Source organism: Melitaea cinxia, chromosome 6 (genome assembly GCF_905220565.1).
Source record: "Melitaea cinxia chromosome 6, ilMelCinx1.1, whole genome shotgun sequence".
Lineage (NCBI taxonomy): Eukaryota > Metazoa > Arthropoda > Insecta > Lepidoptera > Nymphalidae > Melitaea > Melitaea cinxia.
In genome coordinates this window covers 5,980,504-6,124,682 of record NC_059399.1, presented here as the reverse complement: position 1 = coordinate 6,124,682, position 144,179 = coordinate 5,980,504, and the positions used below count along the sequence as shown (strand labels likewise).

The 144,179-nt window shown below is 32.0% G+C and overlaps 10 protein-coding genes and 1 long non-coding RNA gene across 11 annotated transcripts; 3 read left to right on the top strand and 8 right to left on the bottom strand.

The window, feature by feature from the left end:
* Positions 1–30,658: 30,658 nt before the first annotated feature.
* LOC123654243 (cuticle protein 7) lies at positions 30,659–34,189 on the bottom strand. The gene is made up of 4 exons (XM_045590160.1): positions 34,028–34,189; positions 33,311–33,407; positions 31,455–31,694; positions 30,659–30,765 (listed from the first exon to the last, which is right to left on the bottom strand). The coding sequence occupies exons 1-4, from the start codon at positions 34,139–34,141 to the stop codon at positions 30,683–30,685; spliced, it is 534 nt and encodes a 177-aa protein (XP_045446116.1). The 5' UTR covers positions 34,142–34,189; the 3' UTR covers positions 30,659–30,682.
* Positions 34,190–39,218: 5,029 nt separating this feature from the next.
* On the bottom strand, positions 39,219–48,852 carry LOC123654246 (cuticle protein 19-like). The gene is made up of 4 exons (XM_045590162.1): positions 48,776–48,852; positions 46,458–46,622; positions 42,090–42,186; positions 39,219–39,405 (listed from the first exon to the last, which is right to left on the bottom strand). The coding sequence occupies exons 1-4, from the start codon at positions 48,785–48,787 to the stop codon at positions 39,263–39,265; spliced, it is 417 nt and encodes a 138-aa protein (XP_045446118.1). The 5' UTR covers positions 48,788–48,852; the 3' UTR covers positions 39,219–39,262.
* Positions 48,853–53,529: 4,677 nt separating this feature from the next.
* Positions 53,530–54,828, bottom strand: LOC123654507. Its single transcript, XM_045590407.1, has 3 exons — positions 54,665–54,828; positions 53,873–53,926; positions 53,530–53,728 (listed from the first exon to the last, which is right to left on the bottom strand). Exons 1-3 carry the CDS (start codon positions 54,826–54,828, stop codon positions 53,530–53,532), a joined length of 417 nt encoding a protein of 138 aa, XP_045446363.1.
* Positions 54,829–55,520: 692 nt separating this feature from the next.
* LOC123654506 (larval cuticle protein 16/17-like) lies at positions 55,521–58,507 on the bottom strand. The gene is made up of 4 exons (XM_045590406.1): positions 58,490–58,507; positions 57,037–57,148; positions 56,305–56,479; positions 55,521–55,713 (listed from the first exon to the last, which is right to left on the bottom strand). The coding sequence occupies exons 1-4, from the start codon at positions 58,505–58,507 to the stop codon at positions 55,533–55,535; spliced, it is 486 nt and encodes a 161-aa protein (XP_045446362.1). The 3' UTR covers positions 55,521–55,532.
* A 5,382-nt stretch (positions 58,508–63,889) lies between these two features.
* Positions 63,890–70,310, bottom strand: LOC123654505 (cuticle protein 8-like). The gene is made up of 5 exons (XM_045590405.1): positions 70,305–70,310; positions 68,567–68,680; positions 67,846–67,942; positions 67,219–67,331; positions 63,890–64,402 (listed from the first exon to the last, which is right to left on the bottom strand). The coding sequence occupies exons 1-5, from the start codon at positions 70,308–70,310 to the stop codon at positions 64,340–64,342; spliced, it is 393 nt and encodes a 130-aa protein (XP_045446361.1). The 3' UTR covers positions 63,890–64,339.
* Positions 70,311–79,313: 9,003 nt separating this feature from the next.
* On the top strand, positions 79,314–88,105 carry LOC123654242 (band 7 protein AGAP004871-like). The gene is made up of 7 exons (XM_045590159.1): positions 79,314–79,558; positions 80,230–80,330; positions 80,966–81,121; positions 86,001–86,098; positions 86,382–86,543; positions 87,119–87,284; positions 87,951–88,105. Exons 1-7 carry the CDS (start codon positions 79,471–79,473, stop codon positions 88,086–88,088), a joined length of 909 nt encoding a protein of 302 aa, XP_045446115.1. The 5' UTR covers positions 79,314–79,470; the 3' UTR covers positions 88,089–88,105.
* Positions 88,106–89,445: 1,340 nt separating this feature from the next.
* LOC123654504 (protein unc-1-like) lies at positions 89,446–92,867 on the top strand. The gene is made up of 6 exons (XM_045590404.1): positions 89,446–89,477; positions 90,078–90,239; positions 90,419–90,584; positions 91,039–91,124; positions 91,685–91,872; positions 92,824–92,867. The coding sequence occupies exons 1-6, from the start codon at positions 89,446–89,448 to the stop codon at positions 92,865–92,867; spliced, it is 678 nt and encodes a 225-aa protein (XP_045446360.1).
* A 782-nt stretch (positions 92,868–93,649) lies between these two features.
* Positions 93,650–100,033, bottom strand: LOC123654247. The gene is made up of 3 exons (XR_006743215.1): positions 99,965–100,033; positions 97,354–97,357; positions 93,650–93,660 (listed from the first exon to the last, which is right to left on the bottom strand). It is a non-coding gene; the product is annotated as an uncharacterized LOC123654247 (long non-coding RNA).
* Positions 96,116–97,487, bottom strand: LOC123654244 (cuticle protein 21-like). The gene is made up of 4 exons (XM_045590161.1): positions 97,289–97,487; positions 96,891–97,121; positions 96,498–96,671; positions 96,116–96,329 (listed from the first exon to the last, which is right to left on the bottom strand). Exons 1-4 carry the CDS (start codon positions 97,304–97,306, stop codon positions 96,237–96,239), a joined length of 516 nt encoding a protein of 171 aa, XP_045446117.1. The 5' UTR covers positions 97,307–97,487; the 3' UTR covers positions 96,116–96,236.
* A 3,878-nt stretch (positions 100,034–103,911) lies between the features above and the next one.
* Positions 103,912–109,875, top strand: LOC123654503. The gene is made up of 7 exons (XM_045590403.1): positions 103,912–104,163; positions 104,283–104,459; positions 104,972–105,417; positions 106,552–106,717; positions 108,291–108,408; positions 108,903–109,502; positions 109,820–109,875. Exons 1-7 carry the CDS (start codon positions 103,975–103,977, stop codon positions 109,873–109,875), a joined length of 1,752 nt encoding a protein of 583 aa, XP_045446359.1. The 5' UTR covers positions 103,912–103,974.
* A 337-nt stretch (positions 109,876–110,212) lies between these two features.
* LOC123654599 (39S ribosomal protein L47, mitochondrial) lies at positions 110,213–111,596 on the bottom strand. The gene has a single exon (XM_045590495.1). It carries the CDS (start codon positions 111,391–111,393, stop codon positions 110,620–110,622), a length of 774 nt encoding a protein of 257 aa, XP_045446451.1. The 5' UTR covers positions 111,394–111,596; the 3' UTR covers positions 110,213–110,619.
* Between the last annotated feature and the right edge of the window lie 32,583 nt (positions 111,597–144,179).

Here is a 144,179-nt window from a genome sequence, read left to right as displayed (position 1 = left end):
GTCGTTAGATTACACGTTGTTACAGAATGCGTTGAAGAAATAAAGGTTCACTGCTCGTTCCCCGTAGGTGATAGCGTGATAATATGTAGCCTATATGTTGACCCGACTTCTTAGTAATATTCGTGCCAAATTTGAAGTAAATTCATGCAGTACTTTTTGAGTTTATCCCGGACATACATACAGACAAACAGACAAACAGACAAAATTCTAAAAACTATATTTTTGGCTTCGGTATCGATTGTAGATCACACCCCAAGTATTCTTTTAAAAAATATTCAATGTACAGTTTTGACTTTCCTACCATTTTATTATATGTAATAGATACAGCATTTTATACATAAAATAAAATTATAGACAAAATGTGAAAGCACGAACTTAAAAATATTTTAATGCAAATTTCTAAATATACATGTCTAATTTTTTTCTGATTTATTTTCAGTTTACTGTTTTCTTTTTGGTATAAATTATAATTATTCCGACAATAGTATAAACACTTGAGTTCTTTTTTTGGTGGCGAATTTGCCACTGTTTAGTATTTCATTCTTCTCATTGTTAATTAGTATTTATCTTATCATTTATTAAAAGTAAAAAATTAAAATACGAGAATAATAATAAATCATTAACGATACATATCAACTTGTAAATCTGACACAATAGTTGAGTATTTTTCGAAGTAAATCTTACAACCTTACTTGGAAGGATTAAATATTTACGTTTCGAAACAGATGCTTCTGAGTTTAGTTTCGCCACAAAACAGCAAATGGAAGCGTATCATCGGTGTTGTAAACATCGTGACTTATTATGAGTTGAGTACGGATCCTGTGCTTGTACTCGTATAATAGCAAATCAATAGTTTCTTAGCCTCTACTTATAACTATAACGATCAAGATAAACGTGTTAAACGAAGATTATACTTTAATATTACCTTGGAATACATTACCTTCACTATAACAAATGATTTCTAATATTTTTATTAGCAAAATGTTGTTAATCTAGAAATTAACAGTTTGTGAATTATTACATCTTAAAGATACGCATATTACAGAATAAGTCTATTACAATTATAATGTCGTAAGAATCCTTACTACTGCGTGCTAATCACAATAAAATCGAATGATATGGTTATGCTCTCCGTGGGTAAGTAATCTATACAAATAAATAAAATTTGAGTGTCTGTTTTTAATATTAAAATAACTGATTTTTATCAATGCATCATGTATACGCGGTACATATACCAAAATAACATTTTTTTTTTCAATTTTAGGCTGTGGCTAATCTTTGAAACGGCTGGACCGATTTTGACGGGACTTTCACTGGTAGACAGCTAATATAATAAGGAGTAACTCAAGATACTTTTATTTCAGAAATTTATTTATTTTATAGCTCTGCGATGTGAATAAATAACTTTTTTGTTAAATTCCACGCGGATGAAGTCGCGGGCACAACCAGTTTGAACATAAAACACATAATTGAAAGGGTAGTAAAAGATGTTACAGCGTGCGGCACGATTGCAAGCAGCTATGATAATTAATTATATACATGCTATAAGATCTCTGGGAGTGAGAACCGAGATGGACCATAGGATAGATTACGTGAGTTGATGCCAATCGATCGCGAGTTCAAATCGCCTAGTAGCGCTGAGTTTTCAAGTGTTAAATTTATTTTATTGCTTGTATTAACATTTCAAAAAATTGTTTTAAGTAGATATGCATGTTTTCTCCAGATCTTTATGTTTTTCCACTTTGCGAATCGATCCATAGCTAAACAGATTCTCGAATGAAAGTTATATTTTTCTCTCGAATTTTTTTTTTTTATTTTTTTTTTTTTTTTTTTTAAATGCGGCGCCATCGATTACAATTCATCCCACGTGAAACCTCTTTAATGTGAGATGTTGAAAAATGGTTTTTACAGATTTATTTTATTGAATAAAAAGTATGATTCAAATTTAACACGTATTTTTTGTTATTCGTTCCAGGTTATAGACGGTTGAATCAATTATATTTTATGTTATAGTCGATAATTTTCTTGGTTTCACTCTGTCTGGTTCACTTTATTTCAACGTGCTAAATCTCTAAGACACAATATACGACATAATATGAACGAGACAACGGTACGAGACGGTAGTTAAGCAAATGATTTTAAGTACTATTCGTAATGCCTAACATATATAATTTTGCTATTAGACTACAGTACTAAACATTAGTGCATCATAGCAAAATTAGAATTTAGTGACATGATCTCAGCTTTTATGGATTAAAACTGATATATTCTGAAACTGTTGAATATTTCATCGTCTCTATATAATTAAAATATACGTTCAAGTATATGAGATGTCCTTATACCAGATAGCTAGTTTTTAATATCCATTATCATTGCTGCACCTAGCCTTTGATCGAAATTTACAAGCGGAACATGGTAATTTAATGACAAAGGTAATACCGAAACCTTCTAATGTAATCTATATACGAAATATTCTGTTACAATGTAAGACAGACCTTAACTAACGAGTATCGTATTTAATAATAATTAATATAACTAGCTTCTACACCCAGGTGTGTTAAATTTAGTTGATTCGAAGAATAATTTTATGCATACATTTTGGATAATAAATAAATCCTAATATCTCTATAATAAATAAAGTTTTCTTTATTTCTTAATTTTGTGAAAATATAGCAAATTTTTAATGGACAAAGTTATAGTTTTTGAGTTTTTGTTTGGAGTAATTTTTAAAAGGAAAGAGAAATATTTACTGTTAAATATATACTTATTGTATGATATATCATCAAACAAAGTCCCTTGACGCTGTTTGTTATGCTTAGATCTTTAAAACTTCGCAACGTATTTTGATGCGGTTTTCTTTAGTAAATAGAGTAATTCCAGAGAAAGGTTTATATGTATAAAACATGCATTATATAGTACAAGAATACGGATCGTTTTAGAGTTTTCTAATGAGATGTCGTAAATAAACACATTTTTTGCGCTTATATTGCAAATATATATATTGCATTTAGTATCAACATTGCAGGCGTGCGAAGTCGAGGTGGGTCGGATAGTTAGTAGTGTTGCCCAAATTCAGTCTTGGTCTTGCAGTCTTGGTCTTGTTCTTGCGTTTTTGCAAGACCAAGACCAAGAACAAGACCGCGTATTTTTAGCAAGACCAAGACCAAGACTGACCGTGCAAGACTTGAGCAAGAACAAGACATAGCCTGCAAGACTCTTGCGTCTTGCAGCTAGGACTTAGCGCTATTTCACTGAGTAGTTAGGTGTAACAGTTCGGTGTATAGGTAGGTACGCTTAGGAATTCTATGAGACGCAAAAAACTGTATCAAAGAATATGAAAAACTGGACCTATGCGCATTACGACTAATACCATAAACATAGCGAATAAAAAAATATCTATTAAAATCAAACTGAGTGCATGCATAGTTATGTTTTAACCATCGGCACTTTGATAATGCGGCATCAAAGGTTTTGTACTTACTTCTCAAAGAAATTTGCCGCTTTTCGGAAGTACATGGTTATGATACACGCGCCGGCGGCTTCTTTTGAAATCTAAAACAATCGTTGCCGCCACGCCGAAATCATAACATTTGACACTATTTGATTGCCGCCATAGGGCGTAGGTATACTCATGCAAAATAATTTCGAATTTTAAGAGTACCTACAGGTGTTCCAAAGAATAAATAAGTTTCAGAGTGCTTAGAATGAAAATGAATACATTATACTGATCACGCAAGTAGTATTATGATTAGGATAAAATGGTAAGGATAGGTAGTAGATGTCATATTAATTCATTCTAGTAAGTATATATTATAATATTGATTACTTATATGGTTTTAAACTAATTACTTAGGTACTACTATTGTACATTTAGTCATTATATTTCTTAAGTTTTTACAAGAAAAAATAGCAAAAAGTGTTCAAATATCACCCGTTTAATAAATATTGTAGCCACTTTTAAATATACTTGAAACGTGTAAAAAAATTCTACAAAACTAATAAAATAATATAAAAAGCGTAGGTACTTACCTACTAATAAAATAAAAAGCCTGCGATAAGAGTTTTGTATTACTTACCAGCCCGAATATCTCTGAGAGAGATGATGAAAGTAAGTATTTACTAGCTGTGCCCGCGACTTCGTCCACGAGGAATAGTAACTTTGGAGGTATAGTGACGTTCAGGACTTATTTATTTATTTTAAAACTTCTGTCATCAAACATACAAACGAACTCTTCAGCTTTATAATATTAGTATAGATGTACGCCAAAACATTCACTTATATGTAAAGAATAGTGATTGGCACTAATTCTTTACATATATTTTATTCACGCGTCGCGTCTGTACAAGTAGGTAATATTTAGTGTGTGTTTGTACGCCGCACGCAGCATTGTTTGATTTGCGGCGGCATCCTTTTCATAGAGCCGGCACGTGGCGAGGCGGCGCGGTAGAAAGCAAGGAAACGTACTATAAATAAAGGAATTATTTTAATTCCAGTCATTTCCAATTGAGCTGTGCTTCGAGTCTAACTTAATAATTGTTTTTACTAATTCTCGTTGTTTTCTAAAAACGTATCACGTGTACAATTTAATATGAGTGACGAAGATTCAAATTATTCTAGTCCGAGTAACGAGAGTTTGAGTCACAGATCTAAAAGACCCAAAAGCAAATTTGAGGAGTTTTTCGAAATAATTCATGCATCCCAAACTGCCTTCTGTAAATTGTGCCAACATAAAAAGATTGAAATAAAAATGAAAAACAGAAACACTTCAGGCTTAAGGAAACATCTAATATCTTTCCACAAAAAGGAATCAGAAATATTTCTTCCTGTTAAACCAAAATTAAGTGGAGATATTACAAGCTTTTTAGTAACCGCTGGAAGAAGTGGACAGGTAAGAATATTTTTTTAACAGTTAAAAGAATTTTAACTCTGCGTAGCTATTCATGCGATACTTTCAAAAACGCCATTAACTTACGTAAGTATTTTTGAGTTAGTGGTGTTTTCATCTAGGGGTGCGACATATTAAGTATGTAATTATCGTCTTAAATATTTTTTATAAACACCCATATTTTCATTTAATCGGCCAGTAACAACTAAGTACTTTATTTTGGTAAATTACAGTACAGTGCAACCTTAATATAACAAATATCAATTTAACGATTTTCTCGATTTAACAACAACAAACCTCCTCCTCTTATACGCTCAAACCTAGTATGTTTTAAATAATAACACAAGATTTATTGTTTTGTTTCAGTCGGAAAACAGCAGTGACAACATCACGACAGCTACAGTTGATTGGGTAGTGAAAAAATATCTTCCCTTCTCATTTTTCGATGATGAAGCTACACAAGTATATTTTCGATGTATTTGCCCTAATATGGTGTTTCCTAAAAGGTCTACACTTAGAAGGAAAGTCAAAGAGCGATTTGAAGAGCTCCAATTGAATCTTAAGGAACGACTTCAACAATTATCATCTAAAATGTCTTTTACCATTGATGGGTGGACATCAATTGCTGGTAGGAGTTACTACGGGGTTACTATTCATTATATAGACAACGAATGGAAGTATCAATCTGTAGTTCTTGATTTTATACCATCACGCGGTCGACATACTGGGGAAGATATTGCAACGATTTTCCATGAATGTTTATTGGAATATGGCATAATTGATATATACAAGGTATCACGGTCGACAACGCAACTGCAAATACCAAATTTATGTATGAACTGGGCAAACAGCTGCCGCCACACTTTGATTCAGACAATCAACATTTCCGGTGCTTTGCTCACATTTTAAACCTTGGTGTACAAGATTTATTAAAGACCTTAGCATTACACTGTGAGTCTGACACTAACGCGCAAGATCAGCAGTACGAAGACTATGCAGACGAAACTGAGGATGAGGAAGATGAAGAATCTGCACCAAATATTGCTGACTCGCGTACATCTGTAACAAAGTTACCCAGTATTTCCAGTAAAATAAAAAGAAGTGAGATAGTGAAGAAGAAGTTTCAGTCTGCTTGTGAAGCAGCTGGCGTGCCATCAAATCTAAATGCCATTCTTGACTGTCCAACGAGATGGAATTCCACACATGATATGATTGGATTTGGTTTAAAAGTGAGAGCGGGCATTGACATATTGTGCAGTTCTGTCACCGAATTAAATGATTTTCAAATCACAGCTAATGAATGGCAGGTACTCGAAAAATTACATAAATTTCTAATAAACTTTAAACTTTTAAGTACAAAACTTGGTGGAGACAAATATGTTACATTACCGCTAGTCATTGTATCATTCAATCTCTTGCTAGATAAAATTGAATCCATGGTAAAACAGTTAGATGAGAAACCTAATCGATCTGAAGTGGATGAAAGGCTCATTCTAGCTTTCCAAGCAGCTCGAGACAAAATGCTTAAACATTACAAGAAGAGCAACTGGATTTATTGTACTTCTTTAATTTTAGACCCAAGGCATAAGGCTCAGACTTTTGACCTGACAATGTCGGGGAAGCAACTTAAAACAGAAAGTCTGCGCAAGTTCAATGAACTTTATGAAGAATATAAAAGTCTACACTCACTGAACAAATCTCTGGAATTACCAGAAAAAGAAAATAAAGTATGTGATGAAGATGAAGACGTAATAGACTTTGATAAACTCTATGAATGTCCCTCGACGTCATCTGGATCTTGTCTTCAAGGCTTAGTGATAGACGAGTTGGAGGAGTACCTGAGAAAACCAAGAACTGCCAGCTCGGAAGACATTTTAGATTGGTGGAGGACGCATGAGACAGAGTATCCGATTTTATCGAAAATGGCCCGTGATTTTCTCTCAATACCTGCAAATTCAGTACCTGCTGAGAGGTTATTTTCTAAAGCATCATTAGTAATTAGAAAACATAGAAATAGGTTAAGTGATGAGTCAGCCAGATGGTTACTTTGTATTAATTCTTGGTCAAAAAAATTGATATAAAGTATCATAACCTAATGATAAAGACGTTGATTTGTGTTGTATTTTATTTTTTATTCAAATAAACGATAAATCGTAAAACTCTTTTATTAAATTTCTTATAAGTTGAGGGTTCAATCTCTTTCTAGACAGATAAGTATTGTTCTTTAAAATACAGTCAAGTTATTGTAATTAATTTGTTTTTTTACATGTTTTAGCAAATGTAAGCTTATAAATCATAAATGTTTATTAAGAAACAGTTACTTCCATGGAAAACGACATATAGGTCAGTTGATTTTTCGAATTTCTTATCAAATCTTCAGTTATTTATTAATCTGCTTGATCTTTACTATGGCTATGTTAATTCAAGCTCACAATGTTCCAATTCTAATACGTTTTTCTAAGATTTAAAGTAAACTTTAATAAATAGTAATAGACTAATAGGTAATTGCAAGACTTGCAAGACTCTTGCTGCAAGACCAAGACCAAGACCAAGACTGGGAGCGCAAGACCAAGACCAAGACCAAGACCAGGTGTATTGGCGCAAGACCAAGACCAAGACTGGCTAAGTCTCGTCTTGTTCTTGCATTTGGGCAACACTAATAGTTAGTGATAAATAATAGTAACTTTAGAATATTCGTCACGTTCTATGCGTGTAGTTCTGTATGTACATGTGTGTGTGTGTTACATACGAGTACATATATATGGAAGATAAATGAAATTCAATTCGCTTAAACCACTACAATCGTTTTGTTAAACGAAAATACTTTCACTACAACAACTTGAAGTATTAAGATACTGTGTTATGACAATTACCATCTAAGGAATCGATATCACGTCATCTCTAGTCGTGAGAAAGCAATCGTAGGATTCACGTCGTTTGATCACGATGTAGGAAAAACAGCGTATCAATGATTGATAAAATTGCATCTTTATGTGAACATAACTCATTTCCAACATTAGTCAATTCCGTACTGTGACGATCGAACAAGTGTTTCTCCTTTATCCACATATTTGTAGGTACTTACTGTCTATAATTACTAGTGGTATTTTAATATTGTCGGTAATAATCAGCATCGGAAAGTTATAACATTATTTTATTATGAACTTTGCTTATTTTTCGTTTTAACTAACTTAAAAAAACAGGAGGTTCCTAATTCAACTATATTTTAACTTTTTTTGTTATAATATAACTTTTTACTGGGCGATTTTGATGATTTTTTTTAATCGAAAGCTGTTACTTGTAGTGTGGTCTCATTTAAATTTGATCCAGTGTCCTATCAAGTGTCGTTTGAGTTATTCCTACTAATAATATTTAATAATCGATTATTTCGAGTATTGTTTTATGTATATGTCGATGTAAATTTAATTCTGTGTTTGTCGTTTGAGAGCGAACATAATTAATTATTAATACCATTTATTGCCGAGATTTCTATTTATTAGGAATTAACCTAGTAAAACACCTTGTACTAAACTTATTGCCTCTACATATATAAATACACAAAAGGTTCTCTAAAAGGACATAAGTCGTTAATAGTATTATGGCTTCATAGTTTTTCTAACTGCTGTAGCTATAGTTAAAATTATTTAATTTTAAAATTTATTGATATTGTAGTTTCAATGCTTTTAGCCTTGAGCAACGATGAATACTATATATATGTGGACTGTTTAACCTTGATTAATTTTATATAAAATATGTTTTATCATAACATATATTTTTAGGCAATCGCCGATGGTCAAAAGCCATATCTGCTACCATTACACCAGAAAAATTTCCATAATTATATTACATCGAGAAATAAATTCTGCGTCCTATTTTAATAGTTTAGAAGATCGTAAATAATACGTGAATATGTTTTTATATTCATCTTAATTACACGTGGTAGTGATATTTAAAAATCAAGGCTGCTGACCAAAAAGTCACATAAAAATTAAAGACACAGAGCGCAAAAAAAATATGAGGTCAACGTATAGCTACAGTCAAATAAATTGAAAAGCCTGTAACTTTGTACATTATATCTGTCGTTGTAATATATTGCAATACAGTTATTTAATTACCAGAATAATAAATAAGATAATCGTCTTAAATAAATATCCATCACAATCAACTATTACTAAAGTTATTGTATGTGTTAGAAACATTTTTTTATTTAAATTTTAAAATAAACATTTAAAGCGATGCTATCTCAACCAATTCTTAGTTCGAATAAAACAAAGCACAAACAAATATGGTGTCTCATTAAAAATTATTTTATACAAGCATGAGGAAATATGTTTTACTCAGCGTTATAAAAAACAGAAGTAGTCAATATAATATCTAAATACAGACTGGTTATTAAATAATAACATATTATATAATAGTGTTTTCTCGCAGACGAAAAAAACCGACTTCAGTTACATCGACCAATAATACAACGTAGGTAGATGACAAAATAGTAAATATATTATTAATGACAACTTAAATAGTACTCGTCAGATGTTAGTAATTAAATGGGACCATAGAAAAAGAAAGACGCCGCGTTGGCACAACGTTTACAGCCATGGATTGTACCTGTTGCGCTGGTGGTTGCGAGTTCGATCCCCGCATATGACAAACATTTGTATGGCCAATACAGGTGTTTGCCGTGGTTTAAGTGTTTGTGCAGTCCTTGTGGGTCTCTCCACCGTGCCTCGGAGAGCACGTTAAGCCGTTGGTCCCGGTTGTTATCATGTACACCTGATAACGATCGTTACTCATAGTAGGGAATATATCCGCCAACCCGCATTGTAGCAACGTGGTGGATTAAACTCTGATGCTTCTCCTACATGGGGAAAGAGGCCTATGCCCAGTAGTGGGATATTACAGGCTGAAGCGTATAGGACAAGAAAAAACCTTCAATTAATAAAAATATCAAAATCGATCCACCCAGTAAAAAGTTTTAAGGTTTAATGCAACGACAGTCGATGAAAATATAGTCAAATATATACGTATTATTAGTGATAACTCAAAAAGTAACTTGTCAGATCTCGATTAAATTTAAATGAGACCACATGACAAGCACCTTCTGATCAAAAAAGAATCATCAAAATCGGTCTTTTTTTGGAGTCGGTTAAAAATTGATTGATTTATTGATAGGTTTAATGGCTTTTAGTTTTATTATAAAATAAAGTCTTCCAATTAAGAAGTCTATCTGTCTGTTAGTACAAATGCAAAAATTACTGAACGGATTTTCATGCGATTTCTACTATTAGATAGTATCAGTCGTAAAGAAGATTGAGGTGTATAATTTTGTAAAAGTTATAACGTATAAATTGAAATATGGCGATAATTGCTAAAAACGTCAGAATCCATCAAGCTGACTAGGGGTTATCTATTTATCACGTGAGGCTGCACTCTTGTGCACCTCTTGGTGGAGCAGTTAGGGGAAAAAAACACGAAACATCACAAGGAGGGGGCTGCTGGGAGCTGTAATGACATATTACGTGTATTTATTTTTATTTCTTAATCTGTCTGTACATTTTTATCACGAAACTTAATTTTCCAAAATTTAATCAGGTTTAATATTCAGAAAATTTAATTATACTTTGTACAAAAAAGGTAATTTATGGATATAAAGGAGAGGGGGTTATATAAAATCTCACCACATATCACCAGAGGGGGTAAAATTTGCTAAAAAGATATAACAAAATAATTTATGTCACAATCAATAATCTTTTATAGTTCTGCAAACAATAATTCTATGGCGGGATGATCTAGATAGCTATTGGCTATCTTATAACTGCCCTCCTTCTCAACTTAATCATATAAGTAACCTTAAGTATAACATGCACATAATGATAATACCACTATCTAATTTAAATTAATATCTTTGGCTTTAGTTGAAGTTGCCCCTCGCCTGCCTTTGCCCCGTTACTGTAGAATCTGGGGCAGGTCGATTGATATGAAAAACTATTTATTCATGTTATGTGGGTATTTTGAATACTTATCTCTAAGTTCATGAGTAACTAACGTTTACGCATTAGCCGTGACACTTCTTTTTTGGGGATTTCACGAACCTCATAACAGCATTGTTTTAGTTGTTATTTTTAACAAAAATCCGTATGTTTATTTTATTTAATCGGCTTTTATCTGTTAGATATTTATTTATTGGACACCGCTCTGGTGTAGTGGTGCGTATGCGTGCGCACCGCCTTAACACCGGCGTCAAAGTTAGATTCTCATTCGGGATACATGATTGAAATATGATGAATGATGATAGAAATATTTGTTTTCGATATTGGTATCTAACCTTGCGGATCTCCCCACTGTGCCTCGGAGAGTACGTAAAACTATCGGTTCCAACTGTTTTCATGAACACTTGATAGCTATGTTACTCAAAGTAGGGATTATATCTTCCAGCCCGCAGTGGAGAGAGATTAAGCTTCAACCCTTTCCTACATGGAAAACCCAACCGTGAAATGTTACAGGCTGAATCAATTCAAATCGGGTTGTATGATTTAACTGCGTTATGTAAGATGATACTTATGTATTATTTATGTAACATTATTAAAATAAATGTGTCTTAATCTTTATCTATGTTATTCATAATTGTGGTTGCAGAAGAAGTGATTTCTTTTAATAGTCTACTTAAGAATTTTACAAACTCACATTACGCTTTAAGATTTTGTATTTATCATGAAGATATTTTACTTTGTCTAAGCATGCATGGATGTCTGTCCATAGGGTAGTTTTAGATACCGTATATTGCGGCTTTGTTTGTTTTGTTGTTTGAGCGTTAACAGTACCTATATATATTTAATATGCTAGATGAAAAAAATTGTTAAAATTTCATTTTAGCAACATGTTTGAAAGTGTATGCCTAAATACATACGAGTATACATCGCAGTGACAACACAGGTAATTAAAATTTTAGGCAAATTTATAATTTTTTTTCGTTAATTTCAAAAGTTTTGATAATTATTATTTATAAGTAAACTACACACATGTATTTTTCTTTATTTACGATACGCAAAACGCTTATCTTATTTATTTATTTTTGATTATTTGGTGGGATTTTCTGTAATTCTGTAATTTTTGTATTGTTTGTGTTGTTTCTGTATTCTATTTTCTGTAATTTCTGTAATTTTTGTAAGTATTATCTTTCCACCGACAACGTCAATTTTAGTTTTCAGATACATTCATTGTATGTATTCCGTCAATGTCTAATTTTTTATTTACATCCTATAATCTTCAATGATTATATAAATAAAAATGAATGCTGCTAAGCGTATAACTCGAGAATGGCTCGACCAATTCACCTAATTTATTTTTTTGTATGTTCTTTAAGGCCCACGGAAGGAAGATTTTGATACAAAAAAAGATTAAATTTTTTTTTACTGTTAACTTTGATAGAACTCAGTCTGTCCGGGCAGCTAGTATTACATATTTTTCTAAGTTTCTATATTTGCTTGTCGCAATTGTGCGCAATCTTTGTTATGGAACGAGAAGTGTGATGTTTGTCGTACAAAGAATATTATTGAAGGTCAACTACACAAATTGTTTAAATAAGTAAATTTGTTAGTACTTCGTCTATTCTTGATAAAAATAAAGTTATGTTAGTTTATTTGAGAGCAGAATTACTATTAATATACTTACATTGATGACATATTTTTTTATTATACGTTTATTGAGCAAAGCTATAGGTTCATCATAAATATAACATATTAGGTCATTGGATCGAAATATGAATGACAAACCTCAACCAACCTTATAAATCTAAAAATTATAAACGTGTGAAATCACAAAATTAATGCAGTTAATTTTTTTTTTCAAATTCAAATTTTGTTTACTACGAATATAGAGATGAACAAAAATGTTACAGCTTAAACTTCAAACAGTTACAAGTTATACTCTACCGAGTTACTTGTAATTTCGTCATTTTTAATTTACTCGTCATAATTATAATTTATACATTCAAAAAAATTGTTAACGAGAAATAAAACAAAAAAAAATTATAAAACGTCGTAGACGTTATGTTTATGCGGAAAGACGTCAAATGAGGTGAGGCACTGCAGGAAATACACTGCTTAAATCTACAGCAATCCCATATTGGGTTAGTTGTTCTCAAGTAGTGTTGCTATTCTGTGGTCTAGAGCCAAGGGTTCTGGGAAAATGCTGTGTTGACAGCGATTGAAAGTTCCTTAGTGGGGGTTCCATACATTCTCCGCTTACTATCAGGTGGACCACCGATTGCCGCCTTAATGATAAAAAAAAAGACAATTTACATACTTACATAATACGCTATATACATATATGTATATAATAATCTCAGTTCCTATATCTGTTATTAATCATCTTATCGCAAGCCCACATTGTATATTAGTTTTATATGATAGAATTGTAAATTTCAATAACATTGATTCATATTTTAATTTAACGTTTTTCTGTACTAATAATAATCATTGTTACAGAATTTGATTAAGTTTATATTATTTCTTTACTTAGCTATGTTATTGGTTGTATTTCATTCTTTTTCTTTGTTTTCTTTGTTACTTCTTCTTGCATTTAATTATATTGAGGATACTAAAAATTTATACTTACAACGCCCTAAAAAATTAAAAATTAATTAGTGATTTAGTAAAGGTCTAAATGGCTTATTTTGTATATTTATTCGATGATTGTTGGTTAAGATTTCGCTTGGAACAGATATTTAAGTTAACAAAAATATTTATTTCCAATCTGTTGAAATCCTTGTTACTTCTAACACCTCACAGAATCCAAAAGGTCGTTAGTCCCGATTGATTGCGATCACAAACACTCGATAACAATTAATTATTATTAGTGTAAGTAGGAAAATTATTTGCAACCTGGTTTTTTAAATTTCGATATTTCTTATAAATGAGAAAGAGCCATTTACATGTCTATACTGCTATTGACTAAAATTTTATAGTTGTAACTAACAGACGTATCTTATATCCAGGGATTACAAAAAATGAAGCGTAAAAAGGTAGGAAAAAAGTCGGCTAATTTAAGTTATTACAATTGTGAGGGAAAAAAATTAGGGTTGTTTATATATTATTACCTCAGAAGTGAAGCGTGCATTACATATCTCAACTTTGGTATATCTTGTTTCCTAAAGTAACTGGTCATTAGTAACTTCCTTTTTTCCTTTTACTGTAGTGTAAATGAGTTACGAGCAGTATAAAATAATAGATACATATTTTATAACATCAACCTTCCGACTGTTGCTCATAACTTTACTCGTATAGAATCTACATACAAATTTACCAATAGTGTTTTATAAGTCTATAATCTATAACCCATGAGCTATCTCTGGAGGTGGTGTTTTAAAATACAACCCTTAAATACCATAGATATCAAACCGTAGCACATTGAATAAACAGACTTTAAAAGAACTACAATAAAGTTCACTCACCCACTCGTTGTTTATTTCGAAATGTCAACGAAACAACTTTTTGCCTCCGCTAACTAGTAACGCGATCGAGATGATAATTTAGAGGTTGCGTTTTTTACTCGCATAATTGAAGTTCGTTGCCTAATAAATTTAGTAACAATCCTTCCTGCTTTGTTAACTAAGTACATATACATTTATGCATTAATTTACTTATATCATTTATATATGATATTATACACGTGTAACATCAAAGTTACAGTAAATAACAAATCTATAGTAAAGACGTTTACCACTATACATTAAAACCAAGAGAGAGTCATGTTTAAGGGCATATGTGTTTGTATTATGAATTTAAGTGGATAATATTTGATTATATTTAGGTGTCATATTTTGTTAGAATGTAAAATAAAAGTCATAGAGAAGCGTTAACAAATAAATTTCATCTGTGTAAATTTAATATTGGAGTAATGCAAAGTATTGTGCAGATCCCACTTCCGCAGAAGCTAATGCAATATAATTATGCTATGATGTGTCTGTTTTTGAATGATTTTTAAGTGTTTTGATGTATTAATTAATTTGTTATATATGACAGCTTACGCATGAGTTTACGCCATTTTTGGCTCGAACTTTGGGAGGCCTATGTCCAGCAGTGGACTGCGATAGGTTGAAGTGATGATGATGATGCTGAAGTGACAGCTTAGAATAGGATGGCTCTAAAATTCCAGATGGTTAAAAAACCCTTAAAAATAAATAAAAAATAAAAAATTGATAATACGTGTATGTACGAGTATGTTTGTATTTATAAACTCAATTAAATTTTAGTACGATCTGTATGTACTACAGTTTAATGGGTGAATAATACATACAGTTTAATGGATTTTAACATACATGATATCAAAATCATCGTGATAGTACAAATAACAAGGTATAAAAAATAAACATGATGTCCAGAGATAAAAATATAGACTAAAGTAGTATTTTTTAAGTCTTAAAATTTACCGAACACATAGACATATACCACTTACATAAGACTACATACTCTTGGCTTAATAGTATATGACTTTAATAACACTGATAAATTTGGATTAGGTACCTACATTAATTATTGAACGGAAGTATCTCGACTGCCTTAAAACTTAAAAGCAAAAACCACAATGACGACAACAATTTCAAGATAATAATTTTATTTTTCATGTTCGAATGTTTAATTTTATTCTCAATCAATATTTCGTTTTTTTTTTTTTTTATAATTAAACATGGATATATAAAAATAACTCAACATGTAAAGTGCATTAATTTTGATATATTAATAACTTACACTTTTATTAACCTATCTGTAAATTAACCAATATTATTTACTAGTCAAATAAAATTAAATAATTTTTATTTAGCAGACTGTATAATTATCCTATAGAAATAAAATAAATACAAAAGGTATGTTGATTTTTTTTTTCTATATTTGACACATTCCAAAAGTAATTATTAAAAAGATTGATTATTAAGAAATTTCTATAATGGCACGTAACTGATCATAGTATCGTGTTCCTTTACTATAAGAAGTTACGTGAATCACGTTAGCCATAAATATTAACTGAAGTGGAACCTCATCTAGTATTAAATATCTATAGAAAGGAGTATTTGGTAATTTCTAATGTATTTTAAATGATCATTCTATATTTCTCAAGCGTCTACCTCTCTCGTCTATTTATTGACTTAATGGCATCGTGGAACTCATAAAAAGTAAGATTTAAAAATAAATATGAGGAAATATAAAGCATTAGTAACCATTTAAAATTGAAAGTTTTCCATGAAGGCTTCACATTTATGTCTAGACTGTAAAAATTGTGTCTGAAACTTTATTTATAAAAATAATTTTCATTCAAATAAAGATTTTTAGACTGTGACATGATTTATTAACGCAAGGAAGTTAAAAGGTGTAATTATTGTTACAAAATTACAATATTATCAAATTATAGTATCTCATTTATTCTTGATACAATAATGAAACATTCACTGTACTTCAACTGATTATTATTACTCAATAAATAACAGTGAAGCCGAATCAAAGCAGGATGTGGAGATACACTCCCAATGGGTTAGTCTTAGGATCGAGTTCACGGTCGATTTCAACAGTATCTCGAATCCTTTAATTAAATGTACACATACAATATAATAAAGCTGAAGATTTTGTTTTTTGGTTGAATCTAAGCACTATGTTAGAATTTTTTTACATTAACCTATCTTATGTTATAAAAAACATCAAGATATAATACGAGCGGAGGGCAAACGCTAATGAAATTACGTGGACTGTGTAATATACGAACACATTTACAGTAACCTCGTTAGGATAAAATACCTTATTTAAGGCGAAAAACATTTAAATGTTGCGGCATAATACAGCTCCCAAAAACATAAATTGGCGGCTCAGTGACCTAAATTATCGTTGGGCACGTGAAATTTCTATCATAGGTTTACTCTGGATACGCTATGCCTAAAGATTGATTATTTGTCTGATCAATACACCTGATTGATGAGAAGATTGCTACGATCTGTTAGCTAGGACTTACCGAATTATTTTTTAGCTTATAGTACATAACCTAACTACATACTTTTTATTGTATTAAAACCGTTTAAAATAAAATAAAATAGTTTAATTTATTAAATTATTAATTTTCTTCAACGCGTGGAGCTCGATTAACAGTTGCAGGTTTACAAATCTAAAGAACATTACACATATCAATAAGAGTAATTAAATGTAAGAAATTCAAACTTCATACATACGTTAAATCTATACTACAAGTAATCTTTAACATACGTAAAATCGTAGTATACGAGAACCTAATCAGATAATTAAAATCAACTATAGACGCATCAATAGTAATAGACTAGATAGTAGGTTTACAATACTGCGTACTAAATTTTAAAGATGGCTAACTAATACAATATATATATACATAATTTTTGGCATTTTCAGAATAATACGCTTTTATGCTTATCGTAATAAAGGCATGAAGAATGACGATGTGTTGCTCAAGATGTTGCGTTCGTCCGCTACGGTAATCGCTTACTGTAGAGCGGATGGTGCTTCTATTTATAAAAGTTTACCCCCCGTAAACTCGCAGACGAAATCGCGGGCAAAGCTAGCTTAAGCATATATTTGTTTTTAATAAATTAATTACAGTCAGTATGAAACTATCTCCAAATTAGAATATAGATTTCGTAGAAAAAAATGTGCAAGATACTCTGCAGTTACTCTTATAACGTAAAAGAAATAATACCTTTTTGGATTGTTTGATATCATTATATCTACGTCTGATATATTTATCAGCAAACGGTGGAACAGGCTCTAAGTATTTATTACGATACCTTATACGAAGACCTTACCTTATACCTTAATACGAAGTGTAAAAAGTCCACAGAACAGTTCGTCTGCCGAGCTAGCTCAGGGTCGGACGACCCACGAACTACGAGTAGAAGACCGCTCCACTTCTCGACCTCTAAACTATTATTACGACTAATAAACAGTAATTTTTTTGTGTTTGTTTTATAGAATCATCAAACAATTAAAAACAATGGTAAGTATATTTCATATCAATTAGCAATCTTATTTAAAAATATCTTTTCATACCGCATATGTGAAAGACTATCAAATAATTAACAAATTTTTTGCTAAATTCGCCATTCCGTTTTGCATCATAAAACATTACCTAATTTAATAAGGTACAATTTGTCCTAAATCTCACTGTTTTGATATAAAGCGAAACAATGTATAGTTATGTTTAGAGTGACCTTAACAAAAATAAATACGGTTATGCTGTTTTACCTTAAGATTTTATCTTTTAAAGAGACGCAAAGTTTTTACAAACATATGTATAGTATAGCAAAAACAACATTGTAATGATTAACGAGTATTATGATAACAAGATTCATTTAGCACTAATCGGGTTTCATTCCTTACAAAGTTATACAAAACGACATAATATGAGTAATTTATCCAATTAAGGTCTACATAACTATAATAAACTGGCTTTAAGTTTTATGGTTTCGTACAAAGATGTATACAAGTTTTAAGGAAAATGATCCGTCACAGGTTCGAGTTCTATAGACATACGGGTCTCTACGCCAATTTCTTTCAATACCTACTATTAATTCACAATCACCCTATACATATTTATTTAAATATATATCATCACTACAGCCTATACAGTCCACTGCTGGACATAGGCCTCCACAAGTTTACGCCAAAAATAGCGTGAACTCATGTGTTTTGCCCATAGTCACCACGCTGGGCAGGCGGGTTGGTGACCGCAGGGCTGGCTTTGTCGCACCGAAGACGCTGCTGCCCGTCTTCGGCCTATGTATTTAAAAGCCAGCAGTTGGATGGTTATCCCGCCACCGGTCGGCTTTTTAAGTTCCAAGGTGGTAGCAGAACTGTGTTATCCCTTAGTCGCCTCTTACGACACCCACGGGAAGAGAGGGGGTGGCTATATTCTTTAGTACCGTAGCCACACAGTACAGTACTGTAAATATATATATATAATTATAATTTTAAGTCGTTACTAAAATACTTTTTAATCGTCCACGTAAATAAATAGCAATTTACAGTTAGTACTGCTTATATTTTTATTGGAACGAAGTTCCTTATGGGGCGATGCGGAGAGGTAGCTGGCAAAAACCGTCCGTAACGTTAAATAAAAGCGTAGGATTCTTATATATAGTCATGTATGATGTCTACAGTGTCTAATGTATAGTCTAGGATCTACGTGATGAATGTTATTATTATTGCTGTTTGCTATTATGATTATATCATTCGATAAACTTTTATAAATCATTGTAAAGAAAATAATGGTGTTAAGATAATTTTGTAAAGTGGTTCTTTTGATTTTCATCAGTTAAAAAAATTATAATAATAAATGTATACTCGAATACTTATTTTCTTAATAGCTCGAATAGAACTTGTAATTAATATTTTGTAATAAGGAACTTTGTTCCTATCTAATGTCCCACGAAACCACACGGTTTTTTTATTAATTTAATATATACTAAAAACATATAAGTATTTATTGTAAACATATAAGTATTTTAATCCACTGGTTCATATTAATTTAGACGGTTGAAACGAGACAAAAAATTTCGTTGCATCTGTTGCAATACCGTTTGAAATTGTGCATAACGCAAAATCTACATAAAAAATAGTCATTATTTGAAAAGATTACTTCAAATAGCAATTATCCTCCGATGCTTTTAGTGAATATTATGTGACTTCCAGGATATTACAATAAATAAAACGACAATCCCATTTATTGACACATTAGATAATTTATTATACTCTGAATCATACAATTAAATATTACAAATATATTAACACCCCTCATTTATTTATATAATAACTAACAGGGGCCTGCGATTATAGCCGCCATGCTACGTATGGCCTTTCTCAAATAAAAGTATTATAACTTATACGATATTTAAAGCATTACATAAATCGATTTCACCATATAAACTTTTATTTCCATTCACGTATTCTAACTCAAATGCTATCTGTGTTTTAATTGAATTAATTTAGTTAACAAACGATAGAAAATAAAAGAATCAAAATTACATTTATAACTTCATTGCATAAGGGGTATTCCATGCTAAATCGAACACTTTTGAAACCGACCCTTTTCGTTCAGGCCAAAAGATTTCCATTCTTTTCTACCCTTTGAAAAACATTTTTGATAATATTTAAAAAAAAATTATACAACCCAAAAAAGTAATGAAACTCAAAAAAATATTGCTCATTTGTTTTCAAATGCCCACTGTTTCATAATCTGCCTTTTTGGTATCTATTTTTTTTAATTTTTGTTTCATAAATAATTTTTTCGAAAAAGTAGACAAAAAAATTGAACGTGATCAACTCTTTCGAAAAAGTTATGGTTATTTGAAAATGACAAAGCCATATTTTTCAAAATTTTATAACTTTGTTGGGTTGGATAATTTTTTTTTTTTTAATATTCTCAAAAAAGTTTTTCAAAGGGTTGAAAAGAATGGAAAACTTTTGGCCAGATCGAAAGGGGTCGGGTTCAATTTTGGTCGATTTAGCTTTAAAAAGTAGTTGATTTAGCATAGAATACGCCATATAGAACTTTAATTATATTTTTCTTTTTCAAAGTAATTTTATGTACTGAATTGAACATATTACATCAATAATATCTCTAAAGATTTTTTCAAATCGAACTGAATATTTCTGAAAACAGTCTAAATCACTATTGATGTTTTCTCCTAGCATATACCATAAGTAAACTATCGTATCAATCAATCCTCAAAATCTGTCTTGACGCAAATCTGCGATCTCCAGAATTAAATAGATAACTTATACATAGATAAACAAATAATAACTATATAAAAAAAATAATATATATATATAAGAAAAAAAAAAAAAAAAAAAAAAAAAAAAAAAAAAAAAAAAAAAAACCTTACTAACAGTAACATAGGTTAAGTGTACATTGTAAGTAGAACATAAGTGTACATATATGGTAACTAGGAAATAAGTGTACATATATGATAACTAGGCAAATAAGTGTAAATATAGACATAGATAAGAAAGATAATAATGTTAGAAATTAGAAAGCAATTATGTGTATACTTCTGCATAAACAGCATTTAGTAAGAAAAAAAAAAAAAAAAAAAAAAAAAAAAAAAAAAAAAAAAAAAAAAAAAAAAAAACCGTCGGCGTCGGACCACGTCCTAGTTTTACTAGGCAGTCACAGGACTGTCGATCTGTAGTATAATAAGTAGAAAAATCGCCTGTAGTATTATAATGCATGCATGATAAACAAAGGCACGGGCATTTTGAGCCCGTGGATCAAAATTTATAAATAAAAAAAAAAAAAAAAAAAAAAATCTGCGATCTCCCTCACTGTCGCGTCGGAAGCGTTACGTTTAAAAGTCAAGGGCATACGTACTTATAGTGGACCAATGTTAACTTGTGTTATTTAAATATCATGACAGACATAGCGATGATGTTGAGACGCCTTTCGAAAAGTGCATTTTTTTCACAGAAGGACATTGATACATCGTTAAAAATGCTAAGATTGACGTTGCGTACTAAATCTAAAGCAATTTGTAGTTATATTTTAAAGGGAAACAGCTTTTACATCTACACATATCAGGTTTTGAAGATATTAAGCTACTGACGTGATTATATTGATAAAATTGCATATAGTGCTATTAAATAACGGATATTAGGTGACAAAGTCGTAAAACTAACTTTTACTAATGTCTAAAAACTTAATTTAAATCTAAAAGACATTAGCTAACATATAAAATAGGATAAAAGTCATAAAATTTGAATTGTGTCTCATAGATAAAGTTAGATATTTTAAAAATATATTAAAATTTACTAATCTTCAATGATATATTTAATATTACGTAATTGTTACAATAGGCGATGTATAATTGAATTTTCAACTTTTCATTGCAATATTTTATAAACTCCGTGTATACTAACTAATACGTAAATTGCGGCCTTAAATTCCATAAAATCGATCCATTGAAATAGTATTGAAACATCTTATAATTACGAATATCAAAGGCGTTAAATTGATTATTGTTTGAATCTCCATTATATTGTTGCAAAACGCTTTCGTAAGCTATGTTAAAATAAATAAAATATAACGCAAACTCATAAGAGAGCGGTAAAGATATGAATTACAGACCAACGTAGTAGTTAGCAAAATTTAACGACTTATAAACGGTTTACCAAATACTGCAGCAGAAATTGTTAGTTTAGTGCATGCCGTTGTTAAAATTTTACAGATTTAGAATGTACAATTACGTGTGACCAATCAATGTAATATTTCACCAGAACGACGTGAGTGAGACGAACTGACGAACTGTCTAATGATGTCGTAGTAACGCGTCGAAAGGTCTTTCTGTTCTCATACTTTTTAATGTCACTCGTCCAGTAACGCCAGGGGCTTAGCTTAACACGATAACTTACTTAAAACAATATGATGTAATTAATAATGACCGAATATATAGCAACAGTAATCATCACTGTACAGTGATGAAAGTTTTTTTTTTTGCTAAATAGCTAGCTTTTGTCTAATTTATCGATCGTATTTGAGATAAGAGTCTGTAAATAATATGTTGCATTGGTAATTAATAAATATAACAATAAATTAAACTGTCAACAAAAGATATAGATGCATGTCTAAGACATTGCAATATAATATTATTTTAAACTTTAAGCAACAATTATTTCTTGCGTAAGTTGCGCTAAAGTGCAAAATTAATTTTTAGTTAATGCTATACCAGAGAAAATGGTCTAGATTGTTTTGTTTTGTTTTTAATTAAAATAATATACTCTATTTTGGTTTTGTTTTTTTTTAAATAATACTAGTTGTTCTTGTGACTTAAATCGAGTTTATTACCCCCATCATTTGTCTCCTCTCTCAAGAAAACCTTTATGGGTCTGATTCTGAGTCCGTTCTAAGTTTTGGTATTAAAATACTTACCTACAGCCTTAGCTCGTAGCATAAACTAATATCGCATCGCATCCAAAATTCATTTAAATTCATCCAATTAGTTTAGCGTATGTCACTACCAAGATATAGACAAACTGACAAACAACAGATAGACAATCAAAAATGAAACAAATTACACTGTTAGCTTCAGTGTTGATTATCGAGAGCATCATGTCTTCTAAATAAAATTGTACATTGTTTTCATTGTACGGTAATTAAAAAACTATTTATTGACATGGTTTACGATTTTTATACAACTAGGTCGTCAAACAAGCGTACGGCTTACCTGATGGTAAGTGATTACCGTAGCTTATAGACGCCTGCAGAAGTATCGCAAACGCGTTGCCAACCTACTCCCAATACCCCCCACCCAGAAACTCTGGTCACCTTACTCGCCACAGGAACACAATACTACTTGAGAACAGTATTATTTAGCTGCGATCTTCTGTAAGTTCAAGGGTATTTCCAGCTGTGTCCTACCTTTTTTATAGATGGGGAAATGCCGTTACGCACTAGCCCTGCCACGAGCGACGGGGGTATGAAGCTCCCAGCCTATTGCCAGACTATCCACCAAAACCACCATCTGTTTTCCCGCAGCACCTTAGCCATGGGATTGCTTTCGCATTCTGACACGACACCCTGGTGTTGCCTTTTGGCCCCGTCGGAAGGGACGCTCAACCGGTCCAAGTCAATCCCAAAAATATTAATGTATATAATATTCCTGTGTTGATTCCCATCATATATTAATAATTTAAAATAATAGTACATCAATGTAAAATTGAAGATGGGTATTTAATTCGTTCCGGTTTAGCTGTACAAGTCACGATTTATTAAATGTCAAATTCCATTGAGCACACGACTGCATGATCTCGAAAGAGATAGGATTGATGTGAATTATTGCGATGGATCAGTATTGTAGATTATTCAACTGTATTCATCATTTTATTTACATTGAAATGGTAATTTTGTATTATATTTATTTTTTGGTATATTAAAAGTAAGCTTATACAAAGTTATATAGAAAATATCTAGATTTGTAAGTTTTGTAAGAACTATATTTTGGATACCCTTAAAATACTAGCTAGAGGTCATATTATTACTGTAAAACTTAATACAAACTTTAATTTATCGACATTATCGCCTCAGTAGAATTTTTTTCGTGTTCCTTAGAAGGACCGGACTAATATCAATATGCTTTTTTCTTATTAAACAATTTTTTCAAGAATATACATTCGTGTTTTTTAAAAGGACTGGGCCAAACCGGCTGATCAGGGTGAGATGAGATTTCATGATCTGGACCCGATCAGGAAATCTCATCTCATCCTGATCAGGTCCAGACAAATCTTCTGTGTTACATAACTTATTCGGTCCAGATCAGGCATGCCCGGTCCGGTCCTTCTAAGGAACACGAAAAAATTTCTTCTCGGGTAGTCGGGTACTTGATTATATTTTACATCAGGCTGTCCTTATCTGGACCGGACCGAGTCCTGATCCAGTATGCCTTACCATACTTGATTACATACCATATTTTATTTTAAATCAGGCTATCCTTGTCTGGACTAGACCTGGTCCTGATAGAACTTGCCGGATCTGGCATGCCTCATTCTATCCTGATCCGGTCCAGATACATGATCTGGTTGAGCCTGACCTTTTTTCTAGTCGGGCGTATCGTATGTATTTTAACATAATAAAGCATTTGCGCCAACATCGTCTTTTCGTAATTCTTTATGTAGTACAAGGAAATTACCTGGCAATCAATTGTGTAAAATGTATAAATAAATGTCAACGTGTTAACTAATGATGCAAAATTTTATGTGACAAACAAAATGTATTGTATTGCCATGTCCAATTTTTTATTACATTTTCTTGTTACCTGTTGAGTTACGAGACGCTTGACAACATATTTATGATTAACAGCATGTAACAACGTTTTTTTAACCGACTTCGAAAAAAGGAGGCACTTCTTAATTCGATTTTTTTAATGTATATTACATCACAACTTTTGACTGGGTGGACCGAAAGGTGGTGCGTATCATGTAGTGTAGAAGTACTTCTTAAGTTATATCTAATAATGCGTATTTACTTGACTGTTATTTCGCCGACCTTCGTTATACTATACCGCATAACTTTTCATTTCTTCAACTTTCATTCTTTCTTTCATTGTTGTTTTAATCGAAACCTGATTTCGTCATTGATTCCCTTTAAGATTAATCGAGATCTGATACCTTTTTGGTAATCTTTGATAACGCGTATTTACTTGACTGTTTTTTTGTGTACCTGCCTTGTATTTAACAACCACTCTAGTGTAGCTCGAGTAGTCGCCTAAAACACCGACGGTTTGCGATTTGTATAAATATTCCTTTCCGGTTTGGATGTATGTCCTTGTGGGTCACCCCACCATGACTCGGAGAGCACTATGAGCCGTCGGTCTCGGTTGTTATTATATATACCTGATAACGATCTTTATTCATAGTAGAGAATATATCCGCCAACCCGCATTACAACAGTGTGGTGGATTAAACTCTGATCCTTCTGATGTGTGAATTACAAAAGCAGTTTTTAATATAATAAGTACTTTAATATAATCAGTAAAGTATATCAACATACATCAACACCATAATCATAACAGTTATAGAAAATAAACTGACATTTGATTTTTATTATTTCTCAAAAAAAAAATGATTTTAATAATTTAATCTGCTCATATTTTTAAATATTTATGTATAATAATAACAACTAGTGGTCGCCCCTGGGTCAAATTTCGAAATTAGAGAATCATTTTTTTCAATTTTACTACAGACTGGCCATCAACAAAAAGAGTATAATATGCGTATGTGTGTGTCAAATATATTGCAGTGTGTGTAGTTTTTTTTTTATTGATTTAATATATTTTTATGCAACATTAAAAAAACATATTAGCATTCTGCACTTCTTCTTTATATAGGTAAACTATAAGTGTGTAAAGTGTTCCGTCCGCACAATTTTCATAAAAATGGGTACAATGTTTTTGCTTCACATATTAATATATAGGTAGATATTTACCAATCATCGGTATTACAGTTAAAATTAATAAGTAAAGCAATAACAATATCATGACAACTATCACTATTTTAAATAAATCATAAATAACTAATCAGTTATGTATGTGTATATTTTAAATTAAATTTGTTCACTTTATACCTAAACATTATATTTCTTGATGACAGTCCTTTCAATTTTAAAAGTATTAATTACCTCCTGTGTATTTTGTAGGAGCAAACATTGAAAAACAGATATGATTTTATTTATTTTACAGGCGCTATAATATAACTGATTATGAGTAAAACAGATTCAGGTATTTTGATATTGTTTTTAGTTTACTAGTTTCGTTATAATTTTATAATATTCTCAATATAATATTATATTCAAAATCTTAGTACGAAGCTAAGTTACTAGCTACCAACTACAAACTAAGCTAAGTTAGCTAGTTTATAAGTTTTAATTTAAGATCATATTTTTTTTATTCAACTAGGACGGCAAAGAAGTGTATGGCTCACCTGATGGTAAGCAATTACCGTAGCTTATAGTCGCCTGCAACACCAGGAGCATAACCAGCGTGTTGTCGACCCTACCTCCAATCTCCCCAGGACCGCTGGTCTCCTTACCCACCACAGGGACTCAAGACTGCTTGAAAGCAGTATTATTCAACTGTAATCTTCTGTTAAGTTGAGCTACTTCTACAGTCAGGTTGCTTCAGATCTACTTCACAACTCCAATATACTAGTTAGCTCTTACCTACTTGATAGCCCCTAAGTATTGGACAGCTTTTATGTACTGGATAGTAAGAAAAACGCTAAGAATAGCAAACAAAACCTTCATAAGTCTCTTATACATTTTTTTAGTCCATAAGTTCTGTTACAAATTAAAATGCATTTTTTAAAAATAAAGTAATGTAATATTATTAAAATTTATACCTACATATTTATTAACGTCTCAGCAAAAAATTAAAAAAATATTCTATTCGAAATGGCCACCTTTAGCTTTTATACAGGCCATTAATCTGTTTGGCCATGAATCTATGGATTTACGCACTGTTTCCAAGGGAAATTTCGCCACTGCTTGCTCCAAAATTTTTTTAAGAGACTCGATGTCGGCCATGTCCTCTAAAACTGACCAAAATTTGTAGTCTAAAGGGTTGAGGTCTGGGCTAGATGAGGGCCAGTCTTCAACTCTTATAAAGTCCGGAACGTTGGTTTCAAGCCAGACTTGAGTAGTTCGTGCCTTGTGACCAGGTGCGGAGTCGTGCTGGAAAGTCCACGGTATATTTTCAAAAAGTGTATTGCTGAGAGGTTTCATATCATGATCCAAAACTGTAGCTTAACACACTTTGGCTGAAGTTTTCACTCCTTTTTCACAAAAATGTAGTTTTGTGGCTCCTTGACAAGACACGCCCCACTAAACCATCACTGACGCAGGATGATGACCACATTGTACCTTTCCGACAACTTGAGCAGCTTCTTTAGAACTGTGAGGGTACACTTCATCATTTTGCTTATTGTAGTGTTCTTCCATCGTGAAAATTACTTTTATTTTTACTTTTTTTTCTTCTTCTCTTTCTTCTCGTGTTTTTTTTTTTTGTGGGTCTGTGTTTTTAATAAGATTGCGACTTTTTCCTAAAAAGTATGTCCTGTACTGCCATTTAAATTTGATTGAAATTTGACTTGAGCTATCCCTAATAATGCTAAAATTCATTGATGATTTTTTTTATTAGCTACGTTGTATTATGTTTTAGTCTAGGCTTTTACGCTTAGCTTAAACCTTCATAGACAGACAAGCGTCTGGTGCAGTTTTCTGATTCCGTCAGACACAAAGCGCACCATTTCATTTTTCAAAATTTTTTCATAGTTCTTGTTGTTTGTATTTATAATATAAATATATCTTCTTCTCGTAGAAGGAAGCTCTTTTTTTAATTCTTCCTTTAACAGGAGATCACTATCTCTTAATTAGTTAGTTACAGATGTTTCACTTCGCGGGATTGCAATCTCTATACGAGGGATATAAATATCAGTTTAGTCTAAGAGTTTTCGAAGTAAAAAGCAGAGGTCAAACTAATCTGGGTAGTGTCTCAGTGACTCAACCATCTCTAGAATTACTATATTGTATATTAAGCATTCTTGAAATCTCGGTGTTTTTAATAATTCTAGAAACATGTATAAGTAAAGCTTTACAGTTGTTGAGCGATGCTAAGTTTATCGTTTTTTTTTTTTTTTAAATAAATAAATATCATATAACATTCACACACAGTCCGTCTGCTCCTATAGTAAGCAACTTAATGCTTCTGTTACAATTAACAGCCGACTGTTATAACTTTTTTTTATAAATATACATAGAAATAATACATATATATAAATATATTACTACAAATATTATATTACACCCAGACTCAGGCAGGAATCGAACCCGAAAGCTGCGGCACAGAAAGCAGGGCCACGACAAACTACGCCAACGGGCTAGTCGAATTATCAAATAGAATAATAATTATAATATTGTCATTTTAGAATTATTTATTTTTAATTTAAATTATTTTGATTCTATCTTGATATAATTGAATTTATTTTTAATTTTTAGTAACTTTAATGTATTTATATTTTAATTTATTTGTTTTCTATCTTGTTACGTGTACCGATATTGTTTCAATTACTTTCCAATGCACACAAATTAATTAATCCTACTATTTTATGTTGAATTATTGACATTTTAATGATGATATAAATTAGAGATGAAACGGATGTCCGGTAACTATCCGGTATCCGGCCTATCTAGCTTTTTTTTCACTATCCGGCCGGATACCGGATAGTAATTCAGTATCATCATCATTGGCCTTAGTCCATCTATTGCAGACGATTTAGACACTGTGTCGCCTAGGACACTCTTCAGGAAAACACAGAGTTTCCTAAGCTCCGCGACACCCTCTCAACCTCACTGGCTAGGCCCAGAGGAACGACGAGTCGATACGTGTGGAGCCAGTTCGGCTGCAGGAGTCTTCCGCATTTTAGAGCTATGCCACGAATGCTTAACAGAGACCCTGAATGCTTGAAGTTCCGCCAGATATCCGGCGGCCGGATATTCGGCTATTCGGCCACATGGTTGGCCGAATATCCGGTATCCGGTATCCGGCCAAACTGCTATCCGTTTCATCACTGATATAAATACAAATGTTTATTGTCTACTTCTATGATATATGATTTGACTACTTAATTGTCATAACAAAAAATTCTTCATTCTCTTCAATCTCTTCTCTTCTACAATCTTCGCATTGTAACAAGTTTTATATCTGTATATTTAGTATTTTTATTTCAAATTCAATTCAATATTTTTTTTTTCAAAATTCATTTTTTTTTGTAAACCCGACATAACGCAGGCGAAAATAAATAAGTGAATTCAGGAAATGAAAAACATTGAAGAAAGTAAATCTGTCATATTTATCAGCTAAAGAGGACGCGTGTAAGAGTTAGAGAGATTCTTGGTTCGAAGTCCCTAAGATTTTGGAACTGAGTGCCTAGTGCGAGTTTTGTTTGATCTGTCTCGCAATAACGGGCGTAAATTTTAACTTCATTTTGTATGAGAAATTCGGGATTTTAACCTATTTCTCGCGTTTGCCGCTAGATGACTCTGTACCGATTGTATCGTATACTATTCTTTATCGTCTAGGCTGTACTGTTTAAATTCCCATACAAATTAATCTTCACGTATATACGCGTTTCTGTCATGTTTCTGTGAATAAAACTCGCACTAGGCACTCTGATCAAGAAAACTTTTAACGCGACGAGATTATGCGGAAATACATCAGAATTAAGAAAAATTAGAAACAGTGTAGAGGTTGTTGTTGAGATCGTTTTTATTTCTCACCAAATCAGTGAGTTATTACAATGAACCCTGATAGAAAGCAATTCCTTGAAAAAAAATGTATCTTACTGATTCAACTTACTTAGTTCCAGTCATTTTACTCTTTCAATGGTATTTTTCTAGACAATTCTTCGTTGTAACAAAACTTCGTTCCTGCGTTAATTTTGGGGAAGCCAGTAGAAAAAAGTGCCAAAAGTTGCCAAAGATTCCATGTGTGTTAAAAAAGCCATTCAAGGTCAAAGGTCGAGAATTTCATTTTTGTTTAATTTTATCAAACTAGGTTAATGAATAATGTAACCCAGGTCAACATTGTAAAACAAAAGTAAAAATTGTCACGGCAAATTTTAGAACACCCGGACGGCAAAAACTCACGTTACGCCACTGATATTGCTCCCTTAAAACCAAACTATTTACTTTTGCTTTTACGACTTTTATTAAAAACCTACATTATAGGTCACAAATTATTTACAACTAACTGTGACCGCATCTTCGTCCGCGTGGAATTTAACAAAAAAGTTATATTGTTCAGTTCGCAGAGTTATAAAATAAAAAAATAAAAGAAGCCTAAGTTACTCCTTACTAAGACAGCTATCTGCCAGTGAAAGTACCGGCAAAATCGGTCTAGCTGTTTCGGAGATTAGCCGGAACAAACAGACAGACATGACAAACAGACAAAAATTGTAAAAAATGTTATTTTGGTAGATGTATCGTGTATACATCCATATGCATTTAATAAAAAGCGGTTGTTTTAATATTACAAACAGACACTCTAATTTTATTTATTTGTAAAGAAAATATTCAAGAACTACAATTTAACAGTAATTATATATTAATTATTTAAAACGTATGATAAGCTGAATTTAAAATCAAATAATATTGTTCATATAAAATTTTAAATTTATTTATTTTTATATAAAATTAAATTAAATAATATACATACTTATAGCTAAACATTATTATAACTATAATTTTCAACGTCTATAGAATTGGTTTGATGGTCCATCAAACTCGAAGCCGTCGTACTCTGGAAATTGGCCGCCAACCTTGGGATACACTGTAAAACAAAATACATTATAGCAAACAATGGTAAAACAATGGTGTTACGGCATGTTATCTAACGCTAATTAGATATTATATCCACCTGTCATGTGACTAAACTTTTTATATCTTTGTTTGTCTTTGAATACAATTTTGATCCTACTCTTAGATTGTGTAGCGAACGTGAATTGAAACGAAGCATTCGTTTTAATGTAATCATTGTTTTTTTCTCATTCAAGTACATTTATTCGTATATCTTTTATCAAATTCTTCTTCTCGTATCTTAATTGTATTTCTTTACATTTTAATACAAACTTTTTTATACCAATAGGGTGGCAAAAAAGCGAATGATCAACCTGATGGTTAGCGGATACCTTAGTCTAGTAACGCCTGTGATAACGGGAGCATTACAAGCGCGTTGCCGAACCTACCCTCAATTCAACCCTCCCCAGGAGCTCTGCCTTACACAGAAACAGGCTCTAAATATATGCAAGATGATATATACCTACTATAATATATACCTACTATAATATATACCTACTATAATATATACCTACTAATAATATATACCTATAATATATACCTACTATGGCCTAGATCAATAAAGTCTCTTGAGAAACATTTAGAATAGGTAAATAAATTTTAAATGTACATATTAATAAAATATATATAAATACAATTGTTGCATAAAAAATTATTACTCACAAAACGGTGCTGGCGATGCATAAATTTGTTGCGGTACATAATGGCTTGGTATTTGCACAGGTACTGGCACAGGTTTCACCACGTACTGTACAGTAGCTGGCTGAATTGGCTGATGTACTTTTGGTTGTGGGTGTACGCTAGGGCCCACTTTAGATACAACCGCGTTGAAGCCGTGAACAGGGTCAGCTGTGTAGTCTACAGTACGTATAGAACCGTCAGGCTCGACTAAAGAGTATTGACCTGCAAATGGAAAATGATAATAATGAAATCCTACAATATTTGAATTTATGTTACGAGAAAACCATTTTTTATTTATAAAATCTGAAATTATATAACCTAAGTACATACATAGGTAACAAAATTGTTATTTAAACTTTGGTATTCCAATACACATCCTCTCGTTTTACTTTTGCCAATCTGATCACCATTTAACATCCAAAATCAATTTAGTTACACATGTATTTCTTTAAACTTCGACACAATTAAACGAAATAAATAAATTGTTACAAATATTTTTATCGACTTTTGTAGTTGTAATTTCCACAACAACGCTATATATCTTAATATAACACAAATTGTAATATTTAGACATATTGCATTTAACATCACTGTATTAAAGTTTTATGTATGGTGTAATTACAGATATGCTAGATATTTCTAAGAATCGCATAATAATAATAATAACAATAATATTCTTTATTTAGGTAACTAGTGACTCATTTTGGTTAGTAAACAATATTTCTTATATACTAAGTTAGTTGAATTATTACATTTTTTTAAATAAACAATACCTTTATTTGAATTATTTTGCGTGTCTTCATAACGAAACGTTCAATATCCTATAAATGAAACCTACTTCTTAATCAATTATAATTATTAGCTTAAGATTAGTCGGGTAAAATGTTTCTACAAACAATAGTGCTTATTACGATAAAATGATAATGGTGCGGCACATTTTCTCAATCCCATGCTTAACAGTCATTATTTGGTGTTTCTACTAACAAAACGCTAATGACCGCATAGTTTTCAAACAATGCACGTTGTTTAGAAATAAGAATCTGTTAGTGTATGCGGGGAAAAGGTTTATTATTATGAAAATTTTAACGGCCTAAATATTGACTCATTTCATATGGCTACTTTCTATTTATATGTCTAATTTCTACTCTTTTTATTGTTTAATAACACTCATTTTACCCGCAGCTTCACCCGCAAGAGATTAATATGTCTGTAACGCTATCAGGCACCAGGTCTTACTGTTGCTACATTTAACATTAATACTCCACTCCTATTGGTTGTAGCATCATTTTTATAACCTATAACGTTCCTTGATAAATCGACTATCCAACATTAAAAGAACTATTTAATTTTAACCTGGTAGTTCCCGAGATAAGCCCGTAAAAAAAAATACAAGAAATCGTCGAAACGTCTTTACATCTCAAATTTATGTCACATAAGGTGTTCAACCAGTGGCGTGGCGTGGTTTTTTGCCACCCGAGGCCCACCAAAAATTTGCCGTCCCTATCAATTCATTTCTTTTTTTTACCAAATTATTTGCATTACTAAATATAATAATAGTAACATAGTAATATCGTATAGCAATGTGAAATACAAAATGTTACTCAGAGGAATATAAAAGGAAAATAAATGTTCTGAAACATATATGTTGTATGAACATAGTTTAGGAAAATTAGTGACAAAGCGCTTCAAGAACATTCCTATTTCTTAAATCACTGTTAAGGTTTAATGATTTAGCTTTCTCTTTTGATACAAATTTTAACTCAGTATGTAATAACAATTATAAATAGCTTAAACAACAGTAAGTTAGAAGGATAATTATTCATAATCATCTTAATTACCTTTGACAACTTCGCCGTCTCTTGTTTCGTGTTGTGATTTGATGTCACCAGTCGAATGATCGGCGACACCATAGTTGAATGCGTACCGAGGACGATCCTAAACGATAAGTGAAAAATTATTAGTATGAGTAATATTTTGAAGCGTAAGCATTTTTAATTTTATCGCGTTAATCTCAGGGTTGGACAAAAAGGATTTAAAGAAATAAACAATATGTTATGTTTCATATTAGAACGGATCAGCTAGCAGCTAAGACTATCCGTAACATGATAAATAAAAACACGTTTATTGTCTAGTTATATTTTGAATAACGGAAAAAAATATATATAGACTGATAGATAATTCGGTGTTCATTTTCTAATGGGGAAAAAATTATTTCCTTAAGTTTGGCACGCTTAAGGAAATTATAATATTATACTCATACAGATTTTTTTGAAGTTATACTTCTTTTGGTGTGTTAAGGAAAAGTGACGAGAGTACATTATTATGATGCGCGCGCACACCGTCACAAAAAACCGACACCTTGAAGTAAGCTAGTCAAAGAAGAAGTTCTAAATTTAAAATAAAATTAGAATTGAGTAATTTTAATTATTGTTTTATACACTTTCAAGGATTTATTTTATAAACTTGTACACATGCCAATTTTAAGTATAAATTTATTTTTTATGCGTGCTTATTCTATCCTTATTATTTAAACCTTAGAAACCTTTTGACCTTACATCGTAATATTCGTATCCCGGTTCGAACGCGGGATTGAATGCAGGACTAACTTTCGGTCTTGCCTGTGCACACCCGACCAAAACAGCAATAAAAACACAAATACACCGACACATTTTACTAGCCAAACATACGACCGTATCACTGTATGTTTGTTCCCTGAATAACACAATGGAGGGTTCACAGGCCTTTATAAATGGCCTTAGTAGAGTTAGCCTTGGAGCCGGCCGAATCCGAAAAAGATGTTTCCTTATACTCCTGCGTCTAATTGAGAAAACTTTCGCACGCTACAATGACGTCGCTTGTAAATTGAATTGCAACACTTTTATGGGAGCCGTGTACAGGTGTATAGATTTGTATTGTTTAAATATATCTTTGTTATTTGAATATTTTATATAGTTACGTTGTTCTATTATAAATAGTACAGGAGACTGTGAACGCCAAGAAAAAATTTGACTAAGTATTTTAAAATATTTAATAAAATAATGACAATTTATTTAATAAAATATAAATAATTCTGAAAGTTCAAGTTTTGTAACAAAATATCGTAACAAGAATTTTAATCCGTATTATTAGAATATTAATAAACAATAATTAGTTCTGTTGTGATTGATGAATCGCAATAAGATTTTATATTCATACTTCGATCATAATAACGGTATTGTTCACTAAAAATTTTTTCGATGGATATTTCCACTTTAAGATAAGATTACCTCCAAAAGCAGTAAACTATACTTTAAACAAGTGTCTCTATTATTTATTCTAATGATTATTTAACAAGGTGACAGACAAATGTATGTCTTTATAACTATAATAGGTACTTAACTTGTACTCGTAGATAATGTATGTAACATTAGCTACTCCTTATACACATAATGTGGTACCAACTATAGGGACTAAATAGCCACAAGACCTTCATATCAAAACACAATAACATACGGCAGTGTATATTATTCAGTCGAATGCAGGAGTGAACAGAATTGAAATCATAGAAACGTGTAGATACGATTTTAGATTTTTTTTCATCAATAGTTTATAGTTGTAATAAAAAACATAACTCTAGTAGTTTTTTTATGATTTTCTTACTGTAGAATAATTACTATACAATAAAAATGAGGCATTTTAATGCTGAAATACAGCCAAATACTATATTATATTCTGCTATCTCAATAACAATAAAAAACATGAGTGTATTTAACACTTGCATGTCTCTAAAACGACTAAATGCCAGACACATATAGTACATCAGCATACGTTGTATTTTCTAGTGACGACGTGTTGGCGCAGAGATCACAACAACAGGCGGTCGCGGTTTCAATCCACGTAGATGACAATGCTTCGTATTCTATCTGCCATATAGATGTATTGGTCTAAGTAATTGTAATTATTTTGTGAGTTTCGTGGGATCCCCGACACGAGATTCTCATCCAACTGGGAGCCATTGTGAGTAAAAGACGTTTACTATTAATTATTATGACTCTTATGACCCTAAAGTGACTGCCAGATACGTGCCCTGTGTTTTCTTAATGTAAGCTACAGTAGTGTACCAAGTAACGATCACTAACAAAAATAAAAATTGGAATACCAAAAGCACGGGCATTATAAGCATGTGGACATATCTTTATAAAAATAACTTTCAATCGATTTATTTAAATAAATCGATTGAAAGTAGATATTTTCCACTGTGAGAAGCCTTAATTTCGTCAGAGCTAAATAGTGCACTCCTAGTGATCCTACTTACGTGTGAACTAAAACGCTCCATGATTACAGAGTAATCACTAGTTGCCAAATACGTCTATATATAAGAAACCACAATTGTTTAAGAAAGTTGGGAAATTTTCTTTTAAACTAATGATTTACATCTCATCTCAAGATATTATTAATATTAAATTTTATTTAAAATACCTATTAATAAGAAAATTAATAAGGAAAGTATGTAAATACCAACTATACATTTTTTTAAGGTTTTCTAATTGTAATCGCTTATATAAGCAAGTGTCACTACCAGGAAAAGGCCTCTTTATGAATGGAAAGAATCCGCTTGTAAGAAAGGTAACTTACTGCTTTCATCGCTAAACTATTGTGTATTTTTATTTATTTATCCAAAACGTTTTAACCTAATGTTTCTTAACGAATAGGAATATGACACAAATTTAATAATTATGTTTGCTCGCAAACGAAAATAACTTCAATTAGACCGACTTCAATTACATTGACAATTAATACAACGTAAGTAGACGAAACAAATTAACAAACGCACTAGTCGTCACTACGATATTCGAGGGTTTCCCTCGATTTCTCTGGGATTCCATCATCACATCCTAGTTTTCTTATTATGGTACTATACTTGGGATATCTCCTTTCCAACAAAAAAAGAATTATCAAAATCGGTTCATAAACGACGACGTTATCCCCAACATACATAAAAAAAGATCGAATAGAGCAACCTCTTTTTTAAAATAACTTAAAAAAATACATTTTGTTGAAACCTAGGCCCTTAATTTTAACTAAGAAATAGTGACGAAAATATCAATGGAAACAAATAATAGTTCTATTGTTACAAAAATTCGCCTAATACCTTTATAATCAATAATTGTATATCGTGAGAATTTGGGAGACAATACGAACTTTGTATGACAAAACAATTATATAAGAAGTAATATATGAAGGATAAGTCATAATAAGTTGTCGTTAGTTTCTTTCTTATTAAATTTATAATCTGAATAGCTCATAGAGTACTTATCTATGTATTGCGTCTCCGTTCTTATTTAATACTAGCTTCTGCGGACGACTTCGTCCGCGTGGAACAGAGGCGCGCGCAATACTTGATCATTATTTTGCTGCGATGTTATTTTAAAACTGCGATAACTTCTGAGAATTTGATTTGTTTGTTCTCTTGTTGAGAGCATAAAAAAGGTTATAGTGAGCCAACCTTAAAAGATAGATATATGCTGTCGGGGACTTTTTTTAGAACTTTTAAAGATGATCAATTCTGTCATACATGATTTTTGCGAAACTTTAACTGTTTTCACAGCGCACGCAGCGGAAGCTCTCAAAAGGAAAAAAGAACCCCCGATTTTGAAACATTCTTCATTGGTGCTCCGCTCCTTTTAGTCTTAGCGTGATGATATATAGCCTTTAACCTTCCTCGATAAATGGGCTATCTAACAATAAAATAATTTTTCAAATCGGACCAGTAGTTTCTGAGATTAGCGCGTTCAAACAAACAAACAAGCAAACAAACAAACACACTCTTCAGCTTTATAATATTAGTATAGATTAGCTGTGCCCGCGACTTCGTCCGCGTGGAATTTAACAAAAAAGTTATTGTTCAGTTCGCAGAGTAAAAAAAAAATATCTAAAATAAAAGTAGCCTAAGTTACTTACCTCAGCTATCTGAAAGTTCTGTCAAAATCGGTCGAGGCGTTTCAGAAATTATCCGCAACAAATAGGCAGACAGACAGACAAAAATTGTAAAAAATGTTATTTTGGTATATGTACCGTCTATACATCCATATGCAGTTAGTAAAAAGCGGTTATTTTAATATTACAAGCAGACACTCCAAATTTATTTATTTGTATTGATGTATAGATGTAGATCTAGTACGTTTCATTTATTATCTTTTATTTTATTAAATACAAGCAATCCGCCCTGGCTTCGCATGGTTGCAAAAACTATCAGTTTTCCTCTACTATATTATGCATGTATTACACAGTCATATAAAGCTTCCCCTGGATCACGCTATTTACTTAAAAAAACTGCATCAAAATCCGTTAAAAGTAGTTTTAAAGATCTAAGCATACAGACAGCGGGAAGTGACTTTATTTTGTAATGATAACTATTGTAATATCATCATTTTGTTATATTATTATTATACTAATAAATAGCAGCAAAATTTATATGTATTGGTTAATTATTCTCTAAAAAAATCACATTAGATATGATCCATGTTCATTCAAACACTATAAGATTTTTATTCATTTCGCCATCTAAGTTAATTAATCTAGGAAGCCAACTTTAATGATTCTCACAGAGGAGGTTAACATTCTGCTTCTCCACAATAATTTGAAAGCCCAGTATCCATACTGGAACTAAAAACGCACACTGTTTTTAACCAACTTCAAAAAAAGGAGGAGGTTACTCAATTCGACCATATATTTTAATGTATGTTCGGGGATAACTCAGTCGTTTATGAACCGATTTTGATAATTCTTTTTTGTTGGAAAGAAGATATCCCTAGTTTGATACCATGGTAAGGAAACTAGGATCTGATGATGGAATCCCGGAGAAATTGAGGGAAACTCTCGAAAATGTGCATAAATTTTTACTGGGTGTACCGATTTTGATGATTTTTAATTTAATCGAAAGCCGTTGTTTATCATGTGATCACATTTAAATTTCATCGAGATCTGATTACAACTTTTGTTGGAGTAATCTTTGATAATGCGTATTTACTTGACTATTTTTTCGTCTAGCTACGGTGTATTCCTAGTCGATATACATAATTGAAGTCGGTTTTTCTTCGTTTGCCTGCAAACAGAATTATTCTTCTACCTATTTAAGTTATAGAAAACTCTCGACTTTTACTTGAAATTGACTGTTGTGTGAAAAAACGATAGCACATCTTCATTTTGTTTTTTAAATAATAAAAAATAAAAACATCCCTTAGATTATATTTTTACTTACTCCTTACTATTCCTTACTATACCTTAACCACTATACCTTAACAACTAATTTTACGTTTCATAGGTATATAATGACAGGAAAATAGAAAATACAATTATAGTATAGGATCCTCAAATAAAAAGACAAAATCGAATTTAGAACATCCTCCTTTTTTGTAGTCGGTTAGTAAAAAAACAAAATATCAATACTTATTTATTTCAATACAATTAAATAATAAACAACCTAACAATAAAATAATTAAACGATACACTTTTATTAATATTATAAGGAATATTTAAAAAGCTATCATACAATTATCAGGTACCTTGTGTAACATAATTTTAACGCATAAATAACAAACGCTTATTAAGTAACCATATAAGAGATCGCTGGAATATTTTGATCTCATTATAAATTTAAAATTATATACACATTGCAGATTTTAATCCAATCTTCGATATCACTAATCATTTCTTCGAAGTATCCTGTCCCTTGTTGATGTAATAAAAAATTCACAAAAAAATCTGTTATGTGCTTGTGTCTTAATTCGAAATGCATTTATTTTTAAAGCTTAGTGAATATGGTGAAATTTTGCTGCCTCGTGAGCAGATATGGGGGCAGTCTTGTGGACGACGGCATTGAATCCGTTGTGCTTGTCAGCTGTATAGTCGACAGTGCGTATTGAACCGTCGGGCTCTACGACTGTGTACTGACCTGTAATATAAGTAAAATAATATTAGACATGCTTTACTGTTTTCTACTGTTCTGTTACTTAAAGGTTAATAGTCTATATTACTGTCAGTTAATATATTTTCAAATGTACTATGCGCTCTGCCAATCCCTTAAACATACTGCATCACTGTATGGGGTGGTTCGTGTAAGTCAGCTCTTATTGGTGTAGAGAGAACCCAGCAAGCAATCCTTAAAACAGCAGCTTCACTTCCTTTTAGATATCTGACCGACGATCTTTATAAATGCTGGGATGTCCTATCTGTGAGAAAATTGTTTATAACTCATATTCTGTTAAAAAAGCATACTCAGCTCCCATTCGACCCTAAAATTAATCAAGACAAAGACGTAAAAACAAAGTATGCCCCTCTATCAAGGTTTCAACGGCTCTAGCTCGGAGATAGTACTATTACTTGGGGAACTTTCTTTATAACAGAGTTAACTCCCGTATACCCATTTATCACCTTCCAAGATTGAAATGTAAATTCACCATTAGCAACTGGCTCAAATCTTTCACATACGATGATACCGAAAACCTACTTGTTTATTAAGCAGCTGACTCTAGGTATATAATTGTGTGTATGTATTTTTTATTATTATTATTTTTTTCTCTCTAATTACCTCAATTTTCTTGTTGATGTTTTGGGTCTTTGTTGGCAATTACCATAGATTTGTAAAAAAAGTTTATATATACCATTATCTACGAGGCTTGTCTCCATTTGGACTAGTTGAGTACATAATCCTTGTATTCTTAACTTTGGGGGGGGGGGGCTGGTGACTTATAGTACAGGTATTTTATACCTTTTTAACCGACTTCCAAAAAAGGAGGAGGTTCTCAATTCGACTGTATTTTTTTTTATGTATGTTACATCAGAACTTTTGACCGGGTGGACCGATTTCGACAAATTTTGTTTTAATCGAAAGGTGGTGTGTGTCAATAGGTCCCATTTAAATTTACTTGAGATCTAACAACTACTTTTTGAGTTATATCTAATAATGCGTTTTTACTTGACGCTTTTTTCGTCGACCTACGTTGTATTATACCGCATAACTTTCTACTAGGTGTACCGATTTTGATAATTCTTTTTTTGTTGGAAAGAGGATATCCCTAGTTTAATACCATGATAAGGAAACCAGGATCTTATGATGGGATCCCAGAGAAATCGTGGGAAACTCGAAAATCCGCAATAACTTTTTACTGAGTACACCGATTTTAATAATTTTTGATTTAATCGAAAGCTGATGTTTATCATGTGGTCACATATAATTTATCGAGATTTAATGACTACTTTTTGAGTAATCTTTGATAACGCGTATTTACTTGACTATTTTTTCGTCGATCTACGTTGTATTACTCGCCGATGTAATTGAAGTCGGTTTTTTTTTCGTTTGCGAGCAAACACAATTATTTTTTTATATTCAAAGAGAATTTGTTCAAACATTGAAGATGATACTCTCATGGAAACATCTTAATCATCAAATTATCTTACCTTACATGCTAAATTATAAATATGATACAGTATTTTTGATTTTAATACTGCATTACATTAACTATGTTTTTATCAAGCAAATTATTATCGTTAACATTTAGGAAACTCTGTCTAGGAATATCTTTAATTATTCATCAGATGGATCTATTACAGTTTTACTATAGCAGTATAGTATAGGTATAGATATGTGTTGTAGATACTAAGTATCGGTATATTTTTTAATTTTTATGAACGGTTAGAATGGAATTAATGTCTCTCATTCTATCAAATATAAAAATAAACAAATAATTATGTTTTGTAACAAAAGCTAAAATAACAGTTCATAGACAATTATTTTTAAACTTCTCGTCAAAAATTATACAACTATTTTAATTAATTCATGATCAAAGTCATAACATAATGCGATAAAACGATATTACATGACCATTAATTACCGATAGCTAGTTACTCTATAAAGATTACGGTTTAATTGAACTGTATTATGTAAGCTAATTGGAACAATTCCGGAATTCCTGATCAATTTCCGCTATACGAAAATCTTTCTCATAATCAGTTACAAAAGAGATTAACATGTTGATGAGAACAGTTATTGTAAAAGATTAGACTATATAGATATAGAATATTATTTACAATACCAGAATTTTCCATAAAAAAATAATAAAATAATAATAAATAAACGTCTCTCACACTCAACGCACCCCAATAGGATTTACTCCTATGTCGGTGGTCGGAATACGCAGACGCAATACACAAGCACATGCACAAAAATATTTTACTTAAAAATTGTAATAATCAATTTTAATCAAACACATAAACTATTTATTATTCTTGTGCTTAAGTACAGATTATAGAGGCACAGATAAACAGTGAATTAAAACATTACAGTAAATAAATGAATACATATTGATAAACGCAAGACAGTCGGACAAAACAAGCTTTTATAATGTTGTTGCTTTTTAATATCGTGACTTATTTTTCATTTGAGATCAATAATAATGCCGGTATAAAATACATTTATGTCATGTAAATAATTAAAGCTCTGTACACATTTCTTCTTCGTAAAAACTTCATTTGAGGATGACTTTTCATTATTAAATAAGATACAAAAAATAGTTCCATTAATAATAAATTACATATTATTAAAAAAATACTTCACTGATTCAAATTAAACGTATTTACCTTTTACAACATCACCATCTCTGCTTTCGTGGTGTGTCTTGATGTCACCCGTGTGGAAATCATTCACTCCATACTTGAATACATACTTAGGGTACGCCTGGAAGTAGATATAAAAATGTTTTAAGTAGGTATGCGTAAATTGTTGCTAAGGCAAAGAAATAATCAAATTTTAAAAACTTAGAAAATACATTTTCATATTTTAACTTATCGCGTATTTTCACTGTTTCGTTGATGGTTGATAGAAGATTAGCAGGCAAAAGGTGCAAGGAATGGCATGAAAATAGCAAGAAAACATACATTTATTACTGATATTTATGTGTAATTCCTGATTTAAATTTAATAATACGCTTAATGGTAATGTATGTACCTTATATCTTCCCAAAATTAGTGAGTCAATCTAACGCAAAAATATTTTTTTTAAACGGAACTGGATTTTCAAAGACTACCGTCTACAAACAGACTTATCAGTTTCAATATATTATAATATCCGTATGAAATGATGTTGACAAATAACTATACCTATTGGAAATAAAATATAAAAAATGCACACTGTAAAAGTTGCCAAGTTGCTTGGTATCAATGACAAAAAGTTTACCGTAACTACAACTAATTAAATTTATTACGAAAAGTGAAAACTTTTAATAAAATCGTGTTTTATATGTTTTCTGTAGGTTATCAATTTGGTACTTTTATTATTAGTAGCTATAATCACAAATAATATAATGGCATATGATAACGGACCGTTACGTTGGCGGTCTCGGGGTCTCGATGATTTAAAATTTTCTGTTAAATCTATAACATACTTCTAGATACTGAATATTTTCAATTTATGATTTTTGAAAAACGACTTATCATTTGTATTCCATAACGGTACATTAACACTTATTTTGAAAGTATAATTTAAGCAATTAGTCATTGTTGACTGCAAGACTAACTTTTTATATGACATATCTTTGATTTGAGAATTCTTCGAACTCATACCGCATTATAAATGTAACCGCCACGCGTTGCAAGCACAACGACCCCAACGTTGAACAGGAAGTCCTACCTTGTCTAGTTCCTGTTCGTGGATTCTATTAACAACCTACCATAGAGTAAATAATTAGTGAGGTACAATAAATTAACCATTGTTTATTTAAATTAACTTCCTAACAATGAGAGATGTAGGAAAACATCAGCTTATATTCGACACGGTCAAATTTACTCAGGAGGTTTGTAAAAGTTTTTATTTTGATACTTGCCATAAAATATTCTTAAATGAATTTTTTTATGACTGTAGTAGTGAGTAATTAATGATTGATAAAAATACAAACACAGTTCTAGTTGTCATAGGCCTATTTATTATTTAAAATAATTGATTTTTAGCGACAATTACGCCATTTAAAAAGTAATGATACTAGCTGATATAAGACCTAATTTATATTTCGAATAATAAATAATTGAAGCAGTGATTTCAACATTATTTTCTTGGCAAATTATATATCATTTTTGACCTCAAAGACAAACTTGTATTTACAGATTTTTAATGAAAAAAAAATAAACATTAAAAATCTGTCACATAGAATATTAAGAAAACTATTATACTACTATTTACCTCGGGGAAAGTGGTGTGATAAATTAAGTCAAATCTTCTCCGTACTATAAAATGAGTTGATCTTATTCAGCATAAAGATATTTAGAGACAATTACAAAATAATGAGAAGTTTGATAAACTTATAGCTTATAACTAAAAAATAACCATGAGCATGGGAAAATTTCCATTAATAATAAAATGCGAAATAAGAAGAAGCTCTATTCGTTCTCGTTATTTAATACTATTAAATGCCAAATCTCTTTTAGTATGTTACATAATTTTTTTATGTAAAGACATAACGAAATTAATCGATAAAATTGTATTCACGTGTCAGTTAAATAGTTAATTTTAATAATATTTTCATACTACGTTCTTATGTAATATACCAAAATCCAATAAACAAACAAAGCCAGCCGTAATAAGAAAGTATTAATGTTTGTATCCACTTGAATATACGATACCATCATTAATAACCGAAATATAATTTAGCTGAGTCAATTTCCATCGGAATCAGAATAACCGCATAATATATGTAAATAAGTGTTACGCCTCATAGTTCACTTTCGGTTTTTACGTAAAATAGCACATTGAAGTACTTACACAACACCTTGTTAAGCTTCTAGAAATTAGCTAAACACAGTGTTAATTTTATTACTAGAATTTACATAGTAAACTTAGAATAACTAAAACGCTAACTTAGAAAAAATATGTATATACAATATTCCAGATTTAAATTTAAAATGTATACTATTGATGTATATCATACTTATGGTGACAATATTTCTAGAATATTATTTTTTACGTTTAATTAAATGCATTTAAATTTATTTCGTTAATTTCTAGGAACGAGATATAAATAATTTAAATTAAATTAATCTAGAAATGAATCCGAAATCGCGTTTAACTTCCGAACGATTGCATCAAATCAAATAATGGTTTTAGATAAATGTATGAAACAGATTAGATATAGACAGATTAGAAAAAGATCTAGGAGGTAAAAAGATTTATTCACGAAAATAAAATATAGCGACAATAAATTCGCTGGCGCAGCGTGACACTAAATTATGTACGATTTTATTTTTGTGTTACCCACACATTAGGAATTCTAAACATTTTTGAATATCATATCAAAAATTGACCGTTCCAGCGGCGATCAAACCTGCGTCTTCGAAAATAAAATCATCATATCAAAAACTTCGATCTAACGGGTACATCATTCCATAGCTTAATTGGGTAGAGCGCCGACACGGTCAGTCGGAGACGCAGGTTCGATCCCCGCTGGAACTAGGGTTGCCAACCATACTTTATAATAAAGTATTCTACTTTATTTTTGGTAAATATACTTTATGCTTTTGCATACAAATAAAGTATATGAAAATACTTGATTTTCAATCTTTACTGTGATGCGTGAAACAAAATACTCATTATGGGTACTTAACTATTTAACGATACACATAAGGTAAAACGGATGATGGAAAGGATTTAAAATTACTGAACGAAATGTTAGATGTCAGATTATTATTATTATTATTCTTGAAATGGCTCCCTTGCGGATTTGCCAATATCAGAGTATTTAAACTTTGCTTTATTTGGAGTTATAGTGGGAGTACAAGTTCGGTTCCAATTCCCACACAAGTTTGCCTGAAAGAAAAGTTAACTTGCCTAAGACAAAAACACACAAAGATATATAAAAATACAATAGTAAATATATACTTGGAATAGTTAACTTTTGTTAGATATCTCCATCCCGTTATAGTTTTATATTGTTAGTTTCAATGAAAGTGCATAAAGAAGTAATAAACGGGGAGAAAACACACATTAATAAGGATTTTAGGTCAGTAGGACGTGGAATCTCAGGGGGAAGAGCATCATACAAAGAGAATCGTAATTTAGGACAAGAAAAAAATATGTGTGATGTCAGATGTAGTGTTTTGAATGTGACAGGACAGGTGACAACCTGACATTTGTCACAGATGTCACTACTCACTATCAACGATATTGTAGAAAAATTGACCGTTGGCTTTGTTTACATGTAGTTAAGGAATCAATGGTTGGAAAAATGGTTTGACCTTAGCGAAGATAACTGGCTTTCAATACTTCCTAACGTGTCCTTAAAAAATGCGGTTAAATTTGAACATTTTGAAATGATAATTATAAAAACTAAATTACAAGACGGATTAAATATTAAGATGCAGGATATACATTCCGAATGTATAATACAAAAAAAAATCACTAATGATGATAAAGAATTTTCAGTGAAAAGTACAGTTGAAAAATGGCAATATATACTTAAAAATGCACCTGATAGCTTACCAAATATTAAAAAAAAATCTTACTCTCTGTTCCCACTACTTAAGCTTTCACTGAAAGGGTTTTTTTAGTAATGAATCTAAAGTAGCGAAAAGAGAGAAATATAGCGTCAATAAATTTACTTAGAAACGATTTTTTATTTATATAAATTTAAATATTGATTGTTAAACAAGTTTGAAACATTTAAACATAACAAAAAATTGTTAGCATGTGCTAAAAGCACACAAAAATACGTTTTTAAAGCAATAAAAACATAAAATTTGAAAAATACTTTTTTTTTTCTTCCAAATACTTTATTTTTTCCTATCCAAACCATTTTATACGTTTTTTTTTTTTTGTCAAAAAAAGTTGGCAACCCTAGCTGGAACGGTCAATTTTTGATATGATATCAAAAATGTAACACTAAATTAGCTGGCGTAGCCTGTAAATAAAATAAACTTATCTATTATTGTGTAAGTGTATTTTTAATCATTGTAGTTACTTACATAATAGTCGACATGTTCATCTTCAGGTATGTGATGATAAAGGTCGTAAGAAATTTTTGGCTGCGCATGAACGATGTTCGATGATGGCTGTAGGTCCAACGGTCTTAGGTATGTAAAGACGCGTCCATACACGCATACTATTAGCACTGAGGCTACAAGTGTGTACTGAAATATAAATACAAACCTCGTTAGTAAAACTTAAACTATAATTATTATCAGATGTATAATACATAACAGGCTATGAACATAAACTTGAACAAATGAATTATATATTATGTTACGAAATGGAATGAAGCTCCATTTGCTCCATTGCTCAAAATATGGAGCAGCCCGACTGGGGAAGTACCTCGACCTTACAGAAGATCACAGCTAAATAATACTGCTTTCAAGCAGTATTGTGTTCCTGTTGATGAGTAAGGTGACCAGAGCTTCTGGAGGGGATTGGGGATTGGGTCGGCAACGCGCTTGCGATGCTTCTGGTGTTGCAGGCGTCTATAAGCTACGGTAATATCTTACCATCAGGTGAGCCGTACGCTTGTTTGCCGAATTAGTGATATAAAAAAAAATTAGGTAGGTATATATGACATTTCCCTTCAAGAAGTCCTAAAAGATAATTATGCCAACATACATTAGTATATGGTAACGAAAAAAGAGATAACATGTCATGATATCTTTTTTGACTCTACTAGCAAAGATTTAATTTCATTCCTAAAAAATAATACTGAAATAATTATACGTCTCAATGAAAGCCTTGTCTAAATTGTTACTATTAAATCAATAGAAATGTTTATCTTACTGTGATATTATAAAACTTAGATTCATTTATATTGCGATGTCTCGCAAATAATTAGCAAATAATAGGTGCATTATATTCAATTACTAATAAAAAAAGTAATGGCGTATTATACAATACTACTATACCAACACCGGTTATGAGAGTACATCACTGTTTGTTGACAATGAGTTTTAAAAGAAAAAGATGTAACGACACATTGTTCCCAAGAACTTTCAATACTTGTTATAATTGTTTACGTCTGTTCTTCTTTTCTAATTCATTACAGTCTTTGTTTTTTTTTTTAAAGAATTACTAGCTATACTCATGCGAATAAACAATATATTTTTCATACAGTTGTTATAGGGGGGGGGAGGTATTAACATGTGACAACGTTTGCGGGGTCAGCTAGTTATATATAAAATGATATATAATTTATATGGAATTATTGTGAGGCTTTTTCTAAAAATGGAGGCAATCATCTTAACCTTAGTGTATTAATATATATGATGATATGAGAAAGGGATATCATGAACTAAAAAATAAACACGGTTAAACGATTGTCGAATTTGTTTGTTAATAATCAAAATATATGCAAACGTTCCAACTGTCTTTTTTTTACACATTCTAATGCCTTTTAACTCAGGAAGTAATTGTTGACATAATTTGTCATGTATATTTTTCCACAATTTCCACCTACGATAAAATTTTAAAGTAATCTCGTTTTTAATCGGCTATTTTTATATATATATATATATATATATATATATATATATAACGGTAAGCTTTGAATTACTTTTAATACATTTATATCATATTAAATTTCGTTTAAAAGACATTAAATTAGATTCAATCATTAGTGGAAGCATTTGAAAAATGTTGTTCAAAAATTTAAGCTGTGAAATCACTTTGCTGATCGATTTGCTTGAAGCTCTTGGACTAGCAATTTGTCATTTACCAAATTATAAAGTTTTCAATTCGATTGTATATATCATGAATGCTAGTTACTTCATAACTTTTTATTTGATAAACTGATTTTGATGATTCTTGTCCTATTTGGATAATGCGCATTTAAAGTCATTTTTTTAGAACAAACACAATTATACGACGACGCGTTAGCGCAACGGTCACAGCGCTGGATTGTGGCTATTGCGCTGGCGGTTGCCGGTTCGATATGCATTTCTATCGGCCATACAGATGTTTACCGTGGTCTGGGCGTTTGTGCTCATATATTGTGAATATTTAATGACCCCCGATGCAGAGAAAATGCTATTGGAGGGTCGTTGAGTGTGTGGTGTTTATTTATTATTTATTTATTTATATATCAGTGGGATATATCTTTTCACTACAGAATCAAAAAACTACGGGTCCTATTTGAAGAATTAAATCAATAGCCTTTTTTATTCTTGTTCAATAATAATTCATAACAAAACTTCAAATTATAATAAAGCAATCAATTATTTAATTATTATATAATAATCTTGATTACGTTTCTACTAATATTCTATAGCTCATTAGATAATAAGGAACAGTATATTCATCTTACCTTAATTGCCATGATATCGATTTTGAAACACTTTTTATAAATAATAACAAAATCCACTCGCCCCGAAGGCTTGTTAACGTGTGTATTGAGTGAAACTTAACGAAGATTATATATGAAAGTAGGTAGAGTCGGTGGTGGGTAGAGCATAAGAAAAAATCAGCTGGACTATTGTTTGTCTACAAAATTGTCATCACTCTTCTATGCTCGTGTCTAGACTACATAACGAAATCTATATACATAAATTAATATTTAAATCTGCAACCTAAAATACTGCTTTTTTAATTTAAATATTATTAATTTAGAAAAAAACTTCTTTTTTACCTAAATAATAACTTTTAATCTAATAAAATTCATCGTAAAACGAAAACAAAATTATACGACAAAAAATAATAAGGGAAAAATGTGGATAATCATATAGTCAGTTACTATAATTAGTTAAATATTACTTGTCTTCTAGAATTCATGGCTTAAAATAAAATTTAAAGACATTTGTTAACTTAAATAGCATAATATTGAGTCAAATATATATATAATTATTACTTTTCATTTTCGTTAGCTATTCATGCATCAACATATTAGGCCTAAATCTATCTGTAATAAATAAATAAATATTGTATGGTTTAATGTTTGGTATAAGCATCCGATACTTTGAATTTAAATATTCACATAAAATGCCGTGTGCCAAAGTTATATAAATTATGTAATTATGTTGTGAGAAAAATATAAACAAATTCTTACGTAAATTTGGCATTCTTGATTTATGGCATCAAATATAAAATGCTTTTACAATGGTCTAGGCAATATCCGATTGCATGTACTAATCTATATTTAAAAAACATGAAAAAACCCTTAAACTGTACATGTAACATACACATGTTATAATACAATCATCTTATGCTCTAGTTATATCATGATTCGCTTTTAAAATACTAACAATACAAAACAATGTGCGCAGAATACCTTCGCTAAGAATCTTAATATAAGAAACTATACGTTGTTATCTGCTACCTGCAACACATCGATTATTATTGAAGTAATCTTCAATGATTGTACCGCTCTCCCTTTCACTCGCTGTGGAGATTGGCGAGATAGAATAGTATAGCTTGAATGTGTGTTGAATAATCAAATAATAGATGCGGTATTTCGTAAAAACAAGCACTGACTTCCTTCCGAATGTGGTACAGTTTGCATTCACACCGTGAGAATAACACAGCGTTACATAGGTTTAAAGTAGGTAAAAACGTACTAAACTAGAATTACGTAATGTTGTGAATAAACTAAACTTCTAATCATTAATTTATTACTTTTTAATTTCATACAAATTGTTAATTCTTTAAAAATTAGTAAGAACTGTAAGGGAACAATGTCTTTTGTCAAGTTAATACAAATAATATCATAGCGTTTGTATTAATAAAATGTTATAGGTACACACTTTTCTTTAGGTACCCTTTTACTATAACATTATCACTTCATTATATATCTCAAATTTCAATCTTTTTTAATGCGTTATTTTTCGTCTTTAAGCTTTATTTAAATGTTATGTCGTACTAAATCACCTAATGTTATATATTTATCTGTTATATTGTTATTATTTATTTTTATTCATATTCAGTACTTTTAGATTTAAAAAAAATTGTAATGTTTTACTATACGAGTACTATTTTATTTATAATAAACAATACGCTATAGATACAAACGACTTATAAGTGGTAAATATGTTTGATGCCAATAGAGTGGCAAACAATCGTACCGTCCAACTGATGGTAAACGTTTACGGAAACTTATGGGCACTTGAAATACTAGAAGAATAATATATCCTCGCTGTCAATACAGGATATACCGAGGGGCTCTGGCTACATTATTCATTAAAAGTACACAATACTTCTCGACAATAGTATTACTTGGCTACAATCTTCTCAAGCTCTACAATTCTCTTCAAGATTGAGGTATAGCCCCAAAACGAATGCTAAAGATTTACATATTCTATTCTCTATATCAATAAAAATTCTCGTTTTATTCACTGCTGTGTCGTTACGGCAGTAAAAAATATAGCCACTCTCTCTTTTCCCGTGGGTATCGTAAGAGGCGACTAAGGGATAATACAGTTCCACTATCACCTTGGAACTTAAAAAACCGACTGATGGTGGGATAACCATCCAACTACTTGGAAATACATAGGTCGAAGACGGGCAGCAGCGTCTTCGGTGACAAACCAGCCCGCGGTCACCAACCCGCCTGCCCAGCGTCGTGACTATGGTCAAAATACATGAGTTCACGTCATTTTTGGCGCGAACTTGTGGAGGCCTATGTGTGTGTATAAGCAGTGGACTGCGATAGGCTGAACTGGCTGACTGACTGAATACCAATTCATAAATAAGAAAGTATACAATTATATTTTACTATTGTTTTTTGATGATAGCCATTTTCTTCTAAAAGCAAATATTTATTAATAAAGATAACACACACCATAAGACTATTGGCACATAACAGCACAAGGAAAGTAGGCTGACATTGCGCCCACTTATGTAACCTTTCTCGCGTATTAGTGACATATTGTTAAACGATTAGTTGTTGAAAACGTGCTGTGTAAAATAATTACAAAAGAAAATTTTAGTATTATCGCAATGTGCGAAACTAAGTTTTACTAGGACAAAACCAAGAGAAACATTGATTATATGTCTGTAATGCTACCGTCTGTCGTCGCTTTAGCAACGTTTTCAACTGATGGCGATGGTCTAAGCGACACATTAGCTATACATCTATACATAAATAAAATTGGAGTGTCTGTTTAAAAAAAATAACCGTTTTTTACTAAATTCATGGATGTATACACAATACATACACCAAAATAACATTTTTTACAATTTTTGTCTTTTTGTCTGTCTGTCTGTTTGTTCCGGCTAATCTCTAAAACGAGTCGACCGATTTTGACGGGACTTTCACTAGCAGATAGCTGATGTAATAAGGAGTAACTAAGGCTACTTTTTTCCGCCAACGTGGTGAATTAAGCTCTGATTCTTCTCCTACATGGGGAAAGAAGCCTATGCCCAGTAGTGGGATATTACAGGCTGAAGCGCTTAGGAAACTTTTTTATATCTGCGAACGGAATAATTATTATTTTATTAAATTCCACGCAGACAAAGACGCGGGCACAGCTTATATAAAAATAAAAATAAAATCGAATAGTTCTTCAACCAAGTTGACCTTAAAATTACTTTTAAATCGTCATTACATAACCTGTAGTATTTTTATAATATTTAATTTTATTCATTATTGTAGTTTACTATGAAACTAATGTTATTATATACTGTGAAGCTATGTATATTACGTTCACTTCTTTGAGACGTAAACAAACGGTTGCTGAATTCGTATTAGTTAGTATGCACTCAAGTTATTTATATTCAACCCATCAATCATGGTTCTCTGTTACTGCTATGAATCACGGCATATATCTCACAAATACAGTGTCACCTATATAAATGATAAAATTGGTTTGGTCATAAAAAATATTATATAACTGGATTAACCAACAATAATAGCCTTTAACAATAATCTTTCTTCGAGAACTTTCTATAACATTTTTTTTTTTTTTATATTCAAAGAGAGTGTTCAAACATTAAAGATGATACTCTCATTGAAATATCTTAATCATCAAATCATCTTACCTTACATGCTAAATTATAAATATGATACAGTATTTTTGATTTTAATACTGCATTACATAAACTATATTTATATCAAGCAAATTATTATCGTTAACATTTAGGAAACTCTGTCTAGGAATATCTTTAATTATTTATCAGATGGATTTATTACAGTTTTACTATAGCAGTATAGTATAGATATAGATGTGTGTTGTAGATACTAACTATAGTCTTATTTTCAAATTTAAAGTACTATACACAACGGGAATTTAACACACTTTCTACACATCGATACTTTATATAAAATAGTTTAGGCTGAATAAACATAAGTAAACAATGAATAACAAAATACAAAGCAAATCTTACTTAACTTCAAAACAGTAATATTCAATTCTGAACACGCTTTGAAACACTTTACCGCGTATAATGTATTCTATATGTTCTTGTGTCAAAGGATGACAACATCAACATATTTTTATTGGTCAAAAGTTATTTTTTTAATTATTATTTTTAATAGTTCTCAAGTATCGTTGCTATGGAAAGTAAAAGACCAAAAGCTTCTGATTAAGGTCGCGGGCAGAAAGATTGCAATGCACTTGCCATACACCGCATGCATGTAACGCTAACCCTAAGTTAAGCATGCGCTGTACATAACATTAGAGTTATTGATAATAACAGCACTGCAATGTACTTATAATAGTTGCGTATTGTGTTGCATACATATTTTTTTCTGGATATAAAATAACATAAAATATACTTTATTTTCACCTATTTCATACGATATAGAAAAAATATAATAATCATTCTAAATTATCTATTATTTAAGGAATGTGTTTCTTACATTTATGCTGCAAAAACCGTGAATTTTTCTAGTTAAAATATAGCCTTGTGTCATTCTATACTATAACTTCTATACATCATTATCATCCGTCCTCGTCTATAAATAAGTAGTAGGATATAGATGTACGAACGTTTAATATAATCAATGTTTTTTTAATAAGTTTTAAGAATGTTTAATTATTAAGTTATAATAGTATAATTAGTTAGCGCTAAAATGGGTATGATTTACAGAAACAAAATTAGTAAAAATGAAATATTACACGACCTAATTTAAAATCGCACACAACGCTCAGACTTTTTAAATCGGTTAGGATATTTTCTTGTTTTCCTTTTATGTTTATCAACATATATTCGAACCCTCTCTTTGTTATGTTTCTCGGATGGTTTGAGAACATTTTCAAGGAAAATTTCGTATTCGTCTTCAGTTTTATGACGATCTTTAACACCTTTGTTAAATTTTCCCGGGTAACTATTTAAAACATCATATGAATTGGACGAATCGTTTTTATAAAAATCGTCAGCTGTTATATATTTTGTTTTATTTACTGCAACTGCTGGTTCGGAAATATTCGTCGATGGTATCATATTTTCAATCTTAGACAAGTTGTCTTGCTTGTTTAACTGTTCTGAATCATCTTCAACGTTTCTCACGCTTTTAAGTTCTACACTATAAAATATGTACATATATAGACATTCGTACTATGATGTAGAGGCCTATGGTTTAGTATGAAAATTCTAATAATACTCGCGGTCATGGGTTCGATTCCACTCTGATCAGGTATTTATTTAAACCAACATTTATTTTTATTGTGGCTTTTCATCCTTCTGGACCTGGAAGCTGCTGGGGGGATTGGGGATTGGGTCGGCAACGCACTTGCGATGATTTTGATGTTGCAGGCGTCTATAAGCTACGGTAATCTCTTACCATCAGGTGAGCTGTGCGCTTGTTTGCCGAACTAGTGATTTAAAAAAAAAAAGACATGGAAGATCAGCCGTCAATTTGTCCTAGGCAGTCAAACCCTTCGACAACATATTTCGACACAAGCTTTTTCAGTTCAGTTCGACTTGATTTATACATTTTCTTATTAATACATTATAATATCTTGATACCAGCTAGATATATATTAAGGTCATTAGAAATCAGGGTAAGGCTTTAGATTAAGAACCGTCGAATTATCTGAGCTAAAAATTTTACCGTTTATCTGCATAATTTCGTTAAAAAAAATAACCCTAACTTATCTAGTTAGATAAGATTAGACTGTTTATCGACATAATTTGGTTACAAAAAAAATAACCCTAAACTATCTAACTTCAAAATGCGGTTCTTAATCTAAAGCCTAGCCAAAATCAGTTATCAATCTATGATATTTAATATATGATATTTGTAAGAAAAAAATTAACATACCCATAACTTGAATCGTCAGCATAATATCTAACGAAAACTGTATTACCGCTCTCGTCTTTGTAACGATACGTTCCTGATACAGAACCATTTGGAAAACGTTTTTCGTTTTTAAACGTAGCATTTGAAGCTAAATCCTCTCTTTTAAGAGTAGCATCTGGTGACATTACTTATTAAACATCAGATGACCTATTTGCAAATATATGAATATTTATATAATTATATTTTATTCAAAATACTCACGAATTGCTCCCAATGAAATTGCGTAGAATAAAATACACTTTGAGTGCATTTTATGCTTGAGTTGAGTGTGAGGCGTTTATTTATTTTATTTATTTAATTAATGTAAGACACAATTCGTTATTAAAATCATACAATGACAACAACACGTCAATGTCACGTTAATACTATTTATTCCTAGAGAAAAATCCTTCTTAAATTTCATCGAAACTTTAAAAAAAAAGCTATACAATTAATTGATTTTAAATCAACCTTTTTATATCACTTTGCTCGACATATTATTTGTCAATTCATCACAACTTTTTTTTTTAGAAGAGGGGGCAAAAGGACAGTTGGCTCACCTGGTAAGTAAAAACAACATCCACAGACACCCGCTACATCAGAGGATTAGCAGGTGCGTTGCCGGCCTTACACTATTAAAGCACTACGAGTGCTTTTATAGTGTAAGACCAGCTACTTTTGCTGGAAAAAACCTCTACGAATTTTTGGGTTCTACATACATAATTATCGGGCATTACTATTTGTAATTGTTTTACAAACCACCATGATTTTTTTTTTTAATAACTCGAAGTTTTTTTTTTGAATGTTTTTTTTTGGAATTAATGGAAAGACACCGGCAGCTTTAAGTTTTTTATTCCAGAACTGTAAACCGTGGTGGTTCAAGAATATTTAATGGCGTGTTTATAGTATTCGTCTTCTTTTTATTATTTTTCCTCGGTCGACTCCACGTTATCGATGGCTCTGTTAACGTATTCTTTCCTTCAGTGGTTGTTTGCACGTATTTCTCTTTCACAGGTGCATCATGTAACACTCTAGAAATAAATAAAATAAATAATGCTGTGCTATGCTACACTCTGTAATATTCCCCTGCTGGGCATAGGCCTCTTTCTCCATGTAGGAAAAGGATCAGAGCTTAATCCACCACGCTTCGCCAATGCGGGTGGGCTGATATATTTCCTACTATGAGTAATTGCGCACAAAATCTGGGGCAGCCCGACTGGTGAAGTACCTCGAACGTACAGAATCACAGCTTGCTTTCAAGCAGTGTTGTGTTCTGTGGTGAGTAAGGTGACCAGAGCTCTACAGGGGGATTGGGGTCGGCAACGCGCTTGCGATGTTTCTGATGTTTTTGGCATCTATAAGATACGGTAATTGCTTACTATCAGATGAGACGTGCGCTTGTTTGCCAAACTAGTTGCATCAAAGAAATAAAAACAAGAAATATAAAGTAAAAATTGAGATAACAGTAATCAAAATCAGAATTTTAAATAATTAAATACAAAATAAAACCTGTGCAATTAAGTGATTAAAATAAATTGTTATTAACCATTTTATGTTATAAATTTTTAATTTAAATCCGTCTGACTTACAGTTAATTTAACTAATAGAATCCTAAATTATACCTGTATCCATTTTCATCGGCAATATAATCGAATCTTTGAGATCTGCCTCGTGGATCAACATAGCCATAGCTCCCCACGACGGTACCGTTTGGATATCTTTCTTCACTCCTGAACTGGTTATTGCCAGTATCGGGATCAAAGACATCATAACCAAATGAGTATGTCCCTGGTATACCTGGTTATAGCAAATTATAGTAAATCAAATAAATAATATCTAGCTTTTGATGCGTCACCGCATCCGATGCGATGTGATGCTGTTTTGTTATGATTAAAGATCGCAGCTTTGATTTTCACTCGAAGCGGATGTTTGTTCGTTTTTAGGGTTATATATATCTTGTTTAAATTAGGAATCGTTCATAAAATACTTTTTCTTCATCAACTCAAGTTAAAAACTTGTTAAAAACCATTTTTTTAAACTTATAATAATGACACTCGGTGACAGTACAGAGATTTTTTTTTATATCAGAGATTTGTATTCGGCATATTTTAACGTTTTCATCTTTATTTCTCCATAAAAATAAATTCTTTTAGTCTTAGTGTTTGTTTAGAAGATTCTTCATAATCAAAAATTAGATAAAGAGCTCAGGAAATTGAAAAATTTCAGAAGACCAATGATTATAATTTAAATTCACACGTTTGACGGTTCAAAAGGCAGGACAGCGTCCATTGAATCAACAAGTAACCAAAGAACTAACGGTATATCAAGAAACATAATTGCTTCTCTTTTCTCACCATCAATATTTGAAAAATAATAGCCGGGATTCTGCGCCGCTAAGCTTAATCTTGGTTTTCTTGGAGCTGCGATAAGTTCGTTAGTCAATAAGAATGGTACTATTACAAGGATCTGAAAGAAAGATTTTAACTTTTAAACTATTTAAACTTTTTTAAACTGCGTTGTTATTAAAAATATTTACCAATTACTATTATGTTCATACACATACATTTATTTTCAACAGTTTCACTATCATCATCATTATTCTTGTCATCTTATATTGCTTGATTATATATATTTATTTGATTTTACTAGATTATTGACAGTAGTCAGAATTAATCAATCGATTTCATCGCGTTATTTTAATCTATAAACAATGACTTATATACACTTAAATTAGTAGGTGTTAATATATTATTCGAAAGAGCTTTTTTTTAATTTAAATATTTAACGAAAGTGGGACCATAACCTAACATAAATTTCTAGAGTAATGTGAACTATTAATCTTCTGTCAAGTTTATACTTTATAATTTGTTAAGTGAATTTATTTATTACACATCATTAATATTTGTACCATCTGTAGTATATGCTCCTAATCGTTTTATAAAATATATGTACACGATATTAGCTTTTACTTCAACGTATTAAGTATGATATTTCTCTGAATGTTTCCGATTTTACTAACAAATTTTATAATTGAAATTGAAAAAATAAATTAAAAATCTTGTAAATTAATTATTGTGGTTACATAAATATGTATAAAGTTAATAATATGTATAAAGTGATATTTAAAAAAATTACTTTTTATATCATAACTTAAATAAATCTGTATTAAGCTCCATATTTTTATATCTTTATAATATTTTTTCTTATTATATATTACATGCAATCTTACAATATTTGTAGTTAATGAATTACTAATTAAAATGCACAATTCATTAGTTCTCTACCTATTGTACATTAAGAATTATATTTATCGATAAAAAAATGCTTGTATATGCTTCACTCAAAATATTAAAAAAAAAACTTTAAAAAATACTTCGAAATACATATTGAGTATTACAATTTGTAGCTCCTGGTGAAAACTTTGAGCAAATTTTATAAAACGAATATCTTCGAAGTTTTTTGTGAGCGTCAATTCTATACAACAATTGTAACATATATAAGAAATCAGAAATAGAACATTATTGAATTATTACTGAATTTTAAATTAATATTTATAATTTAAAATTCAGTAATTAATTACCATAATCCGCTATTTTTCGCAAATAAATAACTCAAAATCCAAACACGTTTTGCATAATTTCCATGGTATTCCTTGATTTAAAAACATATAATTAAAAACTTTATTTCGCGTCAGTAAAAATAAATAAAAGAAAGACTACGATCAATATATAAATTTTTTTTTCAAAATCATTGCATTTTTTTTTTGTATAGTAATGAAACAAATAAAATAAGAAAAAATAATCTGACCTTTAAAGTGAAATCCATATTTTTCACACAATGGTATCACAGATCTCTCTCATAGAAGAATTGTATGAACCTCACAAAACGATGTCTTAAACATGTATGAACTTTCCTCAGACTCCTTTTAGTAGTTTTTATCCGGCAAAAACAAGCCAGTCGTCTTAGTGGGTGAAGGCGAATCCGTCCATATCCGTTTACACTGATGTCATTCCATTAGGTACAGGATAAGGAACAACATTTACGAGGTGATAAACTCTTTAAGGCTATTAACGGTAGCTTCGCAGATAACAGCGTTACTCAATTAGGATTTGCGAATTCTACGATTTATGGCCTCTTGAGTCTTTGTTAGTGGTGTTTTAATTGGTTCTCTACTTGTAGCCTTAATTAGACGAGCTCCGTTAGAAGTTGATTAAAATATTTAATATTTGTCTCTGTTCAAATACAGAAATATATTTAGATTAAATACTTTTGGAAACTAGTTTTAGATATGCAAAATAAATGACTCAGAGATAGAATCTATTATTTATATTTAATTAATATTTTTGTATATTTTGAGTTTAAAATTTTTTATTCTAAATTACACTTCGATCTTTCTATTTTATAGGCAAAGAGATTTCACACCAACAGAGACACATTTACGAGTCATGGTAACTTAAACTATAGTGTACACCAGGTTGATATTGAACCCGTAACTGTAAATAAACGCATTATTTAGAGATAACTTAAATATAACTCGATCAAATTTTAATGGGACCACGTGACAAGTACCAACTTTCGATTAAAAAAAAGAATCATCGAAATCGGTACAGCCCATACAAAGTCATGCAGCATAATCTAAAAAATATTTAGTTAAATTGAGAACCTTTTTTTTGAAGTCAGTTAGAAAATGACACACACTTCTTGTATCTTGCGATTATTTGTATTTTTCTTTTACAATATATAAAAGCACTGTCAAAATTATCCGAAATAATTTACATTCAAACTGACCTGATATAACATTAGTCACAAAACCATATTCGCGTAAATGTAGTATCAAAAAAAAAAAAACAATTTTTGCATTCAAAACTTTTATTTCAAACTAGCTCGCGACTTCGTCCGCGTGGAATAGTGACTTTACATGTTCAACGTGATTCTTTAATCTGGCATAACTTTTTTATTTATGAACCGATCGACATAAAAAAAACACCAAATCTTAAGCTAGGCTTGCCAAAATATCAGATGAGGTACCTGGGACTCACCCTGGACGGGAGGTGGACTTTTGGGGCTCATTTTGCCAAGTTAGCCCCAAGAGTCGTGAAAACCGCCGCCTCATTGGGAAGGCTGCTGACAAATGTGGGTGGTCCGAGCGCAAAGTGCCATCGGCTATACTCCAGCGTCCTCCGGAGTATGGCCATGTACGGGGCACCCGTCTGAGCGGACGCCTTCGGTCGCGCCAACAAAACCCTGCTGAGGGCGATACGCGGTTACCGAACGGTGTCCTGGACGGCGGCGTGCGTGCTGGCCGGCGATCCCCCCTGAGAATTGCAGACGGAGATCTCCGCCGAAACATATTATTTTATGGCGGCGAGGAGATCCCGGGGGGAGCCTCCTATGTGGGAGAAGCTCACACGCATGCAGAGGCTGGCGCAGGACACCCTGTTGCGGTGGTGGACGGAGGACCTGGCTTCGCCAGTCCCGGGGCAGTGGACGGTGGACACAGTGAAGCCGGTCCTTTGGAAGTGGGTGAGGCGGCGGTTCGGGCCGCTGACCTTCCGTCTGGTGCAGGTACTTTCCGGACATGGGTGCTTCGGTAAGTACCTGCACTAAATCGCGAGACGGGAGGTGACTCCAGCCTGCTACGAGTGTGGAGCGCCAGAAGATACGGCCCTCCATACGCTGGAAGCGTGCGCCACTTAGGAACCGCAGCGGCGCACGCTTTCAGCGGTTCTCGATCGGGATCTCTCACTGCCGAGTGTCGTAAAGGCCATGCTTGACAGCGAGAGATCATGGCAGGCGGCGGTCTCCTTCTGCGAAGAGGTAATGACGCAGAAGGAGACCGCGGAGTGGGCCAGAGAGGAAGACGTCTCTGCTGGCCCACTCCGGCGCAGACGTACGGGGGCAAGGAGGAGACGGTTTGCCCACCTCCTCCCCCCTTGTAATAGTGGGTCGACGGCCGATGGTCGGGGGACTTCGGCCGGCCGGATGACACGACCCTATACGTCTGAGGGGTGGCCTTGTTGTGAGTGAGGCCACCCCACCATTGTGCTGGGGCCCGGAGGCTTTGTCCGGGCCTACCGCTGAAGCGAGGTGACGAATGCTAGCGCGAACCCATCTCGCCCCACCCAGGCGGATGACTGCTCACACGTGGTGATTTTTAGTCAGTAGGAGTCTGACATAAACCTCTAGTGCCCCCGCGCTGAAGGGTATCCTCGATAGATTTTCCCCACGTAAAAACAGGCTTGCCAAAATATATTAGTAAAACCATATCTAAATCGGATAAGCCATTTCTGATATTAGCGTGCCCAAAGGCACAGACAAACAGACAAAAATTCTAACAATCAATGTTTTGGGTGTTATTTGAGTTAATAAAGGTCTCAATAATATTTTTTCTCATATATCTTAAATGTACAGACAGCGACCGGTTACATTTTTATTATATGTATTGATAATCAAAGATATATATATATATATTAGAGTCACGTCGACTTTCTCGACCGTATCTCACAATTCTGTCATCATGGACGAAAATGGACAATTGAAAAATTGCCACATTTATTTGTTTCTTCAAAAAAGGCGTTGAGATTATAATACGACGATGTGTAGTAGTATCAAATTACTATTAATGACCAAAGACGCCTTTAGAATATCCGGCGGTGTTTTAGGAACGCCCACATTTTGCCACGCGCTTTTTAAGCATTCATTCGTCGATTGTACGAGTATAACCAAAATTGTTCTGAGTGTAAATATCAGAATACATTTATGGGTTTTAAAATAAAATTCGTAAATTAGCAAAAACGTCAAAATTTCTGTTGTGTTCATGTCATTAATGACATTTATTTTTGGGACATCCTTTTTTTATTTAAATCAAAATGTTTTTTTTTGTCTGTCTTCATTTAAAGGCGAATATAAAAGAATCCTTGAGGATTAGAAACTGACCTCTCCATGTTTTCAGTATTTTGCCATGACATATAGTACCGAGATATTGGTATCGGCAATATCACTATATAAATTGAAGATTTAAGAAATGTTTTAATCGCCTCTTTTTCTTTTCTGTCCAGTTTACTTTGTACAGTACCTTATCCATATCTTATATATTAATACGCTAGGGTTAAGATATTTGCTTCCCTTTTTAGAAAGAAACCTACCAATTACTCCACATAAATTATATATTATTTTATAGAGAATTGCTTGCTCTACCAGCATCAACAACAAAATAAATTATTGTTGCTTTTATTATTGTTAATTAATTAATTATTAAAATTATATATATATGACGGCTGTAATTTTGAGACAATGTCAACATGATTGACGGTCGGTAAATATTTTGTTCAGTTTCAAATCAACTCACGTATAAATACTTTTTTATAATTTTGTAAAGTGAAAATTGTAATAGTTATTTAGTGCGAATTGTTCGCACGGGTATAGCTAGTACATATATATTTTTTTTAATTTATTGATTCATTTATTTTCTTATATTTAATATTACAGGCATAACCCAATTCATCAAACATACATATATATGTCATCGATGACTAAAAACCGTCGTTATGTCATGACTGCAACAAAGTTTCGCAAAAATGACTCAATGGGTTAATACTAAAATACAAGGGCACTTGTGAAATGCACAATGCATACATTACATAATAAATCAATATACCCAACATATATTAAACGTTAACATTGAAATTAAAAAATAACGAAAAGCACTCAAAAATCTACACAAATAAATAAAATTGGAGTGTCTGTTTGTAAAATTAAAATATCAGTTTTTTACCAAATGTAATGGATGAATAGTGTATACACAGTACATATACAATAATTTTTTCTTTACAATTTTTGCTTCTCTATCTGTCTATTTGTTCCAGCTAATCTCTCAAACGGCTAGTCCGATTTTGACGTGACTTTCACGTAATAAGGAGTAACTTAGGCTACTTTTATTTTAGAAATCTATTTATTTTATAACTGCGAACTGAACAATAACTTTTATGCTAAATTCCGCGTGGACGAAGTCGCGGGCACTGCTATAAGTATGTAAAAGTATACGGGTACTTTTAATCCAGCATTAAAGAGCTGTTTTATTCGTGTTTTGATGTAAACGGTCAAAAAGCTATAATTTTAGAGATTAAAGTAAACATTTTTATGTTCTCGACGTAATAAAATCAGTGTACCTGTTATGGCGAAAACCCATCTAACCGCACAAACACTAATAGGTTGCCTGCTCTCAATCTAAATAAATCCATATTTGGATCATTTACGACAAATAAAAATGCTACGAGTATAAAGCTCTTAATAAGAATTTGACAAAATCCTGTGTAGAATAATAAATCGCAGTCGTAGTTGCGTAAAAATTTACTATTGTAATATAATTTAATATTATAAAATTATTAGATTAAATAATCTATCACACTATATTATTTTATATGTGCTATGTAAATTATGAATGCTATGTAGCGGACGAATTAATGATAGAATCTTCGATATCTCCATGTACTTTTTATCAAACAATAATAAAATTAAAACCAATGTACTCCCAGCAAAATATGAAATAGATTTAATAAATGGTAAAACTTGTTATAAAGAAATAATTCAAAATACCAATTCTCGACATCTTTCAAGAAATATTTTTGTAAAAAATATAAAACATAAAAAGTTTTTATGTGTATGAATACGCCACATCAACCCCATGAGAATGATAATAATTTCGTACATTTAGATATTAGAATTTTACCCGTATAATATAGTAAATAATTTAAGCGAGGATTTTGGAAGAGACAAAGTTACCAATACCCAACACACATCAAAAAATATCCTGCTCAAAATCTGAAGAAGCATGACTGAGAAAGTACATCTACCTTACAAAAGATCACAGCCAAATAATACTGCTCTCAAGGATTGTTGTGTTCCTGTGGTCAGTACGTTAGCCAGAGCTTCTAAGTAGTGTCAAAAGTAGGGTTGGCAACGCGCATGCGACGCTTTGTCGGTGTAGTGCAAGCGTTTACAGGCATACATACGCCATATCAGGTGGATGGTTCGCTTGTTTGCCATTTTAGTCGTATAAAAAATTGTCAGAGAAGAAGTAATAAATAAAAATTTACTCTAAACAATTAACAGAGAAAACAACTTATCAAATCAGATAACAATACTATAACATAAATTTGTTTTTCATCTACTTATAATATAATAGGTATAAACAACACATGACACGTGTACTGTATAATAAAACTTTTATTAAACATTTACACAACAATTTAAAATTACATTAATTTATAGATATTGTACTTCAGATGCTACGAATAGGAAGACTTATATCAAATTAATTAACATAAGCAAATCTTAACATAGGAAAAGTAAATCAAAATACTTTTGGATGTCGCACGGAAGCCTTATAAAAATAAATTCTATGTATCATTATGGATAACATTTAAAACTCAGAAACAAAACCTTTTTCAAACCCATCAAAACATTATTACATAATAACAGCTATCTTTCGCTATAACTTTACCAAAATTTGCGTTGTAAATGTTATCCATTTTGTTACAGCAGCCAAACATATAGTTTATCTTTTATTTCTAGGTATAACTACGTAAAATTAAGAGTTACAATTCTTGCGAGTGTGAGAAGACTAAGAAGTACCGTTGTAGGATAATGTATAACGTATTAGTGATGACCGTAGGACGACAACAAAATTGGTGCTGGTGCATAGTGAGCTACGGGTGCTACCTTCACCTAAAAATAAAAAATACATATTTGAAGAAACGCATAAAAAAGTGTTATATGATATATATAATAGTACATAAGAGATGTTTAAGAAAATTGTAAACTAAAGACAGCTATATAAGTGTATTATAAGTTGTTCTTGAATTGCACTAAAACTACGGGAATAAATGATGTTTAAATATAATTTAATTTTTATACTACATTTAAAAATAATATTATATTAATATTAATAATAATATGAATTTCTTATTTTAAAAATCATTTATATATATAAAGTTTTGAGCAAACGAGTGCGTAAATAAAAACGAAGCCACGTTTTCTCAACAACGGAAATCTATCGATGAAATCAAGGTTATCATTACTCAAGCGTTACGAAATATTTTGTGAACGAAAATGTTGACACCTTATCTCTGTCAGTAAGATATTGTTGACATATTATTTTGGTTTGTTAATTATCTATACCCTGTTCTACTACCTTTAATCCTACATGCGTTGCTACGCATTTTTTTGGTTGTACCAACTCAGAAACCCTTGTGGGCTCTCGTGCACATCACTTTGCTGAAAATCATGACATGATCAAATGCATAGTTTATGATTATTTAAAGGACGTACAGACAAACATTCATTTATATATATATATATATATATATATTCAGTTCTTTATATTAATATGTGAAGCAAAAACTTTCTACCCCTTTTTACGAAAATAGCGCGGACAAATTTTGGAATATGAAATTTCGCACACTTATAGTTCATATTTCGTACTCGATTTTTTAACCATGCACAAAAAATAATTAAATCTTTAAAAAACATTACACACACTACGATGCACTCGTATTTGACACATACGAGTATATACACTTTTGTTTAATGTTCAAAATTATAACTTAAATTAATTATGGTCGAATTTCGACCTCTGGGCGACCACTAGTATTTTGTAAACCCTTGAATTGTGAACTGTGTAATAAATCGATTAAGGGCCTGTTTCACGTTACGAAAAGACTTTAATCACAGAAGGAAGAATAAGCCATTACAACCTGTTTCGATTCAATCAATAAATTAAAAGTTTTAGTTTCAAATTTGCGAATAAAAACATCCCATAGATATGGAAATTCGATAGTAAAAAGGATTAAATGTAATATCTTTTATCTATTGGATACTGACATTCGTCAATAGCATTATCCACGACTGGTGAATCAGGCCATTAATATGAGTGTAAAAGTGAGTCTAATCCGAACTGACTCTTCGAATACCAATTAAATGTAGCTTATAATTTTAAAAAACTATAATTTAACAGTATATTTGCTTGTAAACTGACATAAATCTTTTAGAAGTACTAAACCGGTTTCACCGGTTACCGTTACAGCTATCTCACTCGTTTATGATATACACGTATTATACTTTTTAGAATTGCACTTTACTTATGAAATATTTCTATTCGCTACCTGTAAATCTCATAATTATAGTTTATTAATTAGGGTGAAACTGACCCCGAGAAACAGTCCCTTAGTTTAAATTGTCAAACTGTATTAGAAGCATTTCATAACAGCTCTTGATTACACGTTACAAAACCTGCGACCAAATACGTCTATTTTAATTAATAAATAATTAATAAACGCTTCACATTCAACGGATCCCCCAGTAGGATTTTCTCTTATGTTGGGATCCGGAAACACACACAATACACAAACACAACGCCCAGACTACGACTAACATCTATATGGTCGATACATATGTCTGTCGTGAGCGGGAATCGAACCCGCGACCGCCAGCCCAACAGCCAGTGCTATTACCGCTGCGCTAACGTGTCGTCATTTACATAACGCGTCGTATTTTACGTAGTAATTCGATCAATATCGTCAATGCACCCATACTAGGGAAAAATTGTCTTAAACTTACTATCGACGTGGGGCATAAAAAATGCAAATGTTAAATTTATAATAGAAAATAAATATCTTTAAGAAAGGTTAATAATATGATTTATACTTCGTGCATATTTGTGCTAAATTGAGTCATCAACTTTAAACGCCTACTTATATCCTCGAATGTATTCAAGCCATGTAGAAAATATCAAAAACATTTTTAGCCGACTTTACTATTTCCATAGTCGTTTCCTTATACGTCAAGTACCGTTAAACTTGCGCAAGGGCCAGTTACCGCGACTATTTCTACTTAATTAAATATTAAATATTTATGTACGTTGAAAATATTGAATAAGTTTTTCGAAAAAACAGCAATTTACCAACGCAATATTATAATTTCTTTTTAATTTCTACTCTATGTTTTAAGACCTTACAAAAAAATATTATAATTCGTCTTAATAATTTATCAATAATTTTGTATCTATTTTTTTATTTAATAAGAAGTCGCAAAATGTAACTTAGCCAAAATATAGTTATTATGTAGCTTATTATTATTCGTCAATAAATCTTGTGCACCAAGAAATATTTGTTTCTATAATTTGACTGTAACGACCTTCAAATGACCTTTAGCTGGACAAATACCTCAGCATTCGATACATTTTTCCACTTTGAATTATAGACGTCACACTATAGACTTTACTATTCTGAAGGGAAAAAAAAGTTTTATCATTGATTGCGATATTTCCTTCACAGTCTAGAAAGAAATCAATTTCGTACAAATTAAACATTTGTCATTTAGCGCTTTTAGATCAAAATTTGTACGAACAGTACACGGTTTTAATTTTCTTATAATATACGATTGCCAAGCCATGAATTGAAGTCCTTACTAATAGTTTTTGTAGTTTTCAGTCTATAGAGTTAAATATGTTTTGATTAATTTAATAGGTGAAAACTAACCGGGTGAACAGCGTGGCCAGATCTTTGTACGATAGCATTGAAGCCGTTGTGATCATCCGCGGAGTAGTTTACTGTTCGTGTTGTACCGTCGGGCTCTACCAAGGAGTATGAACCTGTAAATAGAAATTTTTATTACTATTATTAGCAATTAAAAAAATTATTTTCAAAAACATTTAACAGTTTTTCTCTAATTTTTAGTAGAAATAATATCATTATCAGGAAGCTTTTTACGTGTATTATGGGAAATTCTTTTTCAAACTTGACCTTATTAATAATATTAGTAATAATTACATTTTAATTAATAGAAAGGTTCCTATTTAACGGATATAGGGCCAATCCACACTAGATGCGGTAGTTTTAGGACAATTACATTTAAATTGATTAGTCATGTTAGAAATATCTGCACCTTGCGGTCTCACTGGCATAATTTTCAAACCCTAAAAATGTCTTATTGTTGGTTTTGTTGTTGATATGTATTATTCTGAATCCCTAGTTATACCCCTAGTACCTGTCAACTTTCATACAAAATCATTTGAACAATTTGTACATGAAATAGTAACAAACAACCATCCATCCTCACAAACTATTATGTTAATAATATTAATAAAAAACTATAAAAATTGAAACCTTTAACAACATCGCCGTCTCTCACTTCCTGTTGAGATTTGATGTCACCAGTGTGGGTGTCCTTAACTCCATAGTTGAAAGCGTACTTTGGATAAGCCTATGTAGATTTAAACATGAGTCAGTATTGGATTACATTGTTTTTTTATTAAATAAAGATTAGGTTAATCTAAAAATATTTTCACCGCATAATGTAAAAAATGATCATACTGAAATATACAAATTAATATAAAAATAGAACATTGTTTAACATAGCGTATAACTATCAAGTTCAATACGAAAAGATAAATATGTTTTTGGACTAAATATCTACAAAAAATTAATTTAAACAACAACCATTACCATAATCAAGCGTGTAAGTTTGTTTAAAATTCATAACCTATTAAAAAAAAGTAAATTTAAAAAAAACAATTTATTTTTTTCGAGTACACTTTAAAAGTCCTTGTGAATCGTTTTTTTACAAAAAATTTCTTTATATAATTTACTGTAATTTAAAGCTATCGATCGTCTTTTTAAAATATAGATTCTGCTGAGAAAAATTAGCAAAAAAAATAACAGTTAATTTAAACGCTACTACGTTATGTAAGCATGACAAATATGCAAAATGTTTATATAAATATGTTCAGAGATTGCTATTGTTTTTCAGGATGAAATTGAAAACGAAATATATACAAAATGGGGATGTTATAGCCTGAATAAAACATATAGACAATCGTAAACTCACAATAGGCTCGGCGTGCACGATTGGAGCGTGATAAATCGGCGCGTGCGAGTACGACACACCGTACTCTATGGGCACCGCCAACGCAACGCTGATACAGGATAATAGAGCTAATACCTAAAAGATGTGACATTGTTTGATATATTTATTTTATACTTAACTAGCTCAATGGCGCAGTTTATAGTGGCCCTAATTTCTGCTTAGGGGTTGCGGGTTTAATTCCCACCTGAGTCTCAATATAATTATTTTTATATATTATATTTATTTGTTTATTTCTTAATGTATTATTTCTGTATAATTATCAAAAATAAATATTTAACAATCGGCCGTTACCTATAACACTAGCATTAAGTTGCTTACCGTAGGAACAATCGACTGTGTGTATGTTATGTGATTTTATATTATTATTTTTAGTACATTTTTTTTATTCCTTAATTTATACGTTTATTTATATTTCGTCTATATGACATTTTTATATGGCTACTAGCCAACGCAAACGTTTTTTTACCCTATATGTTATTAATCCCCTTAACCCCCCCCCCCCCCTCTTATAACTTAGGGGTATGAAAAATAGATGTTAGCCGATTCTCAGGCCTACCCGATATGCAACCAAAATTCCATAAAAAACGGTCCAGCCGTTTCGAAGGAGTATGGTAACTAACATTAATTACAAACATTAACACGAGAATCTTATAATAATTAAGATTGTTAAGATTTATTATAGATAAGATTTACATTTATTAATTTGTGTTAATTTAAATATTTAAGATAGAAATAGAATGTTCACGATGAAAAAAATAGTTCTTATTGCATAAAAAGTATCCTGTTTCCAATATAAATGAGATCAATATACTACGACTAAATTAATAAAAATGACGCCGTGTTGGCGCAAAGGTTACAGCCATGGATTGTACTTGTTGCGCTATCGGGTGTGGGTTCGATCCCCGCACATGACAAACATTTGTATTGGTGTATGGCCAGGTGTTTGCCGTGGTCTGGGTGTTTGTGCAGTCTTTGTGGGTTTCTCCACCGTGCCTCGGAAAGCATGTTAAGCCGTCGGTCCCGGTTGTTGTCGTGTACACCTGATAGCGATCGTTACTCATAGTAGGGAATATATCCGCCAACCCGCATTGGAGCAGCGTGATGGATTAAGCTCTGATCCTTCTCCTACATGGGAAAAGAGGCCTATGCCCAGTAGTGGGATATTACAGGCTGAAGCGTAAATTATTAAATTTTAATTTCCACCTACTTATTTAACTACGTTAGTCATTAATATATTTATAATAAAACATCTCTATAATGTCTTAGACGACATAAAATAATACTAACATTTTTTCCATGAAATGAATGGAAAAAAAACATAGTCATAAATAATTATCTTAATTATTAACCTATATAAATATTTATGTATATTTAGGTATATATATCTATCACGTTCAGTTTAGGACTCGCCGTCGAATTAGAGAAAATAAGCTTTAGTTCGCAATTTGAAGCATCCAATGTTGAAAATAATAGGCCTCAACGTTTTGAAAATAAAAATGTAAATAAAAAAGGCATGGACACTTAAGATCCCATGGATGTTAAAACTTATATAAATATATATATATATATATATATATTCTTGAAATAATCAAACAGTACCTAAACTATAATATTATAATCTCTATCGATAACAACTATTATAATAACTCGACTTACTCTTTTATAAAAGTATTACTAACTGATGTTTTTAATAACTTACCCACATATTGGAATTTCTATGGCAACACACGACACACTATAGTATGATACTACGTCAAGCTGGACTTACCTATGAATGTCCTACGCTTTTAAGCTAAGGAGCCCCTCCATACCCTTTTACAACTACGCCCATACGATTCCCGCGCTAAATTATTTGTGAAATACAGTACAATTTTTATTACCAAAAATGCACTACTAAATTGCATAGCAAAAAACATCACGCTAGAATTTTATATTTAGCTTAATGTTAGTACATTTTTACTGCATAACAAAAATGATTCGATGTATTTGGTTCGATATTGCATTTTATCTGTTTTAATTGCAACTTTGTAATCGTTATGAGAAATAAAAATAAAACAAGCTCGCACTGATATCAATACTCTTATTTGGAAGGTATTTAAAATATACAGTTTATTTTAGTAGTGTGAGTAAAATTATCAAAACAATATAATTAGTATTGACTACGATGGTAAAATATGTTTACTTTGCTTATTAGTTTACATTTTTTCTCCAGATATCGTAGCATTTAAAAAAACACTGAGTTATTGCCTGTTTCTGAAGCCTTATCATACGTATCCTCAGTTGACAACGACAAATTTGTTATTTTCTCAGAGTCTAAGTGCACTCTTCAACATGTAACTCGATGAAATCTAACACTAGAAGTACTCCCGTAGCACACAGAATTTTAAAACAAATATGTTTTTGAGAGTGGATTCCATCTTATATTAATCTATTAGGTAACGATATGGTTGATACTCTTGCTAAGACTGGAGCATGCGATGGGATAGAAATGATTATTAAGCCTTTTTACGAGTGTTTACATACTGTTAAAAATAAATGTATTGTATTGTGGAAATAATATTTAGATAAAAGGTAGAAAGACAAATGCATCTGGTATCGGACCATGTAACCTCATTTGCCCAACGTGCCTTGGATAGACACAGTGCTATTGAACAGAAAATACGTAGTCACTGCTGTACGGTTACGGTCATCATTCACTCAATACCCATAAATACGTGGATTGATGTGTCACATACATATTCCATTTAATAAATTTGGCAATTTGATGGGTATAACAGAATCTATTTCTTCAAAAAAATTGTATAAAATGGTTGATGAATTTTATCAATTGTGTCATAATGTGTTATCATGTATCTTTATTAACATATATGTATAATAACAGGTCGACATAGTCGTAGTAGAGGCGAAGCTCTTCAATAAAGAAAAAATATTTAATTAATTTCTAAAATATCAAAATCTACTTTGTTGTAATACTAGCAGTATAAAGCTATAAAATAAGCTATACAGCATTCCTCTGTGTTGAAATTGGTCCAACATTAGTGCATTTGAGCGTGGTGCAACCTAAATTTGAAGCCAGATCAAAGTCTTAGGCTAACTCCATACGCTTTAACAGCAATAACAAAATTTATAAATAAACACATATAAATATTGCTAGAGAATAAATATTTAATAGACTACCACAAAATCTCAAGTATGTTTTTTTATATAAATAACTAGCTGACCTGGCGAACTTCGTATCACCTTATTTTTTTCTGAAATATAATAATAACTTAATATATCAAAATAAAATATAGCCTATCTTTTAAGTTGGATCAAACTGCACACGGTGTGCAAATTTGACTAAAATCGGTTAAGTAGTTTAGGAGTCCATTGAGGACAAACATTGTGACACGAGATTTATATATATTAAGATGAAGCAACAGTAGCAATTTCCTCTATTTTTTTAACAAGAGGTAAATGCGTGTATTGTTTATTAGCCTGTAATGTTAATATGATATATAGATGATCATGATATACGATATATATCATAGATGGATGATTTTAAAGTTCGTCTAAAAAAGATACTAGATGAGCCCTGTCAAAAAAAATGCTAAATATATTTCACTTTATTTTTCAGTCATTTAAAATAAATACCAGGTTATTTTGCTTAGAAGATACGCAACTTAGTGCATGTTTAAAGTATCAGTACACTCATAAACATAATTTTTAAAGAAACATAATATCTCAAACTCGTAACAAAGGTAACAAACTATTTCGCATTTGTCGTATATCAAATCAGTTTGAGTAAAGCTTACTTCATTTATTTAGTACTAACTAACAAAATAGTCTCTAGTCTCGCACAACGAGAAAGAAGTTTCACTTCATAAATACAGTCGAATTGAGAACCTCTTTCTTTTGAAGTCGGCTAAAAATATTTTTGTAAATGTCCTTATAAAGTATAATAACGTACACCTGTGCTCGTAGGGACAGGACGTAACATGTTATATAACTAAACTATTAGTTCCTTCGGATATATTTTCTGTTACGTAATCGGGTGTGCAACGTATATTTCAAAACTGTTTGGGTGAAATTTCGTCATAGAAATCTTTAAAACCGTATATATGTTTATAAGTAAAACTACTTGGTCTACTTTTGTAGGCACTTAGTAATAATATAAAGGAATAAAGAAAAGTTTTAATAAAAAAAATTTATTCACAACTTAAAAGAAATTGCGCTCAGAAGATGTATATTTGTGGTTTCGGTCCACATTAACTGTTGCCTTGTGTGTCTGTTTTATTGATGCCTCGCTCCTTTACTTAGCTGTAGCACAATATTCTTTAGCTTGTTAGCATATCAATAAATAATATATTAAATCCTAGAAGATTCGCTTAATTTAACCAGTAGTGCGCTATTGTAGTACTGGTTATATTAATTAATCACTAGTTCTTTCTAACAATTCTCACTTCAGATTTTTAACAATAGTACAATATATATAAAAAAAATGTCATAAAAAAATATGCAGTTTAATTTATTCAAATTCAAATATAGAATATAAACCGTAGAAAACAGATAAAATTATCATTTAAGACAGATCATTTTGGCAACATGCTTTACGCCACATTTATTACTCGTATATTGTTTGTCTATTATAAAAGAATTAAATATTCAACCTATTTTAGAGTATCTATCGAGTTCCGTTGACAAGCTCTACTAACGCCATGCAATACAACTTTCTCTATTTAGGTTTGTTTAGGTTTTAACCTAGTTAACAACACCCTAGAATGATATTTATATAAGAAAAACCTTCATACAACTCGCTTGATAGCAAAAAACGTGTGATACAGATTTACGATTTAGATTAATCGCATATCGTAAGATGTTTTAATTTGGCAATTATTAAAAATAATCTATTAGGTATTCAACTGATCCTCAACGGATATAATATACTCTATATACCATCTAATTATAAGATTGTCAATGATTGTATGCATTTATTTACAAAGTTTTTAATATTAATGCTCCTATCGTTGTCTTTTGGTAGTAGTTGGGAGTTTCGGGCAAGCGTCTTTACATACAGCAGCCTGTGCACAGCCTTCTGTGCTGTATCTGTACATATCCCTCTCAGTTTTCCCGGGTCCTTTAAAGCAAGAAATTATTAAAAGTTTTTCTATAAAGCGATTCAAAATAACCGGCATCGGCAGAGAGTTTGTCTATTCGCGTTCATTTATTCAAACAGAATTTCTTACAACGAGTGGTGAGGCTAAAATAGGTATGTCTTGGTAGAAATCCTATTATATGCTCCTTGGTGGTCTTAGAATATGACAAATATTTTCTAATCAAATACAAAGTAATAGTTATGATATAATTTATTTTATAACCTACATGAGAACCAAGGTTTTTCTAGGGCTTAAAAAGATTAAATAAATGCTCATTAAAAATATTGAGTTCACAACGATCTCTATATTTGTTGGATAGACACAGTAAGCCATTTTTGTAATACATTTATAAAATGTTGAGAAATATTTTATTATACACAATTTTTATCAAGGGTAGTGCTATTTCGATTAACTTCTATATATATATACTAGCTGACCTGGCGAACTTTGTACCGCCTTCCTTATTTTTTTCTTAAATATAATAATTAATATATCAAAATAAAATATAGCCTATCTTTCAAGTTGGATCGAACTGCACATGGTGTGCGAATTTTATTATAATCGGTTAAGTAGTTTAGGAGTCCATTGAGGACAAACATTGTGACACGAGATTTATATATATTAAGATAGATATATATATATATATATATTTTTTTGGTATATGATAAACTCATAAACTTCTGAACCAATTTTAAAAACTCTTTCACCACTAGAATGGTATTCTTATAATATTATGTAACGGTTATCACTGAATTATCCCTATATTCATAAGTTCTTGCATATAATATATTTATACTATATGAAATATTGTTTTTATTGTTATTTATAAATAAAAATAATTAAATTTTCTTTACAGTTAATTTTAGAAGTATTCAATGTATTCAGCATGTAACGGATATGTTCCTTACTATGAGTAATCATCACTATCATTAACGTGCTTAACGTGGTCTTCATTCATTTCATTCAATATGAATGGGCATTTACAAATTCAAAACTAGAACAAAAGCGTCGGCCATACACTCACTATTCACCATCTCACTTTGTCAATATCGGAAATGTGCAAGAGACATACTCAGTACTCGTTTACTTAAAAAAAACAGACTATAGTACTAGTACTACTAGGACAGTCAACCTGTTCTTTTTGCCTACCATTGTGACGTAATCATAATAGTAGATATGGGGTTATGGAATAACAAAAATGTCAACCAACTTGTGAAATATCAAAATGTTTTGTAAGTTATACAGCGATAGTCCTTTATTCAAATATTAATAAAGCTAGTAAGTATTTTCATACATCCGTTCGTACTTTTAATAGTATTTATATACATAGTAGTTGAAACACTCTTTTAATGTCGATATGTTGTATGACACAGAGGTGTCTGGTTGTACTTCAGGTCAAAAGGTTGATAAAATTGCAAAGTTCAAACAAGCTGATGATTTAAACTTGTTTCAAGATATACCGGTTTAGTTGGTAACGTGTATACGATACGAGTAAGTATTCACAAATTAACTGTAGATCAGATATCCGACAAAACAATACATTATATCTATACAAATAAATAAAATTGAACTATAAATGCATATGAACGTATACACGGTACATGTACCAAAATAACATTTTTTAGAATTTTTGTCTGTATGTCTGTCTGTCTGTCTGTTTGCTCCGGCTAATATCTGAAACGGCTGGACCGATTTTGACGGGACTTTCACTGGCAGATAGCCGATGTAATAAGGAGTAACTTAGGCAACTTTTATTTTAGAAATTTACTGGAACGAAGTTCCTTACGGCAGGCTTGACATTTGGCTGGGCGACCGAACTGAAAAAAATGTGATACTAAAACCGTAAGAAAAATATATAACGGAAGTGACGTAATATCAGTCACACGACTGTATAATATGACGTTTGAAAAACTAAAATATTACTTGTAAACTTTTCTTTTTTAAATATTAATGTAATTTTATACTGTTGACAAAAATAAATAGACATTTTTTTTATTTCACTTAATAGTTTGAATTATTGTTATTATTATTATTTTGTTTGATTTATTTTATTTTACGGTATTTGTTCTTTTCTAAAATACTAAATTTCTTAAATACTTTTATGTACTTAATTAAAACCAATCAAAAAAATTAAACAAAAATCAAGAACTAGAAAATATATATAAAATTCAACATTTTTTTTTTTTTCAAATTGTGTTGCTTCTATTCTATCCGAAGGAACTTCGTTCCTACCTGGTATCCCATGACACCATATATTTTTTTTTATTTTATAACTCTGCGAATTGAACATAAACTTTTTTGTAAATTCCATGTGGACAAATTATAATAATATATAATTTGCCTGATCTGTACCAATTTGTAGCATAGACAGGTATGTAATAAAGTATGTACTTTAAAACCAAAAGTCATCAAGATTCACAAGTGCTATCAAAAAAATAATAATAATATGATACTATACCATTAATTAATATCATAAACATGTCATAATATATGCTAATACAATATAGTATCATACGTTTTCATATACAAAAGTAAATTAAATTATTTATTGGAAATGTTGCATATCATAGGCAAACAATTGGATCAACAATGCTAACATCGTTGCCTTGTTGAATCGCAGAAGTTCTTTAAGGAAAAAATCTAAGTCACGGTCCTGTCGTCTGTGGGGAATATAACGCTTCAGCCTACAATATCCCACCACTGAGCATAGGTCTCAATCCCCATGTTGGGGAAGGATCAGAGCTTAATCCACCACGCTGCTCCAATGCGGGAGAATATAAGTATACGTTATATACGTGAAGTTAAAGCTATTGTAAAATCTTTAACGACGCTGCTTTCTACTAATTGAAATATATATTGATATGAAATGGAATATGTTTCAACAAATGTCTTTGTGGTGATAATTTACATCAGGTCATTCATTGTGCTAAACCAATACGCCATGATTTATTGACACTTGTAATGTATTCGTCTAAATATAGATTGATCGCTTAAACCGTATCATACTAAACGATCGCCATACTTCACTCGGCTTATTTTACAAAAAAAGTTGCCAGAAGTGTTAAAGTTATGGAACAGCAGCATTGGGAGCTGCCCTAATGGGTAAGTTCTTCAACCTTACAGAAAATCACAATTAAATAACAACAGCTTTCAAGTTTTGGTAGGTTCCTGTGGTGATTGTGGTTGTCAGAGCTTCTAGGAAGGCTCAAGAGTAGAGTCGACAACACGCTTGGAATGCTCTTGGTATTACATGCTTCCATATGCAACGGTATTCGCTTACCATCAGACGAACCATACACTTGTTTGCCACTTTAGTACGATAAAAAAAATTAGACATTCCTAATAAAAAAGCTTTTGAATATTGTAAGAATATTTAAATTAAGATTAGCACGGTTAAACAAACAAACAAACTCGTTAGCTTTATAATACATATTTGTATAAATTTGGCTCACAAGTGGTGTACATGCGCGATTGTATAAACAAAGGCTCATCGTAACTCGGCCATCTGTTTCGTTTTTCGCATTATGTGGTGAGTGAAATAAACGGCTGCAGGAAATTTTGTAATCATACTTTAATTTATCTTAACATAATTTTACTTAAAAAAAAACCGTATAATATTTTAAAATGATACAATGAACTTAAATCATAATATTCGGTAAAAAGAAAGAAAATTGTAAAGAAATGTACAAATGAAGAGAATGGAAAAGTCAACTCGAATTTCGTATATTTTTTTTTTGTGAAACACTGTTATAAAATTAATTCACTTATGTTATAAGTACTTTTCTAGTAAATTTTTTCAATTAAAAAATGCATTTGAAATATTGGCAAATATTTCTTTCTTAATACACATTCTTCTAAGCATTACTTAATGTTGATATTTATGTATCTTCTCTATATACATAGGTCTAAAACATTTTTATTTGAAAACAAGAAATAACAAAGTCAGCTATAATTATTTAAAGGAATTTTCAATAATATATTAAAGTGCTAGCCTATATAGTATCATAATCTAAAGAATCTAATATGGTATATATGACATTCCACCTCCAAAGAATTTGCAAAACAGGGGCACGCATTAAGGGCACTGGCGTATACACTAAAGGCGTAATTAGAAAAATAATTTTAATCTGTACATATTTTTAAGTACATTTGATTTTTAAAAGAAGTATGTTTTAGTTTTGGCCTGAACAATTTAAGTCCTTTATTGCGCTGACTGAGACAACAAAGCACCACCCTTTTGCCCTAATAAATAATAATAAAAAATCACATTCAACAGCCCCCGTAGGAACTTCTATAAGGAATGGCACTTCTCATAGAAGTTTTAAAATTCATTAAATGATGCTGAGCTACAATAAAAAAAAAACTTATTATCATTAAATAGAATTAATGCTAGGGCCTCGATAGCACATATAATTTCGTCAACATCACAAAGAATAGAAACGAAAATTATAAAATGGAACAATATTTTGTCTAGATTGATGCATAGATACTTTACACTTCCGACAAACCATATAGGTAGCTCAAATAACGGCTATTTCTTGAGCTTAGTGCAATAAATAGCCATAGCATGTATGATCCAGTGCACAATTGGTTAAGTAATTGCGCACCTTCAGTTTTATGAGTTTATAAAGCCGATTTCAAGTCTCCTATGAAGCAACTACTGTGCCTGAACAGTTAAAAGTTGTTTTGTATAATGTACTTTTTGAATTAATTTCGTCAATAAGTCACTGCAATCAACAGATATTGATCTCGGAGAACTTATAGAAATGTTGAATAAATGTTGAACTTTTTTGAATAATATACAGGCTTATCAACCGCTCTGGTGTAGTGGTTCGAGTAGTTGCCTAAAGCACCTACGGTTTTGCAAGTACGATTCCTGCTCGGCATGGATATTTGTATTTGCAAATATATTTCTTTCCGGTTTGGATGTCTGTCTTTGTGGGTCTGCCCACCACTCCCCGTCGAAAAGCACACTAATCCGTTGGTCTCTGTTGTTATCATAAAAACTGATAGTGATTGTTAGTCATAGTAGGAAACCGCAAACCCGCAGTAGAGCAGCGTGGTGGATTTTGGCTATACTTGTAAAAATTGCTAGTGGGGTGAAGACAAAAAAAAACCTTTTTGTAATCGACAATATCTCAATCTAGATTGCCAAATTTTGTCAATCGAAAATTAAATTGCTAAAAACGACCACGAGAGAAGAAAAGAGTTCACCGATAGAAAAATTGCAAAATTAAAATTTCATCCCCTTTATTATACTGAGTATTATATATTTTAATGAATGGTTATGTCATTACATCCATTACTTTTTTTTATGTAGGATTGAACTACAATCAGGGGGTGCCATAGAAAATTCGCTAAGAGCGCTGATATCTTAAAAATATCTTAAAAAGCGGAAACACAAGTGTTTTAAACTCAGTTTCAAATTCAGTTCAGTTAATCTTCGTAACAGTACAAATTAACTTTCTTATAAAACGCTCTAATATTAGTAAAGTTATTATCTAAACATCCTCACATACAGTGTATTATAGATATCGTTCAAGAAGTGCCCTGGCTAACAATTCGCTGCATCGCGGCCCACTGTGCGCCCGTCCGCCCATCGACATGGAAAGTGCGTTATTTATTTATTTTTACCGTCAACCTGACTATCCGTGTTCAACGTAGTACCAATATAGACACCGGTTAGATCACACTGCAAACTCTTAGATTGATTGATTCCGAAATTGGTAAATGCCCGTCACATTGCGCTTCTTATTACCCATGGATTTCGGTTGCCACGACAAGGGCTCTGGCGAAGTGGAGTGCTACCTCGAAATACGTAAATATCTGTAAACGAAACTTATCCCAAGAATTATATGTATTATTATTTTAGATTTCGAAACATTGCAAGAATTGTAATTGATATTTTTAGTTTGAATCGTGTTGTTTTTGGGTCGCGTAAACATGCGTTCTTCTGACAGTAAGTTAGTCTGAATGTCAGCTCAGTCAGTGAATGTTAGTCGAATTAAACGCGTTATTAGAGATTGGTATTTTCGATTTATATAATTGGCAATGCTTTAATATTTTGAATTAATTAAAATGCATGCGGAAATAAGATCTATTAGCACTAGACGTGATAATGTACCCAGCCGTAAGTAGTGATAGATAAGTGAACAAAATCATAGTGTCATTAAAAATTAATTTATATAAATTATATATTCTAGATTGTGATACGGGTACGACTTGCGCTATCACGATACAAATGCGTAAGTATTTTAACGTGGAAAATCGCGGTAATGAAAGAATCACGAGCAAATTACAATTATGGCTTATATACCGGTCAATGTAAAAGTAATTTATAAGGTATAGGCTATGTACATAATGTTGAAAAGCTACTTAAGAAAACTTTATATGCGATTAACCGCCAATGTATATATTGCGTCTTAGCTCTCTACATAACATTGCAACTAAACACATTAAAAAAAAATTTTTATTTAATTTTCATTTCAGCAAATCCACATGCGGTTGGATGCGTCGAAAAATTTGCAACATTTTTTTCCTACCTTCTTGTCATTATAACTTTTCCATTTTCATTATTGGAATGTTTTAAGGTAATATTTTTACTACATTCATTTATAAAAACAATTTGTATATAAATTGTTTTCTTTTAAATATATAAACAGCTATTGATCTGTTTTTTTTTTATCGTTTCATTAAATAGATGGAAATAATAATGTACCAAATTCAGGATGCGATGCTAGTTTTCAAATACTAAAAGTGTCATTAAATTACATCTAGTGCTCACGGAAAATAAAGAAAATGTGTGGAAAGCTACTTATTCCTGAAGAAGCGGACATCCTTCGTTAAAGAAGCTTTTGTCTAGTTTACAGTTAAAAATTAATCACTCCAGCGTATCGCAGTCCACTGCTGGACATAGGCCTCCCCAAGTTCGGCTCAAAAATGGCGTGAACTCGTGTTGCCCATAGTCACCACGCTGATCAGGCGGGTTGGTGACCGCAGGGCTGGCTTTGTCGCATTGAAGACGCTGCTGCCCGTCTTTGGCCTGTGTATTTCAAAGCCAGCAATTGAATGACTATCCTGCCATCAGTCGGCGGTCGGTTTTTAAGTTTCAAGGTGGACGTGGAACTGTGTTATCCCTTTGATGCCTCTTACGACACCCACGGGAAGAGAGGGGGTGGCTATATTTATTATATATTCTATATAACTATTCCTAAATTGTTTCCAGGTCGTCCAAGAGTTCGAGCGTGCTGTTATTTTTCGTCTCGGTCGGTTACGAAAAGGAGGAGTGAGAGGACCTGGACTCTTCTTCGTGTTGCCATGCGTCGACACTTACAGAAAAGTAGACTTGAGAACTGTATCCTTCGATGTGCCACCGCAAGAGGTAAGAATTAATATTACTTCTTAGTTATTTCGCTATACGCAATTTTAGATCTATGGTAATTATTAATATGGATATAGCTTCTATCTTTGTTAAACATAAATACACCTAAGCGCCTACCGAGAGTCAACAAATACAGGCCTTTTGCTCAAAAACGTGCTAGATCCAATCTGGGGCTTTTTTCTCCTTTAAACAGAGTCACGAAAGCATACAATGCTATTCATAATACCACTGTGTCCGTCAACCACTCAAGCCATGAAATTGATATATTCTCTAATAGTCTGAATTCATTTAGAAAATGTATAGGCTTAAAATATTATGAATTGTAAGCGATAGTTTGTGATTGGAATTCTTGATGTATGTATATGATGACCTTATAGTTTTGCGTTAATCTACTTCTATTGTCAAAAATCCACATTTAAATAATTTTTAATTTTTAATTCAATCTAGCTTATACCGTCTCTTTATATTTTTATTCTCATTTAGTTAAAATAATTAAGTATTAATCAATATTTTCTAATTAAGTGTTTTATTATATATGTTCTAATAATTGCAATTTGACTCAGTTACTTAGTATTTACTTGTTATGTTCAATTGAAGTAAAAATTGTCTTATTCGCATTGTGGTTTGCACCTGTAATTGAGGTGACACTTAACAATCAACATTCTATATTCATGCTACTTTTTTGTGATGTATTGGTGTTTATCTTGTTGGTGCAACTAAATAAATAAATAAATAAATAAATATACCTACAATTAATATAATAATATTCCTTTTCGGATGCATTTACGGACACGGTTTAATTTCACACTACTCCCTACTTTCAGAAAGTGTCAGTTACAGATTTTACACTTATATGCGATTGTTAAAGTAAATTACATATAGGTAATGGTGTGATTATATTTATAAGTTATTTACTAGTGTGCCATCTTAATGCCTAAATGCGTTGTATATTGATACACAGAATCTCAACTAATTATAGACTGAATTTTCTTCACTCTTCTGTTTCTTGAATTCACTCTGTGTATCGGTTAAAACCAAATGGAAATCCGATTAATATTAGGGGTTGTTGTTTTATAACCCGTAATGATAAAATTTCTTATTTACACACCGCCTCTGTCTTAAATTATTCGAAACTTTTATGTTGGTTATGGTTATGGATAAGTACATTTTTTTTTTATTAACGGCTGCCTTGCGCCCGGTCCTTGAGCGGTGGATGCGCCGTAAGCGCAAACCCTTCACCTTCCGTCTGACGCAAGTTCTCACCGGGCTGCTTTGGTGAATACTTGTGTCGGACGGCCCAAAGGGAGCCGACGACTGAATGTCACGATTGTGGCGCGGCGGTGGACTCTGCCCAGCACACCCTCGAGGTGTGCCCGAGATGGGCGGCGCTACGTCGCGATCTGACGACAGTCCTCAGAGGGGACTTGTCACTGGCGAGCGTTATCACCGCGATGCTCGGCGACGACAAGTCCTGGAAGGCGATGGTCTCCTCCTGCGAGACAGTAATGTCCCAGAAGGAGAACGACGAGCGGATGAGAGAGGGGGCCGCCGACGAGGCCTCCGTCCGCAGGCGACGAACGGGGGTGCGTAGGAGGCGCTACTTAATGCGTTTCCAGTAACGCCCCTGTGCCCATGTCGGGCCAGGATGGGAACCCGGTCCTGCTAGACATGGCGTCGTCGGGATTGTTCAGAGGTGAGCCGGACAGTCCCATGGAGGAGAAGTCTGGTCTTTTCGCCGAGGCCAGCCTGTCGCTGGAGGGATCCTGTTGCCTGCAGTTCTGGGACCCTCCAATTAAAGCGGCTGAAGGCTCCCGCAGGGGTTTTGGTCGGTAGTGCACCCCCAAGTGCTAAGCCGACATACGGTCTAGGAATGCCTACCCGGGCATCCTGGATATCACCCGTAAATGGGTTACACTGCGATATAAAAAAAAAAATAGGTACATTTTTGTTTCGGATCTCTGCAATATCATACGTGCTACTAAGCATTATTTATTGGGCTTTTCATCTTTATTTATCTACATCCTGCTCGAAAGTTTTAAATGAAAGCTCAATGGTATAAAAAATATGGGTAGTGAAATTGTATGTAACAATCAAATAACTAACGCTAAAGCTCAGTGACGCAAACGCTCAGTGACGCTGACACTCAGTAAGGCTGAAAGTGACTTTTACAGCGCTTTCAGCTCTATACATGATATAAATAGTAAGCGGCAAGTAATACACTTTTAAACTTTTTTCTCGAAAATAGTATGAAATATATTTAATACTTATTTGCTAACCACCCTAACCTAACCACATATGTGTATGTGTGTGTGGTTAGTTAAAAAAAAACGTTATTTATTATTCATATAAGTATCTAATTCGCGTGATTAACGTATTGTTATAACATCAAATATTTAATACTTACACATTTATGAAAGACAATGTGTACGAAATCTATATTTCATATACCCAATCATTTCTGTAATAAATAGCCGCAAGATAGCTGAAGCAAAACTACAATGAACAGAGAACACATGGCTACGAACAAAGACTATTATAAATTGGCATTGGTATTGAAAACAGTTAACCCGAATGTCTGCCATTCAGCTGGTTTGCGTCTAATTGATGTGCCTATAAACTATCAATCAAAGTTTTACGATGCACAAACAATTGTGTCTTGTATACGAAATGTCTGAACCGTTCTAACTCATAACCGATTCATTACTGATACAGCTGTAATGTTAGCGCCCACGTACGACACAAAATGATGATTGTTCACTAGATTAAAATTTATGAGAAAAGTATGATGGGCAGATTAAAAATAAGTCAGTAAACGAAAATGTAACAAACATGAGAGTAACTATATTTTTTGATTGTTTCTTTCTAAAATTATCAAAACATGTTTACAACAACTATATTTTATGTTGTGTACTTGTATGTAGTATAGAGTGACAATTTATTTAAAAAAAAGTGTTTTTTGTGGTAAACGCAAGTTATAGTACAGTAAAATATATGATACTGTACTCATACAATGAAGTATACAATATGAAAATAAATTAAACAAATTTGATTTACAGTAATTTGATTACAGTTTTAATAAATAAATTGACAAAAAATTAAAAAATTATTAATACGCCACTCTGCTTTGTAAGCTACGTAATAATATACCTAGTTTGGTACATTTAGTTTAAAAAATTTTTTTTTACATTATTAGTAGAATACTTCGAGATAATGCACTAGACGCCTTTACCAGTTTAACCTGCGTTTAGTATAAATTAAAACCAAATGACTTTTTTTGTTACTACTTCGTTCTTTTGGTGGCAACATGATTCTAGCACATTTGAATGGGCCTTAGGCACAGCTTAGCATGCTGTGTGGTTACGGCATTAAAGAATATAACCACCCTCTGTCTTCCCGTGGATGTCGTAAGAGGCGACCAAGGGATAAAAATCCAACTGCTGACTTTGAAATACACAGGCCGAAGACGGGCAGCAGCGTCTTCAGTGCCTGCCCAGCGTAGTGACTATGGGCAAAACACATGAGTTCACGCCATTTTTGGCGTGAACTTGTGGAGGCCTATGACTAGTAGTGGACTGCGAAAGGCTGATGTGATGATGATGATGTGATGAGGCACAGCTTGCAGTGATCCCGCTTTGTGGTCGTGGAATCTGAAGGATCGTGGTTTCGATTCCCACCTAGAGTCTGGGTGTAGTATACTATATATTTATTTATATACGTATAAATTAATAAAATACAAATTAAAAAATAGAATGATTTATAGCCTTCTTTCTCAGTAATCAGGAGGACGGAAATTCACTAAATACTGCATAATGTAAAATTTGTTTACTATCTGAAATTCGTGTAAGTGTTTTTCGTTTAAATATTTCGTTTTTTACGGAATCGTGATCCGATCTGGTTTAGGTGATCTCAATTTATCCGTTCTAAAAATGTACTGAATGCCCTCAATATCTAAATCTTCTGTTAAATAACAGATGTAAGACGAAAATTAATCGTCTTAATACTTTGTCTACACCAAACACATTTTCAAAACATTAGTGTATTTCATTGTGTAAATGAAAAGTATATAAAAGAAGCAGGATATGATAGACATCAATGATAGCTTGATGGATGATATGTATAAGTAATTCATATCTTCTAATGCAGTTTAACAACTTCTATACATAATTTATGAATAATAATAACAGAATGGTACTCCGATTACATTAAATAAAAAATATACGTGATGATGGGTTGACACAGTGGTTACAGTAATTGACTTTTCAGCTGGTGATAGCTGTTTCATTAATTCCTGTTAAATATTTATATAGGACCATCCAAATACTTGTCGTGGACTTGTGTACTTGTATTTATGAATTCCCTATCGGCCATTAAGTAAAAAGTTTTGCAACGAAGTTCCTTACGGCAGGCTTAACATTTGGCTGGGCGACCGATCTGAAAAAAATGTGATACTAAAACCGTAAGAAAAATATATAACGGCAGTGACGTAATAGCAGTCACACGACTGTATAATATGACGTTTGTAAAACTAAAATATTACTAGTAAACTTTTTTAAATATGTAATTTTATACTGTTGACAAAAATAAATAGACATATGTTTTTTATTTCACTTAATAGTTTGAATTATTATTATTATTATTATTTTGTTTGACTTATTTTATTTTACGGTATTTGTTATTTTCTAAAATACTAAATTTCCTAAATACTTTTATGTACTTAATTAAACACCAATCAACAAAATAAAAAAAAATCAAGAACTAGAAAATATATATAAAATTCAACTTTTTTTTCAAATTGTGTTGCTTCTATACTATCCGAAGGAACTTCATTCCTACGTGGTGTCCCATGACACTACATTCATTTACTTATTTATCGTTGCAGGTGCTCACGAGAGATTCTGTAACAGTAGCAGTTGATGCAGTTGTTTATTACAGAATAAAGGAACCTTTAAACGCAGTTGTTCGGGTTGCAGATTATAGGTTAGTTATACTTAGTATAAACTACTAAGTTTCACAGAGAACATTAATAGTATAAAGTAATGTGAACTGTATAATTATTATATTTAAATTAAATATTATACGTTAGTTAGTGCCATACGGATGAACCATTTGATCATCAAGAAGATTTTTAAAAAATTGTTAATAAAAAAGATTGTAAAGTTTTACAATGGGTTAAAATTTAATTTCTTTTCTTAAACAATTCGGAAAGTCCAATCCTTGACACGTCTACTCTTTTTATAGCATATCTATTGATAATTTTCAGTGCATCTACTCGTCTTCTTGCTGCAACTACTCTCCGTAACGTGCTAGGTATGCGGGATTTAGCTCAGCTGTTATCTGACCGAGAAGCCATTAGTCATATGATGCAAGCCAATCTAGATGTAGCCACTGATCCATGGGGAGTCGAAGTGGAACGAGTCGAAATGTAAATAAAATATATTTTAATAGTAGAGTTAACTAAAACGATTTAATAATTCTAATAGTATTTAGTACTCTTGAACTAGTACATTTTGGCGACAACGCCATTTAGTAGTATATAACAAAGCTGCTAAAGATTTATCGAATACATGAAACTGGAGCACATTCTGTCACTGTCATCAACAAATCATCATTAATATTTCATTCTAAGCATGCTTATTTGTCCTTTATTAATATTACAGCTGGCTTACTTGACAAGACTTACAGTGTTGTTATTTGTAATACTTTCCTTTAAAAACCTATTATTCAATAATTATATCAAATTTCTTTAAATATGTTGCAATAAAAATATAATGTTACTACGCCTATTAAAAACACTAGTCGTATTATTATAATCGCATCGAATCGATTCTCTTTTACTTTCGTCAACTTCATTTTTTGTTTCATCTTTATTTTCCTAGCTATTAAACTCATTAAAAAATGATTTTTATAACTTAAAATAATGTTTATTAATATAAATAACAAAAATTATACTACACAAATAGAAAAAATAAAATTAAAAAATATATTATTTGAATTTAGCAAAGATGTCCGATTACCAGTACAATTGCAAAGAGCAATGGCTGCCGAAGCTGAAGCTGACAGAGAAGCTAGAGCTAAAATTATTGCAGCTGAAGGAGAAATCAAAGCCTCGAAGGCTCTAAGAGAAGCATCACTTGTAATGATCGACAATCCAACCGCTCTACAGGTAAAATTGTAGTAAAACAATCAATACAATATAGTATATAGGTACTGACATTTTATGCTAGCAGTAAAACTCGCTTTTACGGCATCTGCTTTATATCTATGATCTTAAACCTTAGTTTCTAAGGTAGAGATAGTTTTTTAATTAAATTATATATTAACTACTACAAATTACCAAAAACATGCGTTTTTTATACCAATAGTTATTACAATAAGGACCTATTTTACCTGTCATGGATAAACAATTGCGAATAGAAATATGCTAAAATATAGTGGAATTCAATGGTGGAAAAGAATAATATAAAATTTATAATTAAAAATTTGAATTTTATCCGTTGGATACCATCACATGTCAAATAGCGTTAATGGCAACCAATGAAAGAGGCCCTTAAATATTAATTGCAAAAGAGAACAACTCTTGTAGGTTATCACCACATGCATGTAAGTTTACATAATGTAGGAGATTAATTTTATATCAGTTATCCAAATTTCGATAAAGCAATTACAATACTTACAACAATGTGCCTAACTCTTAAATGACAGCGATTAGTGATGGTTAATCGATAGTAAGACTGATTTTACTTACATACTCTTCCGCTTTGTAATATTAATGTAGATACAGAACCTGATGTTTTTTTACAAATAAATTTATATCATTTTCTTTTTGTAGTTGCGGTATCTTCAATCCCTTAATACAATATCAGCTGAGAAAAGCTCGACAATTATCTTTCCTTTCCCAATGGATTTCCTTAAGACGTTTTTGAGCGGCGCCGGACCCAGCATACCTCCATCGCCATTACCTATTTAATAAACATTTGTTAAGAATTGTTGCGTTTCATTTTTATGGTGACGAGAAATTTAGAAAAAAAAAATATTTCCATATTTTATTTTGTTTGTGATATTTTTTGTGTAATACCCACACATGGGGAATTTAAAAACATTTTTTTTAATATCATATCAAATCGACCGTTCCAGCGGGGATCGAACCCGCACCTCCGACTCACCGTGTCGGTATTTTTGATATGATATTTTTTTTAAAAATGTCTGTATTTTATGATACAAGTATTAGAATAACTACTTTATTTATTACCTTCAAAATATTCTAGTAATAGCGAATCCGAAAATTGACTGGACTTCGCTATTGCAAATTATCTAACGGAAATATGATTTACATCTAACATCTTTTAGTTTTAAAAGTGAGACATTAATTTTTAACATCTAATTTTAGCAATCCTGTTAATATAATTAAAATGTTCATAATTTTTATCAACTAGCTAAAAAATCGTACTTATACCATTTTCTATTTTTTTATATTACATCTGAGTAGTAAAATAATTTAACTTAGATTTCGGTCTTATTTATCTACAATTTTTGAAAGAAAGCAAGTCTCGTTATATATAGTACATCAAATGACATTGATTATTTCAATCAATTATCAATGTTTTGATTTTTTTTTTATATTACAGTAAATTATACAGGCTTTATACGCCCTAATTCAATTGAATTTTAACAAAAATTTAAGTACGAAAGTAAAACCATATAGATATTTATATAATAAAGGTTATTTATGACTTACGTAATGTTAGAAGATAGATCAAAAACGCACATAACGACCTCTGAATACACAGCTTATGGTACATTGCGATTTGTACACTCTTATGAATAATGTTTCAATGTTTATTAATATAATTTTAAATTTTATTTCTAGAATTCAAACAAGAGACATTAAAGGAGAAAATAATTCGATTATTTACAATAATGATGATCATTTTATTTCCAATATGTTTACTGTTTTGTTTTAGGGTAAGATATTTTAGAGTTACATTTTCATCTATGTACCTATATCAAAAAAGGGGGATTTTTATTTTCTAGCGATATATAGGTTCAGTATAAGGTAGACTAAAAAATAACTATTTAGGCATTTGTATGCGTACATTGTACGTAAATTGTTGTTGAGCTCGAAAGTAGAATTTTAGAAATAATGACTGTAATCTAAACAGTGCATTACAACAAGGAAATAAATCATTCGTCAAGTTACTGAACGTATGAGCGAATTGCTTAGTGTTTGTTGATTAACTTTATTCATTCCTTATCTATATTAAATGTTTTAAAGGTTGTGAAACAGTACAAAAGAGCAGTAGTTTTGCGATTTGGACGAGTAAGAAATGTCTCACCCGTTGGACCTGGCATTATTTGGGTAGTTCCATGTACGGATAACGTTGTATTAATTGATCTTAGAACTCAATCCTTTAATTTGCTGCCCCAAGAGGTATTTATTAATCTTTTTTATCTTTATTATAGCGTCTGTTAATTAAAATATTATATATATATATATACTGTTCCTCAGTAATCTTAATGACTCGTAAAAAAATTTCCTTAAGTAATACAAAACTTACTTGTTAATGTAACACACACGGGTACAACTTTACGATACTTTCAAGAGGCCGATTTCTAAGTGTCATCCATTTTTTTTTTTTCATTTTAACTTAAATGTGCAAAAGTGAATCAGCTTTAGTTTTATTATTAGTATAGATAGAGCAGTTGTGTCATTGTAATACAACAAATAGTAACTCTTAATTTAAACATAATAGTGTATTGGATAACTTAAACAAATATCAATATTTCAGATTCTTACAAAAGATTTGGTGACCGTAACCGTTGACGCTGTTGTTTACTTTCACGTAATGAAACCGCTAAATTGTTTATTACATGTCCAGTCTTATAAGTAAATAAAAAAAATTAATATCAATTTTTTATCCAGTAATTGCTTTTGGTAATGTATTACTCCTAATTACAGACAAGCAACTGAACTATTGGCTATTACTATTTTAAGAAATATTTTGGGGCAATATACGTTGACTGACTTGTTGACAAACCGCGAATCAATCAGTCAAGCGGTTCGTAAAGAAATAGACAAAGGAACTGTGGAGTGGGGCGTTGAAGTGGAACGTGTAGAAATGTAATAATTTCATAGCACTTAATATCATTACTTAACCTTGACTTCCTTTATTCAAATATGAAATTAGGATAGACAAGTCAAATGAAAGTAGAAATTATTTAGCAAGCAAAACGATCATAGATGTTAATATTTCAAATCTTACTTTAACTTTATTTCGTCTATTTTTGTTTACTATTTAGAAAAGACGTTATTCTACCATATGAATTACAAAAAGCATTAGCAGCAGAAGCTGAAGGTACACGCATAGCAAAAGCAAAAATAATTGAAGCAGAAGGTGAAATAAAAGCCGCAGAAAACCTTAGAGACGCCTCAAAGATTATTCAGGAAAAGCCGCAAACTATACTTGTAAATAGTATTTTATATTATGGAAAGGATCTAAATAACTATCAAAAACATGTTGGGTTGTTGAAATTGAGATTATCGTCAGCAAGTTTGAATGTGCTTGTATTATACTTAAATTATAATAAAATATTTTGGTTTTCAGTTAAGATACTTGCAAACACTTAACTATATTGCAGCGCAACAGACGACAACAATATTTTTTCCGTTTCCTATTGATGTTCCAGATCAGCAAAAATAGCATTATTACAGGAACTTGTTAAAACACTTTCGTCACAATCATGGTAAATTTGCCTTGCAAATACACACAATTATGTATATTTATACTATATTTTTGTATAATGTTAAATAATATCTCATCTTATAAGATGATAAATAATATCTAATCTTATAAGATGAGATATTATTGAATAGTGTTAAAGTGTAAAGTCGTAACTAAACCTTAGTCATTTTATAAAAGTTGAAAGTTTCTCAGCGCATGCTTCCAACTCCGGTAGAACCAATGGCTAAATATGAAGTTAAATTAGTGGCTTTGGAAGATACCAGGTATCAAAGGCTTACAAAATGCCAACTAACTTTCGTCGTTTCATAAATCGATTAAAGTAATTTTTTAATATATTTTTCAAAGTAATATTAGAAATCGCGTCAACCGTTGCTCCAAATTTTTGTAACTTAAATTTCGTCATAGTTTAAAGTGAATTTCATATTTGTTACTTGCGTAGCTAATACAGGATATTTCCTCAGTAGCCGGACAATTTTGACAGTCTCAGCCCCTGGCCTGGCAAACATTTAGGTTGTCTGTGTGGTGTCTGCCAACGACATTGTGACTTATACTTCATATTTGGTTACTGCTTCAATTTCAGGTTGTTGAGAGCAATTTGTTGCGTAATTTTTAACTTTTATGGAATGAAGAAAGTTTAGCCCCCCGGGCTCTAGATGTATTATATAGGTCATCATAATTAATTATCATAAAAACAGAACTGACAATTATGTCAAATATAATTTTGACTTACGAGTCGTAACTACACATTTGTTTTTAAATAAATAAAACATTCAGTAATTTAATGAAAATAACATACGCAGACTTTATAACGATAACAATTTAGAAATATTTTTATCGCCATGAACGAAAGACACAATAAAAAAATTACCACAGTAAGTAGTAATCCTGGACTACGTGATAGTTTACGTCAATTTCCGGCACAACCATACAACAGGAACCTAGAAAACAGTATTCAAGATATTGCAACGGATGACATACTTGCCAGAATACCACGAATGCAAGAAACTCAGGGTAAAAACGTTTTATTTCTTCAATTAATAGTTATAAATTTTAATTGTACAGTTTTAAAAACATTCAAATCTGTAATTTTATACGGCTACTAGAACTGACATATACTTATAAGTAATAAGATAAAATTTTAAATAATTGTGTTTGCTCGCAAACGAAAAAAATACCGATTTCAATTACATCGATAAATAACACAACGTAGGGAGATGAAAAAATAGTCAAGTAAATACGCGTTATCAAAGATTACTCAAAAAATAGTTATCAGATCTCGTTCGATTTAAACGATATCACAAGATAAGCATCAGCTTTGATTAAAACAAGAATCATTAAAATCGATTTACTCAGTGAAAAGTTATGCGCTATAAAACAACATAAGTCTACGAAAAAATAGTCTAGTAAATACGCGTTATTAGATATAACACAAAAAGTACTTGGCAGATTCCAAATTAATTTAATCGGTACTACATGACACACACCACCTTTCGATTAAACCAAAAATCATTGAAAATGGTCCACCCAGTCATAAGTTCTGAGTTAGCATACATAAAGAAAAAAAATACAGTCGAATTGAGAACCTCATCCTTTTTGGAAGTCGATGAAAAATGGTCTGGTTGTGCAAGATTTTTAATTTTTAAGCAAAGTGATTGATATGTGATTAACCACTGTGAACGATGTGGGCAATCGAAGGCAATCGATGGTATCTAGATTTAATCTACAAGGGTATTTATTATTATTTAGATTTAAAAAGATTCCTTAATCATTTTTAAATTTGTTTCGTTTCAGAAGCAGATAAATTAATTGAAAAAATTATGATACTTTTGTCTATTATTTTCGTTGTATTCACTTTGCCATTATCTCTTTTCTGCATTTTTGTGGTTTGTGTTTTGGCTTTGTTTGATTTTGAAAGTTTTTACATATTTCAGTATTATTTCATACAAAATGGTAATATTTCAGATTGGCCGGCAATCCGAGAGAGTAGTAATACTACGCAATGGTAAAGTACATAAAAATCATGCCTTTGGTCCTGGCCTTATATTATATTTACCATGTGTAGATTCACTTAAATTTATAGATTTGAGAACTTATGTTTACGCTGTTCCACCACAAGACGTAAGTTACTTTTGCCTAAGATACTTTTTTTAGATAAAATAGTAATGCTCTATTTATGCTTCTATTTTTATCTACATTTTTTAATACAGGCACTCACTAAGGATTCGCTGACTGTTTCTGTGGATGATGTTGTATTTTACAGAATAATCGATCCTGTGCTTGCGGTCTTAAGTGTAACTGATTACAAGTAACTACATGTTCTTTAAAATCACACTTTTTCCCGTAATGCTCTTATCAAGTAATAGCTCGTTGCTAAGCAGCAAGTAACTTTAACGTACTTTCATCTACTTCTTTATCATCCGTATCCTCTTCTTAAGTCCTTTAAAGGAGATTATAATACAAGCTTAATAGAGACAAGACTTTTTTAAAAACAATACAGGTATAACTGTAAGACATAACAAGAAAGGAACTCGAAAGAAACTTTAAAAGGCTTTCGATCATTTACGCATTCAACTCCAGAAACTATATTTATTAGAAATAAATGTAATAATAATAAACGTACCTACCTTTCGGTTTTCGGAGGATTACATTATTAGTTGTACATTGCATTTTATAAGTTGACATTGAATGTTGGTAAATATCAAAGTTATTTCAGAATATCAACCCATTACCTAGCTGCAACAACACTTCGTAATGCCCTTGGAACGAGAAAACTATCGGAAGTATTAGCAAACCGACCGGCTGTAAGTCACCAAGTTTTCGAACTCATGAAACACATAATACGAGATTGGGGAATTCAAGTGGTTAGAGTTGAGATGTACGTTTTATTTTATATCTCACGCTGAGTATTTAACTAAATCGCTAATTTAGGAAAATAAATTATTAAGAAAAGGTAGTTTAAATATTTTATGAGGTAGGGGAACACCGGGCAAGACGGGGTGGTGGGCAAGATGGGGCCATCAGGCCTTTTAGATGATTTGAATTGATCGATTACATTCGTTCTGCCATCTCTCTACTGGCTGCTATGACAGCTCTTAGTCACACGAGTACTAACACTGTGGCTATTCATTTGTCTTAGTTATCGACGAAAAGTACATTTCATTTGTTCGTATTAAAATTTCTTATATATACGTTTCGTAGCGCATGAAACTTGTATTTGGTGAATTTTAAGCGGCACCTCGGTAAATCCTATCTACAGTACACTGCAGTAACAGGTAATAACTTGTTTTGTTATAAAACATCATTCAATTTTCTTTTGTTTGAATATTAATTTTAAAACAGATCAACGGGCAAGATGGGGTATCAGATACCTTATCTTGCCCGACACGGTTTTGATTAATCATTTTTTTTAAATATTGTTTTAGGATGGTTTATATAAAAAAAAAGTCACATATGTTTATAAAAGAAACTCAAAAAGAGGAAAATGGTCAGGGTAAGCAATAAAAAAGGCGATAGAAGTTGTTTTGAAGCGAGAAATAGGATATATGTTGCATAGGATATATGTTGTATGTTGTTAAAGCAATGTAATGCCTCTTCCAGTGACCAAGAAAACATTAAGAGTGACCAAAAGATACGGTAAAACTGCTATCATAACCTCTTCACCATAAACAGAAGTTATTAGAGTTAAGTTACAAGAATTTATTTAAAAAAATGTGACAGAAAAGTTAAAAAAGAGAAACTGAAATCAAACAGAGAAAAAAGGAGCAAAACCAGAAAAAGGAAGAGAAACAAAAACCATTTCAAGACTAAAGCCACAAAGAAATTTAATCCAAAGAAACGTATTAGACAACCGTCTTCTGAAGAGAGTGATGTTGAAACCGAAAACACTCCATGCCTATATTGTACAGGCTACATTTTGACTCCAAGAAAGGTTGGATTGCTTATTCTTCTTGTGGTAAATAGTCACATTATGGCTGTGCAGGGGTGGATAATAATGATGCCGAAGCAACATTCATTTGCGAGTTCTGCACTCCTGAATAGTCAAGAGAATGGCTATACCCCATCTTGCCCATTAGGCCCACCCCATCTTACCCGACCTATCGGGTATGATGGGGTGATATGTCATATTCTACATTTTGTTATATTATTAATAATGCTATGGTTCTATGTTCCTGATTTAAATTTAATATGTAAGATTGATAACTACAAGCCTGATTAAGAATAAATATGATTATGAAAAATTGAACCCCTATGATTTCTGGAGCTTTAAACGTTAAGTACCCCATCTTGCCCGGTGTTCCCCTACATATTTAAACGAATAACTTCTTTCGTTTTCAAGTTTTTTTCATTTGAGTTATTTGTTCTTACTCGTTGTTTGACTTCTACTTAAAAGTGGATAATAATAGGTAATTAATCGTAAATAATAAACATTCAGTAAAGATATACGTCTGCCAATACAACTACAAAAGGCAATGGCAGTTGAAGCCGAATCCACAAGATTAGCAAATGCTAAAATTATAGTTGCGCAAGCAGAAATCGAATCAACGAAAAACCTTCAGCTGGCTTCTGATATTCTCTTGGACAATCCAGTTTGCATGCAGGTTTGTCAAATTTGGTAAAAAAAATAGTAATTATGTGAAGCACAGTGTTTTTTGTAAAAATTCGTTTATGGACATTTATTAATTCATAAAACTATTTAGCCGATAATTTTGAACCCTAAAATGTCACATGTACCAACATGTATCGAATATCATAATGTATGTTTTCTAATCAAGGAGTGTGAATAGATGAAAATAGTTGTAATACCTAAAATATAAGCAAACTTGTTTCTTTTTTAATGAACTCAAGGATACTGCTAGTATGCATAAACAATACATGCATAATATTCTGCATAAAATAAAACGTTAGATATTAGTAATTAAAGTAGGAAAATTTAATAGACCCTTACATTATCTACTTAATTGATCGAATCTGCAGATCTCTAAAATTGCCGAAATCCTTCCGCTTTTGTATGAAAATGATAATTGGTTAAATTAACTTCATAAAAACAATTTCCTACGTTAAGTTGTTCGTAAAACTAATTAATTACGCCTATTTACTTCCTTTCAGCTTAGATATTTACAATCACTAAATACGATTGCGGGAGAGAAAACCCACACTATTGTATTTCCTTTTACAGTAGAACTCTTTAAGAAGATTTTTAGCAAATGACTTATTTATTTGTGATAAATTTGGTTTTGCGATATTAAAATACTCATTGTTTTCTAGTCTTTATTTAGCTAACATTCACAGCGTAATAAATATTTAAACAACAACTACTTACTACTAAATTGAAAAAAATATTATCTACTAAGCAGTCGATAAAAACTAATGTTTAACTAATATTCTTCGGAATCTTCTTCACGATGTTGCTTTTTATTGTAATGCACTGGTGCGTTAGGTTGGCCTCCAGGTTTCTTATGTACCACAGCCTGTAAAAAGAATAATGTTGCAATTCATTTCATAAAAGAAAAGTTCAATTTCTTTAACAAACACGAGATACACATAAATATAACAAACGTACAAACCCATTAAGTAAAATGACATAATTTTCATTATTTAATTTTGTTCCCACGTTATATTTTACTAAACTACTATACCTGAAAACCATTCTTCGGGTCAGCGGTGTATCGTACAAGACGAATAGAACCATCAGGTTCCACAAGTGAGTATTCGCCGTGCACTACGTCTCCATCGCGGTACTCCTTGTGATCTTGTTGGTTTCCACTGTGAGGATCTTGAACTCCGTAAGCGTAGTGATAATCGGGCTTAGCCTGTCGAATACAATAATCGAAATTATAAAAACCATTTTAAAAAATCGTACATATTTTACCTGAGCCTCTTTGTTTGGTCTTGGGACAAATGTTTTTATGTTAATAAAAGTGCTCAACTCCTACATAGTTCAACGACTCACTGAAATAAAAATACACTCATATCTCACTTGCACATTCATATTATTTATACGAACACAAAATAAAAACAATGAAACTAACTTTGTAATCGACGGTTTTCAAACGTTCATATTTAGCAGTTTCCGGGTCGATTTTTCCGGCATGATGGTCATAACCATAATCAGCGTGCTGTTGAGCGGGAATTCCTCGAGCTGCGGGAACCTGGACTTCAATTATATTCCCGCTCACAGGACCGCTGAAGCGGTTGTATGAATAACCGCCTGGCCCATGACTTGACGATACTAATGAAACTATAGCTAACATCGCGAATGTCTGAAAAATAAACAGTCATTTATGCGAGTAAATAATTTTTTTTTTCATTGAAATCACAAAAAAGACTAGCCTTAAAATTAATTTCGTTAAATTCATTTTTTAGTTTTTCTAACCTACGTACACCTATTTTATTTATTTTTAAGTAAACGAAAATGTTTCAATAATACCTTAAATATAAAAGCCATTTTGTTTACAAGTTGCAGCGGTTAAGAATCTCTGCACCGCCGCCTACGGAACTGTTGACCGATCTCCCAATATTGTGGCTTTATACCCTGAGCGTTATTTAAGAAAGTATAGGTAATCACGAAATTATTTTATCGGTTGCGGCAAACTATGAATCAATATTTTCCAATATTTAACTGAAGGCAAACCGAGTAATTACAATAGACGCCCTTCAGACAATGAAACTTTGATTTAATTATTTTAACAATACCTAACTTCATCCAATATTGATTATACTAAATAATAATTAAAGTTAGTACAATTTTTTGAAGAGTAGACATTTGTTGATAAAAAAAAATCAGACAACATAAACAACATTAAATTATATTTTAAATATAACAGTTATAATTATGTATGTCTAATTGTCGAAGGCAAAGATCTGCCTGATATGGTAAGTAACGCCTGAGCTACCACTAATGATAGATTCACAACTATTCCTAAAATCAATTCAGGCTTATAAATTTATTGTCTTTAAGCTTTTTTCATCATCCGTAACATTATCTGCTGATTTAAAAATTCGCATCATTTTTGTCGTGTATATAACGGACTATGTACTAAACAATTACTTACATATCAAATACAACTACGTATGTTTATTCATGTATGTATTTTTTAATTATGGTGTTCAATCTTTCAAACCACAGGATAGATATAACAAGTTCAGTAAACTAAACTAAAACAATCTGTAAATGCACTAGTGCAAACAAAAGGTCTTCTTTCGTATTCAGCAGAAAAGTACTTTACTTAAAAGACCGCAAAGACTGCTTCATTAGGACTCCGAGGCATCATATTAAATTAAAAATATTCTTAAGAGACCAGCACCACACTTCAGTTCAGTTCAGCCTATTGCAGTCCACTGCTGGACGTAGATCTCCCCAAGTACCACAGCTTTTAAAAATATATACAATAATACATAATAATCTTACAATGGAAAGTCTGAATTATATTATAATTTATCCATTGAAATAAGAATGACTAAGACGTTGAAATATATTTAGAAAAACAATTATATCTGTTGATATTAAGTAAAGAAATAAATGAGGAAATTTACCCACTCAAACCTATCCGAATGTGACTTTCTCAAAACAAATTTTAAAACTGATAGCTTACGAAGGGTCGCGAAGCTAAGCATTAACGAGTAAAAAGCTAATTTTTGTTTAATTTGTACAAACTGCATTTAAAACACGTTTACAACGAAAGCTAATACTCCTGACCCTTTAATGATTAAGACTTTACTTGCGGCTTCATGATAACCAATTTTGGATTTTCTCTTCCCCCAAGGTAACCGTACAGAATTTTAAAATAAAAAGTATCAATTTATTGTCGTAGTATTTGCTTAAACAAGACAGAATTACATGCTCAAACGACACAATCGTTAGACATTTAAGTTGCCTCGATTATAAAATGATCTCGGAAGTCATAGATTGCTTAGAAAACAGTTTTTTTTTTGTCACTAGATTTCTTCTGTGATAACATATCCATTATTCAAAAAAATTATACATAAATAAGTTGATTTTTATGTAACATACAAAAAATCAACTTTTATTTTATAAGCTTTTATAATTGTGTTTACAATACAATACAAATATACTTTATTGTACACTAAGAGACAAAATTTTTACATCGAAAATTCCTACATTCTCGTCGAAAAACTTCGATGAGAATGTAGGAATAGTAGTTACCACGAGGGTCGAAACTGCCAAAGATCTTAGAGTCACACAATTAAGCCGTTAAGCGGTTACATTTTGTGATTTTGACTTGTAAAACGGTTATACTTGTGTCATCCACCGGGACGAAGCTCTTATGAACCATTTTGGAGCTATAGTAATGGCGGCACGGTTTTCGCGAGCAAACAAAGTTGTTCTCATCGGAGATTCAACCAGTTACCTTATATAGATAGAGAAAATCTGTTCGAAATGAGGTACTGTAGACTGTATCTGACAATCAACATCTCTCGTGAGTTTCCCTGCACCTACCGGAGTCCCATGGCGTTGTATATGACATCTGCGAGGTATACGTAAATAGGTATGTACTCGTCAAACCCTACCATCCACTCCCTCAGAATGAATGGATACACTAGCGCGGCGATACCAAAACTTCATTATTGTATTTGCTCGCAAACGAAAACAACAACTTCAATTGAAATTTGTGGGAATTTTGTCAAAAATTAAGTACCTATTTTTTTTTACATAATTCGAATGAGAATCATGTACCGAGTATCCTCTGTAAATATTGATAGTAATTCACCAGTCACCCTGTATATGTCGGCGTGAGATTATCTCCGATGTCAAAAACCGGTTTCTTCGAGTTGCTTCTACTTTATTATTGTACCAACGCCGCATTAGGTTCATGTTCTCTGCTACTGAGCAGACATCAAAGTGATAACGGCCTCAAGCCAACGACTCTGGACACTAAGCCGGATTTGAACCAGAAATCAAAGCGCTGCAGGGCACGCATCGCTCGCATAATGGCCGTGTCACTGCGGACGCTAATTGGACTTCAATAGACAATATTCGATTAAAATTATAAAATTGTTTTTAATTTATTAGGTTAAGATTTTATGTTTAAATGTTTTTAATTAATGAACGAAATCTTAGTGAATTGATTATCTGTTTTGTAACTTCTTGAAGTTTTTTTTTTTTTTTTTTTTTATGGACTGCACGTTAGTGCATTGCCAATGACGAGCAGGATTGAAGTAAGTTGCTGTTTAGTTACCATTTATTTTTATGTAATGCTTTCGCTGTTTAAATTGCTGAATAATTAACGTTAAATTATTATTGTAATTTTAGAAGTCAATTCTATGCATTTCTACTTTGATTTATTTGTTTAATAATTTAATTTAATATTGTAACGATCCTAATGCGTGTACTCCCTCGACCAATAGGAATGCAATGTGACAATGTCTTGATGCAATAGGCATTGGCGGGAAATCGGGTGGATGTAAGCGTATTTGGATCGGTAAAAGAGACAGATTCCTTCTTAGTTCGATACAGCGAACTACGACGTCTCGCTGGCAATTATTCTTATTCGAGTTGTCAGATTATTAATATTACTGTTGTTTGAGACTTTGAGTATTAATCTTAGAATTTCTATTCATTGAAATATTGCTATCAAGTGTAACGTTTAAGTTCTTGATAAAAGTGTCGTAAAATTAAAATGATTGTTTTGTATCGAAAATAGTTTTATTATGAAACGAATTATCACCAATTATAACATGAACATTATTATATTGAAGATAATGACTTCATATTGATGACGTCAGATTGTTAAGAAGCCTACGCTGGAGAATCTTCTCCGACATAATATATAAACCAGATGCATAGCAAAGACAATCGATTGTGAAGATCTTGAGTTTCTAAGTTATGGATTGCGTGGGAATTTGTAAAGTATCAACTTAATCCAAGCACAGTATACACAAGGAACTCATTTTTCACGTAATTATTACTTGCGCTGAAGCGATACAGCCGTGCTTCCATAAGCGCGTTTCGGCGCGGAATCACGGAACGACGATGGTTCACGAGTAAAAAATGTATGAAGAACTTTGAGAGCGTTTCTTATTTTTCTCTTAAATGGAAATATTATTTATTTTTATCTAAAATATTTAGCGACAGGGACAGAAGACTAAATAAGCAACAATCTCTTGATGTAGTTATTTTTCTTAGTGCAGTGTATTTCGCTATACCAATATAGCCTATATCCTATCTAGACACTCCTTTTTTTAATTTTTTGCGATTTCTGTGATGGTTAAACCGTATTTGTGTGAAAAGATTGTATTTGGCTATAGAATTTTTATGGTGTCACTCAGAGATGAATATATTATCTTTCATTTGAAACCAAGATATCCTCGCAGTGTGACTCCTAATTAATTAAAATGGTACCTGAAAAACACTGATATTTGTGACAAAATGTGATAGCGTCCTTAAACAATACGACGCTATCTTTAGCACTGCTGTGACATTGTTTTCGCTTTTAAATTTGTATTCACTTTGGTGGCTTCACTCGCATGTTCGGCGCGCTTCATCTACCTTTTATTTATTAATCTGAGAATATAATATAAAAAATATAAAACAAAGTCGCTTCCCGCTGTCTGTATGATATCTTTAAAACTACCCACACATATTTGGTTCTAGTTACAGAGACAGAAAATAACTTTGTTGAACGCGAGCTCGTCCGAGGGCATCTCAAATTAATATTTTGTAACAAAAACTCTGAATCAATGTGAGATTTCAATATATTGTACAAAAAGACTTGGTCACTCACTAAGCGCCGATAACGTTGGGAGGGCTACGGTAACTTCATTGCGATTTAAAATTACTTATTTTTCGATCGCTTCAATACCTATAAGTTATGTCTTGTGGATTCGAGACTATCGATGAATACTCTAATTTGATTTTACCATATGAGTTAAGTAAAGATAATCTTAAATTAAAAATCTAATCTGTTTCCTTCATACATTGTACGAGCGTAATAATTTCGTTACCTTATAACGTTATAGTCGTCACAACATAAAAGGCCCGTTTGGACATTTGACAAATACCCTAGAACGTAACTTGGTACGAAACTGTAAGAAACAATAAAATAATTATTAATAACATAGAGTGTTTTTAAAACATACGTACACTTTTTTGCGCGTTAAATAATATGATAGAATATGTTGGGATTATTCTTATCGCACTTACTTTATAGTAGCATGCAATTTCTAATTAATGCGAAACGTCTCAAAAACAGTTACGTTCTAAGTCTTTTTTTTTAACAGTAGTGCTGTAACCAATTAATTACTGAATTTCACCAACTTCATTTTAATAGTAATTAAATGTTGTGTCGTGATCTTTACTGAAAAAAAGAGCTTGGCGCTCAGAATCGCAAATAAAATTTTGATTTGGCTAATAAACTTGATAAAATCCGAAAAAAAATTCATTATAATGATTAAAATTCGTGTAAACAATAGAAAAGACAAATTGACCGTTTGTACTTTGGGGCTATAATGGATAGAGTGTGAAGTCCCGCATTCCCCATTGAAAAGTTCGTCGTCGAGACGTCAGGGTCACCAGTTTGGGGGTATGAGGTACATCGGTGTAAAATTTCTCGTCCGCCATGGCAAAGGGAGGATCCCTGAGGTGTTGTGCCTGGTGGGCAACTGCCCCGACGGTTGTCGTCGGATTCTTGTATATATATATATATATCGAATCGCTCTAATAACTTTGATATCGCGATGTAGGATACGTCATTTTTCTCTAGTTTGTATGTCGCGAGATAGATGCCGCCACAGTACCATTGTATTGTTTCAAATTACCTACAATATTAAAGTTTAAGTTAAATTTCTGGTCAAAGTTTTAATCAAATGCACTTTACATTACATAATCAAATCGATCAAATACTCATACAAACTTGAATCTATTTATCTTCAGTATCGAATACCGAGTTGTAAACTCCATCCAAAATTTTATGGTTAGATTAGGTTAGCCGTAACACGGCACGACGACGCCGGCGACGTAACACAGCACGGCGCCGTGGCGTTTTACGGCGACGGCGTCTTATCATCAACTGTCAAGTTGCGCGCGGAGCACCGTCAATGGCACCGTGCTATGGCAGCGCGCCGTGAAATGTTACGGCACGACTCCGTCGCCGTAAAAGGCCACGGCGCCGTACCGTGTGACGGCTACGGCGTCGCGTCGTGCCGTGAACATGAGGCTGGGCTCTCACTTCGCTATTTACGTCCCGATGACATATGTCCAAACGGGCCTATTATTTTGTAACGACAGTAGCATTTAACGATAACGGTATAAGTAAAGTTAAAAATAACGTTAAATAAATAAATAAAATGAATTTTATTGGTAATAAAACACTGCTTACGTAAGATAAAATTCAACAAAATTTAATCCTAATACTAAACTACAAAGCTTTACATAAAAATATAAATTTAAAAAATGGATTTATGATGTCACCAATCGGAAACCCACTCGGTATTGTTGAGACACCGTTGCCCCAACACTGATTTTAAATGAGTTTTTACCGATAAAAAATAATGGTAAAATGGCCGAAAAATAACATTATTTTAGGTATCGTTACTCCAAAAATAACGTTATGCCCAAAGAGTAAAATAACTTGCTTATACAAGTTATGCCGGCCGAGGTAAATTAACGTTACCGAATGTTTAACGGCATTCCAAGCCCTAATTAGTGCCTTAATAGTGGAACAGCAATTTCAGCGGTCGTGATCGATGGCATTGAGGGCCGTAGGTAGAACGCGCTCTTCAGGGGCGTGTGCTGTCAAAACACTATTATTAAAGTGGACAAACTATAAAAAAAAATCAAAATAAATAAATTTACTATTACGGGAATATCGGAGTATAGTGTAGAGTGTTATTATAAAATTAAAAATATTAATTGTACGTGTAATAGATAGTATGAAATAAACTATTAACGTAATAGAGTATTCTTTCGTTGTACAGGAGTACTTGAAATATGTTTAATCTTTGATATCATCATTGATAAAAAACAATGATTACAATAAATAGTGTATAATATTTTAAATGAAATCTATATAAATAATCATATGGAATTATTTTATTCTTATTGCCAAGTCGTGCACTGTGTATATGATAAAAATTTATTAATTGGAATTTAAAAATATGACTTCAAGGAAAGAAAACTGCGAAAATTCTGGATGTTCTCCATCTAAGAAATTTAAATCGAAAATTTTTGGCGAAGTGTGTAAGCACGTATCTCAACATGCGTACTTTAATTACATGGATCGCTTACAGGTTCTATATTTACCAACATGTTCAGATGATAATAATTGCAAGCATATTTCCAAAAAGGTTCGTGTAAATCCATATTTTAATAATTAAAACAATAAAATAAAATATGTTTATAATGTGTACTATAATACATTTAATAAATCATATTTTGGTATTTATGTATTTTGCAATTGTTTCAGACACCACAAACAATTAATGACAAGATACAACAAATACCACCTAGTGCTTCAAATGCCATACTTATAGAAGTATCTGGAAAAACTTGGCGTGAGGCCTTAGAAATCACATTTTTATGCATAACACCCAAGCAGTATTTAACTGCAGAAATTCTAAGCCACATTGTGGATATAATGCTGGTAAATATTTATGCCTGATTTTTTTTTTGTCACTAGGTCGGCAAACAAGCGTACGGCTCACCTGATGGTAAGCGATTACCGTAGCTTATAGACACCTGCAACACCAGAAGCATCGCAAGCGCGTTGCCGACCCAATCCCCAATCTTCCCAGGAGCTCTGGTCACCTTACTCACCAACACAATACTGCTTGAAAACAGTATTATTTTGTTGTGATCTTCTGTAAGGTCGAGGTACTACCCCAGTCGGGCTGCTCCATATTTTGAGCAGGAAATTCCTGCTGTGCCCTACCTCAGTTAAGCCTGATATAGTAATATTGAAAGATTATGTATATTTATTATGTTTATTTATGTATATTTATTATGTTTATTTGTGTATATTTATTATGTTTATTTATGTATATTGATTAAGTTATTTTGCTAAAGTTTTTAATATAAAACATTTAGTCAAAACTTCAAATTATTATTAGTTGTTCAAAATAATTTTATTATATAAATTTTTATTCTGATTTCCAGAATGCACATGATGATAAATCTTCCAGGTACACAGCAGCTCATCTCATAACCAGATGTGAACAAATACTTGCATACCACTTCCGCATGCATCCTCCTTGTTTTAAGCATGAAAATATTATAAATGTTTATAAAGGATTTTTAATGGGTGAGACTGGCAAAATAGAAAAAAGTTATTCTAACAGAAATAACTATGAATGGAAAAAAGGAATAATAAACTATAGTTTTAAAAGATTAGACTATGAAGTAAGTTCTGAAAGTATGGATGGTCCTTTGATAAATAAAGAAGAAATTATTCCACAGAAATTAAAAAGTACACAATTATTACATTTTGAAAGGGAAGAGCTGGAAATATTCGAGTTATTAGAACGATCGGAGAGAATAGATAGGCTAATGGCTGTACTACGCAGTTTAGTGGAACTCTTACAATTTAATCTTTTAATTTTAAAGTCAAGGTAATTTTAAATTTATAAAAAAATCTGTTATTATAAATTTGATATTTCATTTTTAAAGATAGTGCATACATTATTTATTAATAATTTAGCAAAATAATTGCCACAGATCAATTATAAATTTCATGTTTTTTATGTCATAATAATAATAATTTCTTTATTGTACTAAAATGAGGTTAGTACGACTAATATGCATAGCACTAATAAGCTCAATATAAAAAAGCATCTGTGCAACGTTCATGCAAGGTCAAAAACGTTGTATAACATTTATTTTATATGAAATAACTTATTAATACAATCCATTTTGACTTTAAGAGCTCTTTACTAACGGTTTTTCAAAACGAATTACAAAAAGTAGAGTATGTGAAAATGACAATATTTTTTATTTCTAATAAGAAGTTCCTTTTGGAACCATATAGGATTCACAGCAGATAAACACAGACTTCAGTTCTGAGTATCTTGTGTGTAATACACATTTAATTTTTTGTGCTGATATATGAAAAACTGCTTGTTAATCATGCTAAGTGCCAGGAAGATCCTAAAAGAATTAGGTACAAAAGGTGGCTAATAAATCTGAAAAAGAAAAGAGCTTATGGAAAATAGATTGGATACAAATTCAGGATTTAAGATGAGTTATCCTATTATATGAAGAGTATATAACATTAGCTGCTAAAAAAGTTAAACAACAGATGTTAGTTAACAACAGTTTTTTAGTTATTGAGAGATTTAAACAGCTGTTGCTCTGGCATTGCGAGTTCTATTCCTGCACATGACAAACATTTGTATTGGCCATACAAATGTTTGCCGTGGACTGGGTGTTTGTGCAGTCCTTGTGGGTCTCCACACCGTGCCTCAGAGAGCATGTTAAGCCGTTGGCCCCGGTTGTTATCATTTACAACTGATAGCGATTGTTACTCATAGTGGGCAATATATCCACCAACCCGCATTGGTGCAGCGTGGTGAATTAAGCTTTGATCCTTCCTACATGGGGAAAGAGGCTTATGCCTGGCTGTGGGATATTAAAGGTTGAAGGCAGTCCTTGTTGCTTTGTACTAAATGTTTGCATTTTACCTTGAAATTTTCATGCAATTTCACTAATTAAAAATAAAACTAATAAATAATAATATTTTATTATAGAGGTAAGAGACTAAACTCACTAATGCAAGAACTTTTCCTCCATGAACAAGAAGAAAAGTCTAAAATTAATACTATTACAATATTGCAAAAGCAAATAATGAAAATTTTTGCCTATTTCATACATCTAGATTACCCTGAAGAACACATCGATACTATGACTGTGAGTTAAATTGCTAATTGTAATTTACCATTTATCTTTAATTATAATCCATCATATTTGCTTATTTGCACTCTTTATAATTCATCTCATTAGCTAAAGATAAGAATAACAAGGTCTTTACTATCATGCTTTACCCACCTCCATAAATGTAGGTATCATCTGCATTACATTTTGCTCTTTATGTAAGTTTATTTCCTCTGCCCAAAGGTTGCCTGGAAGAGATCGCTCATTAGCGATAAGGCCGCCTTTTATACTTATCTCCTGTTTTTATTTTTGTAATTTTGCTCACTCTTGGTGTACAATAAAGAATTTTTATTATTATTAACTAAGTATTTTATTCATTTGCTTAAAATGAGGAGTACTTACTTTTTCTATCTCTCTTGTCGGTCCCTCGTGTCTGAGGATCGTGGTCAGTATCAGGGTTGCATCTGGAGCGGATGATTTGCCTCCACCGGTCCCTGTCCATGGCGTCTCTTACGACCTTGTAGAACTCAGAACTCAGAACTCAGTGGCAGATGAGTTTTGACTTGGTCTGTCCATCTCGTTGGTGAACGACCGCGCGATCCTTTGCCCTCCGTGTTCCCAACCACAATCAGTCTCTCTAGATTTTCATCGCCTCTGCGTATCGTATGGCCGAAGTACGACAAAATGCGTTGTTGGCATATGGTAGACAACCTGGTTTTTATATGAAGCTGGGCCAGGATCGATGCATTAGTTTGTTTCGCAGTCCAAGGTATTCTCAGCATTCGCCTCGAGCACCACATTTCGAATATATCAGTCCTTTGTCTTTCTCGGGCCAGGATTGTCCATGTCTCAACTCCATACAGGAATATAGGGAATACAAGGGCTCGTACCAGTCTGGTCTTAGTTGTGATACCGATTCCTCTTTTCTTCCAAATGTTGTTCAGACGCGTCATAGCATCTTTTGCCATCCCAATACACCTTCTTATTTCGGGGACAAAACTACCGTCATTGCAGATTTGGACGCCTAGGTGAATGTAGTGATCGACGGTGTCAACTCCCAGAATGTTGAGAGTAGTAGAGTTGATAGGTTTTCGGCTCGATCCACTATCATAACCTTGGTTTTCGTTAGATTTGCTGTAAGCCCCATATTTTGACTTTCCAATTCCAGTCTATGAAACAGCTCTCTCATATCTTCTATTGATGTTGCGAGAAGAATGGTGTGGTCGGCATACCTGAGATTCGATAGTCTCTTTCCACCTATAGGAAAAAAAATCAAAATTTACTTTTTAATTGACTTCAAAAAAAGGAGGCTCTCAATTCAAATGTATTTTTTATGTGTCTCGACTTTTTTTGGGTGCACCGATTTTAATGATTCTTTGTTTTATCGAACGCTGGTGCTTGTCATGTAGTTAGGACTACCTTACAAGCGCGAGCTGTCAAATTTAAATTTGATCGAGACCAGAGGAATACTTTTTGAGTTATCCTTGATAAATTGTATTTGTCTACTTTTTCGATTACCTAAATTGTATTATTCGTACTACTTAGAATGTTAAAATAGTAGTTTTTTTTTTTTTGTTTCAGTATTTCATATTATATTTTTCATTTGCAGATTTGGTTAAATACGGTCGTTGAATTTCAATATTATAGTGATGATCATTCCCATGACTACCCAACTATCAATGGTAACATGCGTAAATTTGCACGAGAATTTTACAATATTATATCAGGTATGCAGTTTAAACGAATACTTTCATTCTGCCTGTAACATCCAACTGCTGCATGGCCATAGCGGCAGCCGCAACCATGCGGCATAGGCCTCCTTCTCCATGAAGGAGGATCGGTGCTTATTCCACCACACTGCTCCACTGCGGGTTGGCGGATATATTCTCTACTATGAGTAACGATTGCCATCAGGGTTCTATAATAACAACCGGGACCGACGGCCTAATGTGCTCTTTGAGGCACAGTTGGACACCCACTTGGACAGACAACCAGATGAGAAAGAAATACCTGCACAAATACGAATATAATTATATTCCGTGTGGAAATCGAACCCGCAATCGCCGGTGTGTGTGCCAACACGGTACACGCATTACTACACCAGAATGATGTTGAAAACATAGTGAAAAATTAAAACTATTTCTTTTCGTACACATACTTACTTAATTTCTTTAGAACATTTGGCTCTGTAAGTTCTAATGGAAACCACTGTTCTTTTCAGTTCTTCCACATAAATCTATTTTGAAGGTTTTAAAAAGAATACAACCAAATTATATGAAGTTCAAAGTAGGCTTAAACTACATTATATCCGTACTTAATTACGAGGAGGACAATATAAAAAATGTCTTACTACATTTTTTTAGAAATTCTCTGTGGAATAATTTTCCAAAAAGTGATGATGACGATAATTTACTAGAAATTTCGGATGAAAAATATGTACCTCCAGATGATATTATAGGCCATTTATCCAAAATTTGTAAAACTGCACCAAAATTAGAAACCAAAGAAACTCTTATGTATCCAAAATTCTATTCTTGTAGTGACACTAAAATAACTAGATATATAATAATAAGTGCAATACACACTTGTCTTGATGCTTATATGGAAGCATATAATTTTAAAAAGGTTCATGAAATTTTAAAACAGATAAACAGCTCTAAATCTGAAAAGAACGAAATTTATTGTGAAAAATCACATTTATATAATGTCACAGATAGAAACGTGAAGGCTTACGAAGGTATCTATGAGTTCCTAGATGAACTGAATTTAATTTTAGAAAACTTGCGAGAAAATAAAAATTTACCCAAAGAAATACAATTTTTTGAAAATATTTTTTGGCTTAAATTAGTTCAAAATAAAACAACATATTAGATTGGTATCTGTCTAAAATAATATTAGTAATAATAAATTATGACTATATTTATAACGATTTCCGATACAAATAGCCAAGTAACTTTTGTTAGGGACTTACTGAGTCAGTGTGATAAAGAGTAAGTTTAATGGCTGGACACTTATTAGTAAAACTAGTTGAAATTAATGAAATGGGCTTTTAAGACTGAGATAAAATGAAGAATAGAATAACATAAAGAAAGAGATTTGCAAAACTAATGCTAGTTCAAATAGTAGTACTTATTATAGTTATAACTAGGGTTAAAAAAGCCAAAGTGGAATATCTAAATGAAAAGATTGCCTGAAAGGCATTGCTTTGTTAGTGATAAGGATATATGTTAAAAGTTGATAATATTTTTATAAACTTGTATATATGTTACTTTTTTTATTGATGTGCGAAAGTTGTATGGTAAATTTATAATCAAACATATACAAATGGGCTATGCAATATGAATTTCTATTAAAGAATTTTATATATAAAAATTAAAACTATACTTATTATTTACACAAATTACTGATAAATAAATGTTTTCTTTTTTAATTTTATATTCTGAAATAAAATAATATTTTATAGTTGTGTTTTTATTAAATCCCTAATGTAAATACAATAATAAATATATTTAAAAATAAGTACTACTGTTATATCAATAAATTTAATTTAATATTTACTTCTTTTAGGAAAAACTTAAAAAGATATGTGAATGTGATAATTCCATAGCTTGCAACAATTTTCTTTTCATTAATAATAATAAAACATTCATAAAATAAGAACTACATTTCATAATAAATAAAAAAACAATAAAATTGAAATAGAATATAGTAAGTAAGAAAACTAATAAAATTGTTCGATACCTCTAGAATATTTCATATGAAAAAAATGAAAACACTGTTTTTTTAATATTTTATTATGGATCACTATTCAATAGGCGTTTAATTTGTTTACAATTGGTAATGGTAAATGATTACCGTAGCCTATAGATGTCTGCAGTCCCAGAAACATTGTAAGCGGGGGCAACCCTACCCTTGTTAAAACATTACAACTACTACTATCAATATTTTGGCATAAAATGTCCTCTTGCTTTCTTAGAACGCTTTGCTTTTTCTATGTCAACATTTGGATATTCTGCCTTCAATTTTTCCATATCCATATCAGGAAAACGCTTTAGTAACTGTTGAACATGATTAAATTCTCTATTCCTTGCTTTTCTCGCCTCATTATGCAGTTTTTCTTTATACAATCTATAAAACTTCTTTACTGCAAAACTATTTATGTATCCATGTTCAAAATACGATCGAACCCAACGTGAGTTCATAAACTTTGGTAAATGATACTCTTGTTTTTGATATTTTTCGCTCAAACCCAAGAGGTTCACTACGTCTTCTACTGGGCGCTCTCCAGTCTCGCCAGTTTCTAGTTTATAATAAGCTACGTTTCTTTCTCTGACAACTGTCTCAATATTGTTCATCGATTCTTGCACCTTATCAATTCTCTCAGGATTAGGAAAAAGACGTACCTGTTCATTACACTCGTGCTCCATGGTGTAGAGCATGTTACGTTCCTTTAGTAACACGTACCATAATTTGTGTAAATCTGTGTTCGATTTTATTCTTAATTCATCTAACTTCCAAGCTCTCCCTACCCGGATATTTGATTCATTCCAATTCTTTTTTTCGTCGAAAAATTCCATTAAATCATATTGTTTACATGTTGTATGTATATTTTTCGTAATTTTTTGTGCTCCGCAAATATTTAAAATATTGTTTGTTTTATATGTTATTGTAGCTACGTTTCGCAAAGCACTTCGGAATAACGAGAAATTCATGTTTATTTACAATTTTAGGCAATTATTACATGCAGAATATAAGTAGTTACTTAATAATATATATGAGGTTATTGTTGTTTTAAAATTAATCCCCAATAGGGAAAGGCAAACGCAAAGGATATATTGAGGTTATTTTTTCGTCATGTCTATGGTATGGCTAAACGTCAAAACAATAATCAATGCTGCCAATTCTAAAATTAGGTACTTTATTTCTTATCCTTTCCTTGCTGTGTGGTTACGACAATATGATTATAGCCACCCCTCTGTTCCCGTGGGTGTCGTAAGAGGCGACTAAGGGATAACATAATTCCCCTACCACCTTGGAACTTAAAAAGCCGACCGATGTCGGGATAACCATCCAACTGCTGGCTTTGAAATATACAGGCCGAAAACGGGATGCAACGTCTTCGGTGCGACAAAGCCAGTCCGCCTGCCCAGCGTAGTGACTATGGGCAAAACACATGAGGTCACGCCATTTTTGGCGCGAACTTTTGGAGGCCTATGTCCAGCAGTGGACTATATTAGATTGATGTGATGATGATGATTATCCTTCCCTTCTCACCCACACCGATAAATCTCCTTCGTGTATCTCCATCTCCTTTCTACATTATGTTGGCGGAATCAGCAGTGCTCCACTAGCGTCTGGCACAAATGAAAGCATTAAACCAATCAATCAATCCATAGAAATAAGCCTATATTATATCCACAATACAAATTCGTCTGCGAACCCAGATGTAATTTTAACATTTTTTATAAATTCTCAAAAGATATTTTCAGTAGCAAGCGAATTTATAAAAACTTATCTGAAAGTCTGAAACTGACCTAGGAATAAAATAATGACAGTATTGGTACAAATTTTAAACTAAGTTTTTTTTTCTACTAATAAATATATTATTTTAACAAATATAGCTATAATAAATAAAATGATTATATTATATATTTTACAGAAACCCTTATATTAAGAACAAAGTACATAATAATTACATTGTAATTATATTTTTTATACTTTAATTTTTTTTCCATTTTTCAATTGTTATACTTTCAATTTACTTCGTAAAACGTATTGTTAAACTCTGATTAAAAGCATATTTAAAAAGAGAGTATAAAATTCATAAAATTGTATATTTATCGTAAAATACTTTGTGTTCTGCAAGAAGTTGTATTTTTCGAGCTACGAGTCTATGTCTATAGCGTGTTAGAATCTTGAAGAAGGTAACATTTTTGATTTTATATTTTATATAAACTGTGGTCATTGCATAGGTAAACGAAACAGAATGATAGTAAAGGATACGACCAGATATGACGGTGATTTTGATTAATAGATGTTTTGTTATGATAATATTAAACTAACTTAAGTGCTAACAAGTTATTTATATAAGGTTAATATAAGAAAATGTGGACCGTGAACAGTTCTTTGTAGTTTCTAAATTCTTTCTATGGTTTATAACTTTAAGTTTTATAGCTATTTGACGTCTCGAAGAGTCATCATAAGGTATGTACTATAAACATATTTAAAATTATAGTTAAATACTAACCTTAATTGTTACTTATCTTCTTAAACATTTTCTTTAAAACTTCATGAATATTTGTTTTCCATCTTACAGCTGTAAAAAAAAAATTATGCTTTTTAGTTTGTTTCTTTTTTAAATATCTGGAATATTTATGTAACTTTGTGTCTTTAAATTGAAAGATAGTGTATTGTTATGATTCTAAAATTATGAATAAAAAAATTTATACGACGAAAATACCTTTAAATGTTGATATATTTAAATGTCAACTCACTGTAAGCTTTATTTATTTTGATACGTAGCATATATAATTATATATATTCGCACCTAAGCCCCTAAACAAAAATAGGATAGATGTAAAATCAAAAAAACCTTTGTGACCATTGAATGAAGACGGTATCCTTACAGTACAAATTTGAATTGTTTTATTTCATTGATTATAGACACACAAATCTCACAATATTCTTAGGAAACTGCAAGTAAGATTACAAATATTTACTGTTAATAATAGTTAATTTGTCGATGAAGCTCTGTATTGTTATTTTGAAATTTTTTTTATACTTACGTGACTCTTTTGTGACAATGTGTAGAAACTTAGTTTATGTAGTTAAGAAGAGTTCAAAAGTAACATTAATTTAAAAAAATCCATATTATTTATAATTATGTTGTATTCTGGTCTCTATAGTGACGGGCTTTCCTAGTTCAGGAGCCAGGATCCCTATGATTTTTATATATAAAAAAGGATTTACATATTAAGAATTCTTCTTATTGAAATTTGGTAAGATGTTATAGTCATTATTCAGTTGCATTATTTTTTTTAACACAATTCGTGTCATAGTATTTTAAATAAGAAAAACTATGTGCATAGGAATTATAATTTTCAGATAATAATGATAATGTATGTATGAATAATATGTTTATTATAGACTTAAAACTCAAAAAAAAAAATCATTTGTGTTTATTAGAAAACTTTTAATTCTATTATCAGATTTAAAAAAAAAGTTTGAGCGAATTTTTTTAAGTGGATGTTTATCAATCCAATTATCAAATTCACAGTTTTAAGGAATATTAAAAATAAAGATGTCTCAACGTAGATATAGAAAAAACCTGGATGAATATTATATTTTAAATTATTATTTGTTAATTTTAATGTATCAAATCTTTATTTTTCTACCTAATAGTTTATCTGCTAAGGAACAAATTAAGAGAGTTAATGTGACCCATGTTTTTTTTTTTTTTGAAAGTTGGCAAGATATCCACTAAACAATATTAACGCTTGAAATATTTTCTTTTTTACGTGGAACAGTTACATTTTAGTTTTTGTAAAATTACTAAAAGATTAGTAATATTATTAACCGACTTCCAAAAAAGGAGGAGGTTCTCAATTCGACTGTATTTTTTTTTTTTTTTTTTTTTTTTTTTTTATGTATGTTACATCAGAACTTTTGACCGGGTAGACCGATTTCGACAAATTTTGTTTTAATTGAAAGTTTTTGTGTGCCAATTGGTCCCATTTTAATTTATTTGAGATCTAACAACTACTTTTCGAGTTATATCTAATAATGCGTTTTTACTTGACGCTTTTTTCGTCGACCTACGTTGTATTATACCACACAACTTTCTACTGGATGTACCGATTTTGATAATTTTTTTTTTGTTGGAAAGGGGATATCCTTAGTTTGTTACCATGATAAGGAAACCAGGATCTGATGATGGGATCCCAGAGAAATCCAGGGAAACTCTCGAAAATCCGTAATAACTTTTTACTGGGTGTACCGATTTTGATAATTTTTAATTTAATCGAAAGGTGATGTTTATCATGTGGTCACATATAAATTTTATCGTGATCTGATAACTACTTTTTGAGTAATCTTTGATAACGCGTTGTTACTTGACTATTTTTTCGTCGATCTACGTTGTATTATATATTATCTGTTTAAAAGAACATTATTTAAAACAAACTCGACCAATTTGAATAATTTTTTGATTAATTAGCCTGACACGTAGAGGTAGTATTTCTCTTTTCAAATACTATATTTTTTTTTTTTTTTTTTGTTTAATTCCTCCAAATTAATGGAATACAAAGAAGTCACTTTAATTTACTGATGAAATGAATGAAAAGACAAACAACTATTGTTAAATCTTCTTAAATATTAGTATAATTTTAAACAAAATTTTTTTAGTACTGCATTCATTACAAAAAAAAATTAAAGTAACTATGATTGTATCATAATAGTAAATAAATAATATATATCTATAACATATACACAATAAGTACTGTTAAACTTTTTTTTAATGTAGTCCTAAACAATGTACCAAGCTTTCAAATGTTTACACGAATTTTTATTTTTTTTCTTCCTGTCCTCTTGTGACGATGGTTACTGTCAAGTATCCAAAACATCGCGCATTTAAAAAACTTAATAAACCGCGATAAAATCTCTATATCTATCTATCGTTGACTAGCCCGTTGGCGCAGTTTGTAGTGGCCCTGTTTTCTGTTCCGCGGCTTGCGGGTTCGATTCCCGCCTGAGTTTGGGGCTAATATTTGTATTTATATTTAAATATGTATTATTTCTATGTATATTTATAAAAAAAAAAAAACAGTTTTAACAGTCGGCTGTTACCTGTAACACAAACATTAAGTTGCTTACCATAGGAATAGATGACTGTGTGTGTATGTTATAAGATATTTATTTACCGTAAAAATCGGGTTGAAATATTATTTTGAAGCCAATCCAAGCAGACAAAAGTAAATACTACTTCATATTATTAGAGATTTTTAATGTATAAATATTTGTTGACATGACTTTTGGATTTAACGATTATCAAAATCCTATGAATATGTTAAAGAAAAATGTTAAATTTATGACTGCAATTCTCAATTTAAGCCAGGTACAAATTAAATGATTTGATGACTGACTGTAAGAAAAGAATTGTTTATGTAACAAATGTTGCGTTCTTCATAGTATTTAGTATCTCGTACTTATCAGTAACGCAGAGACCACAAACATCATGCATACTTGCGTGCTAATTACGCCGTCGTCGTCAAGTCGAAATCAGGCCAAAAATAATAGTAATATTAAAACATTATTTTGTTCGAAAATTGGAAGCTAAAAAGTATATTAAGATACGTTGAATCCTTCCACTATTAGATTCTTTCACGTAGATATTAACGACCCCTCTATTATATGGAGGAAGAAGTCCTTACCCAGCATTTGGATGTTACAGGATGAATGAATCAGTCAAATATATTAAATGCAGCGACTAATCTAATACCTTTACATGAGCAATTCTTGTATATTTAATCTTAATCTTGGAAACGGCTCCAACGATTTTCATGATATTTAAGAATGCAGGTTTCGGGGGCGATACGTCGAAAATGTAGTTTTATCAGTGTTTTCAGACAGTGAAAAATTGCTACAATATCATTAGAATACTAAAGTAAATTTCGTCATCAGTACAAGGTTATAATAGTTCAGGTGGGAAATTGGGAACGATTTCAAGTTCTTTCTTTTGTGAGAAAAACTATTATCGCGAGCCCTTTTATCAGTTAGTCATGTGCTCCTAGAGGATGAAAATAAGGAATTGATTGATATGTGTACCTATTGAATTCATATATTTTAATCGATTCCGTCAGGTATACCTTTATAAAAGATTATCAAGTTTGGATGATTTGTTTTAGGGATGGGTACCCAAACGAAGCACACGAAAGCCTTTTCCTAACACTCCGCTGTCCGTCCCACTGTCAGTCAAAGGATATCTATGTAACCATTCCTGTAGATCGTTGAAATTTAGCCTGAGCTTGTGTTACTATGACAGTATAGGTAAATTACAGTTGATCCTTTAATATTTTTATTATATGTTTTAAATATACGCGTGTGTTCAGTGTATTAGGTTCGCATTAAACTGTGATGGTAAGCATTTTACTATCGTGCGGAATCTACAGTGTCCGGATTTTGTAAAATATTATATAAAATTGAAAAGATATAATTGATACAATGGCAACAGTAAACGTATGATTGAGCTCTAATAATATTTTATTCTGTTTTATAATTTTAAGAACAAAATTATAATTAGCAAATATAAATTCTATTGCATGGAGCGAGATAGACATCACCTAAAACTATTTACCTAAGCGTATTTTGTAAATCTTGAGTGACGTTTTTCAAAGGGTTGAAGATCAAAGCTATTGAAGCGAATAAATAAAAAGAATATACCATTTCTCTGTATTTGTTAAGGACTACTTTTCTATTTTTTATTCAAATTTTAGTTTTATGAATTTCATTCATCCGGAATATATTTATCTATGTATGTATGTGCATTGCATTGCCTGTAACATCCCACTGCTGGGCATAGGCCTTTTTCTCGAGGTATGGTGGAGAGACGCGCAAGGACAGACATCCAAACCGGAAAGAAATATTTGCACAAATACAAATATCCATCTCGAGCGGGAACCAAACCCGAAAACGGTCGGTGTTTTAGGCGACTGCCCGCACCACTACCACTACACCAGAGCGGTTGTATATGTGTGTATCTAGTTGAATAAAATTATAGGTAAAATTTTCCGATTTTATTATAGACATCATAAAAAGGCTTTGCTACAACTAATTTAACGTTTAATTATAACAAAAACATTAAAAAAATATACTAAAATATTCGTCACTAATTCCAAATAACATCCCTGTGCTGTTTGCAGTCGAGACACTTGGACTTTGGAGTAACAGTGCTAAAAAAATTTAATGAGATAACTCCTCGCCTTATTGCCTCCACTGGTTTCAAGAGGGCTGGTGCATTTTTTGCTTAGAGAATCGGCATGGCGATTCATCGGGGAAATGCTGCCAGAATTCGTGGCACAACTCCATGCGGACATGATTTGTAACAAAACTATCTGTAAATATTTAGTTCTTAAGTTGTGAACTGTAAATATGTATAATGTTTAATTGTGATTATGAATTAAAGAAAAATGATATTTTGAAAAAAAATTAGAACACTTAATATATTTTTTGATGTAAATGCATTTGCATTCTAGAGTAAATGTTCTAAAATCATCATTTTTTGCTTGCGAAATAATTTACAGTCTAATTATTCAATTTTACAGCCAATGCTATCTCAGCTACAGTTAATTAATATACAGTAAGTACCATTAGTAAGCGCTACACTATATTAACAGTGTAGGGTTTACTTTATACGCACGCCATAGGCAGCACTATTTCTATGTATCCCTATGATTATTTTTATCCCTTTCAAATATTTCTCTTTCGTAAATTATTGATAAGTACGCGTGCTCGACGTCATTGTTGTTTTAATTGTTCATGGCGCGCTTTATTCTGGGGAGGTCACACGTTATCTAAAACAGCTGTCGGGCGCACATGGTCTACAATGGACTCGTTTGTATCCGCACCGTGTAATATTGTTCGTAATTTAAATCGGCTATGTTGGCGAGAGTACCGCTGGCTTTATTTTCCTGCTATCCGAGGTGTATTGTCGCGTTGATTAGATCAGAGGGTCTTTTGTTCTGGAGAGAATAGGTAGGTTCATAGCTATGGACTGTCGTGAGCACCCCATGTCCAAGAGAGTGTGACGGCACACTATCTGTTATAATGATATTAACAAGTATGATTTCTGATTCAGCCGATAATAGATTAAAATAATTTTTAGTCACTTAATCAATTAAAGTAAGATGTACATACAAAAAATATCTATTATACCTACATATAAATCGCACACTACCTGAGTTTAGGATTCAAAGAAAAGTAAGAAACTCATTAGCGATTAATGTTTTTCGAAGACTGTCCATCTCAATTCCCAGTCAATAAGATGTATTATCATGGCCGAAATCCTGTGCGCTGAATTGGCTAAATGTTTTTTGCCTCTGAAAAGATTCGAGATGACAAGGAGAATGTTAAGAAAATTATTAATCACTTCCACTCCAACAACTCATCCCTGTTGTTCCTTGCGTTTTTGTAATACGTATTGTTATAATCTTCATTGTTGTTCTAATAGGAATAAGATTTGCAATTTTTTTGGTAATCTTCTCAGATTTTCACGTATATACCTGGTCTATAGAAAGTTTTCATTATGAAAAAAAAATGTTTCTATCATTCCAATATCGCTAACTATATTAAGTAAGACTCCTTCATGCAAATAGTAATATAATTATGATGCTATCTGTTATTCTTAAGTGTCAATTACTTATAATTTTTTTTTAATAAGTTTCATACAGCAAGAGCTATCTAACATAATGGTTTTAAAGTTTATGAAGTATTTTACCTTTTATTGAGCTCAAATGCGTGATTTATTACTGAGATATAAGCGATGTAGCCTATGTACACATGTCGCGGGGCGTGTCGATCAATCAATGGTGCGATGGACGCTCGACAGCCCATTAGGCGAAGTTTCGTTGGGTCTCAGGTGCCAGATGCTCTGTATCGCGATTACTGATCGCCAGAACTGTCCCTATGATTCAATCAAATGGTCGTCCGCTGTTAGAATTCTGACACTCCAACCTCCTAGCTATATCTTTAATATTATATAATGCTGTACATATCTAAATTAACATTATTAATATGCTCTCTTAAGAGTTGGTTAGTTTCAAAACGCTAATCTCGCTTAACTCTAATATAGCTATATGCTATCTAATTTCAAACGATATCCAAGCTTTTACTTGATAACCATAAAGTTTACTACTCTATGAAGCCTGGTAGGTATGTCACAATAGGTATATTTCAGGCTTGGAGACGATAAAATAAATGTTGCAACACCACATTTTAGAAGCTTTTTGTTTTACATAAAAAAAAAATTAGGAGAGCAAAACATTGCATATGTATTGGAGAAAACCTTATTCTATCAATAAAACTTCGAAAAGTACATATTGAACATGTTTTAATCACAATATTTTTGTCATTTTTTCGCGACTGAAAATGTGTAACTATACCTCAGATTTTTTTGCGGTAGCAACAGTTTTCACCAAGTTAAAATATTTGTTTAGTAATGTCAAACAACGTTTAAAGCTTCCTTTTAATGGCAAGTATAACAAAACCTGATACAATATAACCGTATGATGAAGCCGTTCACCTTTCACATGTAGGCCATTAGTAGGTAGATAGGCTCGATATTGCAGAATGCCTCAACGTTTAACGTTCAAGATAAGCTGCGAGCCGTTAAATATGACCCTCCCGCGTTTATTCAAGTTTTTTTTTCTAAGCACCTGTGTTCTATATTATTCTAGATGTTTTGTTATTCATTATTTAATGCTTTTTTAACATACGGATCAGTCGCTATAAATCTATTGTCATCTTAATGTTGGTACATTTTGGTTAAGGTAAAACATGGTCTCTTATAATCATTGTCAAAACGTGGTGTTTTTTTTATTACTTGTTTTTTAATATTCTGAAAACGATTTCAATTATTTGATACTAGCTGGGCCCCGCGATTTCACCCGCATTAATTTGAGGAAAAAATAGCCTATAGCCTTCCTCGGTAAATGGGCTATCCAACACAATTTTTCAATTCGAAGCAGTAGTTCTTTAGTTTCGCGAGTTTAAACAGACAAAATCTAACGTGCTTTAGACCACACGACTGAAGTAAAACTTACAAAACGTAACTCTCTCTCTTTCTATCATCACTAACTTATATCTCCCTCTCAACTTCCGTTCGCCTCGCCCGATCACACTTTTCTTAACGCTCTCGTCACGCATTCACCAGCTTACTCCCCAAGACAAGCGTGCGTAAAGAAGTTTTACTTCAATAGTTTTGAAATAAATAATATTTTAAATGTTTCACACGTCTGAAGCACTCAAGGTAAACGTTAGGTATTATATTACATAGTCACGTGAGGACGTAACGGTACACCATAGGCGACACGTGTAATAAGATAAAGTAAGTCTCACCGGCGAGCTCTGCTGAAACAAAGGTCTTCCGAGTTCCATGTCTCGAACAATGCCGGGCACAACACCATCCCACTTCATGTTATCCCCTTTTTATGCTACATATTCTGAAAGTTTTATAGCAACGTATTATTCATATGCATAGCTTTTTAAGTATATTTTATGTCTTTTTAATTTAAGATTGAAATTATTTTTGGTAACATAAAATACAGAAATGATCTATGGTCTTAAAGCACACTCGTTTTTAACTGTCTATTTAAGCTAAATATATTTTAAATAAGTTTTATACATAAACATCTCATATCTCTGGTCCCACTTCCAGAAAAGAGATCGACTGATTTTGTGAAATATTTTGTGTGTATGTGGTAGGTATGAGTAGGTCGCTAAGTATATTTGATACCGCTTGTGAATTAGGGTAGCCTCATCCAGGTTTTTTTTCTGTTTAAACTTCGGTTGTTTGACAGTTCGCATGACATGACAACGTCTGTCGGGTTAGCTAAGGGTAAAGCCATTAATCTGTACATCTATACAAATAAAATTGGAGTGTCGTTTGTAATATTAAAAAAACCGCTTAATACAAAATACATATGGCATACACGGTACATATACCAAAATAACATTTTTTACAATTTTTGTCTGTCTGTCTGTTTGTTCCGGTTAATCTCTGAAAGGGCTGAACCGATTTTGACGGGTTTTTATTGGCAGGTAGCTGATTTATTAAGGATTAACTTACGCTACTTTTATTTTAGAAATTTATTTATTTTGTATCGAACTTGTCGAACTTATTCGTTCGTCAATAAGTAAAAATCAATAACAAATTAAATGAAAAAACAATTAAATTTAGTAAATTTTTTTCAAAAATGACTGATATTTATTACAATTACACGTTTATTTTATACGCATAACAAACATATTAACTATAGTGAATGTAGTAGTGTAATAAAGTTTGTTATCAATTAATTGTAACGTGACTGAATACAACATAGCTGTACGCTGGTTAACTGCTATCCGCCCTCAGAGTTAATGTCTCGTGTTATAATAGGCCAGGACACTAACGCAGACTGGACTATTGTTTCTGTAAATGTCACAGTGAGCGATAAGTGCCATAACGTCAAATACAATGCTATTCAAGCTTCATTTACGTTATGGGATCAAAGATAAATTACCTACTGGGATATGTTACAGTGCTAAAAAAGAATTTAGGCGCTGCATTTATCTATATATCTGATTTATAAATAAAAAATGAATCGTAAATGTTACCAAACGCAAAACCCGGTAACTATTTCTTTGTAAAATATTCTTAGAGAATGAAACAGAAAAATTGCACAGAAAACTGGAAAATTTCATAAAATTTACGATTATTAAGACTACATGCTGTGTGGCTACGGGTGCTGTGTGGCTACGGCACTAAAGAATTTAGCCACCCCCTCTCTTCCCGTGGGTATCGTAAGAGGCGACTAAGGGATAACAAGGTTCCACAACCACCTTGGAACTTAAGAAGCCGACCGATGGCGGGATAACCATCCAACTGCTGGCTTTGAAATACACAGGCCGAAGACGGGCAGCAGCGTCTTCGGTGCGACAAAGCCAGTACTGCGGTCACCAACCCGCCTGCCCAGCGTGGTGACTATGGGCAAAACACATGAGTTCACGTTATTTTTGGCGTAAACTTGTGGAGGCCTATGTCCAGCAGTGGACTGTATAGGCTGTAATGATGATGTAATGATGAAGACTACACGTCTGTTTGTCTATCGGATCAGTTCGTGTGTAATAGACTGGTTTTATCGTTTCGATTTATTTTTTATTTTCAGCTGTACATGGTAATTCATAAAAATGAATGAGGCTAGTTGTAAAGTAGGCCCAACATGTTTGTTAATATAAATGTTTTCTCTACTATTATAGAATATTTATACTCATAATGTAGGCGAGATCGTTATGTGATCTTACGCCTAAAACAAAAAGAAAAGATAAATTTTGTCATCGACTCGTTACGGATAACTTTAAATCATCTCATGATAGTATCTCAATCTTTGTTTGATTTATCATAAAGTTTTTTTTTTGTTCAAACAAAATTTCGATCGTTAAAGGGTTTTACTCGATCATAAGTTTTATTTGAGTTACATTTTATTGAAGTTTCAAAATTAATTTTATTAAATTATTCACTTTTTTTGAAGTTTATTAAATATCATCATAGAATTTTATGTTAAGGAATACCTCGCAGTCCATTGACGTAATAAAGAATGACTGACAATTTTTTATAATCAACGAATTATATAGGAAAGTAGATTAGAATATTATTTATAAAGTATTACATACATTTTATATTATAATATAATTATAACAGTGGGTTATAGCGAAAAAGCAAAACATTCGCCAACATTGTCCAAAGCGCTATACGCAAGAATTTACCGCAAAAGGCGTTATCCACATATGGCGACAGCTATTAAATTACCTTTCTGTAAGACTGAATTGTGGCAATTGGCTTTGTAGCGCTTACGCTTCGCGAACGGGTTACCATATGTGTAAAACTGGAAATCTGTCCTTTCTATTGTTTGTGCTGATAGCATCCATGCTTCTGTTTTTTATTTTCACCATTTGTTATATTTCCGATTACGTCTTATATAGTTGGAAAAGCATTAATAACATCATTGTTAGGCGGCAGTATGATTTCTAATATTTATCCATCTATCTTTAATACCTATCCCGAATAAAACTATCTTGTACCATTCTGGTACATTCTGGTTTTTCTTGCCTGCAACATAATATTTTGTGCTAAATCAATAAGAATGTACTCAATAAGTAAGAAAGAGGTTCCTTATAGAAGAAGGCTTACACGTGACGTGCTCTTGTCAGACTCGAAATTTTCTCATTTTTGCGCCAATACATTGTAAAATATTTTGCGATAATAAAATGGAGTGGGGTGATAAAGAGTACCGAATCGCTGTGATTTCATTACACAAAGTAGGTATGGAGCCAAATACAATTTTTAAAACTCCATACGCTTGGTATTAGTCAAATATTTGTGCACCGGTCTATTGATAGGTACAATGAAACCTCCTCTGTTTGTGACAAAAAAAGATATAGCTGTACACGTAGTGTTTGTACGAAAACGGCAATCAAAGCAGTAGGTGAAACAATTCGAAGAAAGTCTGTCCGAAAGCAAAAGATTTTTTTATTTCAGGAGATGAAGATACCACCTAGAACCATGTCGAGCAATTTGAAAGATAATTTAGGACTTGCAGCCCATAAGAGATGTACTGGTAATTTCTTGACTGATAATTTAAAAAAGAGTAGGGTGTTAAAATCAAATCAACTACTAAACTAAAACTAAAGGTACGCAAAGGGAGGTCACAGAAAAATTTTGTTTACGGATGAGAAATATTTTTCAATTGAGCAATATTTTAACAAACAAAATGACCAAGTTTATGCTCAAAGCTCTAAGAAAGCTTCCCAATTACTCATCAGAGTACAACGTGGGTATTATCAGACTTCAGTGATGGTTTGGTGTGGTGTTAGCTATGAAGGAGTTAATGAGCCATATTTTTATGAAAAAGGCATCAAAACATCGGCACAAACGTATCAAGATATCGTTCTTGAAAAGTTAGTTAAGGCTCTAAAAAACACCATGTCCAATAACCAAAAATCGTCCTTTCAGCAAGACTCGGCGCTGGGTCATAAAGCTCGAGCCACCCAATGTTGGTAAGAAACCAACGTTCTGTAATTCATCAGAGCTGAAGACTGGCCGTCATTTAGCCCCGATCTTACTCCGCTGGATTACGATTTATTGTCAGTTTTAGAGAGTATTCTTGCTCTAAATGCCATGATAATTTAGAGTCCCTAAAACAATCCATATTATCAGTGATTTTCCCCTGGAAAGAGCGCGTGCTTCTATTGATAAATAACTGGCCTCAGCATTTAAAGGGCTGTATTGCAACCAATGGAGACCACTTCGAATAATCTTTATTTGTTTTTAATGATTTTATATTAATGTATTAAACTAACACACTATAATAGTAATAAACGTTACGTGCAATAGAAAACATGTTTTCTTCTTTGTAACAATATTTAGGGCAAGCAAGCTGATGTTGTTTATGTGACTACTATATTTCAATGTATCGTACCACTTTTACAGTCTATAACCTCCTAGATAAACAAGCTATCAGAATGTTTGAAATTAGAAAGATATCAAGTTTTCAAACTACAACCTCACCTTTCCCTTTTCGACCTAAATATGGTAAAAAGGTAATATAGCTAACAAAAAAAGTTAACTAATATCGAATCAAATACAAAAACTCGTAATTATTTTGACAAATTTAAAGTGGCAACGTACAAACCTTGTTACGGTACTTTTATATTAGAATACGACGCCACAGTAATGAGTATAATTATGCCCTCTGAGTAGTAATTTGCATAACCTAATAACTGGCGTACGCGTGCTTACAAAATATTTTTATACATAATATTTTGTTTCTACAATATAAAAAAGTTTTGCATGCTATTTAACAGACATATTAGTAAAGACAATAACGCCATGTACGTTATATTTGTATAAAATTTATTTCACGATCATAATCGCGATCGCCTGTAACATCTTACTGTTGGGCATAGGCCTGTTTCTCCATGTAGGAGAAGATTGGAGCTTTACCCACCACGCTACTCCACTGCGGGTTAGCGTATATGTTCCCGACTAGGAGTAACGATGGCGATATCAGGTATTTATGACAACATCCAGAACTGACGGCTTAACGTGCTCTCCGAGGCACGGCGGGGAGACCCACAAGGACAGACATCCAAACCGGAAAAAAATATTTGTACAGTTACAAATATTCATTCCGAGCGGGAATCGAACCCGGAAACCGTCGGTGTTTTAGGCGAATACTAACACCACTACACCAGAACGGTTGTTTAAACTTTATTTATTTATAATTTATTTTAACTTTGTTTATAATTAAGTTTTTTTTTTAAATACTATTTAAACGATGAATTTAGAAAAGATGGAATTGTAGTAATGTGTTATACTTTTTAGCCGACATGGCGGCTATACTTAATTATTTATTGCTCTTTGCATTTCTTATTGCATTTAATATCGCCGTGTTAATGAAATGATAAATTTTATACTTTGTTTTGATAATGCCGTTGATGTTTGTTAAATATTGTTTACATTCCTTTGCTGGGTCTGAGGTAAAATTAGCGTAACAAAGAATGCGAGACGAAATGTAAAAGTAAACAGCATTTTTCATCATACTCGGGAAATTATAAATATCAGTAACAAATCGACGCTTATCGTTACCTATATACTTGCTGGGTTTTTCAAAGACAATGAATTAGAATTGTATTAACTTTATATACTTAGATATAATATCAAAACGTGTTCTTAATTCTAGCTATACTCGGAGCTTAGCTTAGGCATGATTGACAGACAGGTAATGTCTTACATTTACGCTCAGGCTTCAGAGTAAATTAATCATGCAGCATTAATCTAGGGTTAGATTTTGGCCTTAATATTGAATATATCAAAGGTTATAAAGTAATTATTTAAAAATATCGTTTTTTCTTCTATTATTTCCTTTGAACAAGATATTATAAACTATTGAATTTATTTAATTTTTAACCGTTTTTTTTTTTTTTTTTTTTTTAATTTTTGTATTCTTCTTTTAAAGATGTCTTTTTTAATTTAAAAACGATTTTGTAAACATTTTTTCGTTAGAATAAGCTAATTCTAGAGGTTGGCCCCATATGCACGCATATGCATGCATAAATCAGAATAAGATTTTTATTTCAACGGGACTATAACTTCGAATATTGTTTGTTGAAAGCTTGCTCATTGCGTTTCCGTATGAGAAGAGTGATAATTGCAAGTGTCTTGAATGTTTTGAAAAGTATCAAGGTTTAAAGATGTTTTTTTTTTTATGGAAAATTACATTATAAAATATTATTAATAGAACGCAGTCGCGCGTTCTATTTCGCTCGTGACATTAATAATATTTGTATAAATCCGTATCCACCAACCCGCAGCGTGGTGGATGAAGCTCTGATCCTTCTCCTACATGGGGAAAGAGGCCTATGCCCAGCAGTGGGATATTACAGGCTGAAGCGTCGTATAAATCTTGTGTTTATACAAATATTTTTGCAATATTTGTAAATATTTGTATACTTGTTTGTAGTCTGTCTCCATACCTTGCATTAAAGAGCTCAGGAAAGCCATTGTTCTTGGTTATTATAGTAGACACCTAATAACGATCAATCCATCCGGTCAATCCCCACTAAGCTCAAACAACATAACGGAATATCTTCTCTTAGCTAATGTTCTAAATATAATGATATACATACATATATATGCATAAAAATTGAATAAAAATACCGTGCTAGTTTTCTATTTCCGCAAACCATAGTTTTCAACAACACAACAGACAGACAAAAATCCGATTTGGATAGAAGCCAAAATTTTTGCGTAGTTTATTTAAAGACTTACAAAGTGATTTGAAGATCCGAAACATTTTACAGATTATTTAGTAATTACCTAGTAATTCGTTATGTTGTTATTACAACGCTAGCTGTAACGTGGCCTACTGTCTACAAACAAACATTTTCTGTTGTCCTCTTAGCTACAGAGAATTTTCTTTTAACTATTGAACTCTCCAGCAATGTGCTCTTTAACATGAATCAATAGAACAATAAAAGCTCTAATTTAACCATAACAGATTGAAGAATAAATATGTTTCTCTATATACTGTTAATACAAATGTCTCATGGGATCTGTGAGGCTCATACTAATCGAATGTTAGTTTGATCGTGAATAGCTTAACTAAACGCCTGAGGAAAAATTAATCTAGTGTCTCGTGCCAACGAATATTGTTGTTTGGTTGCCGGCTCCGGAGGCTATAAGTAATCTCGGCACGTTATGCACTAGCTCGGGTGGCTTATTGGAAAAGTGGATACTGCGATGGTACTAGTGCCATTTAATTCTTTACAAATGTTTGCTACTTTTTCGAAACTATATAAGCTTGTATGTAATTTAGCGACCCTTGCAGTATCATCCATATCGATGTTCATGGATACTGCTTATATTTCTATATAGTGCGGCATTTTAATGGCGAACTCACATTAGTTTAATAGTATCAGAGTTCATTTAATAAAGATAAACAAATGATTCTTTGTATTAGTATAGACTACAGATAAACGTCTTGATATTTACGAGGTTCATTTACCAACTGACTTCCAACTATCCAAAGCAATTGGATAGTAAGACAGTCTATGAATATTATGCTCAAGCTCTTTAAATTACTTTCCATATATTTAGCTTGTAAAGCAGCACTCGTGCGGGAATTAAATTAAACCCGTTTCTAGAGTTTTTACTTTACTTTTACCTACATACCTAAGCTAAACTTGAAATTAATGGTGAGTTATTAAATGTTTTCTTTGCAGAGTATATGACTAAACACGAAAATGAAACATTTAGAGAGGTTTGGTAGAGAATTTCGGATAAAAACGAATTTGGCGATAGAGATGACAAAGGAACTCTAAAGAATACTGTTTTATATGGAATTCTTTAATTTTTACTCGTAAAAACTTGTGATTCTGGTTTCCGAAACAACTTCGAGAAAGTATCGATAGCGCCTACCAGCAAAGGAGGATTCGGTTGGGCTGGGCGGTGTGTGGCAGACAGGTCTTTGTGCAATGTGTCCTGCCTGTTTTGACATATTGTGCTGAGTCGTGGACACTGACGTAGGAACTAGTCGACAAGCTTAAAGTCCCTCAACACGAATTGAACTGGCTATTCTCAAAGATAGGGACCAGAACTGAGATTATACACTAGAAAGCGTAAGTAAACGACATAGTCTGTAGAATAAGCATGTTGATGTGGCAGTGGTCATCTTTGTCGCAGTAACGATGGTTGGTTCGAGTAGACGTGTTCCGAAGTGAGGACCGCGTGTTGGCAAACGCAGTGTTGGGTGCTCTCCGGCCCGTCTATCTATATTAATATTGCCGGTAGGGGTTGAATGAGGACTGCGGAAAACCGCGATATTTGACGCGAACAAGAGGCGAAGAAGAGGCTTATCTCCCTGCGCCTAACAGTAAACTGCGATAGACTGAGTAAAGCAAACAAGCATCCTGAATTCTGTAAACAAAGTAATAGGTCTAATAGGATTTCCCAACAGGAAGATTCAGTTATTATTGTGAAATTCAACAGACTAGACGATGTCCTATGTTACTAATGCGATGCGACATGATTCGACGCGAACCGTTGCGACGTAACATAATAAAACACGATCAATTACTTCGTGCGACGTGAAGTAACGTAATAATGTATGACATTTTTGTATGTAACGACATCGAAACTTTAGCGTTTTTGGCTTATAAATAACAACGGGTTAGTGTCCTTGAAATAAATAACTACTTTGTTTGGTATATTTAAAGCTGCTGCAACGAACTTCACGGACGCGAAGTAGTAATAGCAAGAAAATTGATTATAAAAATCTAAAGAAAGACATGAATATAATACTACGAGTAAGTTGTCAACATAAGTAGTAGTAGTAAGTTATATGTCGGTAATAGTGAAAATTCATAAATATTTAAAAAATCAAAATCAATAATCTTTATGTAAGAAGGATTCAAAAGCTATTTTAATCATCATTTAACAAATTATAATTTTACTAGCTGGGCAACGCTGTTTCACTCGCGTTGATTTGAGAAAAAAAATATCCGGAATAGGTACTTATTCCATGTTCGAAAAAGTACTTCAAAATGTTGTTTTTCTAATAAATAGCCACAAAAAATATATTTCGGCAAAATAAACACGCTTTCATGTCATAAAATTAAATTACATTTTAAACATTTTTTATTTCCGCGAAAACGCTATCAACCATTTGGTGACGTAATATTGTTAGCAACAAAAGTCGTTTATGACTTTTGTAAGACCGAACTCGTTCAATACGTCAAAAGTTCAATACCTTATACATATACTCTTTGTCGTTCAACGTTAACAGCTACAAATATTTGGTGTTTTGGTGTAAAATAATAAATTACAATAGCTATCGTTGGTGTGTAGTGTCTAGCTGTACAAATACTAGCATTAAAAAAACTACTTAATTTAGCAGTAACATAAGGAATAAAACATAACCTAACACTTTCTGACATTATTTTTCAAATTAAGTATAGCTACATTAAAAAAAAAAAACAGTATAATATAACAAGTAATACTTACAAAGATGTTTTAACATTCCGAAATTCGACAGAACAGAAGTCTGGTTTACATGCAAAAAACTTTGCAACCATCATTGAATCAATTTTTGGCAGATTCGTACTAGGTATCTGCTTTTACAAAACCTTTTTGCATTTTAATAAATAAATAGGTACAAATGAAATGCACTAACGAAAGAGCACAAGTGTTACTCCTCGAAGTTAAAGTTGATAGATATGTACCTAGCTGTTTACAGCTCTGACAGAACTTTGTTTTTGTTATTGTTCGTATGACGTCATATCATGGCGGGTCGTGTTTTAGGTCACGTGATATACAGATTAAAATATACGACTTTTACTTTCAATATAATAAAACAATATTGTGCTTTTACGATTCCAAATCAGAATATTTAAGTGTATTTTTACATAAATTTTAATTTTTATCAAATTTCATAATTTATTTTTCACTCCCGAAAGTACCCTATTGAACACAAAATTTACCGACCGTCAATCATGTTGACGCTGTTTCAAAATTAATGCCTTCATATACCTATATAATTTTAATCATTAATTTATTTACAAAAACAAAAGCAATAATATTTTTTTAAGTTGTGGATGTCCGTAGAGCAAGCGATTATCTGCAAAATGATATATAATTTATGTGGAGTAATTGTGAGGTTTTTTCTAAAAAAGGAGGCAAACACTTAACCTTAGCGTATTAATATATGTATATGATTAGTTTTTTATACTTCTAGCGCCGATTTTGAGTGGAGATGGTGCAAAGGATCGACAAAAAATTTCACAGTACTCTTTTAAAAAACTGTCAATCACGATTAATTTAATCAATATATGAATGAAAATTATAATAAAATACAGCGATTCTGAACTGACAACATCTTTATTAATAATATTTTCTTCAATCAAATTATATGCCTAAGCTATTAAATACTCATATATGAACATATGATCTTTAACTGAAGGTAGGGCACACCAGGAAATATTCTACACAGAATATGGAACAGCCCTGGGGAAGTACCTCGATCATACAGAAGGTCATATTAAAATAATACTGCTTTCAAGCAGCGTGAGTGAGCAATGTGACCAAAACTCCTTCAAGGTCGGCAACGCGCTTGCGATGCTTTTGTATTTCCAGGTGTTTATAAGCTACGGTAATCGCTTACCATCAAGTGAGCCGTACGCTTTGCTGACCTAGTTGTATTAAAATTAATAAATATTTCCCATATCAAATTTCCCTCCTGTAACATCTCGGATGAGTCTTACTCTTGCCAGTATTCACGCCCTCGTTAATTCCGGTTCAGTTAATTAATTAAATAAATTCTCAGTCTACGTACCACTGCCTGTCGGTGCTTAGTTTCTCCTTTATAAATTAATATCTTAAGACGTGTTCTGAATTTATCATATCTTACATTTCTTTAACGATGTCTTAATTCTTTAGCGTATGACGAAATTTTAAACGTAAATTATGGATAGAAATTAATATTTTTTTAAATTAACTATGCTGAATGTGTTTCTAATTTATGACCTATAAATGAAACAATTCAGATAAAGCAGTTTTTATAAATTAATATGCGTAACTCACAAATACTTATATGTATATTATTTTGATTTATTATTTCATAATTTATTTCAGATGGTAAAAAATATAAATTAATAATTAAATAATCTCTGATTGAATTAATATTTAAATTAGCAATTACAAATGACATAATTTTATTAAATTTCGCATAACTATATTTTTACAATAGTTTTAAAAATTTGAACATTTCATTAAAACGATAGACTCATTATTTAATAAAGCACTTACTTTTACCTAGCTCAAATCTAACGCTGAACTAGTTAAGAACTAATCGTAGACAATACCTGTACTTGACAGTAGTTCTATTTTCGAATAGCACGTTATTGTCTACCGCAGGCTTTGTCCCCTTTATAGGCCCGTTTAGTTTTAATTAAGCCGGCTTTAAATGTTCATTCCCGATTGCGGGGGGACTCGGTGAATTCATGGATTAATATTTTTGTAGGTCTGCGAAATGAGATCGCGAAAGACCTAGTTTTGTAGTCACGTCGACTATTAAAAGAAAATAACATTGTTTTTACTTAAGATTATTTTTTTCTTATCAAAAATTATTAAAATATAAAAGTTATTTCATTGATGATGCTAGATGCGAAATAATCAAAGTAGACATCACTTGTGGTTTTATTCGTGTTGATATTTGTGACTTCTATTATGCTACTGAAGATCATCGCGTGATGTTTATGGCATGTGACACATATAAATTATCGATTACAAACAAATCATATTTCATTCATTAAAAAAAAACATTAGATAAATCCGCTTAGTTATTTTTAAAAGCTATGACATAGAAAACATATTAATTAATATTTAAAAATCAAAAGATTGATTAATACAAAAAGTAACTATCATCATTCATCATCATTGTCATCATCACCATTTCAGCCTATCACAGTCCACTGCTGGACATAGGCCTGCACAAGTTCGCGCCAAAAATGGCGCGAACTCATGTGTGTTGCCCATAGTCAGTACGCTGGACAGGCGGGTTGGTGACCGCAGGGCTGAGTTTGTCGCACCGAAGACGCTGCTGCCCGTCTTCGGCCCGTGTATTTCAAAGCCAGCATTTGGATAGTTATCCCGCCATCGGTCGGCTTTATAAGTTCCAAGGTTGTAGTGGAACTGTGTTATCCCTTAGTCGCCTCTTACGACACACACGGAAAGAGAGGGGCTGGCTATATTCTTTAATGCCGTAGCCATACAGCAAAAAAGTAACTATACTATGTGGTAATTCCTCGCATTTACACAGTCCCGTGACTATGATTGCTGTCAAGTATCCGAAACTTCGGGCATGCAAAAAACCTAATAACCGCGAAAAATCCAAAAAAGTTGTTTTATTATAAAGAGGAAAATTCGTGTAAACATTAGAAAATAATATGTATCTAGTATTTAAAATGCAAAACCAGACAAATTTTTTGATTTAAATTCACGACGTCACTGACAATCGCTATGCGCAGTCAGTGATTTTATTTACTTATTGAAAGTGGGACTTAGTTCTATTGTGAGGCAGTCTGCGTTCTCGTGGGTATTTCATTAATTTTTTATACTTCTTAGCGACTCAACCTTGGGCATTATTCTGCTACATAAAACATTTCAATAATCGATCTGTCTTTTATTGTAATGACTATGATAAAATTGCGTACTTTAATGTTAGAGTCAATTGAGATGCATGTATAGAAAAGGAAATAAGAGACTATATAAAATTCACATTTTTTAAAAATAACTATTATGAATTAATTTCATAAAAATAAGATAAATTTATACAAACACAAACAAACAAAAAGAAAATTAATTTTTGATGTTACCAATAGATTTTCAAAAAAAAGAAAAAATATATAAAAAAAAGTCTTAAATAAAAATAAAATGGCATAAATATGTTGGCATATATATCTAGATGTTATAAAGCTATGTTTTTCGAACATATAAATAGTAAAATAGTGTAACGCCCCACACAACGGTTCAGTTACTAAAATTTACGGTTGTTTTTCCGGAATTTACATTATATTAGATATGGTTTATAAGAAATTAAATTGGTTCTAACTCTTAGTGGATTCATCTGGAAAATTTATATTTGAAGATGACCATTTTTGGAAATTACCTCCTGAATCACATTCGTTACGTTAATTCTTAACTTCGCTGATAGATATTTTTCAGTCCTGATATGCAGTATTTTATGATTAGATTTTTTAAAGACAAGAAAATATAGTTACCTGAATATTAAAATAATATAATATTTAATAGTATATAATATGTAATAAAATAATATAATAAATCTATAATCTATAATCTATATAAAAGCGAAAGGTCACTCACTCATCACGAAATCTCCAAAACTATAACACCTACAAACTTGAAATTTGGCAGATAGGCTCCTTATAAGACGTAGGCATCCGCTAAGAACGGATTTTACGAAACTCGACCCCTAAGGGGGTAAAACGGGGGTTGGAAGTTTGTATGAAAGTCCTATGTTTTTGAAGTAAGAAACTTGAAATTTAAAATGTAAGCTTTATACATGGTGAAAAGGTGTCCAAATAATGTATCTTTAGAAATCAACTCTTTTTTGGGGTTAAAACGGGGGATGATAGGTTGACCCACTCATCACGAAATCCCCGAAACTATAAAACCTACAAACTTGAAATTTAGCAGATAGGCTCCTTATAGGGCGTAGACATTCGCTAAGAACGAATTTTACGAAATTCGACCTCTAAGGGGGTAAAACGGGGTTAAAAGTTTGTATGAAAGTCCTATGTTTTTGAGGTGAGATACTTGAAATTTAAAATCTATGCTCTATAGATGGTTGGAAGGTGTCAAAATAATGTATGTTTATAAATCAACTCCCTTTTGGGGTTAAAACGGGGTTAGGTAGGTTGACTCACTCATCACGAAATCTTCGAAACTATAACAGCTACAAACTTGAAATTTGGCAGGTAGGTTCTTTATAGGGCGTAGATATCTGCTAAGAACGGATTTTACGAAAGTCGACCCCTAAGGAGATAAAATGGGGGTTGAAAGTTTATATGAAAGTCCTATGTTTTTGAAGTACTGAACTGTACTTTGAGACTTGAAATTTAAAATGTATAATCTATAGATGATGAGGAGGTGTCCAAATAATACATCGTAATCTAGAAATATAAAAGGGAAAGGTCACTAACTCACTCATCACGAGAACTCAAAAACCGCTGGATGGTCCCTCCATCCAGGATGGACAAAGATAAAATTTGGCAGGGAGGTAGATTATAGTTAGTAGACATCCGCTAAGAACGGATTTTGCGATATTCTACCGCCAAGGGGGTTTAATTGCGGTTGATATTTTGTATGAAACATATACAGCAGGGTCGGTTTAAAGGAAAATAGCCGCGTTTGCAACCCTATGTGTTCAAGAAACATTTATATTGATCACTTATAAGTAGTACAAAAAAATATATTTTATACAATATCTAACCCTTACGTTACTAGGATAATTTATTACTAGGATATTTTATTTACCCCTGTCGTCACGGAGTCACGGAAGAGCGTGCGTTACGCTATTCCGTGGCATATATTTACGTAGAACCATATTAAAAACTAAATTGCATGCAGTATATTTTAAACATATTTACACTACAATACTATATTTTTACTACATTATTTCATACCACAATTCTGATGAATTCAACGAACCATTTTGTTCGACGCGATGCGCGCTTCACGCGGACGTAGTCGCGGGCAACAGTTAGTGTATTATAAAACAAAGTTCCCAAAAATGTATCTGACTATTCCCTCAAAATCTACTGAACGGAGTTTCGTGCGGTTTCACCAATGGAAAGAGGGTTTCAAAAGGAAGGTTTACGGAACGGTTAAGCCGATTTTGATGAGAGTTTCATTGTAAGTTTGCTGGGAAAACTTTGTGACACACTGATTTCAACGCGGGCGTAGCCGCGGGCACAGCTAGTAATATATATAAAAGCGAAAGGTCACTCATTCATCACGAAATCTCCGAAACTATAACACCTACAAACTTGAAATTTGGCAGGTAGGCTCCTTATAAGACGTAGGCATCCGCTAAGAACGGATTTTACGAAACTCGACCCCTAAGGGGCTGAAACGGGGGTTGGAAGTTTGTATGAAAGTCCTATGTTTTTGAAATAAGAGACTTAAAATTTAAAACGTAAGCTCTATAGATGGTGAAAAGGTGACCAAATAATGAATATTTAGAAATCAACCCCTTTTTGGGGTTAAAACGGGGGATCTTAGGTTGACTCACTGATCACGAAATCTCCGAAACTATAACACCTACAAACTTGAAATTTGGCAGGTAGTTTCCTTATGAGGTGTAGACATCTGCTAAGAACTGGTTTTATGAAATTCAACCCTTAAAGGGTAAAACGGGGGTTGGAAGTTTGTATGAAAGTTCTATATTTTTGACGTAAGAGACTTGAAATGTAAAATGTGTGCTCTATAGATGATGAGATGGTGTCCAAATAATGCATCGTAATCTATATATATAAAAGAGAAAGGTCACTGACTCACTCATCACGAGAACTCAAAAACCGCTGGAGGGTTCATCCATCCAGGATGGACAAAGATGAAATTTGGCAGGGAGGTAGATTATAGTTAGTAGACGTCCGCTAAGAACGGATTTTGCGATATTCCACCGCTAAGGGGCTTAATTGGGGTTGATAGTTTGTATGAAACATATAAGTTCGCCTGATAGGTTATTTATACTGCTGCCTGAAAATAAAACTAAGAATGTGGTGTATAGAGAGGTTTTATAAAAACAACTATTAAATTATACTGAATTGTGCCTTTTAAAAAGTTACTCAGTGTGATAAGCATTTCAAGTAACTGAAATAAAACAATAATTTGCGTTAAACATCTTAATGGTAATGCATATCTTTATAACCACGCGGATGTAGTCGCGGGCAACAGTTAGTGTATTGTAAAACAAAGTCTCCAAAAGCGTATGTGATAGATTCCCTCAAAATCTACTGAACGGATTTTCATGCGGTTTAAGAGGAAGGTTTACGTAAAGGCTAAGCCGATTTTGATGAGAGTTTCACTGGAAGTTTGCCGGGAAAACTTTGTGACACACTGATTTCAACGCGGGCGAAGCCGCGGGCACAGCTAGTAATTTTATATTTCTGTTCACGGCTTCGCTCACGTTGCTTACACGATTGTAACAGTTTCAATTTCTTCCATTAAAATACAACTCATGTTACTCAGTGACATATGAGCATTCCCTAGTTAAAGAATTTCGAAATTTGATTCAATAGTTTCAAATAATTTAAATAGATGATCGAATTCGTTATTTTTGTAGATCATAACTCATCACTTCAGGTTTTCACAGTCCACTGCTGGACATAGGCCTCCCCAAGTTCGCGTCAAAAATGCAGCGAACTCGTGGGTTTTGTATGGACAAAAGCGTCACCACGCTGGGCAGGCGGGTTGGTGACCACAGGGGTGGCTTTGTTGCTCCGAAGAGGCTGCTGCTCGTCTTCGGCCGGTGTATTTGAAAGCCAGCTGGATGGTTGGTTATCCCGCCATCGGTCGGCTTTTTAGGTTCCAAGCTGGTAGTGGAACTAAGTTATCCCTTAGTCGCCTCTTATGACACCCACGGAAAGAGAGGGGTGGCTATATTCTTTAATGCCGTAACCACACAACGTTTTTAGACCATAACCTAAATATAATATAAATGAATAATCAAAATAAAAATTAATTTATGAAGTGTTAAAAAGCGATTGAAACATTTCAATCCAAAGAAACCAAGACGTGATTAAAGTAAATATTTGGCATAAAATTCGGGTCGCGACGGTAAGGTTAAGACATTCTCACCCTTTGAATTACTTCTTGTTTGTATTTACTTACTGAACAAATATATACGAGTATTCCGAATTTAACCAGATAATTTTCGAAAGCACCAGTTGGGTTAACGCTACATCGTTTTCGAGTGTGTGAAAATGTCAATTAGCTGTTAATAATATTTTCGTTAATTGGTTTAAAAGTATGGATGGGTTTTTATTGTAAGGGTTAATAACATGATCAATGTCTATTTTACGTGTTTATGCATTTGGTTGCCTTAATTTCGTGCCCGATTGCAAAAAAAAAGTTGTGAAGTTAGAAAATCTATAAATGAAAAATAGTTTTCGTTTAGCACGAGAGCATTCATAAAGGAACTAGAAGTGTCAATTAATATGTATCGATCTGCAATATAACTAATGCGTCATACTCGTAAAATTTTACTTTTTTAAGTAAAGTAACAAAATATAACAGAATATGTGTTTTGTCTTTTTTTTTTTCAAATAATATCTATCTCAAGGAAGGTATGGGAAAAAATGTAAGGAAATTCGTATCATATCGCCTTATCATAATGTTACATAAGATTACGATAAGACAACGTGTGATGCTGTGACTTCGGAGACTGATTACAGAGTTTACTTATTTTTAACCGACTTCCAAAAAAGGAGGAGGTTCTCAATTTGATTGTATTTTTTTATGTATGTTACCTCAAAACTTTTGACTTTGCGGACCGGTTTCAATGATTTCTGTTTTAATCGAGAGGTAGTGCGTGTCATGTGATTCTTTTTAAATTTAATTGAGATCTAACAAGTACTTTTAGAGTTACATGTAATAATGCGTATACTTGACTGTTTCGCGTCTACTTACGTTGTATTACTTGTCGATGTAATTGAAGTCGTTTTTTTTTTCGTTTGCGAACAAACAAAATTATTGTAGTTTAAAACGACGACGTACCATCTCATCTTAACTGTAGGGTATGGGCTTTCAAGCATAAAAGCGTATAAAGTTTTCAGAAAAACATCAGTTTTAAATAAATGTAATAAAAGTAAAGTTTACGTTATAAAATAATTAGTCAAAACGCTCTTAATGATTAGTCGAAATTTATAAAGCTATCCATTAAAAAGTAAAAGAAAAATATTGTCAAGAAAAATATTGCCAAAAAAAATCAAAAGGCGTTTGTTAATTATTGTTTTCGACGACCCGACATTTCAAACGCTTATCGTTTTCACGGACCGTCTGTGACTATTGTGCGGTGAGAATTAAGGAAATATTAAACGTCGGAACACGAAAAATAAATTTGTATACACAATTAACAATCGCTTTTATTATTTTATACGAGCCCACGTCACAGATTCTGTCTTTTTTGTACAAACGATCGCTTATTTTTTGGTTTTTCTTATTTACAAAACAATCTTTAAACGTAATTTGGTTTCTCGGAAATTTGAAAACAGACGTCTCTTAAATAAAACTTTCTACAATAAACTAGCTCTTTCTCTTGTTTCAATTTTATTCGTGGAAATTTAATGTCCAAGTTAAAACTACATATATTACAGACGAATGTTACAAGCTCGATTTGTATTCACATTGTGTCCGCATAATTAACTAGTAGTCACTGACGCTATTTGATTACACATTAGTGACCTAACTTGATGCCAAGTCACGAGCCTACTAAACGCTTTCCTATAATATTCTGATTATAGATATCAATCTATTACCTGATAAATGTTGTACGTAGTTAATTAGTCTCCACTAACACAACATAAACTGTATACGAATATGTGTCTTGTTAGATATTATGTCAATACAGAGTATTGATGCAGCAACTTATTATGTCATAAAAAAAATGTTTGAAGAAGCCGTGTATCTAAACATCATAGCTTTAATGGTGTGAAGGTTTGTATACGTGAGGTCCTTTCGAAGTCGGAAACAACACATACATCACAAGAACACAGGATCTCGTCCTAATGAGGCCATTGAGTGTGGATTTATGTAGGTATTGTTTATTATATCATACCGTAAAAACTTTTTTTTTCTTGCTATTATTAAAAGATAATTTTACTGATACGTTCTCGTTGTGAGTTCTTTTCTGCGGATATGTTTACATAAGAGAAAATGTATTTCCCGGACACAAGACTGACATATCTTTGTGGCGAAGTTGACATTCTATAAACATAAATGAAAGTCTTTCAGTTGTAAAACCCGTACATTTTTCCCGTTCATCTTTTTTAAATTTCCTTCTAAAAAGTTTGGTGTTTAATGTTAACGTTTTGTTTAAATTTTAACTATTTTACATACTTATAAAATACTCTACTATCAAGACTACCTACTATTAACCTTTGTATTGAGCCCTGTTCCTTGCATGACCGTTTGGATGAGCTTATTAAAAGTTAAGTTTAATAAAATATTGATCTAGAATAAAAAAAGTAATTTGTATGTTACACAATAAAACAAAAGTGTTAATTAATAATTTGTTTCTTTCATTTGTCCAGTAAACGAACTAATAAAAACTGTTTATTCGTTACTGTAGCCTTCCATGGCCCTTAATATATTCTAATTCCATTGATATGACGTAAAATGACTTATTACTATTATATTAATTAACTGGGGCACATCAGGAAAATTTCTAATCAAATATAGAGCAACCCGACTGGGGTAGTACCTCGACCTTACAGAAGATCACAGCTAAATAATACTGTTTTCAAGCAGTGTTGTGTTCCTGTTGGTGAGTAAGGTGACCAGAGCTCCTGGGGGAATTGTGGATAGTGTTTTGCTTCTGGTATTGCAGACGTCTTTAAGCTACGGTAATCATTTACCATCAAGTGAGCCGCACACGTGTTTGCCGACCAAGTTATATAAAAAAAAAAATGACGAGAGAGACATAACGGATTGTATAAACACATGTCTTTTAAAGTCGAAGACTGTGTTAGATTTTACATCATTGAATTGAATTTATTTCTGTGAATTGTTCTATCTTGAAGTAATAAAAATTAATCACTAAATAAATTGTAAAGTCACAGTCAAGATGTATTAACCATTCTTATTAAAAACAAAAAAGAAAGTTCCACAAATCAAATATTTCGCGACTTACGTGTTTGGGAAATTGAATAAAACGAATATATAAGTAAATAGTTTTGTTTGCTCGCAAACGAAAAAAAACCCGACCTCAATTACGTACACTAGCATTATAATTCAACGTAGGTAGACGAAAAAATAGTGAAGTAAATATCCAGTAAGAGAAGAAAAGATAACTCAAAAAAGTACTTGTCAGATCTCAATTAAATTTAAATAGGACCACATGACATGTACCATCTATCGATTAAAAAGAAAAACAAACCATCAAAGTCGGTGGCAACATACACAGAAACAAAAAAAATCTACGTGACATTGGCGAAATCATCTGTACTCATTTGGCGCTATTGAATCCCACTAACCCTAAAGAAGAACAAAAAAAATACAGACGATTAATATCTATCATAGGAGTGAAGTAATTAAAATTACTCAAGTATCTCGGTCTTAGTAAACGTTCAAAGCTAAGCAGGGGCTGGCAGGGGTCGACGTCGCGCTATTTTATACCGTTCCACATCGTTTTCCCTTCAAACGGCCGAGTTAACTCATTCAATCTTTAACGTCAAAGACAGTAATATTGTCGCAAGTTTATTTAACGTTTTCATAGTTACTTACATATACCAAATTTAAATGGCATGTAGATTTGTAGTAGGACGTACATATAATATAATCGCTTTATAAGAGCGTAACTGCAGTTAAACGAGCTAACTCGAGTTCCTCTGAAGAGCCTGAATTGTCTAAGGAGGAAGCGCTTTAAAGACGCTGAGTTATCTTACTCACATTGCAGTATGTGGAAGTTTTACAGCTATAGATAACGATTTCGCTGATTTATTGTAATTATTTAACTTCAGAATGTTTATTTTAATTTAATAATTTCTTGAACGTTCTGAAAGTATCTAAAACAATCTTCGTGTAGTCTTAATATACTTATGAATGGGATACTTGGATTGTTATTTTTAGTATTATTATGGAATTTCTTGCATCATCGGATGAGAGCAACGGAAAGATTCTTAATCTCTTCGTGTCAGAACTTCTTAATGAAAGCAACATAAATGCTCGAAGTGTTTCGACTTTTATAGACTTTCTTCTTCTTCCTTAATCTTCCTTAGCTTATTGGAATAAAATTTTTATTTTGTGTAAAATTGTTATTGAGGTTCAAGCACTTAAATATAATGTATGGGCTACTTTAAAACAATTTAGATTATGAGGGAGAGATGTTAATAAATATTTGTAGTAGATTTAATATATTGTATGTGTACAACAACATGCGGTTTTCGGGGCTAATAACTATACAATTTCGAAGACCAATCTAGATTTAATGGATTGGTGTGACGTCGACTCAATCACATGCGGGCTATCATGACCTGTATTTGTTTGAAGAGGAACTAGTTTCTGTCTAGACAATCAAGACAACTGTAATACTTGTTTACTGCTCAGTTATCAAATTGTAATAATTTGATACATAGTAATTTTTGTTGAAACTTTTTTATCATTCGGCTCTTTCTATACGTTTACAACTTATTTTGCTTTTTGTTAAGTAATCGTAGACTCATGAATGTTTACTGCAACTCATTGCTTTTCTTCGTAGATTTGCAATATTCGCAAACCAACTTAGCCAATAGAAAGGTTTAATTTAGCCGATTAGAAACCTTGTTAAGGGTCTTCTAACATTGGTGTAGTTGGTTAATTTGATTCATTCTGCACTCCTTCTCTATATTCATACTCCTCCGTCCACGCAATTTTCGTGAAAACGGGTACAAAGTTTTTGCTTCACGTTTAAATATATATATATTAGTATTTGGCACTCCTTCTCTATATGAACTAAGTATGTGTGCGATATTTCATACTTCTCCGTCCCCGCAATTTTCGTAAAAAGGGGCTCAAAGTTTTTGCTTCACGTATTAATATATAGAATACTGACATTCAGTTGCCTATCTAAAAAACTTGTCATCTAGTCATCATTCAAGGTAACTTGAAAACTCTTAACAACCATCGGTGCACCGTAATGTATGCCTCCATGATTGTTATTTTAGCTTCGTGATGTGTTTAGTTATTATACATGTACAAATTCATTATATCGGTTACAGCGGCTGTTGATCTTCATAGTTCTGTTTGTTGTTCTGGTTTTCTGAGTAAAGTTGCGCGTTTCTTATGGCATTCATATCTGGATATCAACATTAACGACTACATTGATAAACAGCTAAAAAGATTAGTTCAGAATACAGTTTTGTAATTTGAGTTTTCTATAGCTCATCTTTAGTGTAAATCGTGTAAAAATAAGAACAAAAGTTAATTGCAGATAACTATATAAATTTCTAATTTATTTTCTAGAAACTAATCATAACACAATAATTGTAGCTTAGCTTTAATGAAATAAAACAAAAGACCAAAAATGCAACACTTTCAATTCAACTTCACAATAATATTTGTCTTTGAGTTTGTATAAAGTTTTATAATATGATTAGGCTACTCAACAATTATTGCTGATAATTCAAAGAAACTGTATTATATTTTAAACTTAATTAGTTTTTTTTTTTTATTTATGAAATCGTTTATTTAATTAATTATTTGAAATATTTTGATGGTATTTTATATGTACCTATATATGTAATATTAATCAGTCAATCAGTGCATTGACTTCAAGTTGTGCGGATGGCCACGATTGCCAGTACCCGACACTTGAGACACTGGCTGCGGTCCAAACCTCTTTATCTTAATACACCCGCCCATCCTCTTTCTTCGCTGCACCCGTAACTCTCCCTTCCATTCCACTGTTGTTTCATTTATACGAGTACGATGTATCGTTAAAGCGAAATTAGATAGGAGTTATTTTGTTGCAATTTATTGCATTATAGGAGCACGAGAAAATATTCACGTTGTTATGTAAATTCATCCAGTGAAAAAATTATCTGTGAGTTCATACGTAAAATTTAGTATAAAAGCTAATGTTTGTTGAAAATTTTAAATATCAACTTACTTTTCAATATTTATTCCGTGAAAGTCATATTCAGTAAGTCTTGAGGTTACTATATTATTTAAAAAATATCGAGTTTTCAAATTAATGACATTTAATCTGGGGGCACGGTAGTGCCCCCGCCAAGACGAAACAAAAAAAAAAAAAAAAAAAACGAAAAGCACTACCTATCTTTTCTCGAAGTGCTTCGTCGTTTTTTTGAACCCTCATAACTTGGGTTTGGATTATACTAGATAAACAAAATTCTGGGGATATGATGTCAATAGTGAACTTATTAAACATATAAAGTTTCAATTGCATAGCTCTTATACTTTAGATTTTATTGATATCTAAAAAACCCCGATTTCGTCACTCACTGATGATCATCAAAATTCATAGAGTACTTCCTGAAGTCCCAGAAAGCTGAAACTTGGTATGTAAGCTAGTATTAGTACACAAACAACAAAAAAATTCTAAAACTTGGAACCTTTACCCCCCAACCCCTTAAACTAGGAGATGGAAGTTTGTATGAGACTTCCGCAAATTTTGATGCTAGAGGTCTGAAAATTGATATAGGGACTCCTTGTTATTAATAATAATAATAAAATACATAAAAAATAAAAATCGGTTATTAGTTTATGTCGAAAATTTACATTTTGTAATTTTGGTATTTAAGTTTTGGCGGAGATCACCGTTTGCATATCAGTTCAACATAAAATCAAAAACAGCGTGCTTAAACCGAATATGGTGAAGATTGGATGATATTTATGGTATAAAATGTGTCGGAGGTAAAATGCAACTATAATATTGTCATAAGCAACTTACAAAAA

What these genes read in the sequence shown, in the direction of transcription:
- LOC123654506 (XM_045590406.1), bottom strand. An exon ending in TTATTTTTCAAATATTGATG is followed by an intron (nt 56,480 to 57,036) that starts GTGAGAAAAGAG and finishes TGCTATAACCAG; the next exon opens with GTATACCAGGGACATACTCA. An exon ending in GCCGATGAAAATGGATACAG is followed by an intron (nt 55,714 to 56,304) that starts GTATAATTTAGG and finishes ATTTATTTCTAG; the next exon opens with AGTGTTACATGATGCACCTG.
- LOC123654242 (XM_045590159.1), top strand. Translation starts at nt 79,471, where the DNA reads ATGCCCGTCACATTGCGCTTCTTATTACCCATGGATTTCGGTTGCCAC. An exon ending in GGAGTGCTACCTCGAAATAC is followed by an intron (nt 79,559 to 80,229) that starts GTAAATATCTGT and finishes TTTTCATTTCAG; the next exon opens with CAAATCCACATGCGGTTGGA. An exon ending in GTTCGGGTTGCAGATTATAG is followed by an intron (nt 86,099 to 86,381) that starts GTTAGTTATACT and finishes GATAATTTTCAG; the next exon opens with TGCATCTACTCGTCTTCTTG.
- LOC123654243 (XM_045590160.1), bottom strand. Translation starts at nt 34,141, where the DNA reads ATGTGTCGGTGTATTTGTGTTTTTATTGCTGTTTTGGTCGGGTGTGCA. An exon ending in CGGGATACGAATATTACGAT is followed by an intron (nt 33,408 to 34,027) that starts GTAAGGTCAAAA and finishes CTTATCGTTTAG; the next exon opens with GATCGTCCTCGGTACGCATT. An exon ending in AGACGGCGAAGTTGTCAAAG is followed by an intron (nt 31,695 to 33,310) that starts GTAATTAAGATG and finishes TTCCATTTGCAG; the next exon opens with GTCAATACTCTTTAGTCGAG.
- LOC123654505 (XM_045590405.1), bottom strand. An exon ending in TCGTGCACGCCGAGCCTATT is followed by an intron (nt 67,943 to 68,566) that starts GTGAGTTTACGA and finishes AAATCTACATAG; the next exon opens with GCTTATCCAAAGTACGCTTT. An exon ending in AGACGGCGATGTTGTTAAAG is followed by an intron (nt 67,332 to 67,845) that starts GTTTCAATTTTT and finishes TTCTATTTACAG; the next exon opens with GTTCATACTCCTTGGTAGAG.
- LOC123654599 (XM_045590495.1), bottom strand. Translation starts at nt 111,393, where the DNA reads ATGAATTTCTCGTTATTCCGAAGTGCTTTGCGAAACGTAGCTACAATA.
- LOC123654503 (XM_045590403.1), top strand. Translation starts at nt 103,975, where the DNA reads ATGACTTCAAGGAAAGAAAACTGCGAAAATTCTGGATGTTCTCCATCT. An exon ending in AACACATCGATACTATGACT is followed by an intron (nt 106,718 to 108,290) that starts GTGAGTTAAATT and finishes TTTCATTTGCAG; the next exon opens with ATTTGGTTAAATACGGTCGT. An exon ending in ACCCAAAGAAATACAATTTT is followed by an intron (nt 109,503 to 109,819) that starts TTGAAAATATTT and finishes TACTTATTATAG; the next exon opens with TTATAACTAGGGTTAAAAAA.
- LOC123654244 (XM_045590161.1), bottom strand. An exon ending in TGAAAACCGTCGATTACAAA is followed by an intron (nt 96,672 to 96,890) that starts GTTAGTTTCATT and finishes TGTATTCGACAG; the next exon opens with GCTAAGCCCGATTATCACTA. An exon ending in ACCCGAAGAATGGTTTTCAG is followed by an intron (nt 96,330 to 96,497) that starts GTATAGTAGTTT and finishes TTCTTTTTACAG; the next exon opens with GCTGTGGTACATAAGAAACC.
- LOC123654504 (XM_045590404.1), top strand. Translation starts at nt 89,446, where the DNA reads ATGTCTCACCCGTTGGACCTGGCATTATTTGG. An exon ending in GAAGTGGAACGTGTAGAAAT is followed by an intron (nt 90,240 to 90,418) that starts GTAATAATTTCA and finishes TTTACTATTTAG; the next exon opens with AAAAGACGTTATTCTACCAT. An exon ending in AAAAGCCGCAAACTATACTT is followed by an intron (nt 90,585 to 91,038) that starts GTAAATAGTATT and finishes ATTTTATAAAAG; the next exon opens with TTGAAAGTTTCTCAGCGCAT.
- LOC123654507 (XM_045590407.1), bottom strand. Translation starts at nt 54,828, where the DNA reads ATGTCACCAGATGCTACTCTTAAAAGAGAGGATTTAGCTTCAAATGCT. An exon ending in GCTGACGATTCAAGTTATGG is followed by an intron (nt 53,927 to 54,664) that starts GTATGTTAATTT and finishes CATATTTTATAG; the next exon opens with TGTAGAACTTAAAAGCGTGA. An exon ending in GATTCAGAACAGTTAAACAA is followed by an intron (nt 53,729 to 53,872) that starts GCAAGACAACTT and finishes TGTTTTAAATAG; the next exon opens with TTACCCGGGAAAATTTAACA.
- LOC123654246 (XM_045590162.1), bottom strand. An exon ending in ATGAACATGTCGACTATTAT is followed by an intron (nt 42,187 to 46,457) that starts GTAAGTAACTAC and finishes ATCTACTTCCAG; the next exon opens with GCGTACCCTAAGTATGTATT. An exon ending in AGATGGTGATGTTGTAAAAG is followed by an intron (nt 39,406 to 42,089) that starts GTAAATACGTTT and finishes CTTATATTACAG; the next exon opens with GTCAGTACACAGTCGTAGAG.